The sequence below is a fragment of the Schistocerca gregaria genome, chromosome 1 (assembly GCF_023897955.1).
Source record: "Schistocerca gregaria isolate iqSchGreg1 chromosome 1, iqSchGreg1.2, whole genome shotgun sequence".
NCBI classification, from domain to species: Eukaryota; Metazoa; Arthropoda; class Insecta; order Orthoptera; family Acrididae; genus Schistocerca; species Schistocerca gregaria.
The window spans coordinates 349,719,210-349,863,388 of record NC_064920.1 but is presented as its reverse complement, the minus strand read 5'-3'; the positions used below and the strand labels follow the sequence as shown (position 1 = coordinate 349,863,388).

The following is a 144,179-nucleotide window of genomic DNA, read 5'->3' as shown; positions in this document are numbered from 1 at the left end:
CTCTACAAACACGAAACTTTAGCTATTTGGAGAGTGTTCTAGACCACTGACGAAATAGAAATAAACACATGAAAAATCATATTTCCACCTTCGAATACCAATCTCGCTGATCTTACATACTCCAAATCATACATATAATTTACAATCCAACTAAGGTCTTTCCCATGTCTAGAGAACAGTGATACGTATCTTCCACATGCCAGATGCACACACCACAATCGATCTTCTCTCAGGTAAATAAAGACGCGAAATGTGCAGAAGCACTCAACCGAACAATTTACATGGGAGCGAATAACAGTCCAACGCAAACGCACCTCCATACACAATCTTGTCAAATTTCCACTTGATAACGAAATCAGCCCATCTTATGATCGCGATCTCAATTGAACGTCATTCGGCAATGAGCGAACTATCGGAAATACACCCAACTGAAGGCTGTGGTTCTGGAAATGGAATGTCTGTACCTTCCTTACGACTGGACATACACTTCCCTTTGCTATCAACAGTACTCCAAGTCAAATCCATACCTTCCCTACAACTGGGCATAGTCACCTCCTTTCCACACACACACACACACACACACACACACACACACACACACTCACTTTATAAACCTGATGCTCAAATACGTACATATCAAGCAGAAACCGCTACTACTAAGTATAATATTTCGTTAGTAAATCATTGCCTATGATACGAAATAATACTGACCGAAAATCAACGATTTGTGTGTATGTCCTTTACGTTCTTCTTGCGAGTCACACCACCTTGTCATAGAAATAGAGACGTGATCGACCAGATGTTAAAGAAAAAAGCCCCATCTCAACAACTGCTGCATGTTACTCTCATATAGTTATGAAAAGGGGTCACTATACTTTCAACTACCTAGTTTCAACTACTTTTCAAGGTCAACCGGCTGTCCACTTTCCACAACAGAAATACATGTCCATGGATCATCGTATATAGGCGATGTCTCAAGAATTTTGCGAGATTAGCGAATAAGAAAAGCAAATATTGTAGTACCAAATCTTTATCAACTTTTGCATATACATTTACATACAGAAAACAAATCTTTCCTTCTTTTTGGTAGGTGTAACTGTAATAATGTCCAATTTAATTTTTAACTTATAACTTAAATCCACATCTGAATCATCGATTTCCTTCTCCAGCTAGTAATTTGACAAATTCAGAAAAGGTTTGTTTTCTGTAAACTACCTCTTTTATGTCTTTAATAATTAGTTCTGTTTGTTCTCTGGCAGTTCTTCTAACAGAGAACATTCAGGGACTTTTATTTTTCCTCTTATTTCCTGCATAACACTGCCATTATAACACTTCACATTCTCCTGGGTGTAAGCTTCCAGTTCTGCTGCTGCACCATCTTGCAGTATTTCGGTATAGAACTTAAAGTTTACAACTTTTGCAAACGAATTGCCGTTAAAGGTTGCTATTCGGTGTGAGTGTAGGCATACAATAATTTTTTCGGGTGCTGTACAAATATAAAAGATAACTGCACTGTTTGTGTATATATTGTACTGTAAAGTTACTGTGGCTTACATTGTGTAAAATGTGTATATATTGCATTGTAAAGTTACTATGGTTTATATTATGGCTTGACTAGAGAGGATGACTGTGTGTCCTATAGTGAGGGACGTATAGATTCTGCACATCGATGACGACGAGCGTATGAGAGAGAGTTTTTACTCGGAAAATTAGATGTGCTATAGATACTAAAGCACAGTCGACATTAGGAGACATTAGCTGTACATTGATTGGTGTCAGAATGTAGCACCAATCGTAATAATTAATTGTAGTTACAGTGATAAATGTCTTCCTGGCTTGCAATGTTCTTGTGAGTCTGGTATGTATTTGATAATATGGAGACAATTTTGTGGGTTTAATTGTCAATGCGATTTAGCGATCTTTCTAAAATAACCGCTGAAACCCCCAGAAAGAATAGGTGGATGGTGCTTTGATACCGGCGGCATAAGTAATTTGGCGTGTAAATTCCGTTAGAGCAAATCGGAATGCTCGACTCATTGACATCGTCTGTGCTAGGATATAGGAGTCTGTACACAGTGGAGGGGACGTCTGCATATGGTGAAGTCTGCAAAGGTAAGACGTTAGCCGGCCGATGTGGCCGAGCGGTTCTAGACGCTACAGTCTGTAACTGCGCGACAGCTATGGTCTGCAGATTCGAATCCTGCCTCGGGCATGGATGTGTGTCATGTCCTTAGATTAGTTAGATTTAAGTAGTGCTAAGTTCTAGGGGTGCTCAGAGCCATTTGATGTTGTAAGTAGGCTGTTTAGGTTGTTTTATTGGTAACGCCACATAGCACTCTGTATGAAAAATCACTGGCTGTGCTGTGTGCAGTCAGTGGCTGGTTGGCATTGTTGTAATACTCGCCATTGTAGTGTTGGGCAGTTGGATGTTAACGGCGCGTAGCGTTGCGCAGTTGGAGGTGAGCCGCCAGCAGTGGTGGACGTGGGGAGAGAGATGGCGGAGTTTTGTAATTTGTAAGACTGGATGTCATGAACTGCTATATATATTATGACTATTAAGGTAAATACATTGTTTGTTCTTTATCAAAATCTTTCATTTGCTAACTGTCCCTATAAGTAGTTAGTGACTTCAGTAGTTTGAATCTTTTATTTAGCTGGCAGTAGTGGCGCTCGCTGTATTGCAGTTGTTCGAGTAACGAAGATTTTTGGTGAGGTAAGTGATTTGTGAAAGATATAGGTTAATGTTAGTCAGGGCCATTCTTTTGTAGGGATTGCTGAAAGTCAGATTGCGTTGCGCTAAAAATATTGTGTGTCAGTTTAATCACAGTCTTGTAGAATTGTTCAAAGGGAACGTTTCAAGGTAAGATGTTAGGAGCGCTGAGATGAGTGCATTAGATGTTATTTTCGTAAACAGGTTCTGTTAGAGTAGGAATTTCCGTGCATACAAGCTGAGATACCTAGAAAGCGAGCATTAACTATTTCTGGGACACTATACAATTCCCGAGAGGTCGAATTGTTTTTTTTTTTTTTTTTTTTTTTTTTTTTTTTTTTTTTTTTTTTTACAAAGGCATGTGATGTACGAATACCATTGGGAACGTTGTTAGACGGCGTGCCGCCACGCAGACGTTTCGCTGGGAGAAGCGGCGTGAGCCATGTTGGGGCAGGTACGCACAGTTGAGCACGTCACGTATGTTCCGTTAGATGGAAGCAGCCTGTACTATTCTGCCATCCGCGGTAAAGACAATGCTGGCCTGAGGTGTCTTGAGTATGGGGACCGCGCCTTGGAGTTTTGTGACGTCGGTATAAGGGAAACTGTATAGACGCAACTTTCACCTGTTTCACCTGTCAGCTGCATCGACCGCAGGCGCGTGTGGCACAGCTTGCAGTGTCTGCGCTCTGTGTGTAAGTCTTCGCTCCTGTCCGATCGCGTCATCATCGGCGTCTAGATGAACACATATTTGTATTGGAATTTCTCTAGTCTCAAGTAAGAAAAGGGATGTATGCGCATCATGCCTGTGGGCAGCTGGGTGTGGTTTGACAGCTGACGGCTGCGTCACTTGGCGGGCCTTTCGGTAGCCTCCTATGCACTCTAGTGGATAGGGGGCAGTGTCTGCGTGCGTCGGTTGCCTGTCTGTTGCATTATTTTGCGAGCAGGTCTGTAGGCTGTGCTATGCCTTATTTGGGCAGTTTATGAGTACTGAAGGTGTCTACACATCACTGTGCTGCATTATTTAGGAGGAGTCTGAATGTCTGTACTTAAATTATTTGGGTAAATTAGGAGTTGTTTGCGTCTGTGGAGAGCGTTATTTAGGAGTAGTCTACAGATCTGTGGGCTGTGTGGTGTGACCCCAAGAATGTGTTTTGTATCAGTGTGATAAATATATTCCGTAGGTAAATAACATTTTCGAAAACAAATAGAGTGCACCCCTTCCTTACTCTCCCCAGCAGCCAAGCGCAGCCTGACTCCTACAGACCACCTTCTGGAATTAGGTCATAGGGGGGGGGGGGGGGGGGATTACAGTACCCTCTGTTAATGCTCGTTAGTGCACGTTAGTACACGTTAGCGTGCCAACATGGGGCAGTAAGGGGACATGGCGGTCGTTTGAGGATCGTGGTGGAGAGTTTAAGTATTTCCTTCCAAGTGGGTGTGGCATTCACGAAAATTCATTCCAAGTCCACAGTAACACACTCTGGTGGTGTCAATATGTACTAGGCCTCGTGGTGAACACATTGTATGCTGCCATCTTGAATAATGGTACTTACGTCATCACCTGACGTCACGATAGCGCCCTTTGGCGGTGGCGATGTGTACTAAGTCAGTTGGAGTCTGGAGCTCTTGATGAATACACTTGTTGTCGCCATCTTAGATTATGACACTGATGAGAGCACCCTCTGGTAGTGGCGAACTGGAGTCCTGACCTTGTGAACACACCTGCATGGAATTGTTTAAATAAAGATTTATGTCCAAGTCCTTTTCCAACGAATCCTTACGAGGAGGTGGCGGTCTGCCGACTGAGGTTAGTACAAGTGTCTTTTCTTTCACGCCATTTTCTTAGCTTAGTAGATATATGGGAATTGAATTTTCTTTACCGCCAAAATTATAAGCTGGTGCCAGTTCTTAGGAAGAGGTGACGGTCGGATTAATAGAGGTAAGCCAAGTGAGCTATTTTCCTGTGATTTTCTTTGTTTAGTAGAGATGACAGCGGTGTGATGCATCATTCAGTTGGAATTCAAACTTGGCGCCATTTCATGGGAGGAGGTGGTAGTCAAAGGACTTACGTTAGTACAAGTGATCTATGTTCACGCAATTTTCTTAGGTTTGTAGCGAAAGCCCAAGTGACCTCTGTTTATCGCAAAAATTCAAACTTGATGCCAGTTCGTAGGAGGAAGTGGCGATCGGGTGACTTAGTGGTAGGCCAAGTGATCTATCTTCTCGCCATTTTCTTTGCTTAGTAGAGATAACAGAGGTGTGGTGCATTAACCTGTTGGAATCTGAACATCCCACCATTTTTCTGGGGGATGGGGCAATGGCACTTTCCCGCCAAAATTCAAACTTTCCGCCATCTCGAATGATGTAATGGGCGCCATCTTGGAATACGTCATGCGCTGTTGCCAAGTCTACACGACACCATCTTGGATGATGTCATCTCTGCCATCTTGGATACATCTGGCACCAATGCACAGTGGACAGTTACCCAGGTTGTCCCAATACTCACATAACCACTGTAATGAGCAGAAGGCCTTGGAGCCTGATTGGGTTGCGAGGAGGGGTGGGAAGAGAAGTGGGCAAGTGTACCCAACTCTTCGGAACAGGTAAAACTCAAATGTCCGGGTTCACAAATCCCCGCGTTGGTAAGTGCCCTACTACCCTTTCAAGGAATGATGCCTCTATAATCAGATAGAATCGGTAAAAAAACAGTGTGTTGTCTTATACACGGGCACGCTTGGATACTCATAATTCAGTCACTGAACCGCCTTAAAGGTGGCTACAAGCTTAAAGGCCGGAGTATCAGAAGCTGAAATACTGTCCCTGAGGGCCTCCAGTAAGATGATGGGATATGGTTATTATATGATTAGACATGATAATTGGAACCATTGCTATGGAGAGAACGACAATCAAAATTTTATCATGTCTGTTGGAAATACAGAAATGAATTAGGTTTGGGCTTGACAATCGCTAGAACTAAGCAACAAGCAAATGAGGAGTCATATCACCTATCCCAGGCACGGGACTCAAATCTGGAACTTCGTTTTCTGGAAAGGAGCTTTCCAACTCAAGCCATTCTGGTTTGCCTCACGGCTTATGTCGAAATTCCAGTCTGTCAGTGTCTCTCTACTGTATTGCGCTACAATAGAAAAAAATGCATTTTCCTTAGCAACGTTTTTTTAGGTTTCCATAAAATGATCTTGTTTCCTTCGGTCATTACGTTATTTGATTTTTTTAGCTAATTATAAAACCTCATTACAGGAAAATTGTACTGGAAATAGTTCTGCAATATGCAAATAAAATTTGGAATTTTTACCACTTGATGCATATAAAACACCGATAATAAGCATAAAATTGGCATTGATCCGTCGAAATGGAAACTTCATTAAGGAGACAAAAACACAATTTTGCATCTTGATAAACGAGCGGTGTAGTACTGAAATTAGTATTTATGTCTACAGACTAAAACTGCAGTTCCCTGCTGAAATCTAATGGAACTTCGAGATCAGATAAAACGGATTATAACTATTGAAACAAATATTTGTCGCATTACGTCTGGAATTTATTCTGGCCGGTATATAACACTATCAGTCACAATAAAAATGTTAATGCGACTATGGAGTATTACCAACAGATATTTTTGTCGGCTTATAAAAGGGCTGTCGTTCACAGTATGAGCTAGTTACTCTTGTATTAGTATACAGATGGCTCCAGACAGACTGCTAAAATATTGCTTCTGGATGATTGAACGATCTGGCCTTGGACTGGACAAGAATGATATCGAAGGGTAAAAGCCCTGATTTGTAGCCCTTCTTACGTATCAGTTAAACATTATGTAATGCTGCTTATGTGCGTCTAAACAAAGCTTATATACATTCTCACTAACGGTGTTGCTCATATTGCGAGGCAATGGCTGGCCTGCAAGTAGCTAGAAAAGTTTACTGATTACGAACCAACAAAAATGTAGCTGGTAGTAGCTGCGATAGCTGGGAAGTCAGCAATCAGATTTTTACAGCTTTTGGACTGCAGAACTAACATCATGACAGGGCATAACTACAGGAATGGTTTTGAATTGCTAGTTCATTTTTACAGCTGAGATGAATGTATGCAATTTACAAAGTGGTTCACTCCAGTTCTTGCAACATTTCGTCCGGTAGTTCGAAACACAAACCTATATCAGACTGACAAAATGTTTTACGATTGTTGATATATTTTCGCAACAGATAAGAAGCATGTCCTTCGGGGGAGCATGGTCGAAGTTGATATGCAATAAACACGTTTTCTACATGGCTATCTAATACTGCGTGATGTTATAAGCAATGTAACAACATGACAATAAGATGAAATTAGATTACGTTTAGGTGTACTTTTCGTTCCAATTGATCCATAGGTAGAAGATCCTCCCGGATGTAGCACATGTCAGGAAAACAGGAGCACACAATAAATACTTACAATGAAAAACAGATGTCCTAATTTCCCTTACACATATCCCAAATACAAAGACTGGATGTGGAATAAGTACAAAGTTTTAAAATATTTTCATTTATGTGGTAATAAAAGCTAAATAGAAAAATCAGTGTTACATTAGTTATTTACAATGGTCGCATTACTGAACTGAATTGGTACAGAAGTCCAGTTGTGCTAATACTCAGATTATTACATATTGTTAGAAATACACACACACACACAAACACACACACACGCACACATCAGTTCATTCTACTAAGAAATTCATCAATGGAGTAGTAGTTGGCCACCAATAAAGCCTTTAGGATGCTCTTAAACTGAACTTTACTTGTAGTAGAACGTTTTATGGCTGCCTCCAAGTTACTGAAAATGTTTGTTCCTGAATAATGGACATCTTCTTGGATCAAAGTAAGTGACTTTAAATCTTTGTGAAGATTCTTCTTGTTTCTAGTATTGAACCTATGAACTGAGCTGTTGGTCTGAGAAAAAGAGATATTTCTAATGACACATTTAATTAAGGAATAAATATATTGGGAAAAAATAGCTAATGTCGCCAGTTTCCTAAACAGATCTTTGCAGGATGCTGTTGAGTTTACACCTATAAAACTAGTACGAAGCTCCTTGATAGATATGGTTGTATTTGATGATGCACAGCCGTCAACGGCAATAGACACCTACAGTAGAATGGTGATTTTTAATACAGCATTTCTTTTACTATATCTTCCTTCCGTGGAAGGAATAAATGTTCGTAATGTTGCGTCAAAACCGTTTACGTTTTGTTGAAAAATCATCGCCCTTGGGTTAAAATGGGCGTGAACTTGAAAATTCATCCATGTTAATGGTGGCCGAGCTCGTGGCTGTGAACTAAAAGTATTTCAATAAATAAAGGAAGCAGCCACTTTTCATATAGCTTTATTTATGCCAAAACGCGTTCTGGCTTTTCGCCTACAGTACCTCCAATTGGGGAAACCGTTGGAGGTGGACCTATATTCATTGATGGTTCAAATGGCTCTGAGCACTATGGGACTCAATTGCTGTGGTCATTAGTCCCCTAGAACTTAGAACTACTTAAACCTAACTAACCTAAGGACATCACACACATCCATGCCCGAAGCAGGATTCGAACCTCCGACCGTAGCAGTCGCACGGTTATATTCATTGACTGCAACAATTCTTGTCGAGTTTGATATGGATTGTCACTAACTTAATTTTGTCCCTGTTACTTTGTTTACGACCACTCATCTTACGCCGTGTTACGTAACTGCGAGTGGTACACTATTCCTTGTAGACTCTTCAGTCAGTCTTGATACACCAAGAAAGCTGCTCGTTTCTGCCATTCTGTGTCGACCCACCGTACTGCGCTGATCCCACGCAACCGATAGGGACTTCCACACCACTTCAGTGACAGGACTTACGACGGCGGTGGCACCATTTTTACACCATTTACGGCGCTCCAAGGCGACCGTTGTGGCCTTTTAAAGGGGAGACTAATATTTTGTTCCATGAGCTTATGTGATTAGTTTGACGTTCCTGTAATACCTGAAGAAATGCAAAAGACCGGAATCTGACTCATATCTTGACTAGAGAAAGTTTTGAAGAACATAATGTAAGGGTACAATATAATCTGGGCATCGAGTGTGCACGATTACATAGAAATTACATTTCTTTTTGAATGCACACGTTATACTTTCTAACGACTGGTTCCAGAGGCACTAATTCCGCATGGTCGCTACTTCCTGACAATGACTACTCCAGGAACTTTAACAATGAAAATTCCTCCTGAGGATGCAGAAACACTCTGGCTGATGGCTCCTGCTGCAGGCTTATGGAAGCTACCTTGTTTCTTCTGCTGCTGTACCCTGCTGTTGTCTTCATGTATAGACCATAATTGACTGATTCCTGGCTGCCATCAACTTTAGCTAGCGGACAGTATTGCGTTTATTGAACATACAGAAGAGACTGCTCGTAAGACTTAGAGGCACAGTGTGCTAGCTTGTGTGACTGGGAGACGAGCCAGACCTCGATCGAATACTCCCGGCAGATTAATGTCTGTTGGTTCCGTACATCTGAAATTTTTCAGGTTGGGTTGGGCTGCGTGGTGGTTTGGTATACTTCACCTCATGCATCATACACTTAAATAAGTTGCCACCTGAAGACTCCTTTTATATAAATGAATGTTGCTTACCTGAATACTTGGTCGCTTTTAAGTGTTATTAATCGGGGTCCAGCTATGTATGTCCTCAATCTGTGTGCCTTAGACGGCCGGAGTGGCCGAGCGGTTCTAGGCACTTCAGTTTGGAACGGAGCGACCGCTACGGACGCAGGTTCGAATCCTGCCTCCGGCATGGATGTGTGTGATGTCGTTAGGTTAGTTAGGTTTAAGTAGTTCTAAGTTCTAGGGGACTGATGACCTCAGCTGTTAAGTCCCATAGTGCTCAGAGCCATTTGATTTTTGTGTGCCTTATTCCTCCAACTTAGGCTTCGCCTCCTCCAGGCTGCAGATAAAGCTGCTGAAAGTTAACTTCTCGTTCTCATTTACTCCACCACATAAATAAGAAGTGAGATTCTATTCCGCTTCTTATATTATGGTCAAAACTGAAACTCAGTACATGATAAATGAAGACAGCTACCAACTGGTATACTGCCTCCTGCACTACGCAAAAATGATTCAAATAGCTCTGAACACTATGGAAGTTAACATCTGTGGTCATCAGTCCCCTATAACTTAGAACTACTTAAACCTAACTAACCTAAGGACATCACACACATCCATGCCCGAGGCAGGATTCGAACATGCGACCGTAGCGGTCGCTCGGTTCCAGACTGAAGCGCCTAGAAGAGCTCGCTCACACCAGCCGGCTGCACTACGTACATAACAGATCTGATAGTCAACTTGATAATTAACAAATAGAATAGATTTATTGTCTTTGACATTTCGCGTTCTTAGATTTCATGGAGCCCGGAGCAGCGTCCGCTCCATGGAACTCCTATCTCCACCTGAGCAGGTAGGATCGTCTGACTTCCACCCACTCCCGTACAGTCACTGGATCGTTAGCTCTGGTATCAGCACCTACGATTTAAAACACCTCCCACCAGTAGGGTGCTCACCACTTATCGACTACTTTCAGTCATAAACATCTTTTCTCTGACATACGTATTTGAGGAAGTGATACGTCTCATTCAAGGAATGGGATGTATCGTTACACATTTGCCAACCTGGCATTAGTTTTAGTCGTTTTCCACGCACTTTAATACAAATGTTCAGCTTGCCCCAATCTCTGCCTCAGAAAATACGATACACAACCTGTTAAAATTCGATAACACACGAAACAAAATTTACATGATCCACAGTCAGTTTGTGCACACGACTCCGTTCCCTCAGATTAACTGACGACCATGGCAACAGGAAGGACATCCGATCATAAGGTTAAATTAAAATAAATTTCCCAAATCATGAAACATTAGAGACCGTTCATTGAGGTAAACACAAGGAAAAAAGTTACATAATACATGGTTATACATTTTGGACAGCATCAAAGGAATGGGCTGAGAAAAGTTTTAGAAAGTGGACGGTGTCAAAAGCTGCTGTCCAGCTCGTTCTCCCTCACTGGCTACCATGCTCAGCGTGGGGCCGGTGAGTAAATTTCTGACTCCCAGGTTCTTGTGACATTCAGCGTTCCGGCACGCTGACTAAAGTAACGTATTAGGGTGCGCACAAAAAGAAAGGCTGCCCTCGTAGTGATGGCCAGCGTGAGGCAACTTGAAGCAGCATGAAGAATGTCCTCTTGTTATCCAGCCTAATGGGACTACACACGCTGGCGGCACGAAAGCGGCGGCAACGAGCGGACAGGCGCCAACGGGCGAAACGTCCTTCGCTGGCTTCAGCACGGCCGGGGGCCATCTTGCTGTAAGGCGGGAAACGCCGTCAGCTGCGAATCATCATCAAAAAGTTTTTAAGCAAACTATTCGATAAAAAAAATTATTGTAGCACCTTACAGCTTCGTTCGTGTCTGCCTGCTTAGCTGGGTGGTGACATGCTCGCCTTCCATGCAAGCGGGCCCGTTTCGATTCTCGGCCGGGTTGGAGATTTTCTGCGTTCGTGAGCTGGGTGTTGTGTTGTCCTCATCATCATTTCATACTCATCAGCGGCGCGCAAGTCAACCAATGTGGCGTCGAATGAAATAACTTCCCCGAATAGGGGCCTCCCGGCCATTTCCATTTTGCCTCATTCGTGGGCTTCATGGTGAACTGCCTACCTTTTCGTTAGCATTCATAGTGACTGTGATATTTCGAAATAAACTAACGTTACACACTAAACTCGAATAGTTTGTAACGAAAAACAGCAGTTGCTATGATTTTACGTTTGGCGTAAATTACACTGACGAGCCAAAGAAACTGGTACACCTGCCTAATATCGTGTAGGACCCCCGCAAGCTAGCACAAGTGCCGCAACACGACGTGGCATGAACTCGACTAATGTCTGAAGTTAGTGCTGGATGGAATTGACGCCATGAATCCTGCAGGGCAGTCCATAAATCCGTAACAGCACGAGGGGGTGGAAATCTCCTCTGAACAGCACGTTGCAAGGCATCCCAGATATGCTCAATAATGTTCATGTCTGGGCAGCCTGGCGACTAGCGGAAGTGTTTAAACTCAGAAGAGTGTTCCTGGGGCCACTCTGTAGCAATTCTGGACCTGTGGGGTGTCCTGCTAAAATTTCCCAAGTCCGTCGGAATGCACAATGGGCATGAATGGATGCGGGTGATCAGACAGGATGCTTACGTACGTGTTACCTCTCCGAATTGTATCTAGACATATCAGGCTTCCGATATCATTCCAACAACATACGCCCAACAGCGCTACTGAGTCTCCAAAAACTTGAACAGTCCCCTGCTGATGACATGCAGGGTCCATGGATTCATGAAGTTGTCTTCATACCCGTACTCGTCCATTTGTTCGATACAATTTCAAACAAGACTCATCCGACCAGGCAACATGTTTCCAGTCATCAACAGTCTCCACTTCGTCGCTACCTCGGAGACGCTGTGTCCCATCGCTCATGCGCCGACTATAACATCACACTCAAATTCCTTTAAATCTTGATAACCTGCCATTGTAGTGGCAGTAACCGATCTAACAACTACGCCTTTTCTTAATTTTTTTTAAGAGGTGGAGCCCCTCAACGGCCACACCAGCATGATGGCCAACACAAAAGGTCTACTGCCATCTCTGCATAAGGGTTAGTATTCACTAAAGTGAGGTGTCGCAGGATGTGGGTACTGCGATGTTTGCGTACGTCTGGTTAGGGTTAACCATTAATACGCGCTCATCTGAGATTGGTCAAAATCGAACGAAGGGTAGCGGATTGAAGGGCAGAGGACAAAAATGCCAAGGCAAGAGCTAAGGGAAAAAAACCTCTGCGATAGTTAGGTCGGGTGGTAAGAGCAGTACCGGTTGTCTTGCTGCCTGCGATAGGTCGTACAAGCATAGGCTTTGTTAGTAGTGGGTGTCATGCATGTCGGTACCTTCACGTTGCGAATTTGTGCTGCTCGGTGGCTGGCTCTGGGTGCTGGTACAGAGTCCTCGTTCAGTGTCAGCAACCTGCAACAGTTAGGTTTGTTATTGATCTTGCGTCCGATAGGTCATATACCGGAAGCACAGTGTTAGCGAATGTTGGCAGATTGTTTGTGCGTCTGTGAGCGAGCTCGTCGGTGTCCCTGCTGTGGCCTGTTGGTCGGCTCTAGTAGCAGCTGGTAGTTAGCAGTCAGTGTTGCTGATATGAAGGGACCTGCCAACGTTTGTCGCTGTTTGCGTATGTTAGTTTTCCATAGTTGGCTATGCCCTAACTAGCAGTGTCTTTGGCCGCTTGTGCTTCCACCTGTGGTTGTGATCGTAGTTTCCCAGAGTGAGGATGAAAGGATTGTTCGAGTGTCTCGAGTTCCTGCATAGTTATGTGGCGTGTATTTTGAATACTTCCTTGAGGGTATCAAGGCGGTATTCATGGTGAAGATGCACGGTGCGTGTGCAGCGTAGAGCGTTGCTGGTGATTCGTAGCACCTTGTTCTGTATGATCTGCAGGCAGCGCAGTCGTGTAGGAGCTGCATGTCACCAGACGAGAGCTGCGTACTTCATCAGAGGTCTAATAACAACTATATAGGCGCTGCCGACGTCACCGCCGTATTCTGCTGTTTACATATCTCTGTTAATGAATACTCACGCCTGTATCAGTTTCTTTGGTATTGCATATGAAATGCAGCTAACGTATTGTTTTTTCTTATACCTCGGAGGAGATCGGTATCTGACTGTAATCACGAGAAAGGTGTATTCTATGTAGTGAACTCACTGCCGCGTGTCGTATCTCATAAAAGGTTCAAGATATCGAAACGAGTTTGGCAGATTATAGCACCCAGGAGAAGATTATTTTGTGATAGAGTTAATATGCGAAGCTTTCTTACCATTGAATAATGTAATAAAGTGGCATCTATGGCAGGTAGAATGAGAACTGGTGTGGGTTTGCAACAGCAGAAGTGACGAAAATACACGTTTGTCTTTCTGCTGAGAATGAGCGCTTACAAAAGTTATTGTCTTGTTTTGCCTTCTGTTGTTTAATGACACACTGTCACAGGATTATGTCTCAGTTGCCTCTGCATTAGCATGTTAGTGAACTGATGCTTTGCGAGCTGCCGTGTTTTGTTAAAAGAAGCGAAATTTTACACGGCAACAAGAGAACTGCAGACGTTACTAAATGTAAATTTGTCTCTGATTAATTAAAATGCTGTAGTACAATAAGGGCTGATTTTTCATTCTTTCCATAATCGTCTAGTAGTTGGCGGTAAATTAAGAGATAATCATTTTTCCTAATTCATTGTTAACACTGTTTCTTGTGAGAAAAAAATTGGGAACTTTTTAAAATTTTCTGTGTCATTCTCACTTTTTCCTTGTTTCAGTTGACAACAGCTTCAGATATCTGCAACAGATTGCAAGTATGGAACATTGTGAACAGAATGTATTGAGGACAATAAAGAAGCTACAGGAGAACAGTTATTTCACCGCTCTGCAGTCTACAGTTTTACCACCAACCAATTTGTTCGGATCTCTGTGACGAAGGAAATAAACTTTTAATGCTTTACGGAGTGAAACGTTGAAATACCACTTTTGTAATAACAGCTGATATGATTACACATGGTTCTGAAATTAATCCTGTTGTTATTTCACTGAAATGTTTTTCGTACATGTACAAGACGCCCATTTTCAAACTGAATCTTATCTGTTTATAGACTCTCAGGGCTGTACTCTCTCTATTTAACAAATGCTCCCTTCTCTTTAAACTGGATGCATCCTTAAGAACGATGCCACAGCAGGTAAGTAACTGCACCGAGCATCTCATTGGTGGAAGGTGGCCGGCTTGTTATTTCTGAAAAGGGGAATACGTACAAAAGGTTTTCCTGAAATGGGGCTCGAGAGAATCTGTAGTCGAGTTCGCGCAGTGATGTCAGCATTACAATGGGCTACCCCACAGATAAGCTCGTTAAACGTATCTTCGCAACTTTAACTAAAGACTACGATTTCCATGTGTGGCAGACATCTTTATACGACCGAGAAGGATAAGAGCGACAAAAATTTACCTTCTGGTTTGTGATAATGTCCTTATGCTAACCAAAAATCACGACATTAACTCGAACTTCTCTCAATGGTTGTCACACCAAGATAACAATGTTAAACAAGAAATTAATACAAACATCGTAATTTTTGCTACGAATATTTTCTTGGGTTTACAAAAAAACATCAGTTTAGTTCTTTTTTTTTTACATATTAATCTGAGGTTACTATTCGGTTACCAATAGTATAGCATAGTTTGCGTATTCCATTTCTGTACTAATAACTATCTTTGCAAGGTGGTTCTACGGTGTGTATCTAACTCAACACAAATATATTTCACGATTCATAGCCCATGACATTACTGAAAACCTCGCTTCATCCTAAACAACAATATTAATACAGTCTATTGACATCATATACACTGAAGAGCCAAAGAAACTAGTACACCTATCTAAAATCGTGTAGGGCCCCCACGAGCACGCAAAAGTGCCGCAACTCGACGTGGCATGGACTCGGCCAAGGTCTGAAGTAGTGCTGGAGGGATCTGACACCATGAATCATACATTGCAAGGCATCCCAGATATGCTCAATAATGTTCATGTCTGGGGAGTTCGGCGTCCAGCTTAAGTGTTTAAACTCAGAAGTGTGTTCCTGGAGCCATTCTGTAGCAATTCTGGACCTGTGGGGTGTCGCATTGTCCTACTGGAATCGCCCAAGTCCGTCGGAATGCACAATGAACATGAATGGATGCAGGTGATCAGACAGGAGCAGACGTACGTGTCACCTGTCAGAGTCGTACCTAAACGTATGAGGGATCCCACATTACTCCAACTGCACACGCCTCACACCATTACTGAGCCTGCCGATGGGTTCATGAGCTTGTCTCCATACCCGTACACTTCCATCAGCTCGATACAATTCGAAACAAGACTCATCCGACCAGGCAACATGTTTCTAATCATCAACAGTCCAATGACGCTGTTGACAGGTCCAGGCGAGGCGTAATTGCTTGCGTCGTGCAATCATCAAGGATACACGAGTAGGTCTCCGGCTCCAAAAGCGCATATCGATGATGTTTCGCTGAATGGTTCGCACACTGACACTTGTTGATGGCCCAGCATTTAAATCTGCAGGAATTTGCGGAAGGGTTGTACTTCTGTTACGTTGAACGATTCTGTTGGGTCGTCGTTGGTCCCGTTCTTGGTGGATCTATTTCCGGCCGCAGCGATGTCGGAAATTTGATGTTTTACCGGCATCCTGATATTCACGGTACACTCGTGAAATGGTTGTACCAGAAAATCCCCACTTCATCGCTTCGTCGGTGGTGCTGTGTCCCATCGTGCGCCGAATATAACACCACGTTCAAACTCACTTAAATCTTGATAACCTGCCATTGTCGCAGCAGTAAGCGATCTAACAATTGCGCCGAGGAGTTGATAGAGGAGTTGCCGACCGCAGTGCCGTATTTGAGTACAGATGCCTATACCAGTTTCTTTGGCTCTTCTGTGTATATCCACAAGTGACTAAGAGAAAATAAGAAATGACTCGCCAAACTTTACATGAACTAATGGTAAGATTTAATCTTCCCTATTTGACTGCATTGAAACGGAATATCCAACAGAAATGAGGAAAATTGGCAAGGTATTTTCATGGGTCAGTAAAAATTCCTTAGCTACTCATTGCATTCATGGTAGATATCAATATAAGCACCGTGGAACATTAAGCTTGAAAATCTGTTATTTAAAAGAGCTTTCAACGACGCATTAACAGAATTCATTGTGAGGAGAGTAGTAGTTACGATCAGAAAAGGTTTCGGTATAAACTACAATTAACCTGAAAGAATATATTTATTCGTCATCGTCCTGTGGCGTTTCAGCTTGGAACAATTTTTGATAATTTCTCGGTTAAAGACAGCTCATGGTCTCAGTTGGGAAAAAATGTAAGTTGATAGAAATTTGTAATCTATTTTGAACAGGCTTATTGATGACTCTCAGGTATTTGGAATTGACTTTTCCATTGTCACAGTACATTTATGTATTTTAATAAGACGTCCAAGAAAGGGTGAAAATGAGACATTTTTGGATAAACGGAGTTTCTTAGTTCTCTGAAGTATTTATAGCAATTCTTCTTGAGTTTGGTCTACAGAAAGTAGGTTGCTCCTCGGATGTGACTGAATCAGTTCACAATTTTGTCTACTTATGCTTCATGGAATAATGATTACTTTCATTGGCCACGATTTCTGTAGCTTTCTATTTCACAGTAGGCAGAATAACACACCAACAACTGATGGAGGATCACCTTCTGACAAATTCTCTCTCTCTCTTTCTTTCCTTCCCTCCCCCCCCCCCCCCCCCCTCTAGTCTCTTAGTCGATTCCGACTGTCTGTGTCCCCATGAACTAAAGCATGCCAATTTCTTCTGTCCTGCACTTTCTCCCGTAGGCTTTCCAGGCTGGAATCCAATACTTCTGCGATGCAATCGATTCATCTCATCCATTAACGTATTTTCCAGCGAATCGTGTTTTCCCATTATGTGCACAAAGTAGGTCAGTTTTTGTTTCAGTATCAGACCTTACACTGAACAACCGGTTTTATTTATTGTAATACTGGCCTGCTCGTTCTCTTTGCGGTTCGTGGAGCTCTAGAGAACCTTCTCCAATACCACAGCTCAAAGGGTCTATTCTACGCCGTTCAGCCTTTCTTATGCTCCAGTTTTCTCATCCGTACATCACATCTGGAAAGACCAGAGCCGGTACTGTTTGGATCTTTGTATTTGAAAGTTATATCTCTACTGCCTAAAACATTGTCAAGATTGGACTTTGTCTTTCTGTCAGGTAACAATCATCTCTTGATTTCGTGGCTACAGTCATCACCAGCATTAACCTGAAAGCCGAGATAACTGAATGTAGAAACTACTTCCATTGTTTCTCTTCCTATATGCCACGAATTGAAAGGTGTATTTGTCATAATTTTCGTTTTCTTGACTTAGACCGGCCACGGCCTTTCTTCCTTCACGTTCAGTAGGTTCTTAAGGTCTTGTTCGTTTTCTGCCATCAGTATGGTATCATCTGGATATCTAAGGTTATTTGTATTTATATCAGCTATTTTAATCCGGATTTCTTCTTCATTTAACCCGGCATGTGCTATGCATATGGACTGAATAAATAAGGTGACAATATGCAGCCTTGCCGTTTTACTTTCTGACTCTTGACCCACTTAGTTGCTTCATATATGGTTATTACCGTGATGTCTTGGACACGGTACAAATTCCGTAAGAGGTAAACGAGGTGATCTGGTACTCCCATGTTTTTGAATACTTTCCATAATTTATTGTTGTAGACAAAGTCAAAGGCTTTAGCATAAACAATAAGGCAGAGATGCACATGTTTCTGAATTTCTCTTGCCTTCTCCATAATCCATAGGATGTTGGCATTTTGATCTCTGGTCCCTCTTCCTTTACGAAATCCAGCTTATTCTTCAGGTAGCTCTCCGTCCATATGCTGGCGGAAATCTGTTTTGTAAGATTTTAAGCGTTATTTACTAGCATGTGAGATGAGTGTGATTGTTCGGTGATCTTAACAGTGTTTAGAAATTACCGTCTTTGGAATCGGGATGAATACTGTGTTTTTCCAGTCTTTTGGCCACTGATGCTTTCTCTATATTTTCTGATACATTAGGTGCAACACTTCCACTGCATTATCTCCAATGACTTTGAACAATTCTGTTGGAATTTCATCATGTTCACTATCCTTGCTTTTAGCAATATTTTTCAGGACTCATTTGACTTCTTTCTCCAGGCTATCTAGCTACCGTTCTAAAATCACATCATCTTCTTCATCATCAAAATGCACATCTTCCTTACACAGATCTCCTACACTTTCTGTCCATCTTTCCATAATGTCCTCCCCTTCTTTAGATCTTTATTACTTCTGTCTTTTATCATTCCAATTTTCGCCTGGAATTTCCCTTTGATGTCACTAATTTCTTGTAAAGTACCCTCATCTTCCCCATTCTGTTATTCTATTCTCTTTCTTTGTACTCTTCATTTAACAAGATATTTTTGTTTCTTCTAGCTAATTTCCGAAACTCTGCGTTTAACTTCCACATTGCTGATCTATCCCCTTCAATTTTTGTTTTTCTTCATTCTTCCGCAATTCGTAGCGCCTCAGCTGATAATCATCTGGTCTTCTTGTTATTCTTCTTGATTTCTTGACAGTTTGACAGTTGTCTGCAGTTCTTGGGGTTTTTGTCTTCTAGCTGTAATGCATTATACACAGTAGCTGTGTTTTTAAGAAGAAAGGTGCATCCTTCTTGTTAACAACGCAGGCACTGCGATCCACCGATACCAGGCAGCGACTTTCAGCCAGGATTGACAGGGATTAGTTCACCGTTTATCTTGACTGTACACTTCATGGCTCGTAAAGGCACTACTCGGCTCCTCCTCAGCAACTGCAATTCCTTAAATTTTTGAAAACAGTTCACAAAAAGTCTTACCAGGAACTTAACGCTACGAATATGCCCATGTTTTATTGGTATCTTTGCATAGGAGTGAGAGAATTTTAAAATTTAGGATCTCTTTTTAAGCAAAATTTGTTCATCTTCAACTGTCATCTTCAACATTTCTCATTTGGAGTAGCCGTGTTTGGATTACAGGCATTTGATCATGAGGATAACTCACTTTTCCTCCAAATGGTAAAAACTGCAGATATTTTACGAGCATTGTGCTAAACTGCTGAACCGATTTTAACTTTTAAGTAGATAATTCTTCTCAAAATTTTGTACTCTTTCATTTTGACATTTTAATTTTCAATAGCATGCACCGTTTTCGAGATATAAGCGAAAAACAGGAAAAAGTCCAAAACTTCCGAGGTTTTACGGCCCTCAAAAGTTTATCACAAGCCAGACACCGTTGCAAACTAATATAAGTCTTATTCTGGACGCTTAACGTCAGTTAAAATTATTACCAACTTGTACGTATGTATTGGGCTGCAAAAGTCTCCTATGCCTACAGTAACATTTCTCTTTTCAGATTAATGTGACGTGGCATCAAAGAGATGCTGCTGTGCCAACAATAGCCGGACATGAGCAAGAAGAGAAAAATAAAGTTGAGAATTCACTACTACAGTTATCGAATGATTGGCGAAGGAATTGTATCATTAGTCCTTTAAACGTTAGTTGACTACTTCCTGGAAATTCCACGAGTTCGTGATTATTATTTCGACTGAAGATTAGGTGTTCATAGTATTTTCGCGTTGATTAAAGGGACATAATTCACGTCTCCGCTTTTTAAGACAACTGGCAGTCATTACACAACGCCTTTATTTTACCAAAATTAAACTTAGTTACTAGACGTGCTTTTCATTACAGCACTTCCTTGCCAATGACTACATTTTGAACAAATAGTCCGAAATCGATAGAGATAGTGTCTGGAAATTTCTTAATGTTAATTTTACAGGATCTCAAACTGAGATTTGCTTAGAATATTATAAATACACGTCCAGATGTATTTTCAGTGAGATATTGCCAGGTTTCACGCGTTGTCATTTTTCATATAAGTCGAACAATGGGTGTATTTTAGTTTTACTTACTTCTATTTGCCTATCAAGATATGTGCTATATATCTTTTCAGTTTTGTGGTTGCCATTCCTGTGACCTCAGCATTTCAGCATGTCGCTTTCGAAAATTAACAGTTGATACACAAGTTATGGTTTTGGATTTACAAACGATATTTTATACCCTTCCTCCCGTGATACATATCGAATAGGAATTATAAATCATCCACGACAGATTAGGAATTCTTGTACGTGCACAACACAGTTCGGTCAGCGACTTCTGGAACGTACAGCAGTGGTTATGTAGCGTAGCGTGAGCGCTGAAAGAGAAATCCGTGTGCTGCTTTGCCTGTCCCGCTGGCCATTAACGGCGGCCATAAACGACTCCCGCAGAGGCTTATCTGCCCGCAGGAGCTGCTTGCTGGTTGAGAGCGGAAGCTGGCCGCCGGACGGTCCACTTTACGGAAAACCCCGAAATCAGCGCCATTCCGGAAGACGGCGCACCGCAGAGATATACTATTTTCGTGCTGCTTATCTCATTCAGTACTAGAATTTCAGGCAAAGGTCAATACCCCAATTGTGACGATACATTTCAACAACTTAAAACAACTGAAAAGAAATCTCTATTCCAGCGAGCGAAATATACACCAAAAAAACCATTTTCAATACGTTTCAAAAATTCAGTCTCATTCTAGATATGCTCTCCAGCGCTAAAATAGAAGTCTTATTTTAGTTGTCGTACGTATATGACACACAGAGTTAAAGGTAAGTAATATATTAGAGCCGCAAGGGGTAGCGTAAGTTAGTTTAAGTTAAATTAAGTAGTGTGTAAGCTTAGGGACCGATGACCTCAGCAGTTTGGTCCCATAAGACCTTATCACAAATTTATATATAATCCCTTGATTGTCTATATTTCGGTTTTCTATTTCCTGCACGTAGCTACGAGCGAAATTTAGCTTGGATACATACGTTTGTTGGCGATATGTGTAAAGTGAAAATCAAATAAGTTAGAGAAATAGGTAACTACTTCACTTGATCGTGTCGAAAAGCCTGAAGTGAGAGTTGCGAATAAAAACCGAAATATAGTCTGTCTAAGAGAATTTTATTGCTAAAGTATATACTCTTCGCTGTCTCTCGTACCACATTAAAACCATTACAAAAAAAGTGGAATAGAACCTGAGAAGAATCTATAAATTCGACTTTGAAAGTTGAATTGCTTGTCAAAGACATTACAAAAATGGTTATTCAAGTGCAAATCATCTTTATACCAGTAGACGTGGCCGGTTAATTGTAGTGTTACTTTAAACTGCTAAATCTAATTTTTTATATTGGTGCCATGGAGGTAAGAAAAGGAGGGAGATGGTGCTGTAGACTTACTCTGAACGTTGCTTTGAAGCCAGAGTGGGCGGGGCCTGCCGCCATTTTAAGTAGCCCAAAACATTAGCAGATTACTGTTTTCGATTGCTTCTTGCTCTTTATTTCTGTCGTGTGCATGCAACTACTGATTAAATATTAAAAAATACAGTGCTTGAATGAGTGACATAGTGACAGGAAGGCAATTTAAAACGTTTTTTTTTTTTCTTGAAAGCATATTTCCTGTAGTAATAGGACACATTTGGCCGTGTTAATGAAACTTCTTTTTGTTGATGCATTTCGAATAACGAAGTATAGAAGCTTGTGATATGAAAAGGATGCTTTTGAAATACATTTCATTGCACTTTTGCTGTATTTGTATCGATGGCAAATACGAGTTGGAACTCTGAAACTAATGCTTGTTTGTTTACTGCAACTGCTCCTTGTTCGTTACATTTCCAGCTTTTAGCTCGTATGCACAACATTCTTAATGTTCATGTTTTCAAAAAACCTACGTGTTCTTTGTTAGCCATAAACGTATACAATGAAGAAAGAAGCAAGGATGCTATCGTATCGTGTACTTGTCAGCAAAGTGAACGATTACTGAAATGACATAGAAACACTACTGGATAGAGGTATATCTCCATGCAGAATAGAGTTCTTGTTTTATTAGATTACTTTAACTGCAGCTTACACATCTTTTCACTTTGAAATCTTAACGTAAGATGCATCATTTTATGTGTAGCCAACAACAGCAATTTACAGACTAAAAAAAAACATATAATGTTTTAAACATCTTCCAGATTTGTGGAATGATGATATATAAATATGATTATGGGAATAGTCTCAAAACACTTAAGGCCTTATAAAGTGGATGTTTTGCTTCTTTTCCCGGAGTATTTCTCGGCAATAGCTGTCAGTTTTTCAGGAATAACTAAACATAGCAAAATTGGAATGTGCAACTGTACATCTGCTTTGGTCATCTGCCTGATTTCACATCTGAATTTCATTTTGAGATTTTTAGAATGTATAAGCTTGTACCATGCTTTGTGATATAACAATAGTTACTTAGTTTCACGTCCCATTTACTATTTGCACGATAAATCGTAATTATGTGGAAAGAGTGATTTTATATTTACATCATTTTTTTGTAAAATACCTCCGTGCTCATCATTTATTCCTTTTTTTCGTTTTTTAATTGAGGAAAGATGTAAGTCAGTAATTTCTACTCATCACCATTTACACATTACAGTAATAGAAATCTTGAGTGGAATAGGAGGTGTTGTCAAAGAGAAGCATGTTCAGTTTGGTTTCCAATTTTACTTTGCCTTCTGTCAGGCATTTTCTATCAATGGATAAGTTATCAAATCTTTTGGTTGCAGCATTGTGAATCCCTGTTTGTGCCGTAGACAATCGTAATGTGGTGTAATGTATGTCATTTTTGTCTTCTGGTGTTGTAATTATGTAGGACATTGTCCGTGTTGAAGTGCAGTAGATTATTTACAACAAGCTTCGTGAGGGAATGACAATACCGTGAAATTCATATGTCTCAAAACAATCAAAGCACGGTCGAAACTGTTTTTGGACACGACAGAGCGACGTCACGAGAAAGTATCACCACGGTGAATCATGGAGGTATGAATGCGGTGAACCTAATGTTTTGGGATACTCAAGACCGCTTAAAGCTTGTGACGTAATGACAACTCCCTTCTTTTTATACCTCCATGGTTGGCGTTCCTGCCATATGTCTAAAGTCGTATTGTCGCCTAGCGTATCTCGTTGAACATAACAATGCCTTAAAATTTTCACTCCCAGTTCTCTTAATGACATTTTTGTGACTTTGCTGCTTTTGTGTTTGTATCCAGAAAGCCGAACTCAATATTACTGTTAATGTGTCACTAGGATTTCCTTATTTACAATATTGTTCCAAAAATTTCGAAAAAATTTCAGTATGGTACCAGCAATGTGCCTATAATGAACCCTTTTTTGAAATTCCTGACACACGAATGTATTAATAATCTTTCCTGCAACCGTTTTCGATATGTATCATCTTTGCAGTATGAGTATCAAGCGAAGAAAGCGAAGACACGTGCAGAAATATACGCAAAGAATCATTTACGTATAATTGAATATAAAATAATACTTACAAAAAGATTAATATGAATCACATGTCATAAAATTTACCAAATGCGAAACCATATAACACATGTAAAATCTTCACAGTTACACACATAAATAAAGATAACAAATATCGCTATACAGAGTGTTAACCATTAGAACAGCAGATACAACAGATCGTCAACATATGGTACACACATGATACAGAATAAGACCTAGGATGTTTGTTACAAGAAACGAGAGAAAACAAAGATATAACTCTTGCTACTTCATATATTCAATATCCCGCAGTTGTTAGGCATTTCAAATCATTATTTAACACAATATATAATTAAAGAACAAGAACTATTACAATAAAATTGCAAGTCAGTTGTAAAAATGTAATAAGGGAAAATATAAAGAAAAGAGTAAGGAGAACTAGAACCATTTCAGAATGATACATTTTTTGAATAAAAACATTTATAGTATGCAAAAATAGGTAGAGATATGAAAATCAGTAAACTAAACTATCTGACAATAAGAGTAAAATATAACAACCAAGTTATACGTCACTCTGAAACATCATGCGAAGGCACCATATACATTTTCAGTACTTATCTCAATACCATAATACAAATAATAATGTATTCACAATGCTGCAACCAAGAGTTTTGATGACTTATCCAGTGATAGAAAATGCCTGACAGACGGCAAAGTAAAATTGGAAACCAAACTGAACATGCTTCTCTTTGACAACACCTCCTATTCCACACAAGATTTCTATTACTGTAATGTGTAAATGGTGATGAGTAGAAATTACTGACTTACATCTTTCCTCAATTAAAAAACGAAAAAAAGGAATAAATGATGAGCACGGAGGTATTTTACAAAAACAAAAAAGATGTAAAACTTGTCAATGCTAAGTTATAAAACCAAAACCACAGCGCTCAAACATAAGGGTAAAGCGCGAGGCAAAACTTCATCTTATGAAACCAACAGGTTACTCTCTGTCCAAGAATGAGTAAGTATGTCACATAATATATTACGACTAAAGTTACAGAAATTAATGAAACAATACAATGCGCTTTTTTTAGACGCATGGAAACAATACACATGTTGACAAATCCTTTAAAACTGTATTTAGAAATCTATCAACAGATTGAAATTCCGAAGACTGATGAAGCTCTACAGAAGCTCGAAATTTAGCACGAACTGCTTTTTATAGTTTCAGCAACGAAACTCTGTCTCGAAATCTGGCAGAAAATGCAAAGAGATTCTCGTCGTAAGTGAAATACACTAGCGGCAGGACACGGTCAATACTCTCATTGTGCGATAACGATGCTAATGCCACAGATGACAATGCTACTAAAGCGTAGTTACTAAATATGGTTTCCCGGATTTCCTTCACCAAAGAAGACGAAGTAAATATTCTAGAACTCGAATCAAGAACTGTACCCCCGTCGGAGGTTTGAGTCCTCCCTCGTCCATGAGTGTGTATGTTGTCCTTAGCGTAAGTTAGTTTAAGTTAGATTAAGTAGTGCGTAAGCTTAAGGAACGATGACCTCAGCGTTTTGGCCCCATAAGACCTTAATACAAATTTCCAAAGCTGTTTAAATCACTTAATAAAAGCAAATCCACTGGTCCAGAGTACGCTGATACAATAGCTCCGTACTTGACAATCCGATACAACCGATCGCTCGATAAACATTCGAACCTAAACACTGAAAAGTTGCACAGGTCACACCAGTGTTCAGTTAACGAAGGAGGAGTAATCCTATGAATTACAGACCTGTATCCTTGACGTCGATTTGCGGCAGGATTTTGGAACATATATAGCGTCCGAACATTATTAATTACCTCAAAAAAAATTATCTGTTGGCATACAGTCAGCACGGATTCAGAAAATATCATTCTTGTGAAACAGAACTAACTCTTCATTTTCACGAAGTAAAGAGTGCTATCGACAGAAGATCTCAGATTTATTCCGTATTTCTGGGTTTCCAAAAGGCTTTTGATACTGTTCCTCAGAAGCGGCTTCTAATCTAATTGCGTGCCTATGGGGTATCGTCTCAGCCATTCGGCTGGATTCATGATTTCCTGTCAGAAAGGTCGCAACTCGTAATAACTGACGGAAAGTCATCGAGTAAAACAGGAGTGATGTTTGGCCTGCCCCAAGGAAGTGTTGTAGGCCCTCTGCTGTTTCTAATCTATATAAATGACAATCTGAGCAGTCGTCGTAGATTGTTGGCAGATAATGCTCTCATTTACAGCCTAGTAAAGTCAACAGAAGGTCGAGACCACTCGTAAAATAAGTTAGACGATACCTATATGGTCCAAAAAGCAACAACTGACCCTGTATAATGAAATGTGTGAGGTCATTCATACGAACAACTTAAATTGGAACGATCACATGGAAAATGTTATGCGGAAGGCAAACGACAGACTGTGTTTTATTGACAGAACGTTTAGAATATGTAACAGATCTACTAAAAAGACTGCCCACACTACGCTTGTCCAACATTCTCCGCCGAATGCGAAAATATTTTCTTGACACCACCTTACGTAGGGAGAAATGATCATCGTATTAAAATAAGAGACATCAGCGCTCGCACGGAGAAATTTAAGACTTCGTTTCTCTCGCGTGCTGTTTATGAGTCTAACGGTAGAGAAGTAGAGTAAAAGCGTTTCGGTGAAATACAGAGTTGTCATGTAGATTTTGATGTAGATAAAAACTATAGAAGATCAACGAAACTGATCATAACGCAATGAAACTATTGCGAGTTCCAGCATCTCAGTGTCAAAGCAACACGTTAAATATTCCTTTAGGTGACTGATTAGAATAATTATGTTTAAGTTAACATTAAGAGATAGAATTTGCAACCGACCCATACAATAACAGTTTACTATGTCACAGGCCCAAGTCCTGCACCAAGGTTGAATGAATTAACCTAGGGCAACTATAAAACACAATAAAAGTTTAGAACAACACAATCAAGCTCTGCGTTAGACCTGAGACCTAATGCCACTGGCACAACAAGCACAGCCAGTAGCAAAGTAAAATATAATTACCACCACAAGTATGAATGCAATGTCACACCATTCCGTATAAAAAGTAGGTGATACATTATTCTTAGTTTGAGACAATACAAGTGATCTGGAATTATAAATTATTCATTTTGAATTACGTAACAAAGGTGCCAACAGGTTTCGAGGAAATTAAAGGGTAGTAAAAAATGTTATAACAAAAAAGTATTTGTGAACTGTAGATGTGTGAGCGTGTCCTCAGAAACGGCATTACCTAGGTTTGTCGTTTACCGCAGCTCCAACATAAACGTACTCTTACAAAGGAGGAATGGGTACAGTTTTGTTTTAGGAAAGGTAAAGGCAACAGAGAAGTAGGTCAGACGTTACGACTGATAATGGAAATAAGGCTTGAGAAAAATCAAGAAACATTCATAGGATTTGGCCATCTAGAAAAAGGGTTCTATAGCGTAAAATGGTGCAAGACATTTGAAATTGTCAGGAAAATATGTGCAAGCTGTAGGGAACGACGGTTAGTACACAATAGATACAAAAACCTAGAGGGAAAAATGAGAATGGAAGACCAAGAAAAAAGTGCTCGGATTAAAAAGGATGTAAGACAGGGACGTAGTTCGTAACTCCGAGAAGAACTTGTGGGAAACATTGACAAGAAGAAGGGATGGGATGAATACACTCACTCACACACACATACACACACACACACACACACACACACACACACACACACACACACACACACACACACCAAGAAGTCCTCCCCTGTGCCTACCTCTTCATCTCAGACTCAGAGAAGCATTTGAACTTAACGCCCTCAATTATATTTTGGGCATATTCCGATCTTTGTCTTCCTCCACAGATTTAAACCTCTATAGCATCTTCTAGTGCCATGGAAGTTATTTCTCAATGTGTTAGCACATGTCGAATCATCCCATCCCTTCTTCTTGTCAATGTTTCCCACAAGTTCCTCTCGGCACTAGCTATGCGGAGAAGCTTCTCATTTTTTGTCTTATTAGTCCACTTAATTTTCAACTTGTCAAACGCTCAAATTCTCTGCTTCTCCAGTTGTCCGACAGCCTTTGATCCACTTCTATTCAATTCTGTGTTCCAGATGTGCACTCTCAGAAATTACTCCCTATGTTTGATACTAACAGACTTCTTTTTGCTAGGAATGCTATTTTTGTCTGTGTTGCAGAATTGCTTACCAAGAAGTCCTCCCCACTCTGTGGTCCTGAATTTTGATGTTAATTCTACCGGTAATCTCATTTCTCGTACTCCTTATTCCTTTCGTATTTCTTCGGTTTACTCTCAACGCATAACATGTTCTCTTTAGATTGTTCATTCAGTCAGCAGGTCTCGTAATTCTACCTAATTTTCACTGAGGATAACAATGTCATCTGCGAATCTTATCGTTGATACCCTTTCACCGCGAATGTTAAGTCCAGCCTGGCATCTTTCTTTCGTTTTCACCATTGTCTCTTCGATGGACACTGTGGAAAATATATATATATATATATATATATATATATATATATATATATATATATATATATATATATATATATATATATATATCTTGATGCGGCTTACCAAGACGTCCTCCCCTGTGCTTACCTCTTCATCTCAGAGCAGACAACAGGGCAACACAGACAAAAAGAGCATTCCTAGCAAAAATAAGTCTATTAGTATTAAACATTAGGAATAATGTCTGAGAATGCACATCGGGAGCACAGAATTGAAGTGGATCAAGGGCTGTCGGACAATTGGAGAAGCAGAGAATTGAAAATTGAGTGGACTAATAAGACAAAAAATGAGAAGCTTCTCCGCCTTGCTAGCGACGAGAGGAACTTGTGGGAAACATTGACAAGAAGAAGGGATGGGGTGATTCGACATGTGCTAAGACATCGAGAAATAACTTCCATGGCACTAGAAGAGGCTATAGAGGTTTAAATCTGTGGAGGAAGACAAAGATCGGAATGTGCCCAAAAAATAATTGAGGGCGTTAAGTTCAAATGCTGCTCTGAGTCTGAGATGAAGAGGTAGGCACAGCGGAGGACTTCTTAGTAAGCTGCATCAAGACTTATATATGTGCAAAAGGATCTAGACACTTCGAAGTAAAAGTTTGTACTGAGGTAAGATATAATACGTATTGAAACAGCAACTCAAGAAGTTTGTTTGTTATAGTGATGTCCAGCAACATGGTCGCCAGACCATAGGAGAAGGCGGTATGCGCAGTTCGTGCACCAATTGGAACAGGACAGTGATAATTTCATTTCTCAACAGGATGGTGGTACACTAATCTTCCACAAAGACGTTCGTGAATTCTTGGTTACCGCGCAACTACGATGAACTGCATGAATTGTGATTCAGCTGGCTATCTCCAGTTGCTGGTGCGGGTCCCACTTGAAACCGTGTGATTTTTACCTATAGAGTTACGCCGAAGGCACCTTTTCCATACCTCCAGTTCACCACAACACCTCTAACTTAACTAGGACATAACAGTGGAGCTGTGACTAACATCGATACGGACGCTTTAAGACGAGTGTAGGCAGAAATGAACTATAGACTGGACGTGTGCCGTGTTCCTAACTGTTCACGCATTGAGCATTTTGAACGTGGCACAAAACATTCTTCAGTTTCTGTTTCCATACATGTAACCCTATAGTACCTAACCTCAATACAAGTATTTTTTTTTCAAACACTTGAAAGTGTCTAGATCATTTTCAATATCGCTATATATGTGAAAAAAAAGGAAATAAAGAAAGGCACTGTTAGGGAAGAAATGAGCAGGAGTGGGGACCGAACACGTAGCGCTGGGACTCTGTGGTGAGAAGTGGCAGAATACGTGGCACGACTCCATGTTATCAAGCGACGGGCTAAGCTGCGTGCGTGTGGTGAGCATGAGTGTAGCGCCCTCTGAATCGGTGCTGGAATTGGTTCAGATGAGCCTGCGACTGTTTCAGTCGGTATGCTCATTAATACGCTGACAGGAGACAGTGTTGATGTACAACGCCACTTGGCCACGTTAGAACTGTAGCATGCTCACCATCGCTAAAAACGTATGGTTTAAATATCAAGTTACTTAAAAAACTCGTCTTGCAGCATTTTGTCGTAGGAACATGTTATCCTATTCCTGAACAGATGCTGAATGAGTAACTTCATTAACCGTGTTCAATTGTTAACGGAAACAGACATCAATAGTTATCGAGGGATCCCCTTGAGCAGGCCGGGCTGAGAGAGCGGCTCTAGGTGCTACAGTCTGGAACCGCGCGACCGCTACGGTCGCAGGTTCGAATCCTGCCTCAGGCATGGATGTGTGTGATGTCCTTAGGTTAGTTAGGTTTAAGTAATTCTGAGTTCTAGGGGACTGATGACCTCAGAAGTAAAGTCCCATAGTGTTCAGAGCCATTGATGCCCTTGATACCTGTCACATGCAAGATTCTCTTCAAGGCAGTATTAAACAGAGCTGAATCCCAGCTAGACACACAACTAACAAAGTACCAGGGAATATTCAGAAAAAGAAGCTCTTGTACTGAACAATAACCTCAGGCTAGTGCTACAACAAGTAAAAATGGCTGGTAAGAAGTATTCGTCGTCCACTTTGATTTTAAGAAGTTCGATTTACATACCTCCTCTCATGAAGAGCCTGCAGGAACGAGGACAGGACCAGAAGATCCATAATCTTGTTCTACAGCCTTATTAGGAAATTAAAAAATGGAGGGAATTTCAAAAGTGGTAGGAATTTCTTTGACCAAAGGTAGTGCTGACGTCCAACCACCATCCGGGATTTTACAGGAAATCAGGAAATTCAAAATGGTGGTTGTTCTTTCGAGGACTCGAAACTTCGTCATTTTGGGCGGGAAACTGTCCAGCTGCAGGAAGCTTAGTTACCGTACTTTATTTATATTGGATGGGAAACTGAAGTGAACATCGGTCCTAATTACGCAACTATATGCATACACAAGTAACACCTAAAATCGCAATACAGCTAAAAAATTGACGATTTCATACAACTGGTGTTACACTGTGTTACCCTACTGGGGAAAAGAATTCACAACATCACTCGAAACTAATAATCGACGAACTCAAAATAAACTCTACATAGGATGATGCCTTCATCTACAAGCTGGCGGGGAAAGGCTGTAGTGAAAGATACTACGAGAGTTGCCCAGAAAGCAATGCACCGCATGTTTCTTCTTCAACAATTCTTTATTGAACATAATGAAAACTAAACACACGAAAAAATGATGTTTTAACTACAGTATTTGTTTTAGATGTGTCAGTGGAAGCTTATAGGATTCTCTCCTATATGGCTTTAGGAAGTTTATGAGGGTTGCGCAGAAAGTAATGCACTGCATTTCTTTTATTCAACAATTGTTTATTGAACGTAATGAGAATTACACACACGAAGGAATGGTGTTTTATCTACACACCCTATTTTTCCATGTAATCTTCATCCCGTTCTATGTCCTTCCTCCAGCGTGAAACAAGGGCGTTTATACTCTGTCGGTACCAATCATTGTCCTGGCGGTGGAGCCAGTGTGTGAATCACCTCCTCATCATCCTCAAAATGTCTTCTACGAATGGCATTTTTTAATCGCGAATGACAACATCAGCTCGCTGCAACATGTCAGGTGTGACAGCTATGGATCGTCTCCTCGACTGCTACAAATCGTGGACCTTCACCGAATCGCCTTTGATGACCTCACACTCTGTGCCCAGCAACTAACTGCACTTCTGTCACAGCGGATGCTCCATAGACTTTCATATCAGTGCACACTAAGCTGCAGGGTGAAAATCTCATTCAAGCTCAATACTGTTCATGTTTGGTGAGCTTCGTAGCCAGAAGAAGTGTTTAAACTCATAAGAGCGTTCCTGGAGCCACTCTGTAGCAACTCTGGACATTTGGGGTGTTGCATTGACCTGCTGGAATTGTTCAAGTCCGTCGGAATGCATAATGGAGACGAATGGATGCAAGTGATCGGACAGGATGTTTACGTACGTGTCACCTGTCAGGGTCGTATATAGACGTATCAGGGGTCTCGATCACTCCAACTGCACAGGCCCCACACCATTACGGAGCCTCTACCAGCTTGAACAGTCACCTGCTGACATGCAGGGTCCATTGATTCACGAGGTTGTTTCCACACCCATACAAGTCCATCCGCTCGATACAATTTGAAACGAGACTCATCCGACCAGGCAACATGTTTGCAGTCATTAACAGTACAATGTCAGTGCTGACGGGACTAGGTGAGGCCTAAAGCTTTGTGTCGTGCAGTCGTCAAGGGTACACGAGTCGGCCCTCGGCTCCGAAAGCCAATATCGATGATGTATGGTTGAATGGTTGGCACGCTGACCCTTGTTGATCGCCCAGCATTGAAATCTGCAGGAATTTGCCGAAGTGTCACACTTCTATCACGTTGAACGATTATTTTCAGTGGTGGTCGGTCTCGTTCTTGCAGGCTCTTTTTCCGGCCACAGCGATGTCGGAGATCTGATATTTTACCGTAATCCTGACATTCTCGGCACACTCGTGAAATGTTCGTATGGAAAAGTCCCCATTTCATCGCTACCTCGGAGATGCTGTGTCCCATCGCTCGTTCGGCGACTGTAACACCACATTCGAACTCACTTAAATCTTGATAACCTGCCATTGTAACAGCAGTAACCGAGCTCACAACTGCGCCAGACACTTCTTGTCTTATATAGGCATTGCTGACCGCAGCGCGTATTCTGCTTGTTTATATATCTCTGTATTTGAATACACATGCCTCTATCAGTTCTTTGAGGCTTTAGTGTAAATTTATTTACGTATGCATGTCTATGACCTGGCTAAATTAAGGTCTTTGGAACTCTCTTGCGTCTAACCAGACATTCTTAGCGTGTCAATATTACAATTTGTGTTGTACATGAGCTATATAGAATGATAATGTTTATTTCGAGTAGTAATACTAACAGTGACAAAATGTATAGTAATGAATATACGGAATCTAAGAAATGTTGTTGTTGTTGTTGTGGTCTTTAGTCCTGAGACTGGTTTGATGCAGCTCTCCATGCTACTCTATCCTGCGCAAGCTTCTTCATCTCCCAGTACCTACTGCAACCTACATCCTTCTGAATCTGCTTAGTGTACTCATCTCTTGGTCTCCCTCTACGATTTTTACCCTCCACGCTCCCCTCCAATACTAAATTGGTGATCCCTTGATGCCTCAGAACATGTCCTACCAATTGATCCCTTCTTCTGGTCAAGTTGTGCCACAAACTTCTCTTCTCCCCAATCCTATTCAGTACTTCCTCATTACTTAAGTGATCTACCCATCTAATCTTCAGCATTCTTCTACAGCACCACATTTCGAAAGCTTCTATTTATCGTCCATGTTTCGCTTCCATACATGGCTACACTCCATACAAATACTTTCAGAAATGACTTCCTGGCACTTAAATCTATACTCGATGTTAACAAATTTCTCTTCTTCAGAAACGTTTTCCTTCCCATTGCCAGTGTACATTTTATATCCTCTCTACTTCGACCAGAATAGCCAAATTCCTTTACTACTTTAAGTGCCTCGTTTCCTAATCTAATTCTCTCATCATCTCCCGACTTAATTCGACTACATTCCATTATCCTCGTTTTGCTTTTGTTGATGTTCATCTTATATCCTCCTTTCAAGGCAGTGTCCATTCCGTTCAACTGCTCTAAGTCTACAAATGCTAGAAACGTAGGTTTGCCTTTCCTTAATCTTTCTTCTAATATAAGTCGTAAGGTCAGTACTGCCTCACGTGTTCCAGTATATTTATGGAATCCAAACTGATCTTCCCCGAGGTCGGCTTCTACTAGTTTTTCCATTCGTCTGTACAGAATTCGTGTTAGTATTTGGCAGCTGTGGCTTATTAAACAGATTGTTCAGTAGTTTTCACATCTGTCAACACCTGCTTTCTTTGGGATTGGATTCTTGAAGCCTGAGGGTATTTCGCCCGTTTCATACATCTTGCTCACCAGATGGTAGAGTTTTGTCAGGACTGGCTCTCCCAAGGCAGTCAGTAATTCCAATGGAATGTTATCTATTCCAGGGGACTTGTTTCGACTCAGGTATTTCACGGCTCTGTCAAACTCTTCACGTAGTATCGTATCTCCCATTTAATTTCCATCTACATCCTCTTCCATTTCCATAATATTGTCCTCAAGTACATCGCCTTTGTACAGACCCTCTACATACTCCTTCCCCCTTTCTGCTTTCCTTTCTTTGCTTAGAACTGAGATTGCTACTGAGCTCTTGATGTTCATACAAGTGGTTCTCTTATCTCCAAAGGTCTCTTTAATTTTCCTGTAGGCAGTATCTATCTTACCCCTAGTGAGATAAGCCTCTACATCCTTACATTTGCCCTCTAGCCATCACTGCTTAGCCATTTCGCACTTCCTGTCGATCTCATTTTTGAGACGTTTGTATTCCCTTTTACCTGCTTCATTTACTGCATTTTTATATTTTCTCCTTTCATCAATTAAATTCAATATTTCTTCTGTTACCAAAGGAGTTCTACTAGCCCTCGTCTTTTTACCTACTTCATCCTCTGCTGCCTTCCCTATTTCATCCCTCAATGCTACCCATTCTTCTTCTACAGTACTTTTTTCCCCCACTGCTGTCAATTGTTTCCTTATGCTCTCCCTGAAACTCTGTACAACCTCTGGTTCTTTCAGTTTATCCAGGTCCCATCTCTTTAAATTCCCACCTTTTTTGCAGTTTCTTTAGTTTTAATCTACAGGTCATAACCAATACATTGTCAGAGTCCACATCTGCCCCTGGAAACGTCTTACAATTTAAAACGTGGTTCCTAAATCTCTGTCTCACCATTATATAATCTATCTGATACCTTTTAGTATCTCCAGGGTTCTTCCATGTATACAACATTCTTTCATGATTCTTAAACCAAGAGTTAGCTATGATTAAGTTGTGCTCTGTGCAAATTTCTACCAGGCAGCTTCCTCTTTCATTTCTTAGCCCTAATCCATAGTCACCTACTACGTTTCCTTCTCTCCCTTTTCCTAAACTAGAATTCCAGTCACCCATGACTAATAAATTTTCGCCTCCCTTCACTATCTGAATAATTTCTTTCATTTCATCATACATTTCTTCAATTTCTTCATCATCTGCAGAGCTAGTTGGCACATAAACTTGTACTACTGTAGTAGGCGAGGTCTTCGTATCTATCTTGGCCACAATAATGCGTTCACTTTGCTGTTTGTAGTAGCTTACTCGCATTCCTATTTTCCTATTCATTATTAAACCTACTCCTGCAATACCCCTATTTGATTTTGTGTTTATAGCCCTGTAGTCACCTGACCAGAATTCTTGTTCCTCCTGCCACAGAACTTCACTAATTCCCACTATATCTAACCTTAACCTATCCATTTCCGTTTTTAAATTTTCTAACCTACCTGCCCGATTATGGGATCTGACATTCCACGCTCCGATCCGTAGAACGCCAGTTTTCTTTCTCCTGATAACGACATCCTCTTGAGTAGTCTCCGCCCGGAGATCCGAATGGGGGACCGTTTTACCTCCGAAATATCTTACCCATGAGGACGCCATCATCATTTAATCATACACTTAAGCTGCATGCCTTCGGGAAAAATTACGGCCGTAGTTTCCCCTTGCTTTCAGCCTTTCGCAGTACCAACACAGCAAGGCCGTTTTGGTTATTGTTGCAAGGCCAGATCAGTCAATCATCCAGACTGTTGCCCTTGCAACTACTGAAAAGGCTGCTGCCCCTCTGCAGGAACCACACGTTTGTCTGGTCTCTCAACAGATACCCCTCCGTTGTGGTTGTACCTACGGTACGGCTATCTGTAGCGCTGAGGCACGCAAGCCTCCCCACCAACGGCAAGGTCCATGGTTCATGGGGGGTGTAAGAAATGTTAGTATTGTTAAAATAGTGTTGAGCAAAACTCCTCTACATCTACATCTACATGACTGCTCTGCAATTCACATTTAAGTGCTTGGCAGAGGGTTCATCGAACCACAATCATACTATCTCTCTACTATTCCACTCCCGAACAGCGAGCGGGAAAAACGAACACCTAAACCTTTCTGTTCGAGCTCTGATTTCTCTTATTTTATTTTGATGATCATTCCTTCCTATGTAGGTTGGGCTCAACAAAATATTTTCGCATTCGGAAGAGAAAGTTGGTGACTGAAATTTCGTAAAAAGCTCTCGCCGCGACGAAAAACGTCTATGCTGTAATGACTTCCATCCCAACTCGTGTATCATATCTGCCACACTCTCTCCCCTATAACGCTATAATACAAAACGAGCTGCCCTTCTTTGCACCCTCTCGATGTCCTCCGTCAATCCCACCTGGTAAGGATCCCACACCGCGCAGCAATATTCTAACAGAGGACGAACGAGTGTAGTGTAAGCTGTCTCTTTAGTGGACTTGTTGCATCTTCTAAGTGTCCTGCCAATGAAACGCAACCTTTGGCTCACCTTCCCGACAATATTATCTATGTGGTCCTTCCAACTGAAGTTGTTCGTAATTTTAACACCCAGGTACTTAGTTGAATTGACAGCCTTGAGAATTGTACTATTTATCGAGTAATCGAATTCCAACGGATTTCTTTTGGAACTCATGTGGATCATCTCACACTTTTCGTTATTTAGCGTCAACTGCCACCTGACACACCATACAGCAATCTTTTCTAAATCGCTTTGCAGCTGATACTGGTCTTCGGATGACCTTACTAGACGGTAAATTACAGCATCATCTGCGAACAACCTAAGAGAACTGCTCAGATTGTCACCCAGGTCATTTATATAGATCAGGAACAGTAGAGGTCCCAGGACGCTTCCCTGGGGAACACCTGATATCACTTCAGTTTTACTCAATGATTTGCCGTCTATTACTACGAACTGCGACCTTCCTGACAGGAAATCACGAATCCAGTCGCACAACTGAGACGATACCCCATAGCTCCGCAGCTTGATTAGAAGTCGCTTGTGAGGAACGGTGTCAAAAGCTTTCCGGAAATCTAGAAATACGGAATCAACTTGAGATCCCCTGTCGATAGCGGCCATTACTTCGTGCGAATAAAGAGCTAGCTGCGTTGCACAAGAGCGATGTTTTCTGAAGCCATGCTGATTACGTGTCAATAAATCGTTCCCTTCGAGGTGATTCATAATGTTTGAATACAGTATATGCTCCAAAACCCTACTGCAAACCGACGTCAATGATATAGGTCTGTAGTTAAATGGATTACTCCTACTACCCTTCTTGAACACTGGTGCGACCTGCGCAATTTTCCAATCTGTAGGTACAGATCTATCGGTGAGCGAGCGGTTGTATATGAGTGCTAAGTAGGGAGCTATAGTATCAGCGTAATCTGAAAGGAACCTAATCGGTATACAATCTGGACCTGAAGACTTGCCCGTATCAAGCGATTTGAGTTGCTTTGCAACCCCTAAGGTATCTACTTCTAAGAAACTCATGCTAGCAGATGTTCGTGTTTCAAATTCTGGAATATTCCATTCGTCTTCCCTGGTGAAGGAATTTCGGAAAACTGCGTTCAATAACTCCGCTTTAGCGGCACAGTCGTCGATAACAGTACCATCGGCACTGCGCAGCGAAGGTATTGACTGCGTCTTGCCGCTTGTGTACTTTACATACGACCAGAATTTCTTCGGATTTTCTACCAAATTTCGAGACAATGTTTCGTTGTGGAACCTATTAAAGGCATCTCGCATCGAAGTACGTGCCAAATTTCGAGCGTCTGTAAATTTTAGCCCATCTTCAGGATTTCGCGTTCTTCTGAACTTCGCATGCTTTTTCCGTTGCCTCTGCAACAGCGTTCGGACCTTTTTTGTGCACCACGGGGGATCCGTTCCATCTCTTACCAATTTATGAGGTATGAATATCTCAATTGCTGTTGCTACTATATCTTTGAATTTGAGCCACATCTCGTCTACATTCGCATAGTCAGTTCGGAAGGAATGGAAATTGTCTTTTAGTAAGGCTTCTAGTGGCACTTTATCCGCTTTTTTAAATAAAATTATTTTGCGTTTGTTTCTGATGGATTTGGAAGAAATGGTATTGAGCCTAGCTACAATGACCTTGTGATCACTAATCCCTGTATCAGTCATGATGCTCTCTATCAGCTCTGGATTGTTTGTGGCCAAGAGGTCAAGTGTGTTTTTGCAACCATTTACAATTCGCGTGGGTTCGTGGACTAACTGCTCTAAATAATTTTCGGAGAATGCATTTAGGACAATCTCGGAAGACGTTTTCTGCCTACCACCGGTTTTGAACAAGTATTTTTGCCAACATACCGAAGGTAGGTTGAAGTCCCCACCAACTATAACCGTATGAGTGGGGTATTTATTTGTTACGAGACTCAAACTTTCTCTGAACTGTTCCGCAACTGTATCATCGGAGTCTGGGGGTCGGTAGAAGGAGCCAATTATTAACTTAATTCGGCTGTTAAGTATAACCTCCACCCACACCAATTCGCTCGGAGTATCTACTTCGACTTCACTACAAGATAAACCACTACTGACAGACACCAACACTCCACCACCAATTCTGCCTAATCTATCTTTCCTGAACACCGTCTGAGACTTCGTAAAAATTTCTGCAGAACTTATTTCAGGCTTTAGTCAGCTTTCTGTACCTATAACGATATCAGCTTCTGTGCTTTCTATTAGCGCTTGAAGCTCAGGGACTTTTCCAGCGCAACTACAACAGTTTACAACTATAATTCCGACTGTTCCTTGATCCAAGCACGTCCTGTAATTGCCAAGCACCCTTTGACATTGCAGCCCATCCCGCACTTTCCCGAGGCCTTCTAACCTAAAAAACCGCCGAGTCCACGCCACACAGCCTCCGCTACCCGTGTAGCCGCCAGCTGAGTGTAGTGAACTCCTGACCTATTCAGCGGAACCCGAAACCCCACCACCCTATGGCGCAAGTCAAGGAATCTGCAGCCAATACGGTCGCAAAACCGTCTGAGCCTCTGATTCAGACCCTCCACCCGGCTCTGCACCAAAGGTCCGCAGTCGGTTCTGTCAACGATGCTGCAGATGGTGAGCTCTGCCTTCATCTCGTAAGCAAGACCGGCAGCCTTCACCAAATCAGATAGCCGCTGGAATCCAGAGAGAATTTCCTCAGATCCAAAGCGACACACGTCATTAGTGCCGACATGTGCCACCACCTGCAGCTGGCTGCACCCTGTGCTCTTCATGGCATCCGGAAGGACCCTTTCCACATCAGGAATGACTCCTCCCGGAATGCACACGGAGTGCACACTGGATTTCTTCCCCTCCTTAGCCGCCATATCCCTAAGGGGCCCCATTACGCGCCTAACATTGGAGCTCCCAACTACCAATAAGCCCACCCTCTGCGATTGCCCGGACCTTGAAGGCTGAGAATGATCCTCTGAAACAGGGCAGGCAGCTGCATCTGGCTCAGCCAGAGACAGTGCCTGAAACCGGTTTGTCAGACGCACCGGGGAGGCTTTCTGATCAGCCTCCGGGGACGCCTTTCGCTGCCTGCCACGCCTTGGAACGATCTCCCAATCAACCACAGGCGTGGGCTCAGCCCCACTGCGGGCAGCAACCGGGGCAACCACAGCGGCAGACCGATCTGGGGACAGACGGGATGCGGTTGACATCCTCATTACGTTCTTCTCGAATCTGAGTAATGACACCTGGCAGAAACACATGGTAGTAAGACAGCAAGAACCAGTGTGGTGAAGAAGATGACTGGTGAGAGGAAGAACTAGAAACAATAGTGTATGACCAGCAAATGAGGTGATAGGAACAAAACAGAAATAGAAAGGAGTGAAAAAAGCATAGATAGTTTGCAGAGTAAATAAGATACTGGCTCCTTACTGGACAGAAAGAAAAAAAACTGAGGTGTACCAAGAGGGAAGTTACGCGGATGATGATTGAAAAATTTTTAATTTACGCTCGAACCCAGAATGGTTTTGGAGAACACGGAGGTTCGTAGATTACAGAGTGGTTCGTCTCACAGTCATGCGGCTGAAACAGAGAAGGACATAAAGAAAGATTTAGTGCTACGCTAACGCTGAGACAAGGTGCTAGAATTACTCGACTTTTACATTTATGGAATGATGATGTTGTTGAATTATGGAATATGTTTTATGCTCACCTATTATGACGCTTTTGGAGAATGTAAATCTCCTGCATAAGAAACATAGATTCCGCAAACAGAGATCTTGTGAAACTCTGCTTCCTCCATGAGATCCCCAGTGGTGTAAACAGCAGCTCTCAGGATGATACCGTGTTCCTATGCACATGACACGTCTCGCACAGTCAGTTAGTGAAAAAAAAACCTGCGTACCGGGTGTCGGACCAGGAATGCCGCTGGATTAAAGGTTCTCTTGCAGAGAGAACTCAACAAGTCGCTCTTAACGGAACAATTTCGACAGATATAAGGATAATTTCAGGAGTATACCAAGGAAGTGTGGTAGGGCAGCCGGCCGATGTGACCGAGCGGTTCTAGGCGCTACAGTCTGGAACTGTACTACCGCTACGGTCGCAGGTTCGAATCCTGCCTCGGGCATGGATGTGTGTGATGTCCTTGGGTCAGTTCGGTTTTATGGAAGCTCCATAAAGCTGTTCTAAGATGATGCGGTTGTCTACATGAAGGTAGAAACGCCAGAAGACAATTGCGATTTCCAAATGGGTCTGAAGTGGATTGATGAATACTTAAATAAAAGTAACAAACAGAGAAGAAAAGCAGTACTGCACAACTACACCATTTATCACAAATTGCAGGAAAGTGTAACTACCGTCCAAGAGTACAGTCTAAAAGTAACAAGACGGCTCGACCTTAAGAGTATGGCCACATAGAGCTAATAGTAGGAAAATCTGACTGAGATTCATAGGAAGAATCTTAAGGAAATGTAACTCATCCACTAAAGAAGGAGCTTACAGAACACTTGTTCGACTGATTCTTGAGTATTGCTGATCACTCTGGAATCCATACCAGGTAGGACTACTAGAACAGATAGAGGTCCAAAGAAGAGCAGTGCGATTCGTAGTAGTGTCGTTTAGTCCGCGAGAGGATGTTACAGTGGTACTCAACACGCTCCAGTGGCAGACGCTACTAGAGAGGCGATCTTCAACACAAAGCAATAGGGTACATTCTTCATTACAAATGTAGATTCTTTGTTGTGTGACATGAAGCATGATCTAATTCAGTCGCTGATCGATTTGATAATCTTTCGAAAACAGTCGTAAACCATTCTTCTTAGTATGTAGCATTCATCTCTGAATGATAATCTGGACTTCCTTTTTGTCCTTTATTCCAAAACCGGAAAATATTTGAATTAATGCGTTCTTGGCATTCCACTCGTGAACACTTCGTTTTCGTCACATAAGGTAATTTTTGTTCCTGCCATCCAAATTTTCTGGAATGATTTGCACCTCATTAAGTCTCATGAGTGTGCCCATCCAGTATTTCGTAAGAACTAATTTTTTTTCCTGCTGCTCAGTTATTTTCCATCAGCACAGGTTTCTTATTGAACTTTTTGTATCTGAAGCCCAATTTGCGAACGCCAAACGGGTCAGTTTTTTTCTTTTAGTTGGCTGGCAGACAGCAATTCCATGCATTACCATTGCATTGCCATTCCGGCAACGTATATACATTGTTCGTAAAAGGTGTCGCATAAATAGAAATATTTTGATTACTTTTTCGAAAATCCTTAAATAGATTTTTAAATTCTTGCATCAAATAGAAAAGTATTGCTGCGTATTTCATCCGGTCTTTAGAATTGTTTGGTTAACGTGTTGAAATGAAAATAAAAGTTTGAATTTACTTTTGCTTGCGATAATTTTAGTTTCTTCTGGAACGCGTTTATTGTTTAAACATTGGTTTATACCTTGAGGATGCCACTTAAGTCACCTTAATGAGCAGTCAAATCTACCAAAAATCCTAAATCTGCCACTCAGTTGGCATCGTCAAGTTCTAGAACAGATTTGATTTAGATATCGTGAACGATTTGATTTCATTAATTATTCTATAAAACCTTTGTAATATATGGCATTGACTGAGCCACCTTATATCTGCACAATATACACTATCACCATACTGAGCACTTAAAGGTCAGAGAAATTCTTCCTCATTCCTTCCACACGATGCTCTTCTCTCATTGCTCCATCCCGTTCTTAACACTGCCGCCTGTGCTATACTTGAACTCCCAGAGTGTACCATTTTTTTAAATAACAGCCGATGATTCAGTTACCTTACCCGTAAAATTCACGTTTCGTCACGACGATTTGCGTAGCGCGATCCATTTTTAGAGCTTTTCGGCATAAATTTTCTTGGTGTATAATACAGTACAATGGTATTTCTTGAAATGAGAGTATCCGACAGGAGGGCACCACCCGTAACTACGCCAGATATTGCCAAGAGACAAAGAAAACAGCTTAAAAATTTTTTTCACTGCATCATATAAATCTCTGGGTGTTCTCGTGCCCTTTAATGGCACTAACGAAGCCATTTCTGCAGTAACATAATATTCCTCATTCATATCTCTAATAAATATGGCCTGTTATTAAAAAAAGGTAGACTCTGGGGGTTCAAGTATAGCACAGGCGGCAATGTTAAGAACGGCATGGACCAATGAGAGAAGAGCATCGTGTGGAAGGCGTTTCAGACAGAAATTATTCAATCTATCATAACTTTATTTAAACCGAAATTTATAGAATTATGTTTTTGTTTACCGATCGTGAGATAGATACTCACTTCTTGAGGCTCATTGATACTTGCTTTGGGCTGCATGCAGTCTTCGTGTTGGACACGCCTTATGTAAACACTGCAACAATGAACAATGAGGAGGAAATACTTTTCAGCATTGCGAGCATGCAGCGCACAGAGACGCAAAAGCCAACTCAAACACGTGATATTAGCTCTTACGTAGATTTATACGCATAAAAATATGTCTACATCTACCTCTACATCCATACTCTGCAAGCCACCTGACGGTGTGTGGCGGAGGGTACCTTGAGTATCTCTATCGGTTCTCTCTTCTATTCCAGTCTCGTATTGTTCGTCGAAAGAAAGATTGTCGGTATGCCTCTGTATGGGCTCTAATCTCTCTGATTTTATCCTCATGGTCTCTTCGCGAGATATACGTAGGAGGGAGCAATATACTTCTTGACTCCTCGGTGAAGGTATGTTCTCGAAACTTCAACAAAATCCCGTACCGAGCAGCTGAGCGTGTCTCCTGCAGAGTCTTCCACTGGAGTTTATCATCTCCGTAACGCTTTCGCGATTACTAAATGATCCTGTAAGGAAGCGCGCTGCTCTCCGTTGGATCTTCTCTATCACTTCTATCAACCATATCTGGTACGGATCCCACACTGCTGAGTAGTATTCAAGCAGTGGGTGAACAAGCATACTGTAACCTACTTCCTTTGTTTTCGGATTACGTTTCCTTAGGATTCTTCCAATGAATCTCATCAGTCTGGCATCTGCTTTACCGACGATCAACTTTATATGATCATTCCATTTTAAATCACTCCTAATGCGTACTCCCAGATAATTTATGGAATTAACTGCTTCCAGTTGCTGACCTGCTATATTGTAGCTAAATGATATGGGATCTTTCTTTCTATGTATTCGCACCAAATTACACTTGCCTACATAGAGATTTAATTGGCATTCCCTGCACCATGCGTCAAATCGTTGCAGATCCTCCTGCATGTCAGTACAATTTTCCATTGTTACAACCTTTCGATATACCTCAGCATCATCCGCAAAAAGCCTCAGTGAACTTCCGATGTCACCCACAAGGTCATTTATGTATATTGTGAATAGCAACGGTGCTACGACACTCCCCTGCGGCACACCTGAAATCACTCTTACTTCGGAAGACTTCTCTCCATTGAGAATGACATGCAGCGTTCTGTTATCTAGGATCTCTTTAATCCAATCACACAATTGGTCTGATAGTCCATATGCTCTTACTTTGTTCATTAGACGACTGTGGGGAACTGTATCGAACGCTTTGTGGAAGTCAAGAAACGCGGCATCTACCTGTGAACCCGTGTCTATGGCCCTCTGAGTCTCGTGGACGAATAGCGCGAGCTGGGTTTTACACGATCGTCTTTTTCGAAACCGATGCTGATTCCTACAGAGTAGATTTCTAGTTTCCAGAAAAGTCATTATACTCGAACATAATACATATTCCATAATTCTACAACTGATCGACTTTAGAGATATAGGTCTATAGTTCTACACATCTGTTCGACGTCCCTCCTTGAAAACGGGGATGACCTGTGCCCTTTTCCAATCCTTTGGAACGCTACGCTCTTCTAGAGAGCTACGGTACACCGCTGCAAGAAGGGGGGCAAGTTCCTTCGCGTACTCTGTGTAAAATCGAACTGGTATCCCATCAAGTGCAGCGGCCTTTCCTCTTCTGAGCGATTTTAATTGTTTCTCTATCCCTCTGTCGTGTATTTCGATATCCACCATTTTGTGATCTGTGCGACAATCTAGAGAAGGAACTACAGTGCAGTCTCCCTCTGTGAAACAGCTTTGGAAAAAGACATTTAGTATTTCGGCCTATAGTCTGTCATCCTCTGTTTCAGTACCATTTTGGTCACAGAGTGTCTAGACATTTTGTTTTGTCTTGTCACTACGCACCACCATTAGGTAAACTGCGGTAATCTACATCCATCATTATTACAAAACGACTTAATGGGACAGCAACGAAAATTCATTAGTAAGAAGGGAATGGTTGTGTCTTTAAACTGTGTAATGGAAAGTTTTCTCGTAATTCTTGTTTGACTTCATAACTCTTAAAAGTTGACACTCACCAAAAAGCATTAGAAAAAGCCGCTTTGTCTTAAGTATTACCGCGATGTCACCCATGTTTCAGCGACAATGAATACTCATACGCCAAATAAATCAAATCCGGCAAGGCACAAGACACTGATATGGTGTAACCACAATATGAGCTAGAAGTCAGGGGTCAATCGTTATGACATGGATATTGTAGCGGGGAGGTAACACGCGCTATTCACGGTATCTTTGAGCGAGTGCGGCAGTTAATGATGCGCAGATGTCAGGTATGCTACCACGCTCGAGGCAGGCATTTTGAGCACCTACTGTAACTCGTGGTGAAAACATTGTTGCACGGTATGCCAGTGATCCGACAAACTCATTTAAACAAATGAACTTAACAGTCTCGATCGCAATGAAGCATTAAGCTTTTTACATTTGTTTTAAATGTCGTTTACTTTGTACAAGGCATTTTTCTGTGCCAACGGAAGAAATGGTAACGCATATTTCTTCGATCCTGTTGGCTGATGCCTGCCACAGTGTCTACACGTATGGTTCCTTCCCGTTTCCTTGCATTCACGGTTCCTGTCCTTAAAAAACAATAAAGGCGCCAACGTCTCGGAATGTGTGCCGTGATTCATGTAATGCGATCGATAGCCGCACATTTCAGCGAAGCGGACGGCCATGCCTGCTGCCCAGACCGATGTTCAGCCCCGTAATTTCGACGCTGTCGTTCTGTTTATTATATACTGTATGCTATATCACAAATCATCGGAGATTGTGAAGAGGACAATACACTGCGGACAGGAGCCCGTGTCCGACACCGTTAGCCATCACAATGACAGAGCACCGCATTCGTAGGAGGCAAGGCATGATGATGCAGCAGCTGGCTCCATCTGCTCCACTGGCGATCGTGGCAGCGAATATCAGAACTTGCTGCCGGCAGGGAGTCCTAGCGGCAAGCGCTGGCGCCTATGTCTTCGACGCTCTGTAGTGTCGTCGGATGACGTCATTAGACACGGGCTCTTATCCTTATTTTGTACCTCAAGACACGTTCTGCATCTCCTCAAAGATTGTCGGTGTAACGCTGAAACACATTTTATGTTGTACGCCAGCATTAATAGCTAGCTCGTGTTAAATTATATTGTTGTTGTTCTTGTTGTGGTCTTCAGTCCAGAGACTGGTTTGATGCAGCTCTCCATGCTACTCTATCCTGTGCAGGCTTATTCATCTCCCAGTACTTACTTCAACCTACATCCTTCTGATTCTGCTTAGTGTATTCATGTCTTGGTCCCCCTCTACGATTTTTACCCTCCACGCTTCCCTCCAATGCTAAATTTGAGATCCCTTGATGCCTCAGAACATGTCCTACCAACCGGCCCCTTCTTCTCCTCAAGTTATGCCACAAACTCCTCTTCTCCCCAATTCTAGTCAATACCCCCTCATTAGTTATGTGATCTACCCATCTAATCTTCAGCATTCTTTTGTAGCACCACATTTCGAAAGCTTCTATTCTCTTCTTGTCCAAACTATTTATCGTCCATGTTTCACTTCCATACATGGCTACACTCCATACAAATACTTCCAGAAACGGCTTCCTGACGCTTAAATCTATATTCGATGTTAACAAATTCCTCTTCTTCAGAAAGGCTTTCCTTATCATTGCCAGTCTACATTTTATATCTTCTCTACTTCGACCATCATCAGTTATTTTGTTCCCGAAATAGCAAAACTCCTTTACTACTTTAAGTGTCTCATCTCCTAATCTAATTGCCTCAGCATCACCTGACTTAATTCGACTACATTCCATTATCCTCGTTTTGCGTTTGTTGATGGTCGTCTTATATCCTCCTTTCAAGACACTGTCCAGTTCAACTGCTCTTCCAAGTCCTTTGCTGCCTCTCCAGGGATTTTAATACCTACTCCGAATTTTTCTTTTGTTTCCTTTACTGCTTGCTCAATATACAGATTGAATAACATCGGGGAGAGACTATTAACCTGTCTCACTCCCTTCCCAACCACTGCTTCCCTTTCATGTCCCTCGACTCTTATAACTGCCATCTGGTTTCTGTAAAAATTGTAAATAGCCTTTCGCGCCCTGTATTTTACCCCTGCCACCTTCAGAATTTGAAAGAGAGTATTCCAGTCAACATTGTCAAAAGCTTTCTCTAAGTCTACAAATGCTAGAAACGTAGGTTTGCCTTTCCTTAATCTTTCTTCTAAAATAAGTCCTAAGGTCAGCATTGCCTCACGTGTTACAACATTTCTACGGAATCCAAACTGATCTTCCCCGAGGTCGGCTTCTACCAGTTTTTCCATTAGTCTATAAAGAATTCGCGTGAGTATTTTGCAGTTGCGACTTATTAAACTGATAGTTCGGTAATTTTCACATCTGTCAACACCTGCTTTCTTTGCGATTGGAATTATTATATTCATCTTGAAGTCAGAGGGTATTTCGCCTGTCTCATACATCTTGCTCACCAGATGGTAGAGTTTTGTCAAGACTGGCTCTCCGAAGGCCGTCAGTAGTTCTAATGGAATGTTGTCTACTCCCGGGGCCTTGTTTCGACTTAGGTCTTTCAGTGCTCTGTCAAACTCTTCACGGAGTATCGTATCTCCCATTTCATCTTCATTTACATCCTCTTCCATTTCCATAATATTGTCCTCAAGTACATCGCCTTTGTACAGACCCTCTATATACTCCTTCCACCTTTCTGCTTTCCCTTTTTTGCTTCGAACTGGGATTTCATCTGAGCTCTTGATATTCGTACAAGTGTTTCTCTTTTCTCCAAAGGTCTCTTTAATTTTCCTGTAGGTAGTATCTATCTTACCCCTAGTGAGATAAGCCTCTACATCCTTAGATCTGTCCTCCAGCCATTCTTGCTTAGCCATTTTGCACTTCCTATCGATCTCATTTTTGAGACGTTTGTGTTCCTTTTTGCCTGCTTCGTTTACTGCATTTTTATATTTTCTGCTTTCGTCAATTAAATTCAATATTTCTTCTGTTACCCAAGGATTTCTACTAGCCCTCGTCTTTTTACCTACTTAATCCTCTGCTATCTTCACCACTTCGTCCCTCAGAGCTCCCCATTCTTCTTCTACTGTATTTCTTTCGCCCATTCCTCTCAATTGTTTACTTATGCTCTCCCTGAAATTCTGTACAACCTCTGGTAAAGTTAGTTTATCCAGGTCCCATCTGCTTAAAATCCCACCTTTTTGAAGCTTCTTCAGTTTTAATCTACAGGTAATAACCAATAGATTGTGATCAGAGTCCACATCTGCCCCTAGAAATACCTACAATTTAAAACCTGGTTCCTAAATCTCTGTCTTACCATTATATAATCTATCTGATACCTTCTAGTATCTCCAGGATTCTTCCACGTATACGACCTTCTTTCATTATACTTGAACCAAGTGGTAGCTATGAGTAAGTTGTGCTGTGTGCAAAATTCTACGAGGCGGCTTCCTCTTTCATTTCTCTCCCCCAATCCATATTCACCAACTATGTTTCCTTCTCTCCCTTTTCCTACTATCGAATTCCAGTCACCCATGAATATTAAATTTTCGTCTCCCTTACTACCTGAATAATTTCTCTTATCTCATCATACATTTAATCAATTTCTTCATCATCTGCAGAGCTAGTTGGCATATAAACTTGTACTGCTGTAGTAGACATGGGTTTCGTGTCTATCTTAGCCACAATAATGCGTTCACTATGCTGTTTGCAGTAGCTTACCCGCACTCCTATTTTTTATTCGTTATTTAACCTACTCCTGCATTGCCCCTATTTGATTTTTTATTTATAACCCTGTATTCACCTGACCAAAAATGTTGTTCGTCCTGCCACCGTACTAATTCCCGCTATATCTAACTTTAAGCTATCCGTTTCCTTTTTTTAAATTTTCTAACCTACCTGCCCGATTAAGTGATCTGATATTCCACGCTCCGATCCGTAGAAGGCCAGTTTTCTTTCTCCTGATGACGACGTCCTCTTGAGGTGTCCCCGCCCGGAGATCCGAATGGGGGACTATTTTACCTCCGGAATATTTTACCCAAGAGGACGCCATCATCATTTAACCATACAGTAAAGCTGCATGCCCTCGGGAAAAATTACGGCTGTAGTTTCCCCTTGCTTTCAGCCGTTCGCAGTACCAGCACAGCAAGGCCGTTTTGGTTATTGTTACAAGGCCAAATCAGTCAATCATCCAGACTGTTGCCCCTGCAACTACTGAAAAGGCTGCTTCCCCTCCTCAGGATCCACAGGTTTGTCTGGCCTCTCAACAGATAACCCTCCGTTGTGGTTGCACGTACGGTACGGCCATCTGTATCGCTGAGGCACGCAAGCCTCCCCACCAACGGCAAGGTCCAAGGTTGATGTGTTGTTGTTGGGAAGATTGTAACGTAGGCATCTTTCACAGTAGCATGAGACAAACCATGCAAAAAATACCTGGTAAAATGGACTCTATAATACTTAATTTGAGAGCTATGAGCACTTGTTCATTCTTGCTACTGTGAAACACACCTCTTCTACTGGACAACTGATCATAACTCTTAACGTACGCATTTTAGAGCCCATATTTATTGGACATTATTCTCTTGTTTTTGCTCATATTAGCTTCACTAAAAATGTTGAAATTAAAGAGCTTGCAGTAGATGAGATGTCTTTCGCAGTATCGAAGATGAAGAAGAGGTGATTTTTCTTTGTTTTCTCCATATTAAAGCATCTGTAAGTTGGTTACACTGCAATCTTAGCAACAACTGTACCGCTACATGTATACCACTGTCAGAGGTATTAGAAGGATTTCCGCTCCTAACTTTCGACTCGGTCGTTCCAGATCAGAGTCCCTTACCTCAAATTGATACAAAATGGCACAAATGGCTCTGAGCACTATGGGACTTAACATCTGAGGTCATCAGTCCCCTAGAACTTAGAACTACTTAAACCTAACTAACCTAAGGACATCACACACACCCATGCCCGAGGCAGGATTCGAACCTGCGACCGTAGCAGTCGCGTCGTTCCAGACTGAAGCGTCTAGAACCGCTCGGCCACATCGGCAGGCCCCAAATTGATATTTACCCTTCTCTATCGTCCGTGAAAGTTTGTAACATCATCACGGAATCAGCCTCTATACGTATCCATGTATGTAAAGCAGTTTTGATTTCAAAACGATTTAATCCAATACGACATGCAAATACCTTCTGAATCGTCAATTAGCTCACTGACGTTGAGCAACTGAGAAGAAAGCGTTCAGCAGTAAGAAGATTTCAGGAGGTTTCAAACAGTGCCGCGAGTGCTCTGTTGTGCCAGTTTCGAAACAACCACACACTATAGGAGATCACTGCTCCTAGAACCCCGTTTTCTCTGAAAACATCAAATGTCCAAGAGCTTCTGTAAGTATTGAGGTCCCAGTACCGATATCTGCACTGGAATAGTTGCGCTACAGAGTAGCGTGCTTCGAGGGCCATGTCGGCGACTCGCGGTGACGTAACGACGGAGATCTGCAACCTTTCGGCTCGCGCGGAATTCCCCAGGTCAGGTGCGGCGACGAATCGTGTAAAGGAGCGAGGTGGACGTCAGAGCCGGCTGTAGGCGCAGCAGGTGGGTCAGTGAGAACTGGACGGCGCCAGCGCACGGATGGCGGCCTTGGTCGGCTTGCTGGTCACCGCACTGTGCGTGCTGGCCGCCGCCTCGCCACACCCACCTGCAGAACAAAGAGGTCGCTCCAGCCAGTCTGGCCCTGCGTCTCTGGATGACACAGTAAGTCTTCACTACTGCTACATACCGCTACCGTTTGCTTGACGCTCACTGAAGATGACGCCTGTTCTGTCAGCGTCCAGTTGATCATATTTGTTTTTGGACAACTTAATAGTAGAGTATTTCATTCGCCAATGTGATCAAAAAGTCAGTATAAATTTGACAACTTAATAAACCACAGAATAATGTAGATAGAGAGGTAAAAATTGACACAAATGCTTGGAATGACATGGGGTTTTATTAGAACAAAAAAAGTTCACAAAATGTCCGACAGATGTCGCTGGACAGCAACAAGTCAGTGACTGCGCATGACAATCGTGTATAAAAGGAGCTGTAATGAGAGAGAGAATCAGATGCGCCAGCAGTCGCAGCATGTTAGTTGAATAGGCGCTTTTAGTGAAGCTATATTATCAGAACGAGGAATGTGCTAGTTCAGCGTTACGATCCTACCGCCATAGGAAGGGGATTCGAACGGGTAAAGGTCCGTTGACAAATGCAGCTGTGGCGAGAATGATTTCGAAGTTCGAAGCCACGGGTTGTTTAGACGATAGACCCCGTAGTGGCCGACCGAGCACAAGGTGTAATGCTGCTGAGACAGTTCAGGAAGAAATGGAGACTGTAGCGGGTTCGTCTACGCACGGGGAAGTCAGCGCTCGTGCAGTCAAACGTCACACCGGCATTCCATACACTACTGTTTGGTTGGCACTTAGGCGTACCCTCCGATGCTATCCGTACAAAATCCAGCGGCATCATAAACTGTTACCTGGCGATTTAGTGAAGCGGAGGGCATTTGCGGTGTGGGCGTTTCAAAAGATGGCGGAAGATGACGATTGGTTGAGTAATGTGTTGTGGAGCGACGAAGATCATTTCACGCTCCGAGGGTCTGTCAACGCCCACAACTGCAGAATTTGGGCTACCGAAAATCCTAGAACTGTCGCGGAAACTCCATTGCTCGACGAGAAAGTCATGGTATGGGTTGGATTTACCACATCTACCGTTATCGGGTCTTTTTTATAAGAGGAAATGCGTGATTCTGGTTTTGTAACACCTACCGTGACGGGTGAGAGGTACGCCGATATGTTAAAGAATCGCATCATCCCCAGCCTGGCTGATAAACGCCTGCTGGAACGTACGATGTTGATGCAGGATGGCGCTCCACCCCATATTGCTAGACACGTGAAAGATCTCTTGCGCGCGTCGTTTGGTGATGATCGTGTGCTCAGCCGCCACTTTCGCCATGCTTCGCCTCCCAGATTCCCAGACCTCAGTCCGTGCGATTATTGGCTTTGGGGTTACCTGAAGTCGCAAGTGTATCGTGATCGACCGACATCTCTAGGAATGCTGAAAGACAACATCCGACCCCAATGCCTCACCATAATGCCGGACATGCTTTACAGTGCTGTTCACAACATTATTCCTCGATTACATCTATTGTTGAGGAATGATGGTGGACATATTGAGCATTTCCTGTAAAGAACATCATCTTTGCTTTGTCTTACTTTGTTATGCGAATTATTGCTATTCTGATCAGATGAAGCGCCATCTGTGGAACATTTTTTGAACTTTTGTATTTTTTGGTTCTAATAAAATCCCATGTCATTCCAAGCATGTGTGAATTTGTACCCTTCTATCTACATTATTCCACGATTTATTCAGTTTTCAAATTTATACTGACTTTTTGATCACCCGGTACATTTAGAAGCACAGATTTATCTTCAGGCGTGACGCTCGTATACAGTATATGCACTCTGGTTCGCATGGCTGTATCGTGAGTAATTCAGTTGTAAAAGTAGACATTGAAACCGAATAGGATCGGATACACACACGTAGTGAAAAGCGCTCCTACATCAAAATTGAATCCCTACGTGGAAACAACACAACGGAAAATTACAACGCTTTGAGACAGGTATGTAGGAAGAGCGTATTGGTCGTAGTACAGTACCACGTTGGTCTATTCGTTTCCATGAAGGTCGAATCAGCGCTGAGGCAATCCAAGAGGTAGACGACTATCAACTGCAACAGACTACACCTCCAGGGTTACTGTTCACGAGATTTTAAGAAAAGATAGACTAAAAACATGTGGAGAAATTGCATATGAGGCCAAAATGTCTGTCAATTCAGTCTATAAAATCACAGCTTACAAGTTAAAGATGAGGAAAATTGCTGCCAGATGGATTCCTCATGATCTGGGTGAAAAACAGAAAGTATGTCTCAAGATACTCACAGACAAACTGCTTCATCGTTATCCAACAAAAGGAGAACGAATTCTCAGTCATCACTCCCGAAAATATTCTGCCACCTACGATCAGAGGTGAAACTGATGATGACCTTTACATATGACATAGGTACAAATAAAGTTCTTTAGTGCTCTGTGAAAGGCGCGTACTACAGATTGTTTCTTCCAAATATTTTGCGTCCGGAAATTCATCAAAGAAGGCCTGCCATGCTTGCGGCTGGTCTCCTCGTTTTACGCGTTAATGGAAGGCCGCATATTGCGTTAACAGCAAGAGAAACGCTCATCAGTTATGGATAGGTAATACTTCTCCACCCACCTTGCAGTCCTAGCATGTCCCCACCAGACTTAGATTTGTTTCCTACATTGAAGAAACAACTCCTTGGAAAATGTTTTGATACATTTGTTGAAGCTTCCAGTGAGGCAACCCGAGTAGTCAAACAAGTCAAAAATGAAGGTGCTCTGTCTGGAATACAGAAGTTGCTAAAATGTTGGGAAGCTGTCGTAAGCAAGTATGGAGTTTATGTCGAAGGTGTGTAAAGATATTTTGTAAAATAAATTATTTTCTTCAATTCTGTCTTACAATGTGCAAAAGTTTTGTAACGACATTCGCAGTTACTTGAGAAGACAGTTGAATATCATTATCATTAAATTTCCATTCATTTCACTGTGTCATTGTCCAAGAACAGCCAATACAGCTATCATGAAATCTTCTTTTCTTTTCCCTGTTGTGAAAAGTATCATGTGACGAGGAATCATATAGGCTTCGTTTGAGAGTAGTGAGCAATGCTCAAACGGAAGGAAGGAATGTTAGGGTTTAACGTCCATCGACTGTGAGCTTATTAGAGACCGAGTACTTATTTGAGTAAGGATTGTGAAAGAAGTCCGCCGTGAACATTTAAAAGGAACTCCCCCGGGATTTATCTTAAACGATTTAGGGAAACCAGAGAAAACATAAATCGAGATGACCAAAAGTCGTTTATATTGCGTGTTACATCTCTTACACGTCTCCTCCTCGCTCTATGCAAACTGCAGTGACTTTCAACGGAGTGATGGCCTTCCCTGAACTAATAACGTTAACTAAAGAACAATGTCAGTAGCATTACTCATCCTCTTGCTAACATCAGTTGTGTCTCGTCAGTCCGATAGCCAGTAATTTTTACGTTCGTACTTCACTAGCCTTTTTAGCACGATAATGTTTAAATGATCGACACTGTATGAAGTTCTGAATACATATATATCCTGATACAAACAATATCTTATTCGAGGAGTGCGCCCTAGCATCCTACACTACATTACTCGCGATATACGCAGAATCCAATACGCCACACCTGTCTCCACTTACACAGCTCTTGACTCGTTACACTCCCTCAAGGGGAAGGCAGTGGCCCACACCGGATTCGCGAACCTGATACGTTTGACACTGTAAAATGTATTCACACTTTTCGATACTTAGTCCACACGTAGACTCTTGTTTGGCGTAAATTATCGTCCACCTAGTACACCTTCCTACAGGAGCACTCAGAAATTGTGCCATTATGATGGTTCAAAAACAACGCAAGGAGAGAGAAAACATCAGTTACGGATCTAGCAACAATCTATTAAATGATTTTAGGTTTATTTCCCGAGATGTCGTGCTGTAAAGCAATTAAAATCAACAGACGCTTCTTCTTTCTCTTAGCATTCTTGCATTTAGTTTATTACGATTTTTCAATTCTTTCTTTGGTGTACTTGTATCGTACTCTTTGTGTACTTACTACACGCAACGACCTCGATAACCTGTTTTACATATTCTAATCTTTCTCTTTGCCATAATCTACTCCTCCATCCCGAGATAAGATAATGGTTACTCATCTTGACACTACTGCAGGATTTTTGGTTTGTCTGTTATTTTAAAAGCGATTCGATTTATTTACGAATTTCCTTTCAGCGTCGCAGTCTGATGTACAGCTCTAATTGCAACCAAACATTCGTTAAAACAGTTACTTCCAGAGTTTCATACTGAAGACCTCTACAGTAATTGTACATGTAAACCAAAGGAACAAACACATCGTTTGGAAGACAATGAAGAAACTTCTGTGAAAACTGGAAACTAGAAAGGTTAACGTTTCGGCACCTGTCGTATAAAGTGTTATGAGCTTGAAAACAAAAGAAAATTGAAAGATGAGGTGTGTGTGTGTGTGTGTGTGTGTGTGTGTGTGTGAGAGAGAGAGAGAGAGAGAGAGAGAGAGAGAGAGAGAGAGAGAGAGGGAAAGAGAGAGAGAGAGAGAGAGAGTGAGAGACGAAGGGAGGACTAGGCTGACATTGTTATGGATGTGAAGTTCGATGAATGTGAAAAACAAAAACACCGTGGTGACAGCAACTTTTTGGAGAATTACAACCAGCCCAGCAACAATCCCCATTGTACAGATATATATGTCTAATTCAAAAGCCGATACCGATGAAACAGAGGCAATACAGGGTGACCCAAAAATAATTCTACACACTTCGTGCGTGTAATGTAAGCATCAAAATAAGAGTGAAATGTTAAATAAAGTTTTGTCTGAAGTTGATTTATTTTCGAGATATGCAATAGAGAGGGCAACACAAACAACAGAAAATTAAATTTTCTCAGAAAGCAACGACGCGAAGGGACCCGAAATTCATCACAACTATGTGCTGTAATTTGGCAATTTGTGGTCAGTTCCTACAGGACCAAACTGCTGAAGTTATTGGTCCCTAGGCCTACACAAAACTCAATCTAACTTACGCTAAGAACAACACTCACACCCATACCCGAGGGAGGACTCGAACCTCGGACGGGGAGAGCCACGCGAACCATGACAAAGCTCCACAGACCGCGACGCTACCCCGCGCAGCATATGTGCTGTACGTTTACCCCAGAACATCTTCAGAAAGACGTCCATGTAGACGAAGATAGTGACGTGCTCGGCGTCTTATTGCTCCCGAAATGTTGCGGGCTCTGTTCATCTCATTCTGAGCACCTGCACAACCACTTTCAGATCGCTGCTTTAGTTGTGCTACATGGTCTGTTTTTTCAGTCGCAACACGAGACACGAGCTGTTTCAGACGGTCTCAACGGTAGAAGTCATGGGGTAAGATTCGGAGATGTGGTGGATCAAGCAACTGGTCCTGCACGACATATTCACTTATCGGAGTAAGCAATGTTGGGATATGGAACTTACTGGCAGATCAAAAGTGTGTGCCAGACCAAGACTCAAACTCGGGACACACAGTCCGAAAACCGCACACTCCGCTGCAGAGTGAACATTTCAACCTCTAGGTTGCGACAAAGCACGACAAAACAATGTCTCTGAATTATCCCTTCTCCCACGAGTGCTATTTCTGCAAGGTTCGCAGGAGAGATTCTGTGAAGTCTGGAAGGTAGGAGACGAGGTACTGGTGGAACTAAAGCTGTGAGGACGGGTCAGGAGTCGTGCTTCGATAGCTCATTTGGTAGAGCACTTGCCGGCGAAAAGCAAAGATCCCCAGTTCGAGTCTCGGTCTGGATCACCGTTTGAATCTGCCAGGAAGTTTCATATCAGCGCACAGCCGCTACAGAGTGAAAATTTAATTCCGGAAATATTGAGATACTCTCTTATTGTTGTATTACTGGTAGCTGGGATCTTCTAGCGTTGACGCGCAACGTGGCCTCTTAGCGATATGGCTGCTAAGGAGGGGAGGAATTCACTGTGTACTCTGTTAGCATACCGGGAGGAATCACCCTAGATGTGGAACGGGTGCTTCAGAATGATACGAAGAGGACAGAGTGCAGCCAACTGCAGGCGGTGGCTCATGTCGTTATTAACGATGTGTGTCGCATTGGATCGGAAGAGATTCCCTCTTTGCATGATTGCTTGACACTCCATACAGTGAACAGCTTTTTTAAAAAAAAAAAAAATACAGGTGTTAAAACTATTAAAATGAAACTGAATGAAATGTTCATTGGTCTGTATTTATTCAGGTCACTTACACACCCAAACAACCGATTTTTCTACTTTTCAGTTGCATCTTCAGGTTCAAACAGAAATTCTATGTCATAGGTGACAGAGTACCGCAGAGTAACAATTGGCGTGGCCAGTTAAGGATTTCAGCAGTCCTCAATTGATAAAAAAACATCGTCAAATGATAATAAATACCATTGTCAATAATGAAAGTCATGTCTGTTTTAAGTTGCGAACTGTACATATTCCGACTAAAATACGTTCTTGTAGGCTATGTCAAGCAACAAAATGCCCGTCGTAGATGTTATTCAGGGAAGTACTGGGTCTTGTAGTGGCAAAAGTCTTACTCACTAACACGTATTTGCGACCAACATAGCAGCTAACAACGTAAGCTATGAGCGTCTCGCTTGTTATTGAAGCGTGTGCTGCGGCTGCTGTCCGGATAGTTTTTAAAATTATTTGTTACATTCTCTCTGGCTTGGGTCGGCTATGTGAAGTGGTTAAGACTGCCAGTTTTGCTTGCGAGATGAAGGCGGATCTCGCCATCTGTATCTTCGTCGACAGGACCGACTGCAGACCTTTGGTACAGAGCCGAGTGGAGGGTCTGAAGCAAAGGCTCAGAAGCTTCTGCGAGCGTGTAAGCAGCAGATTCCTTGATTTGCGCCGCAAGGTGATGGGTTTTCGGGTTGTGCTTGATAGGTCAGAGGTCCAATACAAACAGGGAGCGGCTACACGGGTAGTGAGGCTGTGTGGAGGGGACTGGGCGTTTTTTAAAGTTATGTTAGAGTGTCTCGGGAAAATAGAGAAAGGTTGTAAGTCTAAAAGCGTGCGAAGCAAACACAGGACGAGAGTAGACGTAACAAGAATCGGTATTGTAAACTGTCGCAGCTGTGTTGGGAAAGTACTAATAGAAAGCACTGAAGCTCAAATCGTTATAGGTACTGAAAGCTGGCTAAAGCTGGAAATAAGTTCAACCGAAATCTTTATAAAGGACCTAATGGCATTCGGAAAGAATAGATTATAAGCAATTGGTTGCTGAAGTAGTTTCCCTTGTAATGAAATTTAATTAGATAGTTCCTGTGAGTTAGTGCGGTTGAAGATTATACTTGACAATCAGAATAAGCTAATAATTGGTTTCTTTCACCGATACCTCGACTCAGATAATACACTTGCTGAACAGTTCAAAGAAAACCTGAGTCTTATTTCAAATATGTACCTCACTTGCACAATTATAATTGGTAGCGACTGTTGGGAAGAACATGTTCAAAGCCGCTGACGGGCATAAAACGTCGTCCGCAGCCATACTGAATGCTTTCTCAGAAAACTGTTTTTAACAGTTAGTTCAGGAGTGTACTAGAAATGTAAATGGTTGCGAAAACATTCTTGACCTCTTAGCAGTAAATAACCTTGAGCAAATAGTGAGCGTCATGACGGATACAGGGATTAGTGAACCCAAGGTCGTTGTAGAAGTGCTGAATATCGTAACATCAAAATCCACGAAAAGTAAACGCGAAATACATCTGTTTAGTAAAGCAGATAAAAATTCACTTGACATCTTCCTGAGAGACAGCCTCAACTCCTCCCCAACTAATTATGTAAGAGTAGACGAGATGTGACTTAAATTCAGAGAAACAGTATATGTGGCAATTAACAGATATATACCAAAGAAGTTAATAAAAGATGGTGTGGATCCCACTTGGTACACAAAATGGTTCGGAGCATTGTTGCAAAAGCAACGAAAAAAGATTGCGAAATTTGAAAAAACAGTAAGTCTCCAAGACTGGCGATGTTTCTCTGAAGCTGGAAACTTAGCACGTGCCTCAACGCGAGATGCATTTAATAGCTACCACAATGAAACTCTGCCTCGAAATCTGGCAGAAAATTCAAAGACATTCTGGCCATGTGTAAAGTACACCAGCGGTTAGACACAATCAGTTCGTCACAGTTCGTAGTAACTGACAAAAAATCGTCCACAACTCCTGCCTTAATAAAGATAACAGATGACTGTAACTTGCCATGGATGCACAAGGGGCGACATCATGTTCTTCTTAGACTTTAGCAAAGCCTTTGGCGCTGTCGACTTCAAAATTTTACTTGCAAAACTTTAGCAGCCTAAAATTACCGCCAAGTGCAGTGCAATGGTTTCGCTCATACCTGATGTCTCAGCAGCAATGCTTCACATCCAGCACCGTAAAGTCACAATGGAGGCAAGTAGAATCAGACGTTCCCGAGAGTTCGGTATCAGGTCCTGTAACCATTTCATTGAATGTCTATTATGCATCATTAGTTATGTCCCACTGCAAATACGAAATGAACGCCGGTGACCTCTAGTTGTATGTAAGTGCAAAACAAATCATCCTTAAGATAGCTATCGAGAATCTGAATACGACCTGTGTGAACTATCAGAATGGGCGCAGCATATAAGCTCATCGCATCAAAAACACAAGACTCATTAGCCCGAAATATTGGGAATCCGTACCATCCCATATTGGGAATCCGTACCATCCTAAACCCAAAATGGAACAAATATCAACTTCTCTACTTCAGTAAAGAGTTTTGAAGTAATAATAGATTAAAATCTAAATTGGACTGAGGACATAACTGCAGTATGCAAGAAGGGATCAGCATCTGTCTATGCCCACAAAAATATAAATAGTACTTGTATATAAACAGTACTTGTACAAACATTTGTACTTCCACTTACTGATTATATTGATAACAGCCATGTTATTCTGGAAGGCCTTTCTCAGGGAAGCCCACTGCGCTTGGAACTGGTTATGAATGGCTGCTGTCGTTATATCTGTGGTGTTCGACTGTTTGATTATATTTCGCCGTTATTTGCAGAGCTGCCCCTGCTGCGTGCAGACAAGCGCAGAGATTTTAGTACCCCCTGTCTTCCATACTGTCATCTCAACGTACACTGCCCCCATATCTCTCATCGACCTTAACTCTTTTGTTTGAACAAGATGGCAGAAACACCAGTTCTCCACACAGCAAAATCCTTTCTGTCCCACTCCATCGTTCAGCCACTTTCTCAAAGTCCTTCTCAGTAGTTAGTAGTAGTTTATCCTGTAGTGAAGTAGAAGTGGATAGTTCCTGTGAATTATTATGAGTGGAGGTTACACTTCACAACCGACTTAGGTTAATAATTGGCTCCTTTTACCGACCTTCGAACTCAGTAGCATTAGTGGCAGAACAACTGAGAGAAAATTTGGAATACATTTCACACAAATTTTCTCAGCATGTTATAGTCTTAGGGGGAAGGTACCAAATGACTGGAAAAGAGCACAGGTAGTCCCAGTCTTCAAGAAGGGTCGTCGAGCAGATGCGCAAAACTATAGACCTATATCTCTGACGTCGATCTGTTGCAGAATTTTAGAACATGTTTTTTGCTCGAGTATCATGTCGTTTTTGGAAACCCAGAATCTACTCTGTAGGAATAAACATGGATTCCGGAAACAGCGATCGTGTGAGACCCAACTCGCTTTATTTGTTCATGAGACCCAGAAAATATTAAATACAGGCTCCCAGGTAGATGCTATTTTCCTTGACTTCCGGTTGGCGTTCGATACAGTTCCGCACTGTCGCCTGATAAACAAAGTAAGAGCCTACGGAATATCAGACCAGCTGTGTGGCTGGATTGAAGAGTTTTTAGCAAACAGAACACAGCATGTTGTTATCAATGGAGAGACGTCTACAGACGTTGAAGTAACCTCTGGCATGCCACAGTGGAGTGTTATAGGACCATAGCTTTTCACAATATACACTCCTGGAAATTGAAATAAGAACACCGTGAATTCATTGTCCCAGGAAGGGGAAACTTTATTGACACATTCCTGGGGTCAGACACATCACATGATCACACTGACAGAACCACAGGCACATAGACACAGGCAACAGAGCATGCACAATGTCGGCACTAGTACAGTGTATATCCACCTTTCGCAGCAATGCAGGCTGCTATTCTCCCATGGAGACGATCGTAGAGATGCTGGATGTAGTCCTGTGGAACGGCTTGCCATGCCATATCCATCTGGCGCCTCAGTTGGACAAGCGTTCGTGCTGGACGTGCAGACCGCGTGAGACGACGCTTCATCCAGTCCCAAACATGCTCAATGGGGGACAGATCCGGAGATTTTGCTGGCCAGGGTAGTTGACTTACACCTTCTAGAGCACGTTGGGTGGCACGGGACAGATGCGGACGTGCATTGTCCTGTTGGAACAGCAAGTTCCCTTGCCGGTCTAGGAATGGTAGAACGATGGGTTCGATGACGGTTTGGATGTACCGTGCACTATTCAGTGTCCCCTCGACGATCACCAGAGGTGTACGGCCAGTGTAGGAGATCGCTCCCCACACCATGATGCCGGGTGTTGTCCCTGTGTGCCTCGGTCGTATGCAGTCTTGATTGTGGCGCTCACCTGCACGGCGCCAAACACGCATACGGCCATCATTGGCACCAAGGCAGAAGCGACTCTCATCGCTGAAGACGACACGTCTCCATTCGTCCCTCCATTCACGCCTGTCGCGACACCACTGCAGGCGGGCTGCACGATGTTGGAGCGTGAGCGGTAGACGGCCTAACGGTGTGCGGGACCGTAGCCCAGCTTCATGGAAACGGTTGCGAATGGTCCTCGCCGATACCCCAGGAGCCACAGTGTCCCTAATTTGCTGGGAAGTGGCGGTGCGGTCCCCTACGGCACTGCGTAGGATCCTACGGTCTTGGCGTGCATCCGTGCGTCGCTGCGGTCCGGTTCCAGGTCGACGGGCACGTGCACCTTCCGCCGACCACTGACGACAACATCGATGTACTGTGGAGACCTCACGCCCCACGTGTTGAGCAATTCGGCGGTACGTCCACCCGGCCTCCCGCATGCCCACTATACGCCCTCGCTCAAAGTCGGTCAACTGCACATACGGTTCACGTCCACGCTGTCGCTGCATGCTACCAGTGTTAAAGACTGCGATGGAGCTCCGTATGCCACGGCAAACTGGCTGACACTGACGGCGGCGGTGCAGGAATGCTGCGCAGCTAGCGCCATTCGACGGCCAACACCGCGGTTTCTTGTGTGTCCGCTGTGCCGTGCGTGTGATCATTGCTTGTACAGCCCTCTCGCACTGTCCGGAGCAAGTATGATGGATCTGACACACCGGTGTCAATGTGTTCTTTTTTCCATTTCCAGGAGTGTATATAAATGACGTAGTAGGCAGTGTAAGAAGTTCCATGCGGCTTTTCGCGGATGATGCTGCAGTATACAGAGAAGTTGCAGCATTAGAAAATTGTAGCGAAATGCAGGAAGATCTGCAGCGGATAGGCACTTGGTGCAGGGAGTGGCAACTGACCCTTAATATAGACAAATGTAATGTATTGCGAATACATAGAAAGAAGGATCCTTTATTGTATGATCATATGATAGCGGAACAAACACTGGTAGCAATTACTTCTGTAAAATATCTGGGCGTATGCGTGCAGAACGATTTGAAGTGGAATGATCATATAAAATTAATTGTTGGTAAGGCGGGTACCATGTTGAGATTCATTGGGAGAGTCTTTAGAAAATGTAGTCCATCAACAAAGGAGGTGGCTTACAAAACACTCGTTCGACCTATACTTGAGTATTACTCATCAATGTGGGATCCGTACCCGATCGGGTTGACGGAGGAGATAGAGAAGGTCCAAAGAAGAGCGGCGCGTTTCGTCACAGGGTTATTTGGTAACCGTGATAGCGTTACGGAGATGTTTAGCATACTCAAGTGGCAGACTCTGCAAGAGAGGCGCTCTGCATCGCGGTGTAGCTTGCTCGCCAGGTCTCGAGAGGGTGCGTTTCTGGATGAGGTATCGAATATGTTGCTTCCCCCTACTTATACCTCCCGAGGAGATCACGAACGTAAAATTAGAGAGATTCGAGCGCGCACGGAGGCATTCAGACAGTCGTTCTTCCCGCGAACCATACTCGACTGGAACAGAAAAGGGAGGAAATGACAGTGGCACGTAAAGTGCCCTCCGCCACACACCGTTGGGTGGCTTGCGGAGTATAAATGTAGATGTAGATGTAGCAGGAAAATGACCCTGGAGTTACCTCCCGCAGTGCATTATGGAACTGAAAAACAGCTCCAACTTCACAAGAATATTACTGACATATTTACTAAAGCAACAATAATGATTACCGTTGTCCCTGTGCACACTCGTTATCCTTGCACATCCTTCTTCCCAGGCAGATCTTGCTTATTCCGCAACACTCTTAACTGATGCTATCTTCTTAAATTTCCTTTGCCCGGAACACTCTATATCGGAAAACATTTGTTTTGCACATCTGTAAACTCCTTTCACATCTACCACTATCGTTATTGTTATTATTGTCATCATTACTAACTAGTTAACAAATTTAGACTTTCTTTTTGCGTCTGCTTTGTAAATGGGTGGATTTACCTAATTTTGGGGTGCTGAATACACTGGTAAAATCAGTTTTTCTCTATGACGTCACATTTCCTAGAAACACAGCAGAATAAAAAATAATAATAGCGAAAATTGACACAATTAAGTCAAATAAAAATATACATTCAGAACGTTTGAAATCAATACTCTTTTGTATTTATATATGGACATGATGCCAATAAAAGGTCCAAATTAGTTCAGAAAATATACAAACCAAGAAAAGTTTTGCATCACCTCGGTTCCGAGAGTTCCGGAACATGTACAGAAAATTGGAATAGAGATCAACATAAGCATCATTTCCGCCCTGTTTATTGCTCATGAAAACCGCACATTGCATGGTGCACCACCATACCGCGAGACTTTCAGAGATGGTGGTTCAGATTTCTGCACACACCGGTGTCTCTAATACCCAGCAGCATGTCCTCTTGCATTGCTGCATGCCTGTACTCGTCGTGGCATACTATCCACAAGATCATCAAGGCACTGTTGGTCCAGATTGTCTCACTCTTCAACGGCGATTCAGCGTAGGTCCTACAGAGTGGTTGGTGGGTCACTTCCTCCATAAACAGCCCTTTTCAATCTATCACAGGTATGTTCGATAGGTTTCATGGTGGCCACTCTAGTCGAGAGATGTCTTTATCCTGAAAGAAGTCATTCACAAGATGTGCACTATGGGGTCGCGAATTGTCGTCCATGAAGACGAATGCCTCGCCAATATGCTGCCGATATGGTTGCACTATCGGTCGGAGGATGGCATTCACGTGTTGTACTGCCGTTACAGCACATTCTATGACCACCAGTGACGTACGTCGGCCCCACATAATGCAATCCCAAAATAGCAGGGAACCTCCACCTCGCTGCACTCGCTGGACAGTGTGTCTAAGGCGTTCAGCCTGACTGGGTCGCCTCCAAACACGTCTCCGATGAATGTTTGGTTGAAGGCATATGCGACACTCATCGGAGAAGAGAACATGATGCGGTCCATGCTGCATATTAATGGGCCCATATGTACCGCGCTGTATGGTGTCGTAGTTGCAAAGATGGAGCTTGCCATAGATGTCAGGAGTGAAGTTGCGCTTCGTGCAGCCACGGCGCACTGTTTGAGTCGTAACACGACGTCCTGTGGCTGCACGAAAAGCATTATTCAACATGGTGGCGTTGCTGTCTGGGTTCCTCCGAGCCATGATCCATAGGTAGCGTTCATTCACTGCAGTAGTAGCCCTAGGGAGGCCTGAGAGAGGCATGTCATCGACAGTTCCTGTCTCTCTGTGTCTCCTCCACCTCCGAATAACATCACTTTGGTTCACTCCGAGACGCGTGGGCACTTCCCTTGTCGAGGGCCCGTCCTGGCACTAAGTAACAATGCTGACGCTGTCGAACCGCGGTTTTTACCGTCTAGGCATGGTTGAACTGCAGACAACACGAGCCATGTACCTCCTTCCTGGTGGAATGACTGGACTGATCAGCTGTCAGACCCCCTCTGTCTAATAGGCGCTACTAATGCATGGTTGTTTACATCTTTGGGCGGGTTTAGTGACACCTCTGAACAGTCAGTGGGACTGTATCTGTGATAAATATCCACACTCAACGACTATCTTCAGGAATTCTGGGAACTTGGGTGATGCAAAACTTTTTTTGATGTGTGTACTTTCACTTTTAATTGTCTCTGGTTTTTGAAAAATGCGACGACGGAGCTCTTCTTTTGTTTGACATTTCATCACTCTCCCTAACAAGACCATTGAAGTAGTCACCCATCATCGAAGGGTTCCAATGGCCTTGGTATCGGTGTCTTGGTGAAAGCGTTCATCATGTTCATCGTTTATGGATCCCAAATTTTCCGAGAAGAAATCAAGGTGAGAATGTAATAAGTGAATTTTAAGCGACATTCTACACCCCAAGTTCTTATAGTTGTCCAACAGATCGTTCACAGTGGTAACATAGTTTTTGTCTTTTCTATTACCAAAAAAGCTCTTCATAACTGCTTTAGAAAAAGACCAAGCAGCTAACTGGAAATCTGTGAGATTGGTATCATTGGATCTTTCAGCAATTTTCTTATTTGTGGTCCAACAAATATACCCTCTTTCAGCTTTGCCTCACTTAATCAGGGAAACTTTCCTTTTAACTGATTGAAGGCCTCATATTCTTTATCCAGAGCTTTTACAAAGTTCTTGATGAGGCCCAACTTGATATGAAGGGGAGGCAAAATGATTTTATCGGGCTCAACAAATGGGGTATTATTCACATTTACGTTTCCAGGAACAAGCGACTTTCTTATAGGTCATTCCTTGACTGTATGACGAGTCTTGGTGTCACGGCTGTCCGGAAGGCACAAAAAAACAGCAGTATTTCGTGCATCCAGCCTGTGAACCTGTAAGGAGTGCAACAGTTTTTAAATCACAGCAAAGGTGCCGTTCATGAACCTTATATTTGATTGCCTCTAGCAGCAAAGCCATGTTTTCATAAGTTTCTTTCATGTAAGCCAAAGGTACCTACGGAAATGCATTGCCATTATGCAGTAGTACTGCTTTCATGCTAGGTTTACTGGAGTCAATAAACAGTCGCCACTCCTGTGGATTGTGTTATAGATCTAGCTGCATCATCATACTATTGACATCTCTACATACACACATTCAATTCTGCGTATCGAAATACTAAGCGAAGGAAGCACCTCTCGATCTGAAACAGGAAATTTTTGTCCGCGGAGCTAGAAGGTTCCGAGTTCAGCTTGCTGCTTGGAAAGTTTTAGATCGCGAACCAAATCGTTCAATTCCTTTTCATTAAAGAGCTGAGGCGAAGTGTCAAGACATTGAGGGCAGTACTCTTCTATATGTTCAACACTTTCTGATTCACTTGATAGGTGTCTGGCTCCGTGGCTTTCAAGTTACAGACAGGAACAGGCAACCATTCATCATGGAGCACAGGCAAATGCACTGAAGATACATTTGGATACTTTATATTATGTCTAGTTGTGCTTGAATGTCCAGAAATATTTGTAAGACAGAAGTAACAGTCTGAATAATGGTCATTAGGCTCACACCGTACCATCGGAACACCACTCGGTTAAGGGTATAGTACAGGGTATGCAGGCAATGTGAGGTCCAAAATTTTTATTTTGGTCACCAATAGGACAATCAAAACACAATTTATACGCCTTCTTAACCAAATCAGTGATTGGTTTTCTTTGGGCTTTTGGAGTGTATTTCTCACACACATAACAAAAGTTATCGGGGTGGCTTACACAGCAACGAGATTTACTAGTTGGCATTTTTCTTATTGTAAGTTTTAAAGACAAAAAGGTTGCACTATCTTTCACAGGAAACACTCACTGAGGATGTCTTCCACACCACTGGATTACCACACCAACCATTTACTGACGATTTGTAGATCTTGTAGCTCTCCTCTGCAAATCCAAAACAAACAATTAAACATCAAAACAGAAGAACAGAAAAAAGTGAAACACTGAATACAAAAAATAAGAAAAACCTTTAAAACTCAAAAATGGTACTTGCTAGAACATTTTGAAAGCTATATTCGGATTCTACACACCAAAATACATACTAGTTGATATATCACATCCCAGATGCAAAATGGCTGTTGACTAATGTTGTTATTGTTATTATTACTATTAGTGGCAGCAGCAGCTGTAGTACAATTCTGCCAGTAATAACACTGTCTTAGTTCATAATATTATTTATCCTCAGTTGTCGTTACAGACATTCAGATCATTTTAACATTGTTTGTGATATTAAAGTTGTTATTTCTTAGGTAGTTATGATTTGAAAAAAAAGTGCTGTGTACGTGACTCCCTAGAACGATGTAACAGAGGACCTTAAGGCCCTCATCAGAGTAGGTTAATTAAATAAATAAATAAAACACAAGTGATTTCTGACGTTCCCCAAGGAAACGTTATAGGCCCTCTGCTGTTCGTGATCTACGTAACAGATTTAGGCGACAATCTGAGCAGCCACCTTAGATTCTTTGCAGATGATGCTTTCATTTACCGTCTCGTAAAGTCACCAGATGTTCAAAACTAATTGAAAATGGTTTAGACAAGATATTTGTATTTTGTAAAAAGTGGCGATTGACCCTAAATGCCGGCCGCGGTGGTCTAGCGGTTCTAGGCGCACAGTCCGTAGCCGCGCGACTGCTACGGTCGCAGGTTCGAATCCTGGTTCGGGCATGGATGTGTGTGATGTCCTTAGGTTAGTTAGGTTTAAGTAGTTCTAAGTTCTAGGGGACTGATGACCACAGATGTTAAGTCCCATAGTGCTCAGAGCCATTTGAACCGTTTGACCCTAAAAAATGAAAAGTGAAAAGTCATCCATACGAGAACTACAAGGAATCTGCTAAATGTCTGTTACACCATAAATCACATAAACCTAAAGGCTGTACATTCAACTGAATACTTAGTGATTGACCTGAGTCAAAACAAAGCCCCCGGAGTAGACAACATTCCATTGGAACTACTGACGGCCTTGGGAGAGCCAGTCCTGACAAAACTCTACCATCTGGTGAGCACGATGTATGAAACGGGCGAAATACCCTCAGGCTTCAAGAATCCAATCCCAAAGAAAGCAGGTGTTGACAGATGTGAAAATTACCGAACTATCAGTTCAATAAGTCACAGCTGCAAAATACTAATGCGAATTCTTTACAGACGAATGGAAAAACTAGTAGAAGCCGACCTCGGGAAAGATCAGTTTGGATTCCGTAGAAATATTGAAACACGCGAGGCAATACTGACCCTACGACTTATCTTAGAAGCTAGATTAAGGACGGACAAACCTACGTTTCTAGCATTTGTAGACTTAGAGAAAGCTTTTGACAATGTTGACTGGAATACTCTCAAATTCTGAAGGTGGCAGGGGTAAAATACAGGGGGCGAAAGGCTATTTACAATTTGTACAGAAACCAGATGGCAGTTATAAGAGCCGAGGGACATGAAAGGGAAGCAGTGGTTGGGGAGGGAGTGAGACAGGGTTGTAGCCTATCCCCGATGTTATTCAATCTGTATATTGAGCAAGCAGTGAAGGAAACAAAAGAAAAATACGGAGTAGGTATTAAAGTCCATGGAGAAGAAATAAAAACTTTGTATGGAGTGTAGCCATGTATGGAAGTGAATCATGGACGATAAATAGTTTGGACAAGAAGAGAATAGAAGCTTTCGAAATGTGGTGCTACAGAAGAATGCTGAAGATTAGATGGGTAGATCACATAACTAATGAGGAAGTATTGAATCGGATTGGGGAGAAGAGAAGTTTGTGGCACAACTTGACCCAGAAGAAGGGATCGGTTGGTAGGACATGTTCTGAGGCATCAAGGGATCACCAATTTCGTATTGGAGGGCAGCGTGGAGGGTAAAAATCGTAGAGGGAGACCAAGAGATGACTACACTAAGCAGATTGAGAAGTATGTAGGTTGCAGTAGGTACTGGGAGATGAAGAAGCTTGCACAGGATAGAGTAGCATGGTGAGCTGCATCAAACCAGTCTTAGGACTGAAGACCACAACAACAACAACAACAACTTAGAGATTGCATTACGAATATGTTGAATTGGAACAATAACATAGGGGACGTTGTAAATCCAACTTAGAGGGCATATAATGTATCCTATATGCCGTTTGCAGTGTTTAGAATTTGTCCAGCGCATGTAAAGAGATGTGGTACTGTGTACTGTGTTTTTGTGTCGAAATAATCATCTCTATCACAAGGTGCTTTATATTTTTAAATATTTTAGTTATGATAAGCGTTTTGTAATGTCTTATTTTTTATCTACACGACAACTTAAAATGAACACGTTACATATCAAAAAGATTTTTTTAAGATGTGAAGATGACAGCAAACTCTGTCGACAACGGTTGTTTAAATGAAAAAGTATTTATCCTGGCTTCATGGCGTGGGGAGCCATTATGTACAATTGGCGGTCGCATTTTGTGTCTCTGCAGGGTGAAGCAAGCTGGAGCCGCTACGCTGCACTGGCAGTTATCCCCGTGCTACTGCCATTTCTTTGACTAGCAGGTTGTGTGCTTTTTCAGCACCACAGTTCAAGTCCATACACTGCTGTTGCGACGCAACGCTCTTTGTGGTGCACAGCTGCTGTCCTGACCAACAGGATCACAAGATATCTCGCCAGTTGAACACTTCTGGAATATGATGAAATGGGAACTGGCTAAATGGCTCTGAGCACTATGGGACTTAACTTCTGAGGCCATCAGTCCCCTAGAACTTAGAACTACTTAAACGTAACTAACCTAAGGGCATCACACACATCCATACCCGAGGCAGGACTCGGACCTGCGACCGTAGCGACCGCGCGGTTCCAGACTGTAGCGCGTATAACCGCTCGGCCACTCCGGCCGGCCGAAATGGGAACTTACTCATTCTCCAGGGCCTGCAGTTACCACTTCCGTATTGCAACAAAAGATACAGATGCTTGAGACTCTACCACAGGATGCTATTGCTACCTATACGATCGTTTAATGCCTAGTTTGCCGTCAGAAGATGTGAACTGTGTACTGAAGCAACTGTTTGGGCACCATTCATTTGGCATGAACTTGTTATCAAATACTCCTACAATGATGAACTAACAGTCAGGTCAATTGTCAATAAACGAACCTTGTCTTCGAGGATGCCTCAATGCTGATAAAAGTTTGCTTCCTCTGGAGAGTGCGGCGTCAGATTACAACTGACACCACAGGATGGAAAAAACAAACCCGTTAAAGAGCCGAGCAGTACAGCAAGTACCTTGAGTAAATGAAACAAGTTCGTTTTCAAATGCAGATACGAAGATAACGATTCACGAGAAATAAGGGGTCCCGAATATACACGGAAGCGCCAGAGAAACTGATATAGGCATGCGTATTCAAATGCAGAGATATGTAAACAGACAGATATGTAAACAGACAGATTACGGAGCACCGGTCGGCAACGACTATATAAGACAAGTGCCTGGCGCAGTTGTTAAATCGGATCCTGCTGCTACAAATTTATGTGAGTTTGAACGTGATGTTATAATCGGCGTTCGAGCGATAGGGCACAGCGTCTCCGAGGTAGCGATGAAGTGGGGATTTTCCCTGACGACCATTTCACGAGTGTACTGTGAATATCAGGAATCCGATAACAAGTCAAATTTCTGACATCTCTGCGGCCGGAAAAAAGATTATGCAAGAACGGGACCAACGACGACTGAAGAGAATCGATCGACGTGACAGAAGTGCAAACCTTCCACAAATTGCTGCATATTTCAGTGTTGGGCCATCGACAAGTCTCAGTGTGCGAATCATTCAACGAAACATCTTCGATAGGGGCTTTCGGAGGCGAAGGCCCACCTGTGTACCCTTGATAACTACACGACACAAAGCTTTATGCCTCGCCTGGACCCGTCAACATCGACATTGGACTGTTGATGACTGTAATCATGTTGTCTGGTTTGACGAGTCTCGTTTACAAATTGTATAGAGCGGGTGTAGAGACAATCTCATGAATCCATGGATCATGCATGTCAACAGGGGACTGTTCAAGCTGGTGGAGACTCTGTAACAGTGTGGGAGTTGTGGATTTGGAGTGGTATGGGGCCATTGATACCTCTAGATACGACTTTAACAGGTGACACATCCGGATGGATCCTGTCTGCTGATCTGTATCCATTCACGTCTGTTGTGCATTCCGACGAAAAATCCAGCAGGACAATGCGACACCCCACACGTCCAGAATCGCTACAGAGTGGCTCCAGGAAGGCTCTTCTGCGTTTAAACACACCTCAGACATGAACATCATTGAGCATGTCTGGGATGGCTTGCAACGTGTTGTTCGGAAGACATCTCACCCCCTCGTACTCTTACGGATTTATGGAAAGCCCTGCAGAATTCATGGTGTCAGTTCCCTTCAGAACTACTTTAGGGTAAAAATACTCATAAAGTGTCTCTGAATGACGCCAGAATTTTGTCGGTGGAGTTCAGGTGCACCTTGTACATGCTGCGGTGGAGCGGTGTTAGCGATGGACCGTGTACGTACTAATTCTGTCTTTTCCCCAGGTCGGGACTGGTGACGTGTCGCTGACGCCCATACCGCTGGCGCCACCCTCGGGACATGGGACCATACTGTCGCAGCCCAGCCACACGAGAGAGGGCGATAGCGCGTCCGCCATGTGTCTGCCAGGGTTCCGCCGCGATGCAGTAGGCATGTGTCGCGAGCAGTGGTGACCTCACACCTGACCCATCGCGAACACAGTAGAGGAAACTCTCCCTACTGCCGCCAGTGTGCGCTCGAAAAGCTTAAAAACTGAATAAAACGGATAATAAACATTATTTCTTGACCTTTGTTGTGCTCATATATAAGGAGGTATCACGAGCAGCATGACCTTTCAACCCAACCTAAACGAATTCATCCAAACCCAACACAACTTAGACCAATAGAATCCAATCACAACTAGCTAAATGTAACTCAAGCCAACCCATCACAATATAAAATAAACCAATCCACCGCAACGCAGTGCACCATGATTTGCCGTTATGGAAAGTAACCTAAGTTAACCTAAAATAATACAATGTAAAATAACCCAATGTAATGTAACTTAGAATAATCTAACCTAAGATAACCTAACAAGACCTAAACTAAAAGAAACGTAGCCTAATCTAACCTGACATAAAATAAGTTAACGTAACCTAACATAATCTTACCTAAGCAAAAAGAACCTTATCTAACCTAACATAAAGCAACCTAACCTAACGAAACCTACAAGACCGTAACCAAATATGACACTTTAAAAACCATGAATTAAGATAACCAGGTGGATATAGCCCCTCTTGACATCGGAAAAGCATTGAATCCGTACCACACCAATGTTAATTAACAAAAACTTAGCTAAATTTGTGAATGGAGTACCACATTTAGAAGTACACTTGGGCATGTCCCAGAATGTATATTGTGACACTCACTATTCATGTTGTACTTAAATGATTTGACAGACTATACTGACAGTAAATTATGTAAACATCATGCAGTTATCTATAATGAAGTAATATCTGAGAAAATTGCAATAATATTCACTGTGATCATGATGAGATATCAAAGCGGTGCAAGTATTGGCGACTTGCTTTAAATATACAAAAATGTAAAATTATGCGATTCAATAAACGCTATTTCTAAAATATCAATGATGCTCGGTTGGAGTCACTCAAGTCATGTAAATTTGAATTGATATTAAGTGGCATACTCACATAAATTCATTCGTATCTAAGGCAGGTGATTTACTTTCGTTCACTGACAGAATACTGGGAAAGTGCAATCAGTCTACACAGGGGACTGCTTTGTAACCACTTGTTCATCCCATATTAGAAAAAAGCTCAGGTGTGTGGAATTCATACCAAACACTGAACATTTTAAAAAAAGGCAGCACGTGTGATCACAGATTTATTTGAATCACGGGAGAGCGTCTGTGAAATGCTAGAAAACTGAATTTTAAGACAGACATCGTAGGGCCCTTGATGATAAGATGAGACTAATTATAGCGTGCAGTGTGTCACTTTAATGTGCCTGTCTCCTAAGCACTTTCATTTCCTCACGGTATATTTGTGAATTACGATACTTACATTTGCTATATTCTATCAGAACTTGCTCTACCAGTTTACATCTATCAATATAAACTCTTTGGCAACCTCTTTGTTTACGATGACAAACGTTAAGTCTTCGGCGAGTTGCACTCTACCTACAGTATTCGTTCGCGTGTGTTGGACATGTAGTCTTTCTCGTATGAAAGTAGTCCGCCATTTTTATTGGTCACTTCTTGCTCAGGCTTCATATGGATAAGCCAGAGGAGTTTTGTGCTGTGTTGTGATGCTGACAAGGAAGCCGCCCATGTGTGGCAGATGTCCAAGTTGTAGAGTAGATGTTACACAGCATAAGGAATAGGGTCACACCAACTCAATCTGTTTACGAGGTGCATTCAAGTTCTAAGGCCTCCGATTTTTTTTCTAATTAACTACTCACCCGAAATCGATGAAACTGGCGTTACTTCTCGACGTAATCGCCCTGCAGACGTACACATTTGTCACAACGCTGACGCCATGATTCCATGGCAGGGGCGAAGGCTTCTTTAGGAGTCTGTTTTGACCACTGGAAAATCGCTGAGGCAATAGCAGTACCGCTGGTGAATGTGCGGCCACGGAGAGTGGCTTTCATTGTTGGAAAAAAACCAAAAGTCACTAGGAGCCAGGTCAGGTGAGTAGGGAGCATGAGGAATCACTTCAAAGTTGCTATTACGAAGAAACTGTTGCGTAACGTTAGCTCGATGTGAGGGTGCATTGTCTTGGTAAAACAGCACACGTGCAGCCCTTCCCGGACGTTTTTTGCTGCAGTGCAGGAAGGAATTTGTTCTTCAAAACATTTTCGTAGGATGCACCTGTTACTGTAGTGCCCTTTGGAACGCAATGGGTAAGGATTACGCCCTCGCTGTCCCAGAACATGGACACCATCATTTTTTCAGCACTGGTGGTTACCCGAAATTTTTTTGGTGGCGGTGAATCTGTGTGCTTTCATTGAGCTGACTGGCGCTTTGTTCCTGCATTGAAACATGGCATCCACGTCTCATCCGTTGTCACAACCGACGAAAAGAAAGTCCCATTCATGCTGTCATTGCGCGTCAACATTGCTTGGCAACATACCACACGGGCAGCCATGTTGTCGTCCGTCAGCATTCGTAGCACCCACCTGGACGACACTTTTCGCATTTTCAGGTCGTCATGTAGGATTGTGTGCACAGAACCCACAGAAATGCCAACTCTGGAGGCGATATGTTCAACAGTCATTCGGCGATCCCTCAAAACAATTCTCTCCACTTTATTGATCATGTCGTCAGACCGGCTTGTGCGAGCCTGAGGTTGTTTCGCTTTGTTGTCACACGATGTTCTGCCTTCATTAAACTGTCGCACCCACGAACGCACTTTCGACACATCCATAACTCCATCACCACATGTCTCCTACAATTGTCGATGAATTTCAATTGGTTTCACACCATGCAAATTCAGAAAACGAATGATTGCACGCTGTTCAAGTAAGGAAAACGTCGCCATTTTAAGTATTTAAAACAGTTCTCATTCTCGCCGCTGGCGGTAAAATTCCATCTGCCGTACGGCGCTGCCATCTCTGGGACGTATTGACAATGAACGCGGCCTCATTTTAAAACAATGCGCATGTTTCTATCTCTTTCCAGTCCGGAGAACTTGAATGCACCTCGTACTGCGACGAAGGGTAGTTTCGCCTAGCGGGGCTAGTTCCGGAACGTTTATTTGTGTTACTTCGTGAGAAGGAATCAAAGAAGGTATGATAACTTCAAAGATGTTGACCTCTTCTGTAGTTTAAAGATTAGTTTTTCAAGGAATCAGAATCCCGTATTTCAGACAATGTTGCTTCCATTTATCTTGAAGTTGTAGGTTGCAGGTTTTTAGATTGCAGGTCGTAGGATAAAATATCGCTCCTAAGTTGTAAAGCATACTTTCTGTGTTGACTGATACTATCCTGCTTGTTAAATTCACTTCTCGCGACTTCATTTTACCGAAGACGTCCTTGTGTTTATCTACTTGAAAGTGAACGCTGGCTGGCCGCCATATTCTTCTCTTATGTAAACTGCAAATCACGTGAGTCAAAGCTATTTTGGTACTGCCAGGTAAATAGATATACACCTACAAAGCTGCGAACGAGAAATAATAGCAATGAACAGAAATTGTCTGCATGCTAATTCAAGACCTCTGCTGTAAACAGAGGTAAGGGACACTCGTTAGGAAAAAGAGTTATGGCATGATGTGTGATGAGCTTTACTCGTATTGGATGATAGTTCCACACTCTGTCTCTAATTTCAGATTGTCACTTCTGGTTGCTTTGCCAGGATGTGTGCGTGTTGACAGTGGTAAGTGCCAAAATGTAGCTGGTAGTAGCAATAACGTGTGCAGCATTCGTTCCAGGAAAATGGACGTAAGGACGATTTGTACAAATCCGAAAATAATGTGGATAACTACGACTTTGATAAAGGTTCTGAATATGTTCCTGAACTAACATGCACTTCAAAAGTTGTTGATAGTCACATAGATGTTAATAATTATTTAAGCAAGTAAACAATATAAAGTAGTGTTCCTTACCATGGTTTTGCGTCTTTACAAGGACGGTATGATGGCTACAATGTAAAGGGACATCCTTAACATTGTTTATGAGCTGTAGTAAGGTGAGAACAAAATTAGGTTTATATTTCGCTGACTCAAAGATTAATGCTTGGGATTGTTAGATATTATTATTGCAAAAAAATGGCAATGCTAATTTTAGTGTCATACATTGGAACAATTCAGACCTTTTAAATTTATATTTGTGGGTGGTTTCTTGCTAATGTTTCGTTAACAAGCCCAGCGAGTAAACAGTAGTAGGTCATTACTAAGCCATGTAAAGCGCATTCACGTTGCAAGTAAATGATGTTAAGTAACCATGAGATGTCGGCATGAGCGTACCGTGTGGTGTAGGGCGCCTTGCATGGTTCGCGCGGCTGCCGCTGTCGGAGGTTCTAGTCCTCCCTCAGGCATGTGTGTGTGTGTGTGTGTGTTGTCCTTAGTGTAAGTTAGTTTCAGTTAGATTAAGCAGTGTGTAAGCCTAGTTTGGTCCCATAGGAACTTACCACCACCATCCCCATATCCAGACGACTTCATATGTTTTCTCAGCAGGCACATGGGCCCCTGCCCCTCCCCATCCCTCTTGCTCTCCCTCCCCCGCCTATCCTATTAGCAGCAATATAGAATTTTGGCGGGAATTTCAGAAATCGTGGGAATTTCTTTGTGCCAGGGCTGTACTGACGTCTCGCTCCATCCCCCCCCCCCCCCCCCCCCCTCGCAGCCCAGTGATCATTCTGGTACTCGAACCCTGGCTGTCCAGATGCAAGAGAGGCAGGTTAGGTTAGTATAATTCATTTATTTTGCTTCGGGAACTGAAGTAAAGTTCGGTCTTTATTATATAATTAATCACAAAGACCGATCCTAATTACACAACTATATGCTTAGCGCTACATAAGGAGTGCCTTAAATTGCAACATAGCTCAAAAATTGACGATATCTTACAACTAGTATTATGCTGATGGCAAAAATTTCACATTACCACTCGAAACTAGAGGCAGACATGCTCAAACTCTACCTTTCACCTACAAGCTGACAAGAACAAAGGCTAGTACTCATTTTTCGTGGGAAATATTCAACTGGGGAGATGCTGCTGTTGGACAGAGAGGAGTCTAATGAGTGTAATACCTGTAGGCATACAGTTGAGGACTCTATCTATTGCTGTTTGACATCAAGAGTCCACTACAGATACCTGCTTCACAATCATCCTGCAGCGTGGGTAATCAAAGCAAATACACACCACCACAAAATGCTTCACTGTTCTAACTACATATCGAAATTGTTGTGAAAAAAAACCAGCACTCGTAGTCAACAGATCTTAATCAACACGTATTTCGGAAAATCGTCGTCCTAAGAGACTGCAGAAAGGCGGCAGTTGAATGTGCATTCTCCTCAATGTACAGTTGGGTACTAGCGAAATTATGGGCACTCCTACCTCCCCTCATGCCTACTCCATCCTCCACTTACAATGGGGACACAGCACTTTCAAAAAGTCAACTGTTATCACTTTCACCCATACCACCACCCCTGAGCAGACTTGCTTGCAGTCGCTGGCTGCACTTGTACCACCTTGAGATGATGGTCCAGCCATCGGAAATTTAAAAGGATGTAAAGCCAACTAAACAATACGAGATAAATGAGGGTCACTCCAAATACAACTTGTTTGTTTTTCTAACATATAGCAAAACTGCACCACCGTCCTGCTCTACACACAGGTCAAGGCGCAGCTGCGTTGGCGATCTCGAACACACTGGACTGTTCCCACACTGCCTACACAAGTGCCTGCTGTTCTGAATGTGAAAACACTTCACACCCAATGTTACACAGTTAATATGGCCAGATCCGTATTGGTTAACTTTCGATAAGCCTCATTAATAGCTTGCAGGCAAACATTAGCATACTGCTACAATAGTTTACCATTGAACATCTACGAGCAGTAAAAGCCTAACCATACATATCTTGCAGAATAATACATTATGTGTGACACTATTGAATAGACACTGTCATTATTTTAACACTGGTCTGTTTGTGTTACACTTACTTCAGGGTCGAGTTGATGCATTGCTGTTGACCTAACCAATACAGGTTCCTCGTCTGAAAATTGGCCATGGACTGACTGTCTTGGAACCAAAACTCAGGCCTTTATATATCCTCACAGTAATTGATACTGAAACTATACATTCTTCGTTGTTTAATTTGCAGAAATTACAATTAAAACATAACTCATTCAATTAACTGAATCTATCGAAAAATTCCTCCTTTTTAACAGTTTCGTCTATCACAAAGGCTAGAGAAAATTACACATTTAAATAATGAAATAACAGATATAGTTATACAAACAATACTTTTGACAAAACTGATAATTACTTTGGAATTAATTGAGGGCTGGCTTTGCTAATATATTATCGAATAGAGCCAAATAAATACTTTAAAAATCCTCATAGTAATTCTTCCAAATGTTTATAATTAGTACAGAATTTATATTTGTCTATAAGTGATCAACAGAATCTAAGTCACAAAACAATTACTGATTTCACACTATAACAAAAGATATGAACTAGAAATAGCCAAAATAAATTAGCAAATTAATTACATACACAAAACTAAGCACAAAATTACACCTGGTAATATATTCTTCAAGACTGAGGGTCAACTTTTCTCTTTAATGGAGATTATATTCATGCATGTTAACTGTAATTAGTAAAAAAAGAAAATGAAATGAATTTAAGGAGGCAGATGGCAAAACAAGAGAGGAAGTAAAAAAGATCCCAGCTTGCTTTGTCACAGGCACAGTCCCATATATATATATATATATATATATATATATATATATATATATATATATATAACATCTAATCACAACACCTTTGTCATAGGAAGTCTAGTGGCTAGCATTGCCACCTCTGGATCACAGGGTCCTGGGTTTGATTCCCAGCCAGGTTCGGGATTTTCTCTGCCCGTAGACTGGGTGCTTGTGTCGTCCTCATCATTTCATCATCATTCGTGAAGGTGGTGAGATTGGACTGTGCAAGGGTCGGGAATTTGTACAGGCAGTGATAACTGTACAGTTGAGCCACCTACAAACCAATCATCATCATCATTTGCCAAAGGAAACAATACTGTAAATTTATCATGTTAATTTAAACTTCATTATGAAGTAATGGTAAAGAAGCAACACCAATGATAGTGATCACTGTGAAGCCTTTATATATACAGAACATTAAAAACTTAACATTGTATATGTTGGATTAAAACTGACATTCTCCTACCACTTGGATAACGAACCTAATAAGTGAAAATCCTTGTCTTATAAATTTTAGCAATACAGCCATTATTCTGAAAAACACATCGCTCAAGTACGAGATCGAAGAATTAACTGAAGTATCAAACCACACCTTCATGAAGTTAATGAAATAATGACATCCAAGCTTGAATACTGCATATTATTATCTGTATATAGTGTCTTGGAACCATTTAACCAACTGTGAAACAAAAATCTCCACATCTCAAAGTCTTAAAGTTGAAAATGTGTAATCTGTATAATCTTGAACACAGTATACAGTAGCACGACTCCAAGAAACAACAGGTACACTACTGAGGTTACCATATAAGGTCACCTGAGCTGTCTATGTGTCAGCAAAATAAACAGTTGTTTCTTAGACATGGTGTTACTGAGCGCTGTATTCAACATTACATTCTTAAAGATATTGAGTTGTGAAGATTTTTGTCTAAGAGTCCATGCAATACTCACACATGGATGTTGTTATTTCATTAACTTCATCATGGTGTTTTCTAATAGTTCAGCTGACGATTCGACCTCACACTCGAGAGATGTATTTTTCAGTATAACAGCTGCATTGCTGAGATTAATAAGACGAGATTTTCACTTATCAGGTTTGTTATCCAATTAGTTGGACAATGTCGATCCTAATCCAACATATATGACGATAAGATTTTAATATTCTATGCAGATAAGGGCTTCACAGTAATCAACAGCAATGATGTTGCTTCTTTAAACTAACACGGTAAATTTACAGTATTGTTTCCTAAGACAAAGCTGTTGTGGTTAGTTGTTACATATACTTCAGGTGCTCATTATTCATAGCCCATTCATTTCATACTTGTTACGTTTGATAACAGTCACTGAGCTTCACTGAAACTAGTCATGTAAACTTTCTGCAATTTACTGTGACTATGGCATTACAATACTGGAATCAAATAAATTTGAAAAAACTTATATTTGATTGTGCTCCATAAGACAGTCATGTCTAATTACAAAACATTAAAATGATAATGCTACTTCTTCTACACTATTCTGGTGTCCTAGGAAGGCATCATCAGTCTATATCTTCTACCTGAACTGCTTAAAAACCAACTAGAACGAAGTCAGGAGACTGCTATTCTATCTCTTAGGAAATTAATTATTTTATGTGTCTTTTAAGGTTGTAAATGTATGACCCTCAATAACATGTCAATTGTAAGTCTTGCTTGTTATTAGTAGTAGTATAAGTTTTGATGTATGCGGCTATGTCTCACTAGGATATAGAGTGAGGAAAAAAACTGGCATAAATATATTCTCAATAGCTGATAAATTAAGGTACCTTCCATGCCCTGCTACACGAAAATGCACATAAAGGAGCAGCAACTTCTTACGAGGGCACAAGCACAAAGATCATTAGCCAAAGTAGAGGTAACAGTCTTTTCGCTGTTTACAGTAGCATCACCACAGGTCTGGTAGCATTCCTCTTGCACAAAAAAGTCCATGTCTGATGTTAGGTAGTTTTGATGATATCTTTTATTTATTTATTTATTTATTGCTAAATTATAGACCTGTTACCTGATGTTTAAAACAGGTCGTACATCTTACAATTTTCGTTTTTCAACCTTTTACAGTTTTGTTTCCTTTTGTTTTATCTACAAAACTTACAAAGAATGATTCAAAATAACAATAATTTGAGGTTGAAATATAAATAAAATTTTGTTGTTTTTAAGAAGAATATAAAAAGAAGATAGGATAGATGAGAGATTTGTTAGTACCATCACCGAGTGTGACTGACGGCGAATGCCTTGCAATGGTTTCATCGAGCCGTTGACCGCCAGTCACACACACACACACACACACACACACAAATGGTAGGATAATAGAGCAATTTCGTCCTGGCACTACATCTCTTGAGTACATCCTCCTCACACTATTAAAGGTGATATATGTTCCATCGCCTTTAATATATCTTCCATCGCCTACCCCCATGAACCATGGACCTTGCCGTTGGTGGGGAGGCTTGCGTGCCTCAGCGATACAGATGGCTGTATCGTAGGTGCAACCACAACAGAGGGGTATCTGTTGAGAGGCCAGACAAACGTGTGGTTCCTGAAGAGGGCAGCAACCTTTTCAGTAGTTGCAGGGGCAACAGTCTGGATGATTGACTGATCTGGCCTTGTAACAATAACCAAAACGGCCTTGCTGTGCTGGTACTGCGAACGGCTGAAAGCAAGGGGAAACTACAGCCGTAATTTTTCCCGAGGGCATGCAGCTTTACTGTATGGTTAAATGATGATGGCGTCCTCTTGGGTAAAATATTCCGGAGGTAAAATAGTCCCCCATTCGGATCTCCGGGCAGGGACACCTCAAGAGGACGTCGTCATCAGGAGAAAGAAAACTGGCCTTCTACGGATCGGAGCGTGGAATATCAGATCCCTTAATCGGGCAGGTAGGTTGGAAAATTTAGAAAGGGAAATGGATAGGTTAAAGTTAGATATAGTGGGAATTTGTGAAGTTCGGTGGCAGGAGGAACAAGACTTTAGTGCCAGGTGAATACAGGGTTATAAATACAAAATCAAATAGGAGTAATGCAGGAGTAGGTTTAATAATGAACAAAAAATAGGAGTGAACGCATTATTGTGGCCAAGATAGACATGAAGCCCATGCCTACTACAGTAGTACAAGTTTGTATGCCAACTAGCTCTGCAGATGATGAAGAAATTGATGAAATGTATGATGAGATAAAAGAAATTATTCAGGTAGCCAAGGGAGACGAAAATTTAATAGACATGGGTGACTGGAATTCGAGGGTAGGAAACGGGAGAGAAGGAAACATAGTGGGTGAATATGGATTGGGGGAGAGAAATGAAAGGGAAAGCCGTCTGGTAGAATTTTGCACAGAGCACAACTTAATTATAGCTAACCCTCGGTTCAAGAATCATAAAAGAAGGTTGTATACATGGAAGAATCCTGGAGATACTAGCAGGTATCAGATAGATCATATAATGGTAAGACAGAGATTTAGGAACCAGGTTTTAAACTGTAAGACATTTACAGGGGCAGATGTGGACTCTGACCACAATCTATTGGTTATGACCTGTAGATTAAAACTGAAGAAACTGCAAAAAGGTGGGAATGCCAGGAATGGGGGAAAGAAATACAGTAGAAGAAGAATGGGTAGCTCTGAGGGATGAAGTAGTGAAGGCAGCAGAGGATCAAGTAGGTAACTAGACGAGGACTAGTAGAAATCCTTGGGTAACAGAAGAAATATTGAATTTAATTGATAAAAGGAGAAAATATAAAAACGCAGTAAATGAAGCAGGTAAAAGGGAATACAAACGTCTCAAAAGTGAGATCGACAGGAAGTGCAAAATGGCCAAGCAGGGATGGCTAGAGGACGAATGTAAGGATGTAGAGGCTTATCTCACGAGGGGTAAGATAGATACTGCCTACAGGAAAATTAAAGAGACCTTTGGAGAAAAGAGAGCCACTTGTATGAATACCAAAAGCTCAGATGGAAACCCAGTTCTAAGCAAAGAAGGGAAAGGTGGAAGGAGTATATAGAGGGTCTATACAAGGGTGATGTAGTTGAGGACAATATTATGGAAATGGAAGAGGATGAAGATGAAATGGGAGATATCATGCTGCGTGAAGCGTTTGACAGAGCACTGAAAGACCTAAGTCGAAACAAGGCCTCAGGAGTATAGAACATTCCATTAGAACTACTGACGGCCTTGGGAGAGCCAGTCCTGACAAAACTCTAGCATATGGTGAGCAAGATGTATGAGGCAGGCGAAATATCCTCAGACTTCAAGAAAAATATTATAATTCCAATTCGAAAAAAAGCAGGTGTTAGAGCCCACACAGAAGCATACCGACAATCCTTTTTTCCACGAACAATACGAGACTGGAATAGAAGGGAGAACCGATAGAGGTACTCAGGGAACCCTCCGCCACACACCGTCAGGTGGCTTGCGGAGTATGGATTTAGATGTAGATGTGAAAACTACTGAACTATCAGTTCAATAAGTCACAGCTGTAAAATACTAACGCGTATTCTTTACAGACGAATGGTAAAACTGGTAGAAGCCGACCTCGGCGAAGATCAGTTTGGATTCCGGAGAAATGTTGGAACACGCGAGGCAATACTGACCCTACGACTTATCTTAGAAAATAGATTAAGGAAAGGCAAACCTACATTTCTAGCATTTGTAGACTTAGAGAAAGGTTTTGATAATGTTGACTGGAATACTCTCTTTCAAATTCTGAAGGTGGCAGGGGTAAAATACAGGGCGCGAAAGGCTATTTACAATTTGTACAGAAACCAGATGGCAGTTATAAGAGTCGAGGGACATGAAAGGGAAGCAGTGGTTGGGAAGGAGTGAGACAGGTTAGTAGTCTCTCCCCAATGTTATTCAATCTTTATATTGAGCAAGCAGTAAAGGAAACAAAAGAAAAATTCGGAGTAGGTATTAAAGTCCATGGAGAAGAAATAAAAACTTTGAGGTTCGCCGATGACATTGTAATTCTGTCAGAGACAATAAAGGACTTGGAAGAGCTGTTGAACGGAATGGACAGTGTCTTGAAAGGAGGATATTAGGTGAACACCAACAAAAGCAAAACGAGGATAAGGAATGTAGTCAAATTAAGTCGGGTGATGCTGAGGGAATTAGATTAGAAAATGAGACGCTTAAAGTAGTAAAGGAGTTTTGCTATTTGGGAAGCAAAATAACTGATGATGGTCGAAGTAGGGAGAATATAAACTGTAGGCTGGCGATGACAAGGAAAGCGTTTCTGAAGAAGAGAAGTTTGTTAACATCGAGTATAGATTTAAGTGTCAGGAAGTCGTTTCTGAAAGTATTTGTATGGAGTGTAGCCATGTATGGAAGTGAAGCATGGACGATAACTAGTTTGGACAAGAAGAGAATAGAAGCTTTCGAAATGTGGTGCTACAGAAGAATGCTGAAAGAATGGTGAAGATTAGATGGGTAGGTCACATAACTAATGAGGAGGTATTGAAAAGAATTGTGGAGAAGAGGAGTTAGTGGCACAACCTGACAAGGAGAAGGGACCGGTTGGTAGGACATGTTCTGAGGCATCAAGTGATCACAAATTTAGCATTGGAGGGCAGCGTGGAGGGTAAAAATCGTATAGGGAGACCAAGAGATGAATACACTTAGCAGATTCAGAAGGATGTAGGTTGGAGTAAGTACTGGGAGATAAAGTATCTTGCACAGGATAGAGTGCATGGAGAACTGTATCAAAGCAGTCTCAGGACTGAAGACAACAACAACAACATGTTCCATCAGTCCACTCTCCTACAGAACACTCTACAGAATCCTTTAGTCTGATAAACACATTCTTCTCCTTAACACTTAAGGAGTAACGTTGCTTCTGAGAACCAAACATAATTCGGAAATATCTCGAATATATCGAATGCATGTGTGAGAACACAGTTATAGAGTGGGATACATATGTTTCACTTGCTTTAATATAGCCCTCTGTGTGACACTTACGACGCCTGTGACACGTTGTCTCGCTTGTGTTATGAAAACCCCCATGGTTTACAGGGGAAGGGGAAGTTTAAACTCAATGGAGCCAGTGAACAATTTTTAAGATTTTTTTTTTTTGGTCTTGAGTGTCTGGGTACCCACAAGCCACCTCAGTTCCAAGGGTTTAATGTTTTTTTTTCGTTTTTTTGTATTCTCAGTCATGTTGTAAGTTTTTTCACGAATTTACATATTTCGCTGTATTTACCTTAATTTACGTATTTCCCATTAATTTGTCGTAATTTTACCAGGTTTTCCTCATTTTTATCGATTGTATGTTGTTTTCCATATTTTTTCGATAATTTTCCACATGTATATGGTCATATTGCTGGCATACCCAATGCGTTATTTGGTTTTATACAAGGATATTTGCTTGCCCTATACACAAACCTACTAAATATCCTAAGAATTCCCCACTTACAGATGATCTAATTCATGAATTTTGGGTAATAATATCATGAAAAGTATAGCTCTTGCCTCGTACCTAGATTAGACTGGATGAGTATTGCAGATTAGAAACTTGTAGACTCGATACAACTCACATACTTCTACAACACATCAGAGAGCTTATATGCAGACTCATGTAGCGATGCACTTGATGGAAACTGAAGTCCAGCACACTTCGACATGTTCATTTGACTTCTACTGTACGATGTAGGGATTTGCTAGAGGGAGCTGACAAGTGCATAGAGTTGATTTCTGCTGCTGCTCTGATATTTTTTACCTATATTATTTGCTCTTATTAGATACCAGATGAGCTTCGCTACTTTTGATTACACCTTCCAATTCTGATACATCACCACAATCAATTCAGGACATCTACGAACTGTATATTTCAGCTACTTGTGATACTGGTAATAAATATTCGTTAGTTGACAGTGTGTCGACCGCACTTGGCATCCTGTAACGTGAAAGTTACCTATGAATACACATACACATAGACACTACGCATGCCTATTGCTAATCATGAAGTCTCCATTTTAACGACTTGTACAAGCTACAGCCCTGCAAATAGCGTAAAACACTTTACAAAACGATTCTGTAGAGGATGTAAGCAAATTTGAATTCATCCTGCTAAAGAGCATAACGTCTTTGATGCAAGTTATATTACTGATATTTAGTAACAATATTATCGAGACTCTCCAGTAATAACAACAGACCAATGCATCCTTCTGCGCCTACCACGCCTCCTTTTATACTCCTAAAGATCCACAGAGAAGGCACTTCATCATCCCGGTTCCCCTATTTTGTGTGCTACATATTTGTCGGAAGCATGGAGACAGTCGTTTGTGAGCATTATTTTTATGTAGAAGATAGAACAGCACATTAGTGGGATGGTGTAGTATAGCACTGTACTCGAATGTGCACAGCCAGTCACAACTAAATATTGCACAAATGCAATGCATTTGCTCTATTTTCTGTATATCTATGTCGACACATGTCTTATGGAGGCTCCTATGAGCCAGGATAGGTCTCAGTTAGTGTTAGAACGTTGATCCACCCCAAGGTATATCCCAAACAGTGTCTATATATGGATCCACAATGCGCTACATCTTATACTGGGTTCAGAGTTGGATCCACAATGCATTGTGTTGGGATTGAGATAGATATGGATGGCAAGCTGCTTGTCTTACTGTTTTAGTTGAGCAGAAAACAGAAGGCTGGCTTGATCATTCAATATAGAGGAAACAAAGGCAGACTGGCATTTACTTGAATGCAAATATCTTTCACCCCACCCCTTCAGTTCAATTCATGGTCCAAAGATTATTTAAGACGATAACTATCTATAGCCATAATTGCACCACTGAAGATGCATGTTCAGACAAAATTGTTAGAGCAGAGGGCCATTGCTAACTCTTTCAAGTCCACTCATGAAGAGTCCTCATAAGTCAGCTGAAGATATCAAGCCAACTTCATTTCCTCTGTACTTTAGAAATAAGCAGCAAGATAGGACATGTGCTGCAGACACATGGGCCTCTTTAAGGTCGACATACAAGTAGCAGTCAAATGAAGCTCAAACACCTGCCACAACGGGACCATAGATTGGTTCCATTCAATAGCAATCACTACGCACATTAAGATATTTTTCCCACAGGTAGATGAGATGGTCAAACCCTGGTTCATAGAATATGGTTGGCTGCTGCGAGATTGGCAACTGCGCCCACTCTTGCACTTCCTCACCTAACTGAAACTGACGTCCACACATGTCTTTCTTCAGGTTGCTAAAGATATGAATATCACATGATGACAGATCAAGGCTGCACAGAGAATGATGCAATGTTCCCTTGCCGGTCTACCAATGGGACGAAGGCTACACTTAAGCGATTTGACTGGGAAACACTACAACATCCACCATACAGTCTGGATTATCAACTGTGCAATTTCATATTTTTGCCGACATGAAGGAAGGTAAGCGTGGATGTCAGTTTCAGTTGGACAAGGAAGTGAAAGGGTTTGTGCACTTGTGAAACTGTCAGTGGCCTACCACATTCTACGAACCAGGGAGTTAGCGTTTTGTTTACCAGTGGAAACTATCTTAATGCATGTGTTGATTACAACTGAATGGAACGAATCCATGGTTCCATTGTAGTGGGTGTCAGATTTTCAGTTAACTGCCATTTATATGTCGAATTTAAAAGGGTATAACATATTGCATATCTTGGAGGTAGGCTGGAATACCGGTCTCAGTCCATGTCTGCAGCACACGTCCTATCTTGCTGCATGATTTCCAAAGTGTGGGGGAAATGCAGTCTGATTGACCCCTTCAGCCGACTTACGAGGATCCTTCATGAGTGGACTTGAAAGAGTTAGCAATGGTCCCTGTGCTGTTATTACTTTATCTGCACATGCATCTTAAGTAATTTAATTGAGACCATGGATAGTCATCATCATAAATAATCTTTTGTCTCTGTACCGAAGTGTTCATGACCATTTTCCTGTGCATGAAGTGGGATGGAAGCTACACTCCGGGAAATTGAAATAAGAACACCGTGAATTCATTGTCCCAGGAAGGGGAAACTTTATTGACACATTCCTGGGGTCAGATACATCACATGATCACGCTGACAGAACCACAGGCACATAGACACAGGCAACAGAGCATGCACAATGTCGGCACTAGTACAGTGTATATCCACCTTTCGCAGCAATGCAGGCTGCTATTCTCCCATGGAGACGATCGTAGAGATGCTGGATATAGTCCTGTGGAACGGCTTGCCATGCTATTTCAACCTGGCGCCTCAGTTGGACCAGCGTTCGTGCTGGACGTGCAGACCGCGTGAGACGACGCTTCATCCAGTCCCAAACATGCTCAATGGGGGACAGATCCGGAGATCTTGCTGGCCAGGGTAGTTGACTTACACCTTCTAGAGCACGTTGGGTGGCACGGGATACATGCGGACGTGCATTGTCCTGTTTGAACAGCAAGTTCCCTTGCCGGTCTAGGAATGGTAGAACGATGGGTTCGATGACGGTTTGGATGTACCGTGCACTATTCAGTGTCCCCTCGACGATCACCAGAGGTGTACGGCCAGTGTAGGAGATCGCTCCCCACACCATGATGCCGGGTGTTGGCCCTGTGTGCCTCGGTCGTATGCAGTCCTGATTGTGGCGCTCACCTGCACGGCGCCAAACACGCATACGACCATCATTGGCACCAAGGCAGAAACGACTCTCATCGCTGAAGACGACACGTCTCCATTCGTCCCTCCATTCACGCCTGTCGCGACACTACTGGAGGCGGGCTGCACGATGTTGGGGCGTGAGCGGAAGACGGCCTAACGGTGTGCGGGACCGTAGCTCAGCTTCATGGAGACGGTTGCGAATGGTCCTCGCCGATACCCCAGGAGCAACAGTGTCCCTAATTTGCTGGGAAGTGGCGGTGCGGTCCCCTACGGCACTGCGTAGGATCCTACGGTCTTGGTGAGCATCCGTGCGTCTCTGCGGTCCGGTCCCAGGTCGACGGGCACGTGCACCTTCCGCCGACCACTGGCGACAACATCGATGTACTGTGGAGACCTCACGCCCCACGTGTTGAGCAATTCGGCGGTACGTCCACCCGGCCTCCCGCATGCCCACTATACGCCCTCGCTCAAAGTCCGTCAACTGCACATATGGTTCACGTCCACGCTGTCGCGGCATGCTACCAGTGTTAAAGACTGCGATGGAGCTCCGTATGCCACGGCAAACTGACTGACACTGACGGCGGCGGTGCACAAATGCTGCGCAGCTAGCGCCATTCGACGGCCAAAACCGCGGTTCCTGGTGTGTCCGCTGTGCCGTGCGTATGATTATAGTTTGTACAGCCCTCTAGCAGTGTCCGGAGCAAGTATGGTGGGTCTGACACACCGGTGTCAATGTGTTCTTTTTCCATTTCTAGGAGTGTATTTGCATTCGAGTAATATCGGTCTGCTTTTGTTTCCTGTCTATTGGATGCTCAAGCTGGCCGCCTGTATTTTGCTCAACTGAAACAACAAAGGAAAGCAGTTTGCCATCCCTCTCTATCTCCATCCAGATATATTGCATTGGGGATCCAACTTTGGAACCCTGTTGCAGATGTAGTACACTGTGGATCCATATCTAGACGCCATTTGGGATATAACATGGGTTGGATCAACATTCTGACGCTAACTTAGACCTACCCTGGGTCACAGGAGCAATCCACGACACATGCATGCACATAAACATATAGAAAATAGAGTTAATGCACTGCATTTGTAGAATATTTGGTTGTTTATGATTGGGCGCATTCGAGAACAAAGCTAAACTGTACTGTCGACTAATGTGCTATTCTATTTTGTACATAAGAATAAAGCTCACGAAGGTCTTCATCTTTCTGACAGACATCTAGCACACAAACTAGCAGAATTTTGAAGATTAAGTCTCTTCATTGTGGATCTTTAAGAGTATAAAAGTAGTTATTATGTGTGTTATTACTGGAGAGAATAGATAATATTGTTACTATGCGAGGTGCCGGGGTGGAGAAGAGTTTGTACCTCTTTAATTCAGACGAATTTTGCATGAGAACTGGACATGCACTCGACCTCCTCCTTACATGCCACCTAATTGATTATGTGCGCAAGAGTAACCGACGAGAATGATGGTGGACCCTGCTAGTTGGTAAAATAAGGAGTGTACACTCCAAATAACTTAATAAAAATCATAATCTACTCCGAAAAATGAGAACTTTATCATAATCAACAACATTAAATGGGATTCTGCATGTATCTACGAAATGATATGTGGAATAAATATTACAATGAGATTTATTATACATCACACCATAAATGTACATGATTATCGACACAAACATAGAGTTAAAGGACAGGGTATACTGAAATATTATGAGAGTAAGAGTTGGCTCGAGAACAAGTGGCTCCTACCCTATGTAATGCAATAGATCGACGATAATGACTGGAGGTCCTAATAAATCAAATATTAATCTGCCGACTACATAGCAGTATCGCAATTAGTAGTGAGAGCGCAAACGGGATCACATGGAGAAACAAGCAAGGTGGACTTGTAGCAAAGCGAGCACACGTGCTGGTGAGGGATTCAGTATAAAGTTGATAAGGTCCTACAATGCCGGAGCCGCAAAATACTGCATCAGTACTGAAATCTGCAGCACGTCGTTGGTAGGCAGCGTCCTGATGGTGTAGGCGCCGATTTCTGCCATGCAGCAACTCTGTGTCAACCCCTGGCCTCGAAGGCTGTCCGAGAATTCTCAGTTCTTCCGAAAACGAGCAACCATGTCGCAAGACCGTCCGACTCCAAGGAAGATCAGATCCCGAATCCCTTATGTCTGCGTAACACAAGAATGAAGCCAACATTGCTCTACTCCCTACTCTCCTCAAAAACTGCGAATCAGCATTCAGTTCTGATTCCAAAATTCCCCGACACTCTCTCAGAACATCATTCGCGCCAATAGCGACCGTTCCCTCCAATATCGAGCAGGGCTTTATGACGTCAGCTAGCCTCAGTTTAAGCTGACCAGTCATGCCCCTGCTATTCAGCTGAGGGCGCTGAACTTGCCGTTTGACCGGCTGCGAAAACAACCTACCTAGACCACCGGCCATCCGGTGCCAGACAGTCGTACTCAGCAGGGCACATTCCACAAGTTTTCTCTGAATCAAGAGGACATACAGTCAGTCGGTGCCAGGAATCTTCGTTCCGGACGGGCCGGAACGGTCAACACATAAGCTGCGGCGACTCTCAGACTTCTCGCAGGTAATTTTGCCCTGCGTACAGTAGGCGAAACTCGACCGACTTCAGTCGTTCTGCCAGGCGCTTAAGCCTATTATACGAACCTCACAGAATTCAGGGAAGTGCAGCCCCAAAGCGGAAAGGCAGCGTGCCGCGTCCTCCAATGTTCGCCTCGCACAGGCCACCCAAGGAAGTAAAACAACATCTTTAGGTGCAAAAATGGTTCAAATGGCTCTCAGCACTGTGGGACTCAACTCTGAGGTCATCAGTCCCCTAGAACTTAGAACTACTTAAACCTAACTAACCTAAGGACATCACACACATCCATGCCCGAGGCAGGATTCGAACCTGCGACCGTAGCAGTCGCGCGGCTCCGGACTGAGCGCCTAGAACCGCTAGACAACATGTATAGGAACCAAGTGAAAAGTATATTTTTTGAGCTCTCAGTACAAATAATCTCATTACAACAACCTTATTCTGTCTGTTACTACCGTGCAATGACACAGAACATCAGTAAAATTTATAAAAATGAGAGGAGACATGCAAAAGGGGGCATGGAACCTCTCAACTTAATATCGGTAACGTAACTTGCATCGAAGACGTTATGTTCTTTAGCAGGATGAATTTAAATGTGCTTACATCCTCTACAGAATCGTTTTGCGAAGTGTTTTTTTACTATTTGCAGGGCTGCAACACTTTCGAAAATAACGTAAAAGTGATTGAAATCGAGACTTCATGAGTGGTAATATGCGTGCATAGTCTCTATGTGTATGTGTTTCGAGTTGCCAGGGGCAGACGGTTGCAGTTCGAATGCATAACTTGCTAACTGTTCATCTATAAATTACGTTGCCAGAGGTGCACACTCTGTAGATATGGGGAAAGGGAAACTCTCACGTTACAGGATGCTAAGTGCAGTCGACACTTTGTCAAATAACGAATATTTATTACTAGTATCACAAGTACCCAAAATATGTAGTTTGTAGATGTCTTGACTTGGTTGTTTGGATGTATCAGAATTGGAAGGTCTAAACAATAGTTCAAAAATGGTTCAAATGGCTCTGAGCACTATGGGACTCAACTGCTGTGGTCATTAGTCCCCTAGAACTTAGAACTACTTAAACCTAACTAACCTAAGGACATCACACACATCCATGCCCGAGGCAGGATTCGAACCTGCGACCGTAGAAGTCCCACGGTTCCAGACTGCGCGCCTAGAACCGCGAGACCACCGCGGCCGGCTAAACAATAGTAGCGAAGCTCATCTGGTAAGTAATAAGAGCGTATACTATTGGGAAAAGATATCAGAGCAGCACCAGAAATCAACTCTGTACACTTGTCAGCTCTATGTAGCAGATCCCAATACAATAGATTAAAGTCAAACGATCGTGCGTCGCTACATGAGTCGGCACATGATCTCTCTGCTGTATGTAGCAGTATGTGGTTTTGTTTACAGACTACGGGTTTCCAATTTGCAGTATTCGTTGAGTCTTATCTAGGTACGAGGGGAGTGTTACTATATATTTCACGATCTTATTACCCAAAATGCATACATTTACATTATCGGCAAGAGGGGAATTCTTAGGATTTTTAGTGGGCTCTTGTATAGGACATGTAAATATCCTCTATAAAATCAAACAATGCATGGGTATGCCATCAATATGACCACATATATCCGCAAAACTATCGAAATATATGGAAAAGACATAAAATCGAGGAAAACCTGGTAAAATTACGACAGATTAATGGGAAATACGTAAAATTGAGGTAAATAGGACGACATATATAAAATCACGGAAAAACATTCAAAATTACGTAAACTGGTTGAGAATACATAAAATTAGGGAAATAGTACCATTAACGCGTGGAATTGGGGTGGGTGTTTGGTACTCGGACACTCAAGACCAAGAGGACCTTAAAAATTATGCGCTGGGTGCATTCAGTTTTAACTCTTCCTGTAAACTACATTGGTTTTTCGTACCACATACTTCAAAAGAGGTGACAAGTATCACACAGAGGTGCTATGTTAAAGCAAGTGAAATATATGTACCTTAATGCATAAGTGTGTTCTCACACATGCATTCGAAAATAGATTCTACCAAGTTATAGTTGGAGCCCCCCCCCATATGCTATGGTGTTCTGTAAGTATAAAGCAGGAGAATCAATATGTTTATCAGACTTAGGCCATTTCCTAGAGTGTTCTGTAGGAGAGCGGACCAATGCCACGTATATCATCTTTAATAGTGTACACATACTCAAGAGATATGACCAAAATTACCTAACACAGACCAGGACTTCTTTCTGCAGGAGGAATGCTATCAGAGCCGTGGTGATGCTACTGTAAACAGCAAAAGCTCTGTTACCTCTCCTTTGGCTATGGATCATGGTGCTTACGTCCTGATATGAAGCTACTGCTTCTCTCTCTACATTTTCATGCAGCAGGACGTGGAAGGTAGCTCGATGTATCGGCTATCGAAAATATTCATGCTGGTTTTTCCTCGCTCTGTTTCCTAGTGAGACATGGGCACATCTATCAAAACCCATACTAATACTAGTAACAAGCATGACTGATGCTGAATTGTGATTGTGGGTATGTATGTTTCCGTCATTAAAAGGCTATAAAAATCTATTAATTTCCTAGGAGGCAGAACAGCGGTCTCCTGATTTAGTTCTAGTCCGTTTATAAGCAGTTCGAGCGACGGATACACACTGATGCCTTCCTAGGACACCAGAATACTGTAGAAGGAAGTAGTTTTATCATTTTAAAGTTCATAGCCATAGTGATTGGGGTAGGAATCTTGCAGGGTGGTTGTCTGATGTTGGTCAAATATACACTGCAATACAAGTGAAATTGGCAGAGAAAAAACATCTGTTGCATTAATAACTGAAAGTATCTCATATAAAGAGAATTTGGATTTTTAAATGCTCTCTCTATCTATTAACTGTGCAACATCCTGAATTTGAGTAACACAAGCGAGGAGACTGCCTCATTGCACAGCTAGATGCTACAAGTGTAAAGCTAACACATGTTTAAAATAATCTCTTGGATTCAAATATAAGTACCCTCACACGCTGCTTAAAATTTCTTTTCGTTGCGCTGAATTTATGAAATGTTCTCTTAGACATCAGAAATATCATTAAAGTATCACAGCTTATTGCTCACTCCCTTTGAAGGTACTCTATGCTTCTTCACGTAGACACAGGCTTTTAATTTTTGGCTTCTCCCGTCATGTTCCGAGACTCCATATTTCTGGTAATTTCATGTTTTTCATGCGGTGTCGTCTTTCATTAACTGATTTCATTTAATATTTCTCATGTCAGATCCGCTAACTTTCTTATTCACTGTTAGTATAAGTCACTCCATTTAATGTTTTTCATATCAGTGTTGCCGATCATAGTTTTGGGGTACTTTAACTGTATTTCACTTTATTGTGTATTCTGATTACCTTTGAAGACATTCTTTCATACAATCGCGACATGTACGCTTACAGTCATATCTGACGTATAATCCAATGAGAAATAACGTCTTTATCTACATCTTGTGGGGGCAATTATTGAGATTGAATACACTGTATTCGCGAAGTTTAGTGAGTCAAATTTGATTTTCATGTTTGATATGAATAGAAAATGCAAGATATCCTTGATCATTTATTGATGCGATACTGACAATGGTGCCTTTGACACTGTGATTAAACTTTTTCTTTCGTTTTGTGGGAGATCATCTTTTATTTATGAACTACAGAGGAGCACATTGTACAATGAATAGGACATTACTGTTTGAAGATGATGCAGCGAATTAATGTTTTTCTGGATGAACTTACACTGGTGCTAGAATTATGTTGTGGTGTAAGGAACATCAATTTTTACACTTAAAGTTAAGAATTATTTCTGATGTGTTTATGTTAATTTTGTTACTTGAATTTAGCTGTTTGGGAAATTTATTTTTTCAGCTTGTTGTTAGAGCATCATAGTGGTATTCTGTTTATTGACAAAAAATTGGGTACTGCTGTTTACTATATTAAGTTTAAGAAATCAGGTATTAGAAAAGGGAGACACATTTGGAATCCAATGGCCTTCATGTAGAAATTATTAGTTCTATGAAGCAAACTGGAGAGTAACTTTTTGGATAATTAAATTTTTGCCACTTGAAGGGTGACTTAGAAAATCATCGCCAAGTTCTTGCAGAAGAAAAAACGTTATTTTTGTTTTAGCAGAATAGAGAGCCGACGACTGCAGACTGGAAAGTTGACGACATGGTAATGGAATAATATATTTTTGTTTCAAAATACGTTTGTTTTCGACTGAGTACCCTTTTAAAACAATGTACTTTACCGACTTTTAACCAAGATTCCATAAATGATGTGCGATTTCTGATTGTCTGGAAAGTACCCATCCACGACTGTCGTGCCCTCTTCTTTGTAGTAAAAACATATTCGAACTACGATTTTATTAGATTTGGACTAGGTGGAAGTCAGAGGTGAACAATGCATGTAGGAACATTTGTAGTTCAAAATCTTCTGCAACCTATTTAACAAAACTATTTTTGTGGCCGGCATCATGTCACGAAAAAATAAAAAAAAATGTATTCCAGTACCGACTACTTGTGATTTATTTCTTGTTACACTTGTGTTACAACCCGTGAGTAATTCCCTCAGTTATTGTTTTACCATATGCAAGTAAATCAGTATCAGCAAACACTGAATTTTTCCTGGAGATGAATGGATTACCGTCTTCTGGGTCTGGACCACCAGACTCCAGCCACCATTCTTATTACTATTTCTTTTCTGAAATTGTGGACTCACGTTGACTCTGACAGTTTGCCGCAAATAAAACTCTCCAAAGATTATTCAAATAATCTGTTACTGCATTTTTTGTCAGCGTTCTACAAATGAGTCTGCTTTCATCTAAGCTTTCTTAAAGCTACTTACTTATTCATGTCTAAGGTAACTCACTATTTCTCCCGATACGCCGGCAACGTCAGTAATTTCACACACTTTTACAGAAATCTACATGTATCTGTATGTAATAATGCGCATCTCTCTCATAGCCTGTCTATATATCCGCTGAATTGTCTCATTTTCTTCTTTAGGATGGTGCACTCTGCCTTAGGATAATTACTGAGGACTTACGTTGATCATGACCAAATATGTAGAATACTATATAGTTCTTTGTGAGCACCGCTGGGCGGACATGACGTCGCGTCCGCGCACCGTGAGGAGGTTGTTAGTTCTGCATCCTCGCAGCCTCACCACGCCCCTACTGTGTGACGTCAGTGTAGTGCCAGCCTGCCTCTGCGCTACTGATCGCGTAAACAATTGAATCACACTACCAAAATAGATCACCTCTGATCTCTTTACAGTACGTCATGTTACACCGCTCTTAAGTGTTGAAATACAAGATGCAGACTTCTCAGAAACTCGTGAACAAACGTGCCTTGGTAACAAACCATCCAAAGTAAAGTATTTTATTAGAACACAGTGTCCCAGTTTACGCATTTGAAGGAAATTCATACAATACAATTGAAAAGTTGTAAGGAGAGAACTATTTTGCAGATAATATTGACACTTGCTTCACATTTGCGCGCAACCTGAAACAATATAACAACAAAATTTCATTGATATAAGACCGAACACTGCCAACGTAAGAAATTTTCGCCTTTCACTCATAGAGCCGAAACTATATACGGGAAAGTAAATTGTTGAGGAATGAAGACCTTCAAGACCATCGTATTACTGTTCCCAGTAATTGACAGGTTCCGACGACCTTATTTGACTCTTTTAATACCTAGAACGTTGAGAGACCTTAAACTGCTTTGAACTCTAGTGAATTTCGTGCTAGTTCCAATACGTTTTATAGAGGGTCTTGAAAATTGTTTGCTGGAGTTTCTGCACTTAGGTATTACATAGCTCTGTTCATGAGCAGAAACAGGAATCAATGAGGGCAGGAAAGAAGATAGAAAGGAAGGAGGAGTCCGTCGTTATTGATGATTCCAGTCAAATGCAGCAGTTTCCTAATGTTCCAGAGCACAGAGATAACATATAAAACTTTTTAATACCAGCGCATTTACAACATTCGGTATGGTTTTCACATGTTTGATTTTCGTCGCTATCTTGTGTTCAGCTCCGTAACTTGTGTGTCATTAGATGAAAAATTTACATCCGTAGTCGAGACGACATTTATTGATCCAAAAAGCATAAAAAAGAATCTTTCACTCGTTTTAATCATATTCGCAGTAGAGTTCATGACAGATACGACTTTCAAAGTCACGGCGATCACATCAACGACCATAGCTAGAAAATAGTTTACAGCAACTTTAAGATAATCCTCTCCTCCTTTCGAAACTAGTTTGTGAGAATATTCATACTGGAAGCTAGTGCTACAGACTGTATCTTTGATTCCAACGTGCTATTTACAATAATATTAGCGAAGAAGATGTATTTCATTTGCTTAAGATGAAAGATCAAAGTACCTGAAGCCTTCGGATTTGTCATTCCGATTTTATTTCTGCCATCGAACCGGCTATCGCTGTAGTAAACGAACCGTCAGTCGCGTTCTTGTGAAGTCGCTGCATCAGTCTTTCATCACATTCCCACGACGTCTGCTACATCGTTCCGCAACTTGGCTATACAGGGTATATCATAATAGTGAAAATTGACAGTATCGAAAGGAGTCGTCTCCGAGACAATTTAGAATGTATTTAAAAGTTAAAAGGAGAACTTAAATTTTTTTTTATTATTCAGGGTCAACTGCCACTTTTCGCGCCACGCAGATATATTCTACAAATAATTATTTTTTTAATCGTATGGCTAGGGCCCCCCGTCGGGCAGACCTTTCGCCGGGTGCCGGTCTTTCAATTTGACGCCACTTCGGCGACCTGCAGTCGATGAAGGTGACAGGATGATGACGAGGACAGCACAACACGCAGTCCCTGGGCGGAGTAAATTCCCCCACCCAGCCCGGAATCGAACCCGGGCCCAGAGGACTGACAATCCGCCAAGCTGACCATTCAGCTACCGGGGGCGGACGTTATCATGTAAACGACAGTATAAACTGCAAACAATGTAGACGGGTTGCTCAGACTGCTTTATAAATCATTTATATAAACTGATAATAGCAAGTGCTCTATAGCACTACTTTGGGGACCATCAGACATTACTTCGGATTCACTTGCTGAATTCATGTTACTTACTGCGAATTTTGCCCTTTCTGACGGGCAATCATTAATCCAGTTACGCAGCTCAGACGCATTTTTATTATAAGGAGCTTGTGATGATGATATCAAATGCCTTCTGAAAAATCTGGAAGTATTTAGTCAACTTGAGATCCCCTTTCGATAGCACTCGTTACTTTGTGCGAAAAAACAGCCAGCTGTATTTCATAAGAACGATATTTTTTTGAATCTAAGCGGGTTGTCTGCAACGAGACGGTTTCCTTAGAGATATTTTATTATGTTGGAACGTAGGATGTGTTCCCAACTGCTGTAACAAATCGCTATCAATGCTGTGGTGGTTGGGTTGGGTTGTTTGGGGGAAGAGACCAGAGAGCAAGGACATCGGTCTCATCGGATTAGGGAAGGACGGGGAAGGAAGTCGGCCGTGCCCTTTCAAAGGAATCATTCCGGCATTTGCCTGGAGCGATTTAGGGAAATCACGGAAAACCTAAATCAGGATGGCCGGACGCGGGATTGAACCGTCGTCCTCCCGAAAGCGAGTCCAGTGTGCTAGCCACTGCGCCACCTCGCTCGGTGATGTCAATTCTGTGATCACTTCTATTTACGTTCATTTGTTATGTGCCCTGTGTCGAGCGAGCGGTTGTATACTCTGAAAGGAACCTAATTAGTACACAGTCTACACCAGAAACTTTTCCTTAATTGCGTGATTTAAGTTACTTCGCTACACGGCTGTTTCTGATTCGAATTCTACAAATTTTTACATCTTCAAGCAACACCTACCTATCTTGTCGTACGGTAGCAACTGTCAATCGACGTGATTTGAAGTTAACGCATTTCAGTCTTTCCGTAATCAGTATATGCTTTGTTTTCGAGCACGATTCTCATTTTCTGAGTTCGACTTCACACGACGCCTCACTGACGCTTACCGACACGCCCTGTCAACACCTGCCTTTCGCAATACGCATACGACGGACGAAGGCCGCAGTCTCGTTGGACAGAGCAGACGCACGGCTGGCACTTCAGCGCAGCGGGACAATGAGGAGTGACCCCTGGTTGCGGCCGGGTCAGCCGCCGCGTCTCCCGAAGTCCCAGGGACAGCCAGCGCTCACTCCCTGCTTGGCGGAGGTCGCCTGCTGTTGGCCTGTCAGCGGTGACATCAGCGCTACGCTCTCGCCTCGTCCCACCGCGTAGAAGCTAAGAGCCACACAGTGCATACATGTTTAACTCAGACACGGGACTGGCCACTGTGGCCAAGCGTTTCAAGGGGCTTCGTCCGGAACCACCCGGCTGCTACGGTCGCAAGTTCGAATCATGGATGCGTGTGATGTCCTTAGGGTAGCTAAGAAGTTCTATGTCTGGGAGACTGATGGTCTCAGATGTTAAGTCCCATAGTGCTTAGAGCTGTTTGAACCATCATACACGGGGGCTGGCCACGGTGTGCCAAATATCGTGCGTGGAGGATGTACGGAACGCGGAGCTCGTCCTGTGTCGGCATTGCTCGCTCCTTCTCTGAAGTACCCGTAACAGTGTGACATTTCACTGGGTACTGCGGGGTGACATTTTCCGGTCACCACAGCTCTCTTCCGTTCGGCAGAATCGTGGTGTCATCGCTGTTTACTCTTCGCTGTTTCTCCGTGGTATGAAAGGCGTTCACAGGCCCTGTGGCTGTTTGCACAAAACCGTGTCGGATCTGCTTTTGCCCGGGGTAATGCAACAACTGCACATGGCATGGACTCAACAGGTCGTTGGAGGTCCCCTGCAGAAATACTGAGCCATGCTGCCTCGATAGCCACCCATAATTTCGAAATTATGCACTAATTTACCTCTCAATTATATCCCATAAATGTTCTATGGGATACATGTGAGGCGATCAGGGTAGGCAAATCATTAACTCGAACTGTGCAGAATGTTCTCCATACCAATTGCGAACAATTGTGGCCTGGTGACATGGCGCGCCGTAGTTTGGAAACATTAAGTCCATGAATTGCTGCAAATGGTCTTCAAGTAGCCGAAAATAACCATTTATAGTCAATGATCGGTTCAGTTGGATCAGAAGACCCAGTACCTTCCATGTAAGCCGGCCGGAGTGGCCGTGCGTTTCTAGGCGCTGCAGTCTGCAGCCGAGCGACCGCTACGGTCGCAGGTTCGAATCCTGCCTCGGGCGTGGATGTGTGTGATGTCCTTAGGTTAGTTAGGTTTAAGTAGTTCTAAGTTCTAGGGGACTGATGACCTGTGAAGTTACGTCCCATAGTGCTCAGAGCTATTTGAACCATTTGAACCCAAGAAAGTCGCTGCAGGTGATGCCGTGCTGTCAGAAAAAACACTGTCTGTCGTCTGCTGCGATAGCCCTTTATCGGCAGATTTCACCCCACTGTTCTAACGGATACGTCAGACAACTCTACGCAAACGCCAGTGCTCTCGGTTTGTTAAGTGAAGGCCGCCTGCCGCTGCGTGGTTAGAGGTGATGCCTGAAATCTGATATTCTCGGCACACTCTTGACTCTGTAGATCTCGCAATATGGAAGTCCCTAACGATTCCCGAATTCGAATGGCCCATGCACCTAGATCCAATTACCATCTCGCGTTCAAAATCTGTTAATTCTCGTTGTATGGCAATAATCATGTCGGAAACCTTTTCACATGAATCATCTGGGTACAAATGACGGCTCCACTGATGCCCTGCCCTCTTACACCTCGTGTGTGCGATACTACCGCCATCCGCATATATGGATATCGCTATCCTATGACTTTTGTCATCTCAAGTGTATAAACAGAGTACAAGTATACAGACAAAAATTTTTGAAGAATTTTAGCTCTTAGTTTACTTCGGGAAACGACAGCTATGACAGAAAATTTTCAAAACAATTACGAATAAAGCAGAATGCAAATTAACAATTGATTCGATTCAGAAACGCTACTGACAAGCGTGGATTTCTGATTGTCCTCATAAACGCATCGTCACTGGCACAGTAAGAGGAAGCTGAATCACAATAGGTGGCATCTTTCCAAGAAAGCTGCAAGTAACGGAGTGTGCGACACGGGTGGGCGTCCTTGTTGCCATCCAGCTGCAGCCGGCGGCCGACCTTTAAAGAGCCGGAGGGACGCCTCAGGCGGCAGTCCCAGGCTCGTGCCTCTGTCCAGATGGCCAGAGGCATGCGCCTGCTCTCGGTGGTGGCTGCGCTGGCGGCCTCAGCAAGTGGGATGCCGTGTCCCGCCCCCTGCCCACATCAGCAGCAGGCGGCGCCTACTTCCCCGTGGCGGCTGATGCTGCTGCCCCCCCGTGGGATCGTCGTCCTCGTGCCGTGGTACATACACCTCTGCCTCTCGCAGCAGTTAACTGATGGAGCGCCTGCGTTGGCCGCACCAGTCCTGCAAGCATCGGTGAGTGCATATAGTAACTGGCTGTGTTAAGTTTTTCATTAAAGAAGAGAAATGGGCATCTCCAACAAGGGCAGTCACAGGAGTTCAGACAAATATCGGTAAAAGCTTAGTAATTGCGGAGAAATCTTGGGTAACAGAAGATATAATTTAATTTATCGACAAAATACTGGCCATTAAAATTGCTACGCCACGAAGATGACGTGCCACGGAAGCGAAATTTAACCGACAGGAAGAACATGCTGTGATATGCAAATGATTAGCTTTTCAGAGCATTCACACAAGGTTGGCGCCGATGGCGACACCTACAACGTGCTGACATGAGGAAAGTTTCCAACAGATTTCTCATACACAAACTGCAATTGACCAGCGTTGAGTTGTGAAACGTTGTGGTGTTGCCTCGTGTAAGGAGGTGAAATGCGCACCATCACGTTTCGGACTTTGATAAAGGCGGCTTGTAGCCTATCGCGATTGCGGTTTATCGTATAGCGCCGTTGCTGCTCGCGTCGTTTGAGATCCAATCACTGATAGCAGAATATGTGATCGGTGGGTTCAGAAGTGTAATACGGAACGCCATGCAGGATCCCAACGGCCTTGTATCACTAGCAGTCGAGATGACAGGCATCTTATGCGCATGGCTGTAACGGATCATGCAGCCACGTCTCGATCCCTGAGTCAACAGACGGGAGCGTTTGCAAGACAACAACCATCTGCACAACAGTTCGACGACGTTTGCAGCAGCATGAACTGTCAGCTCGGAGACCATGCCTGCGGTTACCCTTGATGCTGCATCGCCGGCCTGTGTGGCCGTGCGGTTCTAGGCGCTTCCGTCTGGAACCGCGTGACCGCTACTGTCGCAGGTTCGAATCCTGCCTCGGGCATGGATGTGTGTGATGTCCTTAGGTTAGTTAGGTTTAAGTAGTTCTAAGTTCTAGGGAACTGAAGACCACAGATGTTAAGTCCCATAGTGCTCAGAGCCATTTGAACCATTCTGATGCTGCATCACAGACAGGAGTGCCTGCGATGGTGTACTCGACGACGAACCAGAGTACATGAATGGCAAAACCTCATTTTTTCTGATGAATCTAGATTCTGTTTACAGCATCATGATGTTCGCATCCGTGTTTGGCGACATAGCGGTGAACACACATTGGAAGCATGTATTCGTCATCGCGATACTGGCGTATCACCTGGCGTGATGGGAAGGGGTTCCATTGGTTACACGTCTTGGTAACCTCTTGTTCGCATTGACGGTACTTTGAACAGTGGACGTTACATTTCAGATGTGTTACGACCCGTGGCTCTACCATTCATTCGATCCCTGCGAAACCCTACATTTCAGCAGGATAATGAACGACTGCATGTTGCAGGTCCTGCACGGGCCTTTCTGGATACAGAAAATGTTCGATTGCTGCCCTGGCCAGCACATTCTCCAGATCTATCACCAATTGAAAACGTCTGGTCAATGGTGGCCTAGCAACTGGCACGTCACAATACGCCAGCTACTACTCTTGATGAACTGTGGTATCGTGTTGAAGCTACATGCGCAGCTGTACCTGTACACGCAATCCAAGCTTTGTTTGACTCATTGCCCAGGCGTATCAAGGCCGTTATTACGGCCAGAGGTGGTTGTTCTAGGTACTAATATCTGAGGATCTATGCACCCAAATTGGGTGAAAATGTCAGTTCTAGTATAATATATCTGTCCAATGAATACCCGTTCATCATCTGCATTTCTTCTTGGTGTAACAATTTTAATTGCCAGTAGTGTATGAAAGGAAGATGCGCAGAAGAAAGAGAAATATAACAATATTAGTTACTTATGACTGAAATAAGTAGGAACTGCAGAAGAGACTATGCGAAATGGCTACTGGGTAAATGCGAAGAATTCGAAAAATAAATGGTCGTCAGAAGGACAGACAGAGCATGCACAGAGGTGACAGAAGTTATGGGATACCTGCTAATACCGTGTCAGAGCTCCTTTTTCCCTGCGTAGTGCAGCAACTGGATGTGGCATGGACTCAACAAGTCGTTGGAAGTCCTCTGTAGAAGACTGAACCATGCTGTCTCTATAGCTGATCATAATTGCGAAAGTATTGTTGGTGCAGGATTTTCTGCGCGAACGGACCTCTCGATTTTGTTCCATAAATGCTGGGTGAGGATCATGTCGGGCGATCTAGGTTGACAGTTCATTCGCTTGAACTGCCCAGAATGTTCTTGAAACCAATCGCTAATTGTGGCTGAGGATATGGCGCATTGTCATCCATAAAAATTTCGTCGTTGCTTGGGGACATGAAGTCAATGAATGGCTGACAATAATCATTGTCAGTCACTGATCGTTTCAGTTGGTCCAGAGAACCCAGACCATTCCATGTGGACGCAACCCACACCGTTACGAAACCACCATCAGATGGTACAGTGCCTTGTTGAGAACTTCGGTCCATGGCTTCGTGGAGTCTGCGCCACACTAGAACCTATTATCAGCTGTTACCAACTGAAATCAGGACTCATCTGACCAGGCCACAGTTTTCCAGGGTCCAACCGATAAGTCCAAGAGCCTAGGAGGGACATTGCAGGCGATGTCATGCTGTCAGAAAATACACTTTCGTCGGTCATTAACGCCAAATTTCGCCCCACAGTCCCAACGGACACGTTCTCGTACGTCCCACATTGATTTCTGCTGTTATTCCACCCAATGTTGCTTGACTGTTAGTACTGACAACTCTAAGCAAACGCCGCTGCTCTCGGTCGTTGAGCGAAGGCTGTTGGCCACTGCGTTGTCTGTGGTGAGAGATAATGCCTGAAATTTGGTATTCTTGGCACACTCTTGGTCAGGGGCGGCCTTAGGCATGTGCAGACGGTGCAAGAGCACAGAACCCGGCGCTTCTAGGCTCTCCGCGCAAAACGTTAGAAGGTAATTTGGAAACTGTCACCCGTAATTTTGTTATTACAGATAAAAAGAAAAAATAAGGTGTTTCTGAAACTACTTTTAATATAATGTAATTCAATTGTAGACTCATTGTGCCACGACTGTCACCGCGTCTCAGAAAATAATGCATGCTTCGGAGTCCAGAGGACTAGGTCCTATCATACTGATGCGCTACAACAATATCTCTTGTCAACATATGACTGTTGCTCATGAGTAAATTGAAAGGTACGCGATTCATTGTTTCTCAGCGCCTCTCCGCGCCATTTCTACCCATTTTTGCGGCTAAGAGGCCAGCTTTACATTCTTCTGTCAGCAGGTTTTTCCTACAGAATGATTTGTTCATTGCCGTCAGTCTAAACGTACGGTACTTCTCCAGTTCAAGCCGTTTTACGTGTTGTGTGTGCACTCTGTGTGAAGATAGAGTGTTTTTTGCCTGTCTTGTGAAGTTTAAAGTGCCAACAGGGAAATGTTTCGTGAAAGGGACCATTTAGAAAATACAATTCAGATGCTCGAAAGATCAAGAGAAAGCTATGACATGAATTGTTTTTGAACTGACTACAAGGCGCTTTCGAAAAATTTCTTCGACCAACAACTTCAGACAGTGTGCTTAAAGGACGATGGCATTAACAGTAGCCTCTCGTCATGCGGTGCTGTAGATGCAAGTGAACTTGAAACATTGGAATGCGGACCTCCTGCTACCCCACATTCAGGTGGGCCTAGTAGTAGCAGTTGTGACGTAATTACAAATTCAGACCCAGGCACTTGGCCAACGTAATACGTTAACATCCTCCACGATAAACGAAATTCTACAGAAAGGCCCTACTGAAGTTGCAAATTTTGAGTATTCCTTAAATAAGGAAATTTTTACTTTCGACTCATTTTTACGCAAGGACGTTACCAAATGAAGAAAAAAAGGGATCGTAAATGGTTTGAGTGTTCGAGATCTACCGACAGACTTTTTTGTTTTTGTTGTAAACTTTTTGGATCTTCTTCAAACAAGCTGTCAAGGGATGGACATATCATTTAAACACATAAACTGCCCAAAAAAGGAATGTGAGATACGTTTGAAACAAAAAAGTGGTATTGATCAAATTGAATTTGAGCTACTGGAAAAAGAAAATGAACATTGGTGTGAGGTTCTAAAAAGAATTATACTCACCATCAGGCATCCAGCTCAACATTATACGGCCTTAGGGAATATCAGCGACAAGCTCTATCAAGAAAAAATGGTAATTTTTGGGTTTGATCGAAATTATAGCAGAATTTGACCCTGTTTTGCAGGAACATTTAAGAAATTCATGCTCATTATCTTGGGAAAACGTTTAAAATGAAGTCATAAATTTGCTTGCTGACAAAGTAAAAAAGAGCATTGTTAATTTTGCAAAAGAAAGTGAATATTTTTATGTCATACTTGATTGTACTCCTGATACAAGCCACAATGAACAAATGACATTGTTAGGTTTGTAAGTCCATCAGAAGGCCCAGGCACTTTCTCGACTTTCTGAAAAGCATTTCAACAACTGAAGAAAGTTTGACTGAAGCCCTTTTGTCGAAGCTAGATCAACTAGGACTCCATATTCATGACTGCAGAGGCAAAAGTTACGATAATGGCGCAAATATGAAAGGTTACCCGAAGTGGTGTTCAAGCCAGAACCCTAAAGTGCAGTCCGAGAGTATTTTGTTGCTCTGTGCCAGCCACAGTCATAGTCGTGTTATCAGATGCGACAAAATCTACAGCAATAGCACTCACATTTGTTGGTGTAATTCAAAGAATATACACTGTTTTGATTGCATCCACTCAGATGTGGGAGACCTTATTGAACAGGGTACCGACTATAAGAGTGAAGAAACTTTCAAATACTCGATGGGAAAGTAGGGTGAGGAGTGTCAAAGCTATAAGATACCGGAAAAGAGAAGTCAGAGACGCCCTTCTTGATGTGAGCAACAGCAATGTTGAATCGAAAACAACGAGCGATCTCACTTGCTTGTTGTGAACGAATTACAGGATGGAGAGTGGTAAATTGCGTTTCTAGAATTCACATTGTGGCGGCACTGTTGGTTGAATAGAGGGGAGAGTGGGCGTGGTTCATAGAGACGGACAAGAGGTTTGTATTCAATTGTTCAGTTGCGATAATGCAGTTGACACGTGAGGAGCGCTCATTTTGTGTTAAAGTGTATTTCCCAAATTGCCACTCGATCATTGCAGTGGAGCTGACTTTTCTTTTGCGATTTGCGGTACTCCCAGACGGACGTGTTCTGGACGGCAATCAATTTTAAATTGGGTAAATGCATTCAGAACAACAGGGGATGTGTTATCTGTACAAAGAGGACCAGAGAGAAGCGTTACACCACCACAAAACGTCGAAAGACTAAGAGCAGCAGTATTGCAATCTCCGAAACGCTCAGCTGTGAAACACGCACTTGTTCTTGGTATTTCAAGACGTTCTCTCCGCCGAATTCTTAATAATGAACTGAATATTCACCCCTATAAAATGTGAGCCTTCCAGTAATTGTCAATATTGAGAAATCTTATGAAGACATGCATGCAACCATACTTTATGCCGCAAATGAGGCATATTTTCACCTCAGTAGGTGTGTAAATAAACAGAATATGCGGTACTCGAGCGATACAAATCACGGACAAATTCACCAGAGACCCCCGCACTCGGACCGCGTCACTGTGTGGTGCACCATATCAAAAGTAGGCATCATTGGCTCTTACTTTTTCCGGGAAAATCGTCGTGCTGTATCTGTGAATTGGGATCGTTACTTAACTATGCTGCAAGAGGTTTTGCAGCCGGCTTTCGAGGCAATGTAATTACAGGATGCCTGGTTTCAACAAGAGGGTGCCACTGCACAGCGGACATTACCATGAATTTTTTGAGGCACACGTTTCCTGGAAGGCTCGTCTCTTGTATGGGGGATCTCAACTGGTCCGCGCTATCACCGGACTTAGCACCATGCGATTTTTTTCTTTGGGGGTTACCTGAAGTCAAAAGATTGTTGCAACCGTCCCAAGACCCTGAAAGACCTACAGGACAATATTAAGCCTGAAATTGCAAGAATACCGGAAGACATGCTTGAAAGAGTGCACGAGAATTTCAGAAAACGACTGTGGCAGTGTGTGAAAGTAGACATTTGCCAGATATACTGTTTAAAACTTGTAATTATAAACATCCATTACTGTCAATTATGAGAAAATAAAAATGTAAGTTTCTAAGTGTTCATTATTTTGTTATTTCATTCCCAAATCAGCAATTTACCGCGTTCCACCGTGCAGAAAGCTTGGAGCTTATTGTAGGCGTTGTCATATGGTATGATCTATTCTTTGCTATTAACGCAGTAAGTAAGGCACTTCAAGCAGAAAACATGGACGTGAAAGTAGGAACTAAATCCCTCGAATGTCTAGTGAAATTTATTGAGAATTTCCGTGAAGAAGGTTTTATTAATGCACAGGTGACAGCGAAAGAGATAGCTGAAGGTTTACAGTTTCAACCAAAATTTGGAAAAAAGAAAATTGGCGAGAAGAAGCAACTTGATTATAAAGGCTGCTACATGGTTTGCAGAACTCAACCGTCAGAGGAGAGCTACAAAATCTGTTTCTTCTGACCTGGCGTTGATACAGTGTTAAAAAGTTTGAAAGAAAGGTTTGGCCAACAGGCAAAGTATTCCGAAATATTCCTCTTTTTGTTTTCTGCAGAAAGTTTAAAATACATGCAGGATGAAAAACTAAAATACTGTGTAAAAAGTTGAGAAAGAGCTAAGTGTAAACATAAATGGTGAATGTTCGGAAGACATTGTTGCATCAGATCTTCTGACAGAAATTAAAGTGTTCAGAGAAATGCTCCCAGAGGATGTGAAAACTCCTATGTTAATACTGAAATACTTGAATGACATTGGAAACCCACTTCCTGACATTTCAATTGCTCACAGAATTTTGCTAACCATGCCAGTGACTGTGGCGTTCGCTGAAAGGAGATTTTCACGTTTAAAGCTTATCAAGAATTATTTCAGAAGCTGCACTTCGGAAGAACCCCTGTCTTCTCTTGCTATGCCGGGAATGAAACACGGCGTGGTTTTAAAATTGGATTTTGAAGATATTATTGATGAACTTGCTCGTCAAAGGGTTCGATCCTTACTACTATTCCATGCCCAATTTTTGAGTGGGTCTCTTTTTCGGTTTTAGGGATCCAAACGGAGAACACGTGTGGCGATACTGTCTCTGGTGGGGCACTTCATTTTACCCCAGCAACGGCCTCATTAACTGACTTCAATGCTGATTAAATCGGAAATAGCGCAACTTGCCGAGTTTTTTTCTTAGCAATTATTTCTCAGCATAACCTGCCTGCAACACCCTTACAAACATTTCAGACTTTTTCTGGCCACCTACAGTGACATTAAAAGAAAAAGGTGTCAACATCAGGAGGGCAAGAGGGATTCCGTTGTCGAACACAGAGGAATCAGCCGATGGGTGGAAATAATACAGCGGAGGTCTCTTCGGGGAAGAGGAAATGTCTGAAGACATGACACATGAAGAATTGGGTATCGATATGAAAGATTTTGTGGAGCGAGTATTAAAGTTTAACAGAAATTCGGAAAACTTAGTATCATATAAGGCGGAAGGCGTAGGTGACATTAAAAAGGGATTTCTATAATCAGTGGGGGAAGCGGGAATCAAACCACTACTGCAGTTGGTTTATAGAGTCATTGAGGCGCGAGGTGCACCATCAGACTTTCGAGAAAATACCATCCACGCGGCCCCAAAGGTAGCAAGAGTTGATAAGTGGAAAAATTACAATACAATCAGCTTGACATCTCTTGCATAAAGTTACTGATAAGAATAACAGACTTTACAAAAGAACAGAAAAGAAAATTGACGATCTCTTAGGAGACTATCTGTTTAGTTTTAGGAAAGGTAAAGGCGTATGACAGACAGTTATGACGTTTCTCTCCATAATGGAGACAGTATTTAAGAAAAAATCAAGACACGTTAATACGATTTGTCGACCAAGGAAAAATCGTTCGATGTAAAACGGTGTGATTTCGCCGAAAGTCTCAGAAAATGGGTGTAAGTTATAGGACACCGAGTAATTAATGATATGTATCAGAACGGATTAGAATTCAGATTAAAATATGTTCAGAAAACAATTACAGACGTTGGGCTCATGTGATACTTTGATGGGTTATTACAGTAGAGGAAGGCGTGGCTAGCCGCATCGAATCTGTCAGAGGATTGACTGAACGATGACAGTGAATCCATCATTCATTTGATTTTTGTGGAATTAAGTCTACTTTTCATGTGATTTTTCCAGCTTCGTCAAGTTCTGCTTAATGTCTTTCCTCTATCTATGTGTTCTCACAATTTTTACCATGGTAGACGGAAGATGACGCTGGGAACCGAACTGGAAGTGTTTTATTTTTATTATATTTCATATTCAGCCCATCACGTATGTTTAACCACCTTTAATAGACATCGTTAATTAATGGATGGTACGAATGTGGGTGTAATTGCAATCAATTGCACATGGCTTCAGCTTTAATTTCGAGGCTGGCTGGAAACGCCAGTCCGGCAGCACAACATCTGAGCGCGCTTTCTTAAACATGACGCTTTGCAATTGGTTCGTTCAGATCTACGCACAAGACACGACGTATTTCAATTGTTAGACATTGAAACCATGGAAAATTCTGAGCGTGGGAAAAAAGCGTCGTCTTTCCTGTCTTTTGATTGGAGGAGATGCTTGACACCGCTGAAAAATTCGTCTTACAGTCTGGTCAGTTCATCCCCTCAGAGGCGAGGCAGGTTGGATTTTGTACATAGTCAGTAGCAGCCAGGCGCTCTTCTGGGGTCAGGTGAGTAAGAAGTGTCACTTATGTGTACTCTTTCAAAGGAACCATCCCGGTATTTGCCTCAAGCGATTTAGTGAAATCACGGTAAGTCTAAATCTGGATTTCCGGACAAGGATTTGAACCGTCGTCCTCCCGACTGTGAATCTATTTTGTTAAGCACTGCGCTATCTTGCTCGATGAGATAGTTCAGTTTCTTTCGAGTTAGGATTCCCTGTGATTTGAAAAGTCAGTCGTTAGGAGCAGTACGGAATTCGTCTAAGTAGATTTAGATGGGGTCGATTTTGAGCTATATCCGGTCACGATTCAAGCCACGCATCGAGTTTCTTTTCGCTTTGACGACTCCGGACAAAGACGAATTTCGCCTTCGGTTATGGCGTGAATGAACAGTTGAGCGTCCATGTTAAGTTCCTCAGTAAATCCAATCCTCAATGAATAACGACTTCGACCATCAGTTCCCCTTTACTAAAACCCACCAATAGGAATTTATATAAAACCCGATTTTGAATAAGCATAGTTCGTTAAGCTTTTCGCCATTGCGCTTGCAAGCACAACATTGCCCCTCATGTGGTCATTAACCTCGTGTACCATGTAAGAGAAAGATACCAGGAAGCAATTGGTAGAGGTAAACCCCTGGTCGGTCGATCTGAATTTTCATTGCGCTGTTTCTTGATGATAGGTTGGGTTGTTTGGGGAAGGAGACCAGACAGCGAGGTCATCGGTCTCATCGGATTAGGGAAGGACGGGGAAGGAATTCGGCCGTGCCCTTTGAAAGGAACCGTCCCGGCATTTGCCTGGAGCGATTTAGGGGAATCACGGAAAACCTAAATCTGGATGGCCGGACGCAGGATTGAACCGTCGTCCTCCCGAATGCGTGTCCAGTGTCTAACCACTGCGCCACCTCGCTCGGGCTTGATGATAGGATACAGGGCTAAATTCAATCAATGTCTATGTGACTTCAGATGTCTTTTCATTCAGAACAGTTTAAAGAATAATGAGCACTGTTTTTTTTTTTCGGCAGGAAGCTCACGGCTACAAGAAACCGATGTCATGTTTCAAAAGAGTGTTCCACGGAATTAGTAGTTAACAATATTTAGAAGTTTTTGATAGTTGATAACAGTGGGCGCCTTTTATGTTGACTGAAAAAAATCGAGATGGTTTCGCTTGCGAAATACGCAAATAAACATTTAAATATATCATATCAAGATGAAAACGACCCTGTGACAATAACATACAAATGGAATCACATAAAACACATTTTGTTTAAAATCAGACAATGTAGGATGACTCAAAATGCGTATAGCGATCCAAACGGCTATAGCTGTGTAGTGCATAGCAATAAATCAATGATAATTAAGGAAGACGTAGAAGAAGACTTAAAGTTTCCATCACTATGCAGGAACAGTAAATTGGAAGCGAGGCTCACGGAAAGTTAATGTGTTGTGTGAGATGTCAGCACAACACTGTACCGTTTATTTTTCTTCATTGTACTCATTGTTTCAACAACATTCACCTGGATAGCTTGATTCGGTTTCCACGGATTACATCTTCCAGCAAGATGGAGCACCCCCCATATTGGGGTGTGGACATTCGCACATTTCAAAATCAGCCTCTTCCAAACTGTTGGATCGATTGTGTGGACATGGATCGGTAGAAGCTAGATATAGAGGAGAATTGCTGAAATTCGGTAGCAGGAGGAACAGGACTTCTTGTCATGTGAATACAGGATTATAAATACAAAATCAAGTAGGGTCAATGAAGGAGTAGGTTTAATAGTAAATAAGAAGATAGGAATGAGGGTAAGCTCTTACGAACAGCATAGTGAACGCATTATTGTAGCCAAGATAGATGCAAACTCCACACCCACAGCATTAGTACCAGTTTATATGCCAACTAGCTCCGCAAATGATGAAGAGATTGAAGAAATGAATGAAAAATAAAAGAATTTACTCAGATAGTTAAGAGAGAAGAAAATTTAATAGTGTTGACGACTGGAATTCGACAGTAGGTACAGCAAGATAAGGAAACACAGTAGGTGAATATGGACTGTGGGAAAGGAATGAAAGACGAAGCCGCCTGGTAAAGTTTTCCACAGAGCATAATTTAATCATTGCTAACACTTGGTTTCAGAATCGTAAAAGAGGGCTGTTTGTATGAAGGAGAGCTTTAGGAACCAGGTTTTAAATTGTAAAATATAATCAGAAGCAGATGTGGACTGTGACCACAATTTACTGGTTATGAACTGTAGATTAAAACTGAAGAAATTGGAAAAAAATGGGAAATTAAGGAGATGGGACCTGGATAAGACGAAAGAATCAGACATTGATAAAGTTTCAGAGAGAGCATTAGGCAACGGCTGAATAGACCAAGGGAAAGGACTACAGTAGAAGACGAATGGGTAGCTTTTAAGAGATGAAATAGTGGAGGCAGCAGAGGATCAAATAGGTAAAAAGATAAGGCCTAGTAGAAATCCTTGGATAGTGCAAGAGATATTGAATTTAACTGATGAAAGGATAAAATGTAATAACGCAGCAAATGAAGCAGGCTGAAGGGAATACAAACATTTAAAAAATCAGATTGATAGGAAGTGCAAAATGGCTAAGCAAGCATGGCTAGAGGGCAAGTGTAAGGATTTAGAAGCAAATTTCATTAGGGGTAAAAAAGATGCTGCCTACAGGAAAATTAAAGCGGCCTTTGGGGAAAAGAGAAGCAGTTGTATGAGTATCAAGAGCCCAGATGGAAGACCAGTCCTAAGCAAAGAAGGGAAAGCAGGAAGGTGGAGAGAGTATATAGAGGGTCTGTACAATGAAGATGTATTTGAGGACAATATTATGGAAATGGAAGAGGACGTAGATGGAGATGAAATGGGAGATATGATACTGCGTGAAAAATTTGACGGAGCACAGAAAGAGTTAAATCGAAACAAGGCTCCGGGAATAGACAACATTCCGTTAGATCTATTGATAGCCTTGGGAGAGCTAGTCATGACAAAACTCTTGAATTTGGTGAGAAAGATGTACGAGAGAGGTGAAATAGCTCCATATTTAAAGAAGAATATAATAATTCCAATTCTGAAGAAACCAGGTTTTGCCAGTTGTGAAAACAGCCGAAATATCATCAGGATACCTTCCAGTCAGAAAGCTGTTGCACTCAGCGACTGTTATATTGACTTGTATTCAATGAACTGTGGATGAAGTTCGACCAACAGGTATTATATGCATTGAGCGAAAATAATAGTGCATTGAGAATGGTTAACTTCTATTCGAAATATAGATCTGCACAATAAAATTTAAAGAGGACGACTGATCGCTGCAAGCTATAATTTACAAGCCGAAATATCAGTCTAATAACTCACGGTTGCAAAATTTTGTACAGAAGGATGGAAAATCTGGTTGAAGCCGACCTCAGGAAAATCAATTTGGATTGTGGAGAAATGTAGGAATATACAAGGCAATACTGAATTTACGATTTATCTTAGAAGTTAGGTTACGGAAAGACATATCTACGCTTATAGCGTTTGTAGACCTAGAGAACATTTTTGAGCCAACTTGCACAGAAAATAGACGACAGTAATGAGACGAGGGGCATGAAAGGGAAGCAGTGGTTGAGATGGAAGCGAGATAGGTTTGTAGCATATCCGCAATGTTATTCAATCTGTACATTGAACAAGCAAATAAAAAATTTGGAATATGAATTAAAGTACGTGGAAAAGAAATAGAAATTTTGAGGTTTGCCGGTAACAGTGTAATTCTGTCAGAGACAGCAAAGGACTCGGACGAGCAGTTGAACGGAATGAACATTGTCTTGAAAGGAGGATATAAGACGAACATCAACAAAAGCAAAACAAGGATAATGGAATGTAAATCAAGTGATACTGAGGGAATTAGATCAGGAAACGATACACTTAATTTAGTGGACGAATTTTCCTATTTGGGTAGCAAAATAACTGATGATGGCAGAAGTAGAGAGGATATTAAAATGTAGACTGGCAATGGCAGGAAAAGCATTTCTGAAGAAGAGAAATTTGTTAACATCGAATATACCAGTAGACTGAAGTGGTACGAAGTCCTTTCTGAAAGTATTTGTATTGACTATAGCCATGTATGGAAGTGAAACATGGACGATAAACAGTTTAGACATTGGAAATGTGGTGCTACACAGATATGTTGAAGATTAGATAAGTAGATCACGTACCTAATGAGGAGGTACTGATTAGAATTGGGGAGACATGAAATTTATGGTACAAGTTGCCCAAAAGATAGGACCAGTTGATAGGACGCATCCGAGACATCAAGCGATCACCAACTTAATATTTAATATTGAAGGGAAATGTGTGTGTGTGGCGGAGGGGGGAAGTCGTGGAGGGAGACCAAGAGATGGTTATAGGAAGCAGACTCAGAAGATTCAGAAGGTTGTGGTTTCAATGGTTAGTCGGAGAGGAGGAGGCTCGCACAGGATGGAGTATCTTGAAGAGCTGCATCAAACCAATCTTCTGGCTGAAGACCACAGCAACAACATGTGTAAGACATTGCGTGTGTGCCTCCTTTGTCAAAAATAATTTAGGAACTCAAAGTGCTCATTTCTAAGGCGCTCACAGCAGTGATTCCACTACATGCTTCAGAATTTATAGCGGAAAATGGATTATCGCTTAGCCGTTATCTCTGTCGCCAATAGGAGACTTACCTATGAAGTACTGGGTTGGTGCATAAGTTCGTAGCGGTTCGCCACAAGTTTAACGAACACAGTCTGCCAACGCTGGGATAACTTTTCGACTAGGAGACTGTAAAAATCACGTGGTTTTGAGGCGAAAAACTCGTCGAGCCGAGTTCGGAGCGCGTTTTCTTGTGAAAAGTTAGTTCATTAAAGGTTGTTCGTTAGAAAGCAGAAAGGATAAAGTATGGGGGTGCATGATCTGATGAATAAGGTGGGGGAGGAATGAATTCCCAACACAACTCCTGAGTATGTTTTCGTCAATACTGCAGAAGGCGGGCTAGCGCTATAGCGGACTAGCATCACTTCACGCAGTCTTCCTGGTCGCTGTTCTGGGAATGCGCTTGCAAGAGTCTCAGTTGCTGACAATAAATGCCAGAAGTGATGGCTACACCTCGGGGAAGCAATTCGTAGTATGCCAGGCCATCGTTGGTCCACGAGATGCATAACAGTATCTTTTGTGGATGGTGCAGGTGTTTGTGCGGGAAGTTGTTGCCCCATTTGGGCTCAACCATTCCTTTCTCTTCGTCGTGTCGGCACAAGGACACCAGTTCTCGTTACCGGTAACCATACAGAATGGGAGTGGTCGGTGCTGCTCACGAGCCAATTGATGACGAACAAGTAGAGATATACATATGTTACTTCAAACCGTCTTGATTGCAAATATTTTTATTCATATGATCGGTTTCGGTTCATTCAGAACCATCTTCAGATCTGTAAAAATAATTATACTAATTTACTATTTCACGGAAGCAAATCTTTTTCATCCTATCTAATCAACATCAAATGTACCAGAGCGTACCTGATATTTCAGTTACAGGAGTAACCCGTCCAAATACAGCAGTTTTCACACGCTACGTCACATAAAATTGGTTGGCAGAGTGCACGTCATTTATATTAATTATAACACTATCACCGACGGGTGGCGTCTGGTACATTTGTTACATTCCATTTGCACATACTATATTCTGTAGATCTTTTTTTTATTAATTAAAAATACTTAATTAAAATATGTAGATGTCAAGGTTAAAATCTGTACTTGTCAGCATTAATAAAAAACAGTAAAATTATCATTTTTATACGATATAAAAAACATAGGGCGATTTATATGTCTATGGTGCTGGTGTGAACTTGTTTTCCTCTACGGTCTGCTTCCGTATTTCCCGCCATTTCGGTGTTGTGCCGCGGTCCGCTCAGTCGTCTGACGTCCATCGCCGCGGGCAAGAGGGCCGCACAGGAGGGCCCCGTCAACGACGCCAGGCACTGCACGCGTCTTCCGGCTTCTCCACCGCGCACCATCTCTCATCCCTCGGGCTGGATCTCCACACGCAACAGTTGTCATCTTAGTATGTCGTCATAAATGCTAAAATAGGCGTTATGATTGAATTCGCTTTGCTCGTTGAGGATTAAATCCGGATCTTTATTTTTGTGGGTGTATCTTTCAATTTCTTCCAAAATGTTAAGAAACCGTCCCTTATGGGCACTATGCAGAATGTCTAAATTGTGTTCAATGTTCGTGACTGAGTGCTTTGTCGCAGCCATATGCCCCCCAAAAACTGTTTTGTTTTGAGAGTAGGTGTGCTCCCTGAATCTGGTTTCAAAGTTCCTACCAGTCTGCCCTATATATTGTTTACAGCAGTCATTAAATTTGATCTTATATCCACCTGAATCCTGAAATTTATTCCTACTATCACATATTCTATGCCGGAGCTTCAATTTTAACGTGTTATTTGTTCGGAACCCTATTTTAACGTCGGATTTACGAAAGCATCTTTCAATTTTATCTGTAATTCTTCCATTGTAAGTGAGAGCTACATATTTTTCTTGTTGTTCCTCTTAACTGCTACTTGACTTCCTTTTATTTGTTCCATTTGCCTCTTCTTTATCTTCCTATAAATATTCATCACCTGCTTACACGTATATCCGTTCGCTACGGCCACTTGTTTTAAAACACTTAACTCCTTTTCTACTTCCTGTTGGCTTAGTGGCAATCTTAGTAGCCTGTATACCATCGAAGTAAAATATGCCCATTTGTATTGCGGTGGGTGACAAGAGCTCTCATTGATAACGAGATCTGTACACGTAGGTTTTCTGAATATGCTAAATTCATGCTTGCCATCTTTCTTTATTAGTGTTAAATCTAAGTAATCTATACGGTTGTTTTCTTCAAATTCCATAGATTACTTAGATAAGTCACCTACTTGCTCTTTCTGTTTATTTACGTCTTCCGTAAATGTCGCTACTCGGGATTCAGTATTGACACTGTTCGTATTGTTGTGTTAGGTTATTTATTCTGTCATTTGGTACGGATTCCTCGATTCTTTCAAATATTTCTTCCTTATCGTGTGCACGTTGAAGATTTAACTCTGAAAATTTTTGTACTATCACGCGATCTCTTTCTTCCTGTTCTCTATCCTGTTCCTTTTGTCTAATTTCTATTGAAATTAATCTATTATTGTGAGCATTCAAAATCGGTTGTACTTCTTCTCTTATTTCTTTCTTTAATTCATTTTTAATGTTTTTAAAACATATCCCTATTCGTGAGTCTAACCGTGTTTCCATTTTCCCATATCAGTTTCTAACCGTGTTGCCAATGTTCCCATATCAGTTTGTAACCGAGATACCAATGTTCCCATCTCTGTTTTTAATTCAGATCCTAACTGTGATCCCAAATTTAATATTGCACTCATCAACTGCTCCATATCAACTGGTTCGAAATTCTTTTCACCCCTAACATTTCCCGTAAAAGTAACTTCCATAGTCATAGCTGTAAAGCTATATGTATTCGATACTATTCCAGAATCTTCTGTCGTTAATCTCGTATTCTGAAAATTTTTTTATTGTGAAAAATTTTGAACTGGTTTCGGACTATTTTCCCGGCTTATTAAATTGTTTTCTACTTCGATATTCATCATACTGTTTTCCTGTTTGGCGAGTTCGCCATGTCAACAATTTCGTCATTCTGACTATCCATCATTTTTGCCTTTTTCATCGATCGCGTAATCATTTACAAAACATCCTAAACTCGTCACTATACGAAAATTACACACTATATAACACTATATCACCAACAATACCATCCACACGAAATGCTTCCCGACAAACACGATTAACGAACAATTAAAACCTTCACAATTGCACAAAATTGTCAGGCTCGTATTCGACTCATCAAAATTAAATTCGACAAATATACCATCAGAAGAATGATAAGAGACCTACAAATGTTCAATTACAAAATCTATACGTGCAATATAGACTACAATTACTAAACTGCAAATTACTACAACAATACTACGGTCTGCTATTTTTACAATCAAAAGAATTCCAAGGGACGATCCGAAGCAGCGGTAGCCACGTACATGGGGGCTTAATTAAAAAAATAAATGTAAAAATTTTAGTTGCTGTGTGACCGGTTACGAAGTCTCGTACCCGTTTGGCCCTGACTAGCATTAGCACGCAATCTGACAGCATGAAATAAAAATAAAGAATGACAAGAAATTTCCATTAACACAATTGATTAATTAAGTCCCCTGCAACTATAAAGCTACGAAACAACAAGCACAAGTGTAATTGTTCTGTGTGTGGTAGTACGACTCAACGTACATGTATCTGGCTCGGTTCTTCCTCAATACGACAAAATATTTTAAACACCATTTACAATTAACTAATTGAAAAATCAGAAATACCATAACTGCACATAGAAACCAGAATTACAAGTCTAATACATGAACACAAGCCAGATGCTTTGTTGTCTGAGCCTGTGACCAAGAGGCATTGTCATTAAAGAAATCTGTAATATTTTTTTTTACCTTAATATATATTGACGAAAAATGCAATGTGATAATTGCAACATCTTCCATCTATACATTACACCAACCGCACAGCATCTACTCTCTCGCATAACAGAACAACAACTGCACTCGACGTCCTCTGAACTACTACTGCCCAGTGGAGCCGGCGGAATAATAATCTTTGGCGCAATCTCTGGCGCTGTAACTCAGTGTAGCCACCTTTCACAGCTTGGAGAAATTGCTGCTGTGACATAAAAGTAACTGAGTTTTTGACGGAAGCTGATTTTTGATAGCAGTTTATTTTATCGGACTAGTTTCGGACAAGAAGACAAATACTTCTTATATTATGTTTTTTATAGTGTATAATGAAGTGGACAGGAGCTGCCAAGGGCCCGCTGCCCGACAGATCCATATACTACTAAAGTGGCAGAACACTTTGTGATGTTACAAAATAAAAGTGAGGTTGTTATTCCATGGAAAATTTGGGATTTGAGATTTCGCTTACTGTTTTATCAATCACAATATGCATAAGAATCATGGCTTGACCATTGTCATAAAATATTGCATTATGAAATGTGAATATTTTTTTACTTGCAGTTTCGCTTGGCTTGAAACAGTCACAGCTAGCGTGCTATTGATTAAGAAATTGCATTATCGTCTTTCTAATTACTTCATGATGGTAGATACGATCATACCCAGTTGTGAAATTATTGTTATGACAAAACAATTTCCTAAGGGACCAGAAAGTTCTTAAGGGCGCAAAAACAACTGTAACATCACACAAAAGGGAATTTCAATATTAAAGCTGACGCAAGATGACGATAAAACAGTTTTCTTTTTATCTATGTAACACGCGCATTGAACTGCTGATCTTAGCAAAATGTATGATTAAAATGAAAATAATACTGAGGAGATGATAGGAATGAGCATTGCTAAATGATTCAGTATTCCCAGAACAAATATTTATTATAGCTAAAACATGTATCGTACCTTAAGCTTAATACTACAATGCCGGTAGATTTTTATGTCCGTATCATGTCCATTGAGCGCTCTTTTATATAGCCATTGTCCTTTTGAGTCACCCGCGCGTCGTCACGATAAGTTATAACAGATCTTCTTACACTTCACTCAAACTTAGACGGAACATGTTTTTATTTATTTAGTAAAAAATTAGATCAGACCGCCACAAATCTGCGTCCGTCTTATTTAAGAAAAAACAGTACAAGTCCTTTAGCGCTCAAGACTTCATTTGTTCTCCAACGAACAAAATAGTGAAGGATAGGATATCTATCCGTATTTTTCTGTTTATATTGCCGCCCAAAGACGACGAATTACATTATTTAGAAAATTCCACCGTCGCTATGCGACGCCTTATTATACATTAATCATTATTTATAAATAAGTGTTTACCTTCTGGCTGAAAATATTAACTACTCGTATTTGCTGTTTTAATGTAGTCAAAAATTGCGAATATCACACCTTACACTAAGCTGTAACCTACTCAATGTGCCGAGATGCCGTTTTCCGTCACGTACTCGAAACACATCGAGCTAGGTGACGCAGTTGTTAGCACACTGGGCTCGCATTCTGGACGATGACGGTTAAAACCCGCATCCCGCCGTACTGATTTAGTTTTCTGTGATTTCCCTAAATCGTTTCAGGCAAATGCTGCGATGGTTTCTTTGAAAGGGCACGGCCGATTTCTTCCGCATCCTTCCCTAATCCGGTGGGCCCGATGACCTCGATGTTTGGTCTCCTCCCCCAAAATCACTCAACCAACCAACTCGAAATACGACAGCAGCGCGTGGGAATGGTAAGAGGTCACTGTTTCAGAGGCCGGTTCGTAGTTTAGCTGATTCGCCAGCACTAGGGACGTGCAACTGTCCGGTAACAAGTGTCGGGCCGGCTGCTGTTGGAATGACGTTATGATTTCGTTTGCCGTCGCGGTCATCTTGCGGCCACTGTGGCGCTGCTACTGTTTTCCATGGCAGCTCCCAAAATTTATTGGCGGCCCCACAGTATTGTTTTATGACTTTTTGGCTTTCTGTATCATCATTATGTGACTTGCCTTATATGTACTACTTTCTAGCGTATTCTAAACACGATCTTTCATTGTAATCATATAATAATACGATTGTGTAATGCATACGCGAATATACATACAATCAGAATAAGAAACTTTTATGAGAATACGCAGCTGCCAGTGGCGACTGGTGTACATGCAACGACCATCATTTTTTTCTTTACTATGGGCTATATATAATGTTTCTTCTAGGTTGTATTATCTCTGTATTTACATGAACAGCAACTGGTACAGGCAAGTGCATATTCTCGTAAAAAATTTCTTGCAAAACATCGCATTGGCACACGCTATAAAAGAGTACAGACGAGGGCTATTCGGAAAGTAAGACCCAATCGTCGTGAAATGGAAACCAGAAGAAAAATCAAAAGTGTTTTATTTGCAACAGTTAGCTACACCTTGCAGCTACTTCTCTACATAGTCGCCACTCCGACTGCGACATTTGTCGTAGCATTGTACCAGCTTTCCAATAGTCTTTTGTATACTGCTGCCGAGTACCGTGCACCTGTCTGGTTGGAAAGTGTACATGTGAAGAAGGCAGACACAGAACTGAACGACACAATGCGCTGCATTACTGGTTCCATCAAATCAACTCAATGCCACTGGTTACCTGTACTGAGTCACATCCCTCCACCTCACTTAAGGCGGAAACAAGCTCTACTGAGGGAGGCCAGGAATTCTGTCATCCGCCACAGCAAAGTGTTGCGATCAAGAAGACCATCAAGTGTTTCTACAGGACAACTCATAGCGGATGGTTTTCATCTAAATGAAATCTGGAAGCATGAATGGTCAACAAAAACATTGGGAACAAGAGTCTATCACCTTGATCCCACAAAGAAGCCAAAAGGTTTTCACCTACCGAGGAACCTCTGGTGTCGCCTCAACAGGTTAAGGACTGGACATGGTTGTTGTAGCTACTTCAGGTACAAATAGGGCTGGATCAGTTCACCATTGTGTGAATGTAATCAAGAAGAGGAGACAACTGAACGTCTACTCCAACGCTGTCCACTTCATTAATACCATGGAATTCCCGACGGCTTGTTCAGTCTCACACCCAGCTTAAGTAATTGGTTGAAAAACACGGACTTTAAGGTTTAATCTTGTCTTATATCATATGTATATTGTATAAAATCACTTGTCTTATATGAACTGTATATTGTATAAAATCACCATACGATTAAATAAATAAATTGTACAAGGCAGTTGCCTGTGCTTTCTGCCAATTCTCTACGCTGATCTGCAGCTTTTTTTCTGTGCCAAAATGCTTCATAGCCAGCGGTTCATGTGAGCAGAGAACAAAATCAGAGTCAGCCATATCCGGGCTGTATTGAGAGTGATCAAACACTTCCCATCGGAAACGCTGGGGAGCCTCCTCGTTGCTTCCACAGTGCGCGGCCGAGACTGTCACGTAAAAGGAAATGCTTAACAGTTACGTTATTTTAGGTTGCCTGAAATCAAGCGATATCTCTCACAGACTTTCATACCTCTCGGGAGACACCATTTTCTAGGCATCTTTACGTGTTCTTTATGCGCTGAGAACTGAAAACAGCAACGTGACGCGATCAACGGACATGCTAGAGACACTGCCCGACACATCTTCACTGAGGCTTCACCTTACTTTCAGAATAATCCTCGTATAAGACAAGTTTTGATAATATGGGAAACCACATATCCGTAAAACGCTATATAGTAAACAACATACTGTAAGAAGTAAACCTAACCGAATACCTACGCGTATTAGCACCCCGCTTCCGTGAATCAGGGAATCGCCCTGGTCCCGGATCGAATCCGCCCGACAAATTAAAGATGACCGCCTGAGGATATTAGGAGGCTTCCGGCAGCCGGTAAGGTGAATAACACGCTTCTGCCCATGTCTCATCTGAATCACACGATTCGAAGCATTTAGAAAACGTAATTACACTTTCGTACGGGATAACACAATACGGGTACACAAATTCCGTCCGGTGAGGGGGGGGGGGGGGGGGGAGGTTGCGACAGGAACGACAGCCAGCCATTAATGTCAAAGACAACAATTAACAAATCGAGACCGTCAAGATACGGGAGTCAGGCCAGGAAAAGGGAGTTTTGTCTTCTATAATACAGACGCAGTTGATGAAGATCTGTAGAAAACTGGCCTGGCTTACCGTGGGTGAGTGAAATACAGTTTAATTCTTACTGTAAAGTTAATAATGCCTGTTATTAAGACTGATAACAGAAGCGTACCGATTTTATTCGTGGTATATGTAGTACCAAGAGTACAATTAGTAGTTGAGTTATTGGTTAAGGGGAGTAATAGTAGCAGAAAGTAGTAGTACTAGAAAGTAGTTTCTTTGCCTTTTTGTTTCTTTGCTGCAGTATTAGATTTATTACCTACTATTGTTGTCATATTAGGATCTTTCTGCATTAGTACTTACAAACAATTCCAAAAAGATCCTAATGTTAAAACAATACTACCTAAAAATCTAATACTGCAACATAGCAGTACCACATACAAATGCTTTATTTGCATCTTCCTCCAAAACTCATTCATTTACTTAGACTAAACTCTTTTCCTATCATTTGATCATTTCACACCAGTTGTTTTTCTGTTTGCTTGAACTTCCTGAAAACTTTGTATTTCTTGACTTCTGGTCTGAATTTGTCTTTGTCGAATAAGGCCTCCTGTTCAATCTGCAGTTCAAATAAGTCCTTTTTCGTCATGCCTCTTCTCTCATTTTCTTTATCTGTTTTTCTGTTTTGGAAGAATGTGTCGATCTTCTATGTTAATATTTCTGCCTTCATTCTCTCTAGATGTCCATGGAGTATAACAAGTCTTTTTCTGATCTTGTCCGCTTTTTAGGGCAGAGTGAGTATATTTTCTTATTTGGTCTTAAAACCCAGTTGCCATGTATTTCTTGATTGGACCTAATATTTCTCGCACGAGTCTTCTTTCTGTCTTTTCCAAGTCTTGTAACGTCCTTTTGCATCCGTAGAAAAATTTTCACACTATATTATCATGCCTTAATTTAACTTCTTCAGATTTTTTTTGTATTGTTCATGTACGCTATTTTGAATTTTTTCAGTTCTGATTTTAATTCCTTCTGTTTCTCTCATTATGTTCATATTCTCATCCAGATATTTAAAGTTGTCCGCTTTCTTGATGTTACCGTATTTGGTTTTTAAAATTCTTGATGACTTACTTCCATTGCTCGTGTTTTCTGTCTTTTAAAACGATATTCCTAGAGCTATCTTCTAAGATGTTTACTTCAGAACTTCACGTTTTTTTTTTCATTCTCTGAGGTTGCACATATTATTACGATATCTTCTGAAAAGTCCAAACGATTTGTTGCTTCTGCAGACTACTGAAGTTCATATAGTTATTAACTTTTTCCTTCCTCTATTTTTTATTCTCTTATAATTTTTCCATCACACAGTTGAATTATGATGATGACAAGCCGTTTCCTTGTCTGACTCCCGATATTATTAAGTCATGATTACTATGTTCTTCTTGGGAAGTTTCGACAGTGTGTTCTCCAGATCTTCCCATAAGTTTTCTATTTTGTCTCGATAATTCCTGTTGTCTGTAGAAAATGATTATGAGGCATGTTCTGAAAGTAAGTGTACAAAATTTTTATATTTTTTTAGAGAAAGTATATTTGAAAAAAATTAAATAGTATATTGTCGATACGTTGATACACATGTTGAATGTTTTTTCTCATACTCACCATCCCGTTCCATGTAGGTGGTGAGCCCTGGCACAAGCTTCTTCACGTTCTGGTAGAGGAACTCTCCTGCCACCTCTTTCCTGTAGTTTAGTGCATCTTTCTGCACGTGCTCGTCGATTGAAACTTTAATTCCACTCATGTGTGTCTTCAGGGAAGTGAAAAGATGAAAATGTAAATGGCGCCAAGTCAGGGGAATACAGGGGTTTGTTCATACATCCCAACCAAACGAGTGCAGGTGCACCCTGATGGCAGAGGCCGTGTGAGGACGGACGTTGCCGTGCAACAAGCACATTCCGCTTGTCAACATTCCCCTCCTTTTGTTTTGAATGCTGTTTCTTTTTTAAGTAATCTCGATATTATTTTACACTGACGTCTCTACCTGAGGCAGAAATTGTAGTTTTGAATTTTGGAGATGATTAATTGGTGTGACGCCACCGTGACTATTGTCTTTTAGTCTCAGGTGTGTAACGAGTCATCCACATTTCATCTCGAGTAACAACATTGCTCGGAAAATCCTCACCTTGCAATTTAGATCGCTCAAGAAACTCGCGGTCGCTACTGATCGGATTTTTGATGTGCTGCTCTGCCAGTTGTTTTGGGACACATCTTGCGCAAAGTTCCATCGTTTCTGTGAGTGTCTCGTATAAGAGATTTCTAGAGAGTTGCGGAATCATTAGAGAAATTTCATACACTGTCAATTGGCGGTCTTCACGAACAGTTTTCTCGACTTTTTGGAACAATTCATCTCTCAAAATGGAAGGTCTTCCACTCTCTGTTCGTCATAAACATTTTTATTCAGCCTCTGCTAATCTCCCAACACCACTTAAAAACACCCGTTCTATTCGTAACACCTTCACCATAAACCGTTTTTATTCGCGAAAGATTTCTGTAGATGTTATTCCTTTCGCGAGTTGGAAGCGGATCAAAGAATGTAGCTCGCACTTGGTGAGGTTTCTTACCGACATATTTCACACAACTGGATATTGCAACGCGAGTTTACATACTTGCTCTGGTCAGGGGTTCACCTGCTATCGTTCAGTGGTACCAACACTCAAAAAACAAAAACCCGCAGCCATTTATGGTGACAGTATACTTACTTTCTGAACTTGCCTTGTGTTACGTACATCTTTTACTATACACATAAATGTTAGTTGTACGACCACTGTTAACTTTAAAGGGAATAGGTCGTGATTTATTCACTGTATTTATTTATATATCGTATGATTTTTAAGCACAACAGTAAATATAATACAGACAATAAAATATGTAATTTACAAATAAACATCTAATTTTTAATATAATCAACTGCTTTTTTCCTTGCTATCAGGAAATTTGCGGAAGTACCACGATAGTACCACGAAAGGTCTCGTTGGAACTATTTAACGAACGGTTTGCCTCACTGCTCCGTAATCGCAAACTGGAGTTGGAGCCTTACATCATTTATGAAGAGAGTCTATGTTTCCGGCATGCATATTGTGTTAAACATTGTCCATGTTGTGCGCTATTGGTCAAAGGCAGGAGGTTTTTTTCTTATTCAGGGCAAGCTTTGGCAACGTGGAGAGCAAGCCTTAATCCAGTCTCGTTCCCATGAGCCTTCTAGATCGAATGAAGAAATGTGCAGTTCAATGGCTGTTTTCATGGATGGTTATTTACACACATCAAAAAAAAGTTTTTCATCATCCCAGTTCCCAGAATCGGTAAAGATAGACGTTGGCTGTGGATATTGTATCACAGACACATTCCCGTTGACTGTTCAGAGATGTCACTAAAGCCCCCCAAAGGTGTAAACAACCATGAATGAGCATGGCCTATTAGACGGAGGTGGTCTGAGAGCCGATCAGTTCGAGTCATTCCACCAGGAAGGAGATACACGGCTCGTGCTGTCTGTAGTTCGATTGTGCCTAGACGGTCAATACCTTGATTCGATCGCGTCCTTTTTGTTACTTTGTGCCAGGAAGAGCTCTCAGCAAGGGAAGTATGCAGGCGTCTCGGAGTGAACCAAAGCGATGCTGATCGGACATGGAGGACATTTAGAGAGACAGGAACTGTGGAATGCCTCGCTCAGACCGTCCAAGGGATACTACTGCAGTGGATGATCGCTACCTGCGGATTGTGGCTCGGGGGAACCCTGACAGCAACGCCACCATGATGAGTAATGCTTTTCGTGCAGCCACAGGACGTCGAGTTACGACTCAAACTTTGCACAGCAGGCTGCATGATGCGCAAATTCACTCTCTGCGTCCATGGCGAGCTCCATCTTTGCATCCACGACACCAGGCAGCTCGGTACAGAGTGTCGCATATACCTTCAACCAGACAATCGTCGGAGAAGTGCTTGGAGGCAACCCGGACATGGTGAACGCCTTAGACACATTGTCCAGAGAGTGCAACAAGGTGGAGGTTCCCTACTGTTTTGGGGTGACATTATGTGGGGCCGACGTACGCCGCTGTTGGTGATGGAAGGTGCCGTAACGGCTGTACGATTCGTGAATGCCATCCTCCGACCGATAGTGCAACCATGTCGGCAGTGTATTGTTGAGACATTCGTCTTCATGGACGACAATTCGCACCTCCATCGTGCACATCGTGTGAATGACTTCCTTCAGGATAACAAAATCGCTCGACTAGAGTGGTCTGCGTTTTCTCTAGACATGAACCCTATCGAACATGCCTGGGATACATAGAAAGAGACTGTTTACGCACGACGTGACCCACCAACCACTGTGAGGTATCTGCGCCGAATGGCCTTCGAGGAGTGAGACAATCTGGACCAACAGTGCCTTCATGCACTTGTGGATAGTATGCTACGACGAATACAGGCCTACGTCAAAGCAAAGGAACGTGCTACTGGGTATTAGAAGTACCAGTGCGTACAGTAATCTGGACCACCACCTCCGAAGGTCTCGCTGTATGGTCGTACAACATGCAATGTGTTGTTTTCAGGAGCAATGAGAAGGGCGGAAATGATGTTTATGTTGATCTCTATTCCATTTCAGTGTATAGGTTCCGGAACTCTCGGAACCGAGGTGACGCAAAACGTTTTTTGATGTGTGTATATCGAAGTTTTCTTTCCAGGATAATCTCATCTTTATCGATAGAAGTTCAAATGGTTCAAATGGCTCTGAGCACTATGGGACTTAACTTTTAAGGTCATCAGTCCCCTAGAACTTAGAACTACTTAAACCTAACTAACCTAAGGACATTACACACTTCCATGCCCGAGGCAGGATTCGAACCTGCGACCGTAGCTGCCGAGCGGTTCCAGGCTGTAGCGCCTTTAACCGCTTGGCCACCGCGGCCGGCGATAGGAAGTTGCTGGCTGCTTGTACGCCTTTAAATTCACGGAGTAGAGTTGCTGTTCGTGGAAGTGGGGGCGTGATGTGGGTCAATATGGACAGCCATTCGACGGGGACTGATCTTAGTGCTCCACTTCTAATCCTCATTGCGTTGTTCAGCTGTGCGTGAGAATTTGTGTGTATATGCGCGCTATTGAGTCGTACAGGAGCACCAAATTCCGCAGCAGAGTATACTAGCCCAAGTACTGAAGCGCACAGTGTTTCAGCAGCGAAGCCCCAGGGCTTATGCAGGGTGTTGTTCCTAATTCGTATCTTCGCATTGGTGTTTTCCATATGATTCTTGTAGGACAGGGTCTGGTCGAATGTAAACCCTAGATATTTTGGATGCTGACAGTGACACCTGGAGCTGTCTATTCGCCACTCTGTTGTTCCAATGAAAGTAAGCCGTCTCTGTCTTGCTGGGGTTTGGTCTCAGTCTCCTCCTCCGAAAGTACCACTAGATAAGATGTTAAGATGGCTTCCGTTTCTTCAAAGCTGTGAAGAATTAATAAGTAGATAAGAATTTTGAAAAGCCACTTGACTGTTTACGTATAATTGGAACTGAGATTCTAAAAAACTTTGTCAACACAAGTGCTGAGTTAATTGTGTGTTGCTTAAATCGAAAATCTTGCCTCTTTTTACACTATTGTTGACTGCTTCCAAAGTAGTTCATATTTGTCGAATAATAGGCTATGGTTGTATTTGTGTTTTTATAAAATGTTTCCGTAGACTGATTAAACGTCCCTCGTGCAACAGGACTGCTGACCAACATGCTACTCTCCTAATACGACCGAGAGACAAAAATGATGAGATGCCTACTAATATCGTGTCGGACCTCCTTTTTGTCAGGCGTAGTGCAACAGCTTGAAGTGGCACGGACGCAACAAGTCGTTGGAGGTTCCTTGCAGAGATACTGAGCCATGCAGCCTCTATAGCTGACCATAATTGCGAAATTCTTGCTGGTGCAGGATTTTCTACAAGAACTAACCTCTCGATTAGATCCCATAAATGTTCGATGGGATTCATGTATGGCGATCAGGGTGACCAAATCATTCATATCGCAACGTCCAGAATATTCTTCTAACCAGTCACGAACAATTGTGGCTCGGTGACAAGGCGCCTTCCCATTCAGAAAAAATTCCATCGTTGTTTGGGAACATGGACTCCATCAACGGCTGGAAATTGACTCCAAAAAGCCGAACATAACTATTCCAAGGCGATGGTCTGTTCATCTGGACCATAGGATCCAGTACATTCCACGTGAGCACAGCTCACACCAATATGCACTATTAGCCTGCACAGTGCCTTGTTGACAACTTGGATCCATCGGCTTTTTGGGGTCAGCTTCACATTAGAAACTTATAGTCAGTTCTTACCAGCTGAAATATGGACTCATCTGTCCAAGGGACGTTTTTCCAGTCGTTTAAGGTGCAACCCAAATGGTCACGAGCTGAGGAGAGGCGCTGCAGGCGATGTCGTGCAGTTAGCAAAGGCACTCGCGTCGTTCGTCTGCTACTACAGCCCATTTACGCCCAGTTTCACCGGACTGCCTTAACGCATACGTTCGTCGCACTTTCCACATTGATTTCTGCGGTTGTTTGATGCTGCGTAGTACTAATCATTCTACGCGTACGCCGCTGCTGTCAGTCGTTAGGTGAAGGCCGTGGTGAGAGTTATTGCCTGAGATGTGGTATTCTTGACATACTGTTAACACTGTGTATCTCGTAATATTGAATTACCTAACGAATTTCGAAATGTACTGTCCCATGCGTTCAGCTTCAACTACCATTCCACGTTCATGGTTAATTCTCGTCGTACGGCCATAATGTCGGAAATCTTTTCACATGAATCATTGCAATTCAGTCCGTCACCGCTATTTGAGTGGTCAGTGCGACAAAATGTCAATCCTCAGGGCCCGGGTTCGATTCCCGGCTGGGTCTGAGATTATCTCCGGTCAGGGAATGGGTGTTGTGTGGTCCTAATCATTATCATTTCATCCCCAACGACGCGCTGGTCGCTGAAGTGGCATCAACTCGAAAGATCTGCACCCGGCGAACGGTCTATCCGACCTGAGGCGCTATCCACTCGACATTTTTTTTTCTTTTTTATTTGCAGTACAAATGATAGCTCCGCGAATGAATTGCCCTTTTATCACTCGTGTACGCGATGCTACCGCCATCTGTTTGTGTGCATATCGCTATCCCATGACTGTTGCCACCTCAGTGTATTTGCCTCTTCTTGCAGGTGGCGTCAACGGGGAAACGTGGGTTCGGGCCTGCGACAACGGAAGAAGCCGTCGGCCTGCCGCTCTGGGAAGACCTGCTGCGCAACTTCATCAGCGCTCCCGACAGGCCTTCCGGTTTTGGCCAGCTGGGGAGAGTGGGCGGCCTGTGTCGCGAGCCGTTGTCCTCACCAGACGGCGAACAACACTGACCAGCTAAGCGAGGGGGGACGTCAGCCTGCAGCGCTCTCTACGACGCACTGTTTGAACATGGTTGGTTGTGCTGGCTGTTGCCTTTCTACCACGGGACAATGATTTAATACCATCTCAGTGAAATACGAGAGTTGAAACTTTAACAGTGGCAACTATTTGTTTACAGCTCGTACAAAACAGGTACGTGTTTCAAAGTCTTACTAACCTTCAGAGCAGTCACCAGCATTGTGTATAACCCTTTGCCAGCGATGTGGAAGTCGTAGGATACTCTTAGCAGTGCCAGTTGGTTGACAGTTCGAGCGGCGCGGTCTATTGCCCGACGAATTTGTAGCAGTTCTAAGGCGAATGCCGTGAAGTGATTCCTTCAGTTTAGAAATCGAGCTGAACTTACGACGGCTCAACTCAGGCGACTGCAGTAGGTGGTATAGCACTTAGCAGCCCCATTAGTCAAACAAATCAGTAACAGCTTTCACTGTACGTGCATGAGTATTGTCCTGCAAAATGATGGTCAGGTACTGCAGAAAGTGTCATCACTTCTGTTTCTAAGCTGATCGTAGGTTGTGTTCCAAAAATGAACAGCATAGAAACAGGAGTGATGACACTTTCTGCAGGAGCTGACCGTCGTTTTGCAGGACAATGCTCAAGCACGTACAGTGCAAGCTGTTACTCATTTGTTTGACTGATGGGGCTGCTAAGTGCCGTACCACCTACTGCACTCCACTGACTTCGTGAGCTCAGCTAGATTTATAAACTGAAGGAAACACTTTACGTCATTCGCTTCAGAACTGCTACAAATTTGTCGCGCAATAGAGCGCAACGCTCGAACTGTCAACACAACTGGCACTGCTAAGAGTCTCCTACCACTTCCACATCGCTGGCAACGGGTTATACACAATGCTGGTGAATACTCTGACGGTCAGTAAAACTTTGAAACAATTACCTATTTTGTACGAGCTGTAAAGAAATAGTTGCCACTATTATAGTTCCACACCTGGTACATTGGTTGCCGTAATAACTGACACCGCAAGACATAATACTCGACAAAGCAACAGGACACTCTGACATAGCAAGAAATAACTGTGTGACGTGGGGCACAACTGCATTCCATGTCAAAGTAGCGCGTTGCTATCTCGCAACGATCCCAAAAAACGACCGATATTAACAACTTATTGAGAATGAGAAGGAGCAGAGAGTGCTGATGTAAAAGGAGACGGAATATTCGAGTTGAGAAAGCGAATTGTCTGTAAAATACATCAGGAGGGGATAATGCTGAGCGAATTGTGGATTCAACTATCTATAAACAAAGTCCGCACAATAAATACGAGGGTCGTTCAATAAAATATGCAATTCTTTTTTCTGAAGGCAAGTTGGTTTTATTCATGATTCGAGAGCGTCACTCTTTTGGCTTCAAAACCCTATTTTTCAACACTGTCTCTGTCCAATGCGATGGCGTGACGCCACGTTACAGGCAGGACCTGTATACCCCCATGATACTACTCTGCTAGTCAACGTCGGAGTCAACACCTAGCTGCATCAGTAACCTTCTCACATTTCGTGTACTGATTGCTGCAGAGTGCATCCTTCTTTGGGTAAAAGAGATGGAAGTCGGACGTTCCGAGATCGGGCCTGTAGGGTGCATGAGGAAGAAAAGTTCAATTAAGTTTTGTGAGCTAGTCTGTGGTCCGCAGACTCGTGTGAGACCTTGCGTTACCATGGAGAATGAGGCGAGGAAGACGCTGAAGCTGTTTCTTCAATTTTGTGACGGTACGGCAGTGCTCTGCTGCGTTGATCATTGCATCACGAGGGAGGACGTGGAACAGATCAACCTCTTCAGAGTCCCAGAAGACCGTCGCCATGAATTTTACGCCTGTGGGTGCGGCTTTGAACTATTTGTTCGGATGAGAGTAGGCATGGGCAAACTCGTTCATCCTTGGGCACTACTTCACTGGTGAACGCTCTTTATTGGGAACCGCTCATTTTAACTCGTTTACCGTTCATTTGTGCTTGGTATCCGGTTCTTATGAAAAACTGGTGACTGAAGATGGAAGGCGCCGAGAGAGGGTACTTGACTCCGCCCTGGAGTACAGAGTTTTTATTTATAACAGAATTCTCACACACTTATAATTTTCGTGATTCTGCAAAGCCAACTGTAGCGTTATGTGGCTCATCGCGCACGCTAAACCGCCCGCGAGTACAGACTGCTCGCCAATTGCGCAGGATTTGTTGACCGCTACGAGCAGAATAGATAAACCTGTAGTAATTAGGCAGTGAAGAAATAACAAATAAGGCAATGCAAACAACAACTTCGGAACAATAGATGACGATTGGTAGGCGACAATGAGCAGTCTAGTACTCGGGGCCGATTTTTCGTGTGTCAACCTGTACCGCTGAAATAACATTGTAGAAGTTATCATGTTCTCTTTACAAAATGTGAGACCAGACAGTCGACTATGGAACGCGGAATTCATTCGGTTGTAAGTCGGTCTGCCTTCAATAACAATGAACATGCTCTTTTACCTTGGATGAAAAAGACGGGAAATGGCCATTCGTGTGTGCCGTGCCGACTTCCTTTGCATGTGTGATAACAAAAAAAATCTTGCCTTTTTACAAGTATTTCGTCCACTGTTTATCTAAATAATGAAGTAAGCTCATATGCCGTTTTGTTACCTGAAAATGTGTATGTATTACATACTACGTAATTTTATGTAATTTACGTAATTATAAAATACATTTTAATTACCGGTCATGGGGGCTGAATAGAATACGAAAAGAACCAGAAGATCACAGTTCAAAACAGGTTTGAAACAGATCTAGAATTGGCGTGCGAAGTGAAGGAAACGAACAACAACAACTCGATACTGAACTATGTAACTATGAGCAGTCGGCAGTGAAACTGCGACGAGTGGCCACGCGAAGGACGAGTCCGGCCGAGCGAGAGCGAGACAGATGGGAACGGGACCGAGGCTGCAACGAGACCGGCCGACGTGCCGTTGCGGGAACGAGACCGACCGTTTCCCGTTCCCGGGAACTGTAAGTAGAGAGCCGCGACCGAAGTGAACTGTGAAAGACCGTTCCTTAGTATTCGTTCGTCGTTCATTCCTATCATCTTGATCAATCGTTCCTTTGGATTCGTCAGTTCGCCAACGACCCATCTCTAGACGAGAGATGGTGTGGCGCCAGCGCATGAAATGCGTTTAGCTTCCGGGTCGAGGCGGCGTGCCCGTGTTAATCAACTGTGACGATGTTCAATAAAAAAATCACGATCAGCCTCACAACGCGCGAGCAATTCCGCACATTCAGTCCTTCGTTGATCTTTACGGTCTCCTGTTAGGCGGCGAGGAACCCAGCGGATACACATCTTTCACAACACCAACTGATGGATGAGTGTGTCAGTGCTTGATTGTGACCCATCGATCACCACGAACGAGAGTGCCTGCGCGTTCCAACACTGCAGGAGCCTCAGCTGTGCGCGTTCGGCCGGCACGCGGGAGATCGGACAGGTTTGCGTCACCTTGCGATTCTGACAAAGGCCTCGCCCAACGACTCATCGTCCTTTTGTTCACTGCCAAATTTTTCCTACATATTCTGCAAAAGGCTATGCTTAGGTTTTCTGCCAACTGAAACACAATGACAGCTCTCTGCTTGGAACGCATTTTGAAGGCTAGGTTTAGCGCCACCACCGATTGGAGCTTCAGGAAAATATAGGACTTCAAGCGCGAATATTCCACGACGTCCCGCAACAAATTCGCATTTCTCCAATTGAAACTGGCCGAGAAAATTTTGTTGGTTTACTTATCGAACGCCGTTCCTATCCAGAGACGATGTGGATAAATGTATTATTAGGCACCAATTTCTGCGATATTATGAACAACACAAAGAAATATCAAATTTCGAAAGCTCCACATCTGTTTTCGCACAGGACTCGACCTCAATGCTAGCAAGAAAACTCTTCTAAAACTTGTGTCTATGAGAATTGGTGTTAAGTAGTGCTAGAATAAATGTGCTGTCAAGCGTGCGAAAGAGACATCAGTTTCATATAGAAAAATTTTGCAAAATATGTTGTTATCGTTAAGAAGTTAGTGGAATGATTTGTATAAAAGCGTGAATTCCTAAGGGACCAAACTGCTGAGGTCATCGGTCCCTAGACTTACATAATACTTAAACTAACGTATGCTAATAACAACACGTGCACCATGACGGAGGGAGGGCTCAAACCTCCGGGCGGAGGGGCCGCGCAATCCGTAAGAGGGCGCCTCAGACCACGCGGCCACTACACGCGACTGCATAAAAATAAAAAAATAAAACGGATTAAACATTTGGGAGCTTTTGAATAATATTCGAAATCATATACAGCAGCTGAGGTGCTCATAAATCAGTGAAGTAAAGATACCGTTGAGTGAAATTCCACGAGACGAATATAATCCAGTAATTTTTCAAATTCTAGTATTCGAGGTTAAATATTGAACATTAAATTCTCGACCTGCACCTCATTTATTGTACAAGATTTCCATCATCATTCAGAGATACGTTATATGTTTCTCTAATCTGATTTATTTCTTACTTTCAGACACACCATTTCACAAAACATTTCACCCTTATTTAAGATTTTTTCTAAACATAGATCGATATTCTGTTATTATTGAGAGAATGTATATCAAGAGAAAGCCGTGTAGTTTCAATTTTTGATGTGATCTCATATTTTTTGACTTCCTCTACTTAGCTCGCAGCATCCGTTTGTGAAAAATTTCAACTGACCAGAAACCAAGAATTAAGTTTTTCTTAATTACCCTGAAAACTTTCAAGCAATTAAATCTTTCTTTGCAGAACTAAAACTCACGCTGGTCAAATTTATATCCCATTTGTCCATTTCCCATTCTTCTATTGGCTTTGAAAATTTGGAGAAAAACTCCATTGTATAATTTATAGGAAGTCTTGTTTTTTCTCCGATCAAACATTTGACGAAAAAGATATAATACATTAATTTTTTACGAAAAATGGATCATTGGAATTAAAAGTGTGAGGTCATCCACATCAGTGCTAAAAGAAATCCTTTAAACTTCGGTTACACGATTACTCAGTCAAATCTAAAGGCCGTAAATTCAACTAAATATCTAGTAACTGCAATTACGACCAACTTAACCTGGAAGGAACACGTAGAAAATGTTGTGGGGAAGGCTAACCAAAGACTGCGGTTTACTGGCAGAACAGTTAGAAAATGTGACGCATCTAGTAAGAAGACTGCGTACACTATGCTTGTCCGTTCTCTTTTGGGGTACTGCTGCGCGGTGTGGGATCCTCACCAGATAGGATTGACGGAGTACATCGAAAAAGTTCAAAGTAGGGCAGCACGTTTTGTATTATCACGTGTAATCTACGTGACCGATGCTGCTGTCAACAGGGAAATATCGCCATGCATTACAGAGCGTCGATGACAGTGTTTCCACCCGGTATAGTGAATGAAAGCTTTCTTCTGATGTGGGAAATTCGTGGTAATATAAAAACAAAGCACTAACTGCAACATTTCACTCCATATTAATTGTAATAGTACAGTATATGAAATGTAATCTAAACATCATGAAAAGCTGATTGATGAATTATCTTAACAAAATGTTAATAACCACAATTAACAACGATAAACGATCCACTTCTCTTTTGTGTGTTTAAGACATGCCATAAATGGTGGAAGTGGACAAATTCGACGTGGTTTGGTGACTAATAAGAGACTACATAGAATGTTGAGATGCGCTCACTATTGCGTACCCTTCACGGAATTTGAAATAAGTATATATAGGATAAATTGTGCCTTAAGTGAATTAAGTACCACATATTATTGGTGATCAAAGGCTAAGTCGCACAATGGATAACGCGTAAGTGAATGTACATCAATAAAGGCTACGCCAAGTGAGCCTCTCAGCGCCTTATTTGATTGGCCATGACGCTCTTATTTCACGCTCATGGCGGGTACTGGACTTGCCATGTTGATAATGGGGGACATGGTGGTACAAGACGGCGAGAGTTGGTGCAAGACACTGTTTGCAAATCACAGTGGAAGTCACTGCCTGTAATGCACGTTCTTTGTACACCTTCAACATTTATTTACTCAGAGAACCCACTTTTGGAGGGGACACAGACAATTCTGTCACTGTTCGTCTATTTAAACTACTGGTCTCCTACGAATATCGTGAACGATAAACAATTATTTTATCAAATCCAACTCCTGACGCAAAACAAAAGTTTTGTTTACTTTCTCCATACAATATCTTACACATTTTTCTTCTGCATTAGGAAAGCGGAAATGACGTGCCCTCACTCACACGTACTAGCTCCCTAAAGTCTTCTAAATCCCCGAGAGTTTGAAGCACAAAAGCAACAGGAATGTGACCACACTGAATATTCAAGCACACCGACCCCAAATTCTGCGGTTTACTTAGACCATCACTCAGTCTGTAAAAATATCATTGCTTTGACACAGTTCCTACCGTGGCAGTTTCTTTCTCATTCACACATCTAGTTCTAGTCTATACAAAATAGTACAGTAAAATATTTCCCCTCCAAAATAAGGATTCATGAAACAGGTAAGTAAGTCACACGCTGATTAATGCGAATTAAGATTACACTCGCGACGCTCGACTGAAATCGGATCAAGCAGGCTCTCTCCACTTTATCGGTGCAACCATCAGTCACGAAGTCCCACGAAGACAGCGGAATTTCTGAGTATGCACCATATATTCGTGCTTGTCAGTTGCAAAGAAATCACGTGCAAATAATCTCAACTTAAATCTAAACGCGCTAGCCTCATCTCAATTCGGATCAAGCACGCTCCGTTCTCATTATCTGTGCAGCCAGCAGCCACGAGGTGCAGCAGAGACAATGGCACTTCAAAGTACTCACAATATATTCGTATTTGCCGTTCAAAAGAAACCACAAGCAACTAATCTCAATAATACACTTCACTCGCATTTAATCTCAACTTAAAACTAACACTCGCAGAAAATCATTAGCAAGCCTCGTTGCAAAGCATGATCTTTGTATAAGACAAAAGTCGTTACCCCTCAGGTTTCCTGGGAAGTAATTAGAAAATCACCCTTCCATTTGCTAGCAGTATTTCATAAAGAAGAACAGATTAGTGTGTAATTCAACATAAGTATTTCACATACAATTTTCCCGTCGACAGCAAAATTAGCAGAGCACATACTAAAGTCAAACGTCCATCTCCAGCGTCAGCGTCCGACTGCCCAACATGGCGGCACCAGAGACCAGTCCCGCTTCTGGTAAGTGGTGGAGGGAAGGACGTTTTATCAAATCTTTTGATCGCATATTGATTGCTATTGTAATAAAGTTTACTGCACCAGGAATAGATGAAACACCATCTAAGTATGACGAGAAAATAGCTAGATCTACTGATGCAAGGTCTATCACGCCTGCAGAACCGTACACGTCTTCCACCGCTCTTTCCTGCTTTGCTACCAATGGAAGAAAATTCAGGTGGGCAACAGTTTGGGTCTGTACAGGTAGCATATATGAAAGCTTACAGCAACATCTGAGAAGACAACACACTACACACCATTTGGCAAGCAGATCAACTACCAGAAGAAAATAAAAATGAATCACATAAATATAATCGCTGAAGCACTAAGGACACTTAAGGGTTAGTGAGGGATGTGCATTGAAAACTAAAATAACACAGTTTGTCACCCTTCTCCATAGCTTGCTGGTACCACTGTTCTGAAAAACAATAAAATTATGTGCACAAATCATTGGCTGTTGCTCCATCAGCAGTGAACTAAAATGAAAGGGGTTAAATGGTCCCATTTCAAGTGTGTTGGTCCACCTCTGGAACGCAATATAGTAGCGAGACATTTGGCAACAGATATTTACGCACAGGTAATCCAATTTTCATAAATTACAGGCTAGTGCTCTGTGGGCGCTGAACCTCTACGCAACAGTGTCCAGTATGGGTTCCATCGAGTTCAGATCTGCTGAATTTGGTGGTCAAGGCGTCAACATAAGCTCACTGTCATTCTCGTCAAACGACTGTAGCGCGATTGTGGACTTGTGACACGGGCAGCAATCCTGTAGGAAGACGCCACCGTTGTCGGGGAAGACATCAAACTTGAAAGGATGTAGGTAGATCGCAATAATATTCTTAGTTGTCATGGAGGCCCCCTGGAAGTTCAGGTGATTGTCCCCCACAGCATAATAGCGCACTCAACTTGCTGCTTCATGGCGCAGTTTATGTTTCTGGATGACGGATCATCCTCGTGGGACAATAAACGTCATTCATCCGGCGAGACGACATGTTTCCATTGATCGAAGGACAAATCTTGATGATCTCGTGCCATTGCTGCTCTAATTGACGATGTTACTGGCTCAACATGGAAACGCATAGGAGTCTGCAGCGGAGCCCCACGTTCATGAATGCTCGCTGAATGGTGTGCTCCAAAACACTTGTCCCAGCAGCAGCTCGTACAAAATAGATACTTGTTGTAAAGTTTCACTGACCTTCAGAGCAGTCACCAGCATTATCTATAATCCTTTGCCAGCGATGTGGAAGTCGTAGGATACTCTTGGCAGTGCCAGATGTGTTGACACTTGGAGCGGCACGGCCTATTGCCCGACGTATTTGTAGCAGTTCTGAAGCGAATACCGGGAAATGTTTCCTTCAGTTTACAAATCGAATTGAACTCAAGAGGGCTTAAGTCAGGCGAGTGCAGTAGGTGGTATAGCACTTAGCAGCTCCATCAGTCAAACAAATCTGTAACAGCTTGCACTGTACGTACTTGAGCATTGTCCTGCAAAATGATGATCAGGTCCTGCAGAAAGTGTCATCACTTCTGTCTTTATGTTAGTCGTAGACTTGTTCCAAAAATGAACAGCAAGCTGTTACTGATTTGTTTGACTGATGGGACTGCTAAGTGCTACACCACCTGCTGCACTCCCCTGACATAAGCCCTCGTGAGTTCAACTCGATTTCTAAACTGAAGGAAACATTTCCCGGCATTCGCTTCAGAACTGCTACGATTTCGTCGGGCAATGGACCGTGCCGCTCGAAGTGTCAACACAATTGGCACTGCTAAGAGTATCCCACGACTTCCATATCGCTGGCAAAGGGTTATACACAATGCTGCTGACTACTTTGAAGGTCAGTAAAATTTTGACACGAGCTGTAATTAAATATTTTCCACTATTAAAGTTCCAACTCTCGTATATCCGCCAGAAAAAGAAATACAACATCTCAAGGACTCTGTCTGGTGGTACCATATGTACATACTGATGAGTTGTAGTTTTGTATTCATTTGTCACGCTCGTCGGCGATCACGTGGCGTCCTGGAGACCTGTCTGTGTACTCTCTGTTCTGTCTCAGCAGACAGTAGCTGTGGTGAGGCTAGAGGTGAACAATGTGTGCAATATTGACTGTAGGGTACAATCATGCCGCGCAGACGAGTACGTACTCCTGTTAAACAATTCAGCCATTTGAACAGGGTTGGCTTGTAGGAAGCTGTATAGAAGTACCGAGTGCTTCCTGCACATGTTGGGCACTATGTACCAGTATTGTGTCACCGTTTTCAACAGAGATCGATGGATCATTGGCATATCCGTAGAGCAGGTTCTGGACGTCCGCTTTGTACAGATGCACATCAAGATCGACACTTTGTGATAGCAGTTGCTGACCTGATGTGTTGCCAAGGACCAGTGGGGACCGTCTGCCTGCAGTAGGATTAAGATCACGTGTGCCTCTGGCCCTGCTTCCAGTGACACTATGACACTGTCAAGAGCGACTACTTTGGTGTAGTGAAAGATTTGACAGGGGAGTGTAATTGACTATTGTCTCCAGCGATGACAGTAGGTTCTGTCTGTGTGTGAGTGATGGATGTACACGCGTACGCGTAGACCTGGTGACTACATTCTCCCACGACTTACAAGTCCCACCCCAGGATTAATGTCGTTGGAGACCGTCAGTTACGAGGTTGGGTTATTTGGGGGAGAAGACCAGACAGCGAGGTCATCGGTCTCATCGCATTAGGGAAGGACGGGGAAGGAAATCAGCGATGCCATTTCAAAGGAACCATCCCGGCATTTGCCTGGAGCCATTTAGGGAAATTACGGAAAACCTAAATCAGGATGGCCGGACGTGGGATTGAACCGTCGTCATCCCGAATGCGAGTCCAGTGTGCTAGCCACTACGACACCTCTCTCGGTGGTCAGTTACGACTCCCTGTCGCATTTGGTGTTCCGCAAGCTAAAGTAACGAACACCCGCTACACCGCATGGGTTGTTATCCCCGTGCCACTGTCATTTCTTCGATAGGAAGGTGATGCGCTTTTTCAACAGGACAGGACACGTCCACATACGGCTGCTGTGAGGCAACGTGTTTTTTATACTGTACAGTAATTCACCTGGCGAGCAAGGTCACCAGATCTCTCGCCAAGTGGAAACACATGGGACATGGAGAAGTGGGTACTTAGTCGTTCTTTAGATACTGCAAGAACCATTGCTGAACAGCAACAAAGGTGCGATGTGCCTGGGACAATTTATCACAATATGTCATTCGCTACCTTTACGATAGTTTGTAAGCGAGAATACGCTCTTGCGTTGTCATTAGAGGGATACATTGTATATTGATGTGACTGTTGGAGACATCCTTTACTGCGACATGTGTGTTTCACGTGGTCTGAATTTCTTACCATATACTTCTACAATGGTGAACTACCTGTCACGCCACTTGTCAATAAAATGGCGTTGTCCTTGCGTGTGCTGAATTTTTTTCTAGCGGGACTATTAAAATCTCTAAAATCCCTTTGTTAAACTATTGAGTATTAACTTAAAAAATTGGCCTGTAGTGCGTAGTTTTGTTATTATATTAGGATTTATAACTATAAAACCACACGAGTTAACCTTTTCAATTCATCAAAACATCAGTGTTGGCTTGTTCTATGGTTTGCGTATGTCAACTGTATACTCTCGTGGATCCTAGCAAGCTGCCAGCCTCATGCGGGCCCCGCCACCACATCCCAAACTATTAATTTGCGCCTCACATGACAATGTCGCGACTTGTAACATCCCTCCGGATAATTGTCGACAGCTGCTTTGAAACTGCATCCAGGATTATGACTGTTAGGTAGCTAGTCAGCTACATGTTTCATAGGTGATATGAACGATTGTTTTTGATCGGAGCGATTTGGAACTATTCAGTTTACAGGATATGTATACATGATTAGTCTTAATATCAATGAACATATCATTTTTAAGTCCTACTTAGCAACTACACCTTTTTTTCCAGGCTACAAGCTTTTAGAGAAAAAATCGTCCATGTAAAAGATGAAGTTCTTCAGAAGAAATCTTTTTGCTTGTATTTAAAACTTGCTTTGCGGATAAAGGGTAACCCTACATTTCCTTCTTGCCGCTTCACGAACAGTTTTATTGTATAAAATGCTGATTTATAACTAGAATAAGGCATTCCTACTATGAGGCAGATTGTAAAATTTTTCGTAACGGCAGAGACCTGTAAAAGTTTTCATGACTTCAGAGGCGATATTTGGATTGAGAGGAAATGAACAATGCGACAGACAGATAAGACAATTAGCTTGGATTATTTCCCTTGAAAGATTTTTGATAGTTTGAGAACGTTACCTCTCCATTTTTACCAATCTGAAAACAAAATCGGCCCACAAAAAAAAAAAAAAAAAAAATCAACCATACGGAGTATAAATATTATGGAAGAACTTATAAATCTAAATATAATGTGCGGCGAAGGCACTGAAAAGACCCACAGTTCGGTTACTGACATGAGAAAACAAGTTTGTGTTCGAAGCATCTAGGTTACGCCGGCCTCCTTTTGCAAACGTCGTACCTTCTTTTTGTCTGCTGTTCTTACGTGTTTTGGATCAGTTATATTTCACTTTTGCATTGTTCCATACTTTTAATTTGATGTATATATCCTATGAATTTACATAGATTTCAACGAGAAATATTCAGGTTCAACGTATTTAACAAACTCTATTCTAGCTTTTTGGGAAAATGTTGCTCATCGGTAAGCATCAATTGCACATGTTTCCGTCATTTGATACCCATCTAAATACTGCAGTAAACACAACATTGACAACACTGCAACTTACAGCAGTGTCTAAGGAGGGAACAGAACCCAAGGTCTGAGCTTTACGGAGTATCAGATCTATCAGAGATCACCGAGGACGATCAAGTGTTATTTTAGAGTTCTAAAAAAGTGTGTGTGAAGGTGGTCCCTGCAGTGCTTTATTGCAACGCGAGTGAAATACTTGTTACAAAAAGAGTATTTATGATACTATAAGACACATATTAATTCCGAGCGCTTGGAAGAACAGTAGATTGCCAAGTAATAACATGCCTGGTAATATGACTCAAGACAATTTCAGTAGCGTCTTCCGTGCGGGGGGCTCCAGACAGCAGGTGTGAACTTTCTACGACAACTGACTGGTAGCTCATGATTACGGCTTGTGCTACAGTCTGATAAAAGCTGCAAGCAAGTCACATAACCAGACATATATAATTTCCTGGTCACTAAGAAAAGAACGCCAATATTTAGTGGAGCTTCTTCACGCAGGATATCACGTATGTTCCATTGGTGCATAGCACATCTCAATAGACATAAATAAAATTTACATTCTTATCTGTTTCATGTCTAAGAGGACTGCATCCTCATATTGTTTCCCCAGTCTCGCATTTTAATGATAAATCAAACTCAGCAAATGAATTATCTACATCTTACGTTAGTACTCCAGTTCTTTTGTGGTTTTTATCGATGTTTCAGTTACGGTTTTTAGGAACCATACTGTTTTTTGCAGAGAGGAGCAAGACTGTTCTTTTCATGGATCAGACAGAAACGCTCACTCATTGGAATGAATCAGCTCTTTTTCATGGCTCAGCACTTAGTTACTAAAATAAGTGAAAGGAATGTGCCTCAATTCTTTAATTCAAGGTTACTCATGTGTATTTTTACCTTACTTCAACCTTTTTTTAAAGAAGATAGAACGAGGATAAATAATTTTCCTTTACATTGCTTATAGCTTTAAGATTTTCAAAAATTCTACACTTTGTCTTCAGTAAAAATTAAAAATATCACAACGAAATTCTGAATATTTTTATCAAGTTAGTAAATTATGAAAATAAAAGTCATTCATTTTACTTTTTCATAATGTCTTTGAAAACAAAATATAACATAGAAAACACACTGCACCTGAAATTAATCTATATACAGTTGTCATTTACAAGCTTCATGAAAATATGTCTAGTTCGACAATTGATGCAGTTGCCAGGGCATGCCTTGGTTGGAGCTGACAGAGGGTTGCGCCGAACTGCTCTCACACTTAACAATTCCCAACTGCTATGGCAGTAATTGGTTGGTGATTTGTCTTTTCTAAATTCCATTGTATTTTAGAAAATTTTCTTGTGGTAAATTGCCTCTTTTGATCAAAAAAATAACTACGCTTTCGACCTGCTCAACAGTTTTCTGTATCGATTTTTGTATTGCGTTTAGCACAATGTGACTTAAAGAATATGAAAAACATAGGACACAAGGAAGGTTCAAAAGCATGACAGCTTATTTCATGTTTGAAGCTATGTCCGTTATTATGGCAGTGATTTTAAATTTGATGTTATATTTGGTAATAACAGTGTTAAGGTAGTTTTAAATAGTTCCTGTAGCGTGTTGTTCTTCAGACTGGAAGCGCTCTAGAAGGTATGGCTTTAAGTCTTCTTATTTGTCGTGAGTGCATAGAAACTAATGTTATTTATAGCTGTCTCCCCATCATTTTTAATTTTAGTAAATATCTAGGCACAGAGAGATAGAGAGTTTGTAAATAGTAATTTGGGCAAAGCTCATTTACGAATTTTGTAAAAATGCTGTATATCCAATATCATAATTTTATGTAATGTGATCGGTTTCATAGCGGTGACAGATTTACTTATGGGTTGCTGCAAACGAAAATCGATTGGGTTAAGAGTGTAACAAAAGAAATCTGGATCTGGTTGGGAACGAAATGACACTAGTGGGCTGGATAGGAATTGAGATTCACATTGCCTTCCAAGATAGAAGAATGTAATCGGAATTGGAAGCAAGACGATTCGCAACAAAATATTCTCAAATTGCTGCTGCAGGATCATTGGTTGTTTCTGATCTTGATCGGCTTCCTGACCCACACTCTCCCAGGGATACTGTTGGATGCTTGGACTTTCAGACTTCTGTTCACGTTTAACGAGAAGACAAAAGAACATAAAGTTATCTGCAAACGGTAACGACATTTTCCTTTTTTTACACAGTGCGGTAAAATGATACAAGTATCACTTTTTAAAAAACTGCTACTGGGCAAAAGCGACGTGTTTGACTTATTTCCTGCAGCTCTGATATATGTATTATAAGAAAAATTAAAATACTTACTCTTAAGATGTGCTTTGTAATTTTAAATACTGCTGTAATCTATACATGCACTAATATACAGGGTGTTACAAAAAGGTACGGCCAAACTTTCAGGAAACATTCCTCACACACAACGAAAGAAAATATGTTATGTGGACATGTATCCGGAAACGCTTACTTTCCATGTTACAGCTCATTTTATTACTTCTCTTCAAATCACATTAATCGTGGAATGGAAACACACAGCAACAGAACGTACCAGCTTGACTTCAAT

General features: G+C 42.1%; 2 protein-coding genes across 3 annotated transcripts in view; both read left to right on the top strand.

The window, feature by feature from the left end:
• The window catches only part of LOC126323150 (uncharacterized), a 21,718-nt gene extending 7,346 nt beyond the window's left edge, over positions 1-14,372 (top strand). Inside the window, exon 2 of the mRNA XM_049994699.1 lies at positions 14,122-14,372. Within this exon, the coding sequence (XP_049850656.1) occupies positions 14,122-14,125 (4 nt within the window). The 3' untranslated portion in view covers positions 14,126-14,372. The remainder of the gene's footprint in view (positions 1-14,121) is intronic.
• A 35,866-nt stretch (positions 14,373-50,238) lies between these two features.
• Positions 50,239-130,869, top strand: LOC126320756 (uncharacterized). 2 transcript variants are annotated; one of them, XM_049994277.1, is made up of 2 exons: positions 50,239-50,376; positions 129,324-130,869. In XM_049994277.1, exons 1-2 carry the CDS (start codon positions 50,254-50,256, stop codon positions 129,510-129,512), a joined length of 312 nt encoding a protein of 103 aa, XP_049850234.1. In that variant the 5' UTR covers positions 50,239-50,253; the 3' UTR covers positions 129,513-130,869. The 2 variants fall into 2 exon arrangements, with proteins under 2 accessions (XP_049850234.1, XP_049850121.1); XM_049994164.1 differs by lacking the exon at positions 50,239-50,376 and adding an exon at positions 100,446-100,690.
• Positions 130,870-144,179: the final 13,310 nt, after the last annotated feature.

Bases quoted from the DNA above. Each gene is read 5' to 3' on its own strand.
- LOC126320756 (XM_049994164.1), top strand. From the start codon at position 100,451: ATGGCCAGAGGCATGCGCCTGCTCTCGGTGGTGGCTGCGCTGGCGGCC. The intron at 100,691-129,323 runs GTGAGTGCATAT...CTCTTCTTGCAG, and splicing joins CACCAGTCCTGCAAGCATCG to GTGGCGTCAACGGGGAAACG.